The 125,437-nt window shown below is 45.1% G+C and overlaps 2 protein-coding genes across 6 annotated transcripts; one reads left to right on the top strand and one right to left on the bottom strand.

Annotated features, from left to right (window-relative positions):
• Positions 1–1,563: 1,563 nt before the first annotated feature.
• Positions 1,564–76,648, bottom strand: LOC147607922 (uncharacterized). Of its 2 annotated transcripts, none has more exons than XM_086789770.1 (6): positions 76,304–76,648; positions 52,391–52,687; positions 51,871–52,059; positions 51,098–51,266; positions 1,805–1,895; positions 1,564–1,707 (listed from the first exon to the last, which is right to left on the bottom strand). In XM_086789770.1, the coding sequence occupies exons 1-6, from the start codon at positions 76,388–76,390 to the stop codon at positions 1,695–1,697; spliced, it is 846 nt and encodes a 281-aa protein (XP_086645896.1). In that variant the 5' UTR covers positions 76,391–76,648; the 3' UTR covers positions 1,564–1,694. The 2 variants fall into 2 exon arrangements, with proteins under 2 accessions (XP_086645896.1, XP_086645897.1); XM_086789771.1 differs by having other exon boundaries at positions 52,391–52,787; positions 76,304–76,647.
• An 18,140-nt stretch (positions 76,649–94,788) lies between these two features.
• On the top strand, positions 94,789–97,788 carry LOC147607923 (uncharacterized). Of its 4 annotated transcripts, XM_086789758.1 has the most exons (4): positions 94,789–94,941; positions 95,157–95,221; positions 96,183–96,269; positions 97,019–97,788. In XM_086789758.1, the coding sequence occupies exons 3-4, from the start codon at positions 96,196–96,198 to the stop codon at positions 97,575–97,577; spliced, it is 633 nt and encodes a 210-aa protein (XP_086645884.1). In that variant the 5' UTR covers positions 94,789–94,941; positions 95,157–95,221; positions 96,183–96,195; the 3' UTR covers positions 97,578–97,788. The 4 variants fall into 4 exon arrangements, with proteins under 4 accessions (XP_086645884.1, XP_086645887.1, XP_086645886.1 ...); XM_086789761.1 differs by lacking the exon at positions 96,183–96,269 and having other exon boundaries at positions 97,019–97,153; XM_086789760.1 differs by lacking the exon at positions 94,789–94,941 and having other exon boundaries at positions 94,951–95,221.
• The last annotated feature ends 27,649 nt before the right edge of the window (positions 97,789–125,437 follow it).

The raw sequence follows: 125,437 nt of genomic DNA on the forward strand, positions 1-125,437 counted from the left end.
ACGTGTTCCGGGCATAGATCCTCATGATCTTTTTCTCTCCGATTAGGTAGCTTTTTAAGAGCCCTAGTGACATTGATGGAATCGAAGAGGTAAGATGTAGGCCGAGGGATGTGTGACATCTGTGGTATAGATTGGTGTGGCACATCATACAACTGTTGTGCATAGTCTTTCCGAAGGCTAAGGTCCATGATAGGTGTAGGGATTTTTTTCCCCTCAAGAATGCACCAAGCTTCGGAGTTATCCTCACTCAAAAAGAGCTGATATAACTCATGTTCTTGTCTTGAAATGCATGCTTCTTTCAATGAGTGAGTCTACAGAAGATGTGTTGCATCTCATGTGCTGAAATCAGCCCATGTTCCCTCTTGTGTAAGAGGCAAAGTCTGGTGGTTTTGCACTCTTCATCATACCACCTATTCTAGGGTTGGGAGCCCACTAGAAAACCTCCTGAGCATGTGGTACAGCCTACAGGGGAGGTTGGTGTGGGTGGAGTAAAGAGTTGGAATGATGGTGGAGAGAGAGAGAGAGAGAGAGAGAGAGAGAGAGAGATGTTATTAACGTCTATGAAAAGACCCGAAGGGTTTATGATACCAAAACGCTATTACATATGATCCATGAGTAAATTGGATGTCAAGACAACATGAAAAAAGTAAAAGACTAGCTGCCGAAAGGATGGATAGGGTCAATGTACAGACCATGTGTGTAAAATAAAGTAGGCAGCAGAAGAACCTCATGTGTCCCGGCTCATAATGTATCCTCCTCATGGACCGTGTACCTCACCTGTGGGGCTCTCTCTCTATATCGCTGAAGCAAGTGCTGGATCTCGAGCTGGTGAGTAAAGGATCTGAGTCGCTAGGAACCCGCCGGGGCCGCCCGGGGGGGGGGGGGGGGGGGGGGGGGGGGGTTTGGGGGGAGGGGCGCGCGCATCCGGCTCCCGGCTCTCTGGAGGGATTGTGCTCTCTTGAGGTGCGTGATGCCAGCCTGTCCCGGGCGAATCTCGTGCGGGCTGAGTGTTAGTTTAGAGGGGGCTCTCTGTCGGGGGTAAAAGTGGTCAATGCCAAGTGTCGATGTGGTATCGGCCGCTGCCTCAACAGTATGTCTCTGTGATGCCTCAGCTCCAATAGATGTAGTCCCAAGCATCTCTGATCTCTGTAATGCATCACCCGTGAGAGAAAGAAGAAAGAAAGTAAATATTAACGTCTACAAACCTGAAGGGTCTATGAGACCATAAGTGGTACAATGATACCGTGGATATACTGAGCTATGGAAAAACTAACTGAGAGAGAGAGAGAGAGAGAGAGAGAGAGAGATTTTATTTTAAGATATTTTTTTTAAAGTGGTCACTACACAAAAAATACAAACCATCGCTTAGATGTGCCGTATACTAAGGCCGGCCAACAAAGGCCAATTTTACATATGAAAATCAGGCTTGTAAACACACAGGGAAACATCAATATGTCTCCGGCTACTCAACACAGCCTCAAACATGAGGTATTGATTTCATAGAAGAAAATGCAGCTACTAAAAACCAACAAACACAATCATCAAAGGTGCTTGTAGATCTACCTGCAAGCAAACAAGCTTAGAGTCCCCTTGAGCTCTAACTCTTCGAACTCCTTTTGACAATGCCCCTTTGAGGCCCAGAATGAGAGAGCAATACTCTGCAACATTGTTGGTTTCGTTACCCAGAAATTCTGTCAGCTCCAAAACCTACAAAGCATACGTCCAATCTCATATCACTCTTTGTCATTTTTGAGTATCCCTTCAAGCATGCAGGAGATTTGAAAAAGCAAAACGGGTATCCTACCACACATCCATGAGGGCATCGAAGCAATGCCCTGCACCTGCTCTACCTGGGTTGCCTTTGGATGCCCCATCAAATTCTATTTGATAGACCCTGAAAAATCAGCATCAACAACACACATTAACAAGTACACATGCATTTCCACACACTCCCACCCACCTATGCATGCATTCACTCAATCACTCACATACACACCCCACTATAGCTTCTTCCAGATACATGAAGGCAATGTGATCCACAGAGGTACTTGTGCCCACGGATCCACCCCGCAGGACTAGCCACTCCCATGCCCCACCTCAAGCTCCTGGAGTCACCCTGGACCGTGCCCACCAGCCACAGTGCACTCGACGTCCATCGGTCCTAAGGTCCTTGACAGCTCTCCACACGGCAGCTCCAGACAGGGGAATAATACTTCCGTGGATGGGGGGCGGCCAGATGACGCCACACCACTGATAGTGGAAGAAGGCGGGATGGCAGGGGTAGCAGGAGGGGCAGTACATCAACGGGATGAGACGGGAAGATCCCTTTGCACCCGAGGTTGGATGCGGGATTGTCATGTGCACAGTGTGTATCTACCGTGTGCTACACGCACACAAGACTAGCTTCAAGGTTTGGGGAAGCTTGGAGCTAGGCAGGCTGATTGGCGAGTTGAGTTAGGAATAGACTAATGGGCGGGCACCCAAGTATGGACGGGCGGGCGCCCAAGTGTGGACGCTCGATGACCGGCCAAGAGCCTATAAAAGGGTGGCCAAGGTTAGTCATTAGTCATATAGAGTCTCGCGTGTCTTTGGGAGAGCTCTATGGTCAGGAGCCTAGATCTAGTGCAGACGTGCACCTGCTCATGCAGCCGAAGCCGGCAGCAGTCTCGAGGCCCGCGAAGGTAACTTCGTGGCAGTATGGGACGTCATGAGGTAGAGATTGGTCGGTACGTCCATCTAGTTAGCTCAGCTCGTGGCTTAGTGGGGATAGCCAAGACTTGTGGGCTTGCCCACGGCCGACCCAAGAATCCGAGTTGGAGCCGCTTCCCGAATGTGAAGACCTGCCGGCTACAGAAGCCACCGATGGCGATCTTTTCGACGATTTTGTTTCAAAATCAGATTTCCAAGAGTTTAAAGTTGCTCTCGAAGCTTCTTCCTCGGAACGTCAAGCACAAATTGCTGCGCAGATGCAGGCTTTACAGAACTCCATCTCTTTGTTGACGACTACCCTATCTACTCTTTCGGGTATGGATACCTTGGCATCTGCTTTAGGCCCCAATATTACTCTGGAACAGTTTGGGGGCGAGCAAAAGCAGCGTACCAAGGAGATAGTGGACACTTGGCTACATAAGTGGCAAGTCCATTTTCAGTTTCATCCATATGACAATGGAAAAAAGATCCAATTAGCAGCAGGTTTTCTCTCAGGCAAAGCTTTGCTTTGGTGGAAGGAACTCAACCCTAAACCAACGACTTGGACACAGTTCGAAGACGTCTTCACGAAAGAAATCCTCAAGAAAGAGGATGACTATGATGATGTTGCCCGGTTTACTACTTTGACCATGACCTCGCAGAACCTCACTTATGAGGTCCATCTCTAGAAATTTAGGGACTTGCACATGAAATCTACGAAGATGGATTCCACAACTCTTTTGGGTTTCTTCGTAGGCGGTTTACATGACTCATACCGTTTACAGGTTAAAAACAACAAATGCAAAACTTTGGACGAGGCCATTCATTCCGCTCGTATCTATGATGCATGGTTAGTTAGTACGAAAGGTACGATACGGTACGGTACGATAAAATACGGTACTAATTGGTACCTTAAAATTTTTTGAGGTACGGTACGATATTAGTACGTTTTTTTTAAAAAAATACTTCTAAACTTAAAAATTGTAGACAAGAAGTTACAAAATAGTAGAACCATGAACATAATGTCATCATGCCATTAGAGTACAAAATTGCTACAAAAGGATAGGCCAAAAACTCATGGCATGGGCGACCGCCAACATGCGTACATACATGATACAGTATACTACATACTACAATACATCATCGATGGGCTAGAAGGAGATAGATGCCCAATGCCTAGAGAGCTATAACATATCAAAAGTCTACATCATCACCAACATCTGCATGATCATCAACATGATCACTACTAGAGTGTCCATCAAGAGAGTTCTTTGAAGAGGACTCTTCGAAGGTGGACGAGACACTCTGGGGATCATTCTCACTAAGTAGGTTGCCATCATCATCAAACAAGGCCTCTCTAGGCAGTGGGGTATCATCATGAGGGGGCAATGGAAGCTCACTATAGAGATCCATGAAGATTGCCTCCTCCTCCTCATCAGGCAATATGATCGCTTGCCTAATATGGCAATGCGCTCCTGACAAACAGCTTCCTATAGGCTGCAAAGGGCGATGAATGGCTCTCTAGAAGACTGAAATTGCTCCACGCAACAACAACAACAACAACAACAACAACACCGCCACAAAAAAAACAAAAAACAAAAAAACAAAAAAAAGTACGGTATCGTACGAATCCGTACGGTACCGTACCGTACAGCAGGTACGTACGATTTCAATCGTACGACGTACGGAACTACCCCTGCTATGATGATACAATGGTCTCTTCCAAGTCTAAACCCATTACCGAACAGGGGAACAAGCACAAAAGGAAGTTCTCTGCACCGATAGCTAGCACGACAGAAGGAAAGTCTTCGGACCAACCTTCGAAGAATTCAACTTCGACCCCAGCGAAGAAAAAACATCTCCTTAAGGCTTTGAAGCTCAAGAAGGAGGGATGTTCCTTCATCTGCGAAGAAAAAGGACATATGCGTAACGAGTGCCCGAAGCAAAAGGGTGCAAAAACCAACGCAAGACCCAAGCCAAAGGCAGCTAACCAATTGTCTTTGACATGTACGTCAGTTACTGTACTTTCTCGCCCTCGTACATGTTCTAATTGTCTGTTCAACTCTAAAGTTTTTGGCTTGCATGATCTTCTCCGAGTTTATGGAGAAGTGAATGGCCATAGGAATCCACATTCTTCTAGACCCTAGCAGCTCACACAACTTTGTTAATTACAAACTTGTGCAGAAATTGGATCTTGACATAACACCCAACGATCATACCTATGAGGTACGCCTACTACCTGCGGGCCGGCAAGTATGGGATTGAACGGTGGAGACGATACCGATCCGGATTCAAGACTACAAAGATACTCTGGAATGCTATATTATACACCTAGAACATGTAAACTTATTATTAGGGATTGAGTGGTTTAAGACTCTTCAAGTCCAGATAGATTGGTCTGGTCATATTTTTTCTTTTGAACATAGGAACACCCAGTATAGTATCTTAGGTGATTGTATACATCCCTCTCAGGGACCTTTTGTAAATACAGTTGATTTTGGTAATATAATGGATTCTTCTTTGTATACTGCTTTCCATTGTGTATTGATTCCACTTTCTTCATTTCTCATACCTTCTATGGATGTCAATGAATTAAGTGTATTTGAAGGCAAAGAATTACAGAAGATACTTGATTCGTTTCAAGATGTATTTCCTAAGGAACCGCCATCGGACTTACCACCTGAAAGGACAGTAGATCATCATATTGACCTGATCCCTGGTGCTCACCCTGTTAGTATTCCACCTTACAGGATGAGCCAAGCTGAGGAAGATGAGTTGGCCAAACAACTCGAAGATTATTTGAGGATGGGCCAGATCCGTCCAAGTAAATCACCTTGGGGTGCACGTGTGTTGCTAGGAGAAAGAAGGACAACACCTGGAGAATGTGTATAGATTACAAGAGATTGAACAAGTTGACAATTAAGAACCGTTATCCTATCCCTAGATCAAATGATCTGATTGACCGGTTAGCCGGAGCAAAATATTTCACAAAGATAGATTTACGTACTGGCTATCACCAAATACGTATTCATGAAAGGCATGTCGAAAGAACCGCCTTTCGGGGATTAGAGGGGTGGCGGCTCTATATTCCACAGCTCGTAGCCAGGCGTTGATTGCAGGAGGACGGGGGCCGAGTTTTGAGCTGACCAGATCAGTCCGTCACTCAGGGGTGTCCTCTCGCCCCGTTTCTTTTTCTCTTCTTTGCTGAGGCTAAGAGCATGTATTTGACAGCAGAGGAGGTTGGTTTGAGAGGACTCCAGCTCCCAGTCCGGGGGAAGGACCTGCTCGATGCTGAGTTTGCTGACGACACGGGCTTATTTTTGCATGGCCAGGAGGCCAATCTTCTTCGGGCAGAGCAGTCGCTCCAGGTTTTTAGTGCAGCTTCGGGAGCATTGATCAATTGGCGCAAGACAGTGGCCTTTTGGATCAGTAGTGCTCCCACTCCGGCATGGAGCCCAGACCCCGGTTTTAGATGGATTCCTCCTGGCACAGCAGTGCGATATTTGGGATGCCAGATTGGACTACATTTGTCACCTGAGCAACAGATTGCCCCGCTTCTTCTGAGCATTCGAAAGAAGCTTTTGTATTGGAGTACAGCTCGGCTATCCTTGGCTGGGAGGGTGGTGGTGGCAAATCAGGTGCTTTTAGCAACCATGTGGTACATTACGTCTTGCTGGATCTTCTCGAGCTCTTGCATCAGCCAGGTACAAAGGCTGATCAGGAACTTTCTTTGGTCTGGGCGGGACGGTCAGCCAGCCCGAGCAAAGGTTGCTTGGGCAGTTATTACACTTCCGCTGGCCCAGGGAGGCTTGGGCATTATAGATCCAATCGATCAAAGTAGAGCCTTATTGGGGAAGCTTATTGTTCGGGGGCTGCTTCCAGGCGCTGAGCCTTGGAAAGAGCTTCTTTTGTAGCGGCTGCAGGCTCGGGCTCCCCCAGCAGGGGGCACTTGGGCACCAGAGATTCGATGGATCTTCGTAGAGATGAGGAGGACAGGCCTCAGTAGAGGATGGGAGGACACATTTGCCTTGAGCATCCTGAGAGCTTGGGAGCTGCTGAGACTAGGGCTCTCTCAGAGACGACCTTCTTGTATTGAGGAGCGGGCCAGACAGCCGCTCATCTGGAGCCCAGCGGTTCGCACAGAGCAGGGTCATATGCTGGGTTCTCGGCCTCTTCTAGCTTGGGGACCTTTGGCGGCAGGCCCAGCACGTAGTTTTGGAGACTAGCACGCCTTCTGCAGTCTCCCAGAGGAGATCCAGGTGGAGAGGCTGAGTCACTTCAGAGGGGGGTTGATTATGAGGGATGACATTCAGGAGGCACTCATAGAGGAGTGGTTCACGCCTCTCGAGCTAGTGGCCCCACGGTGGATGGGAGCCTTTACACAATTGGAGATCCTGATTGCTGTCAGAGCTTGCACTGAGGATGGCAGATGCCTCTACTATGAGATTCAGGATGAGGGCAGACTTCAGAGAGTGGAGGTGGAGTCGCCTTTGGTTGCAGAATGCACCTTTCAAAGGATACGGGTAGTGGCCGCGGCTTCTCGGAAGTGGCATATTGACCCAGACCCTGCAGATGTGCTCCCGGATTGGCGCATATGGGCATATGCAGCGCGCCCCTTGGCCCGGCTCCAATGGGACCCTGGTGAGTACGAGTGGCATGATCCTTATGCATCCCTTGAGGCCACTAGAGATCACCTTTTTCCAGTATACTGTTCGGTTGGGGCGGCATATTTTGACGGCGAGGAGGATGGTCTCTCCAGCTGCAGCGGGGCACTGGCGGCTACAGGGACTCTCACAGGAGTTCCTGGAGGATTTTTGGGCCCGGCTCTGGGCTAGTCGACAGGCCCGCAGGATCTCGACTTTCCAGTGGCTGGTCGCCCACAGGGGCTCAGCAGTTGGCACCTGGCTTGTCTACAGCGGTCTTCCGGCGGCCTGCGTCCGATGCGGCCACCCTATGGAGACACAGAGACATTGCCTATGGGACTGCCCTCAGGCGCAGCAGATTTGGCTGCGGATGCTGCGTATTCTGGCCCCCCTCTCTCCAGATGGTATGTATACGTGGGGTGCCGCTGCTTGGTCGACTTCGTCAGGGCCTGCTATGGGCTATGAGACGGAGCAGGACAGCCAGGCCATCAGATTCATCAGGAGCCAGCCTCGCCTTGTTCCTTCACCGGATTTCTCGTCCGCCAGCAGCTGGACACAGGAGAGGGATCTACGATGGGAGCTCCTCAGCAGCCTCACCATCTGGTTCACCTGGAGGGCCCGGTGTTTCAGGGCCTTTGAGGGGAGACTGAAGCCACCAGCAGAGACTGTTCGGGGGATCTGGTAGGAGTTGATCCACACCCTGCGAGGACAGTATGACCGCATCCGGGGCGACTCGGATGAGGCGATCTTGCGGCGCCAGGCCTTTCACACCACCTGGCGCAGCCGCCCCTTCTATACCCTACACGCGGGGTCCCCCCGTTGGCACTATAGGCCACCTGTTTGGCTTTTTCCCCCTCCTATTGTATGATATAGCCCTTCAGTTCTTTGTACTGATACTTGTACTTTTCAGCACCTAGGGAGAGTCTCCCTGGCTGCCTTGCTTTGTTCTCTGCTCTGTTTTTCTTGTGAGCAGGAGAGGATCTTTTGTAGCCCTACGGGCGTTTTTATATAACTAATGAAAGGATCTTTTCTCGGGGGAAAAAAAAAAGAACCGCCTTTCGGACTAGGTATGGCCATTACGAGTTTCTCGTATTACCTTTTGGGTTAACCAATGCTCCAGTCACTTTCCAGCAAATGATGAACGATCTTTTTCGTGAACATTTGGAAAAATTTGTCGTTGTGTTTCTGGATGATATTTTGATATATAGTCGTACTCTTAAGGATCACGTTAGACAACTCATGATTGTCTTAATTATTTTAAGACAGAATCGACTATATGCTAAATTAAGTAAATGTGAGTTTTTCATGACAGACATCATTTACTTGGGACACAAGATCACTAGAGATGGACTGAGCATTGACTATGACCGAGTTCAGAAGGTTCTGGCCTGGCCTATACCGCGAACAGTGAAACAACTTCGTTCTTTTCTCAGTTTTGTTGTTTTTCTTCAGCAGAAATCTGTGCGGGAGTACTTTCAGCTCACACTACCGATGACCGACTTGTTGAAAGGTCGTGGACGTAAGTCAAATCAACCTATCACTTGGAATAACGATCTAGATATGGCCTTCAGACTTTTGAAAGATAAAGTCAAGGAAGCACCTATCTTAGCATTACCTTATCCTAGTCGGCCTTATGTTCTTGAAACTGATGCCAGTGATTATGCCATCGGGACTGCTCTATTTTAAGATGGTAGACTTGTTGTTTTTGAAAGTAAAAAGCTAGACGACACTCAATTTCGTTGGCCAACCCTTGAGAAGGAGCTTTATGCTGTGATTCACGCTCTCAAGGTTTGGAGACATTATTTATATGGCTCCAAGTTTGTGATCTTGACTAATCATCAATCAATCAAGTATATGTGTGATGCGGATGATTTGAGAGGAAGGAAAGCTCAATGGACTGAATTAATGCAAGATTTTGATTTTGAGATTCGTTATAGAAAAGGATCCATGAATCGTGTCGCGGATACGCTTAGTCGAATTAGAGAGGTGAATACTTTGTCGTTCACCAAGATTTCTACTGACTTATTTCAATCATTGAGAGGGCTTTGCAGGACTGATAGTTATTTTGGTCCATTTTGGCAGAAGATCCAGGACGGGAGCTCATTGATTGACCAAGACTCAATGACTGAGCAGCCTACCATTCAGGCTACAGGAGGCCAGTGGATGATTCAGAATGGTTTACTCTTCCGTAATGACAAAATTTGTGTACCACAGATCCCGGACATTAGGTCCAAGATTCTTAAGGAGTGTCACGACGCCCCTTTTGCTGGACACCCTGGGGTACACAGGACATTATCGTTAGTGAAACACAAAAATTTACTGGCCAAAGATGAAAGGGTATGTAGAAGATTATGTTCTCAAGTGTCAAGTTTGTCAAGCAAATAAAGCTGAACGCTTTAGACAGGCTGGGTTGTTGCATCCTTTGCAGATCCCAGGTAATAAATGGGAAAGTATTTCCATGGATTTTATTACCGGATTGCCACGAACACATCAAGGCCACGATTCTATTTGGGTTGTGGTAGATCGCTTGACAAAAATGACTAGATTTTTACCGACCCGGAAGACCATTACAGCTACGCAATTAGCAAGGCAGTTTATCGAGCAATTGTTTAGACTGTACGGGTTACCGCAAGACACAGTCAGTGATATTTACGAGTGATTTTTGGAAACTTGTTTTTGAGAAGTTGGAAACAACTTTGAATTTGAGTTTCTCATATCATCCTCAATCTGATGGCCAGATTGAAAGAGTTAATCAGATTTTGGAGGATATGCTTCGAGCATATTTATCCAAAAGGCAGAGTTCATGGGAGGATTATCTTCCTATGTTAGAATATGCATATAACAATACTAAGCATATGAGTACAGGTTTTAGTCCTTTCATGCTTATGTATGGTTTTCAACCTAGATCACATGTTACAGTGGGATTCTCAGGACTTCAGCACGTAATTTTTTGCAAGATATGCAAGAAATGTTACAAGTTGCGAAGGAATCTATTAGAAGTGCTCAAGACCGAGACAGATTTTATTCTAATAGACATCGTTCACCCACAGAGTTCTCTGAAGGAACGATGGTGTATTTGCGAGTTCCGAAAGATTCCGAGACGTTACGGACAGGTCGATCTCCGAAATTATCCCCTAGATACTGTGGACCATTTCGTATTACACGACGGATGGGTTCAATCGCATATGAATTGGATTTGCCTTCTCATGTGAAAGTTCATCCTGTATTTCATGTCAGTAGACTTAAGGAAGTACTGGGTGGAATAGACCAGTTAGTTACTCCACAAGAAATCATAGATGTCGAGGACATGACATTTGTTCCACACGAACCTGAAAAGATTCTTGGATTTCGTAAAAGACGATTGCGTAATACGCTTATCATGGAATACAAGATCAAGTGGAAGGATCGTGTTGAGGAGGACGCTACATGGGAGACATTGACTACTCTTCAAAAAGATTACCTTGGCTTTTTACTGAGCTCAGGAGTGAGCTCTTAGAGGAAGGGGAGTATGTCATGTGCACAGTGTGTATCTACCGTGTGCTACACGCACACAAGACTAGCTTCGAGGTTTGGGGAAGCTTGGAGCTAGGCAAGCTGATTGGCGAGCTGAGTTAGGGATAGACTAACGGGCGGGCACCCAAGTATGGACGGGTAGGCGCCCAAGTGTGGATGCTCGATGACCGGCCACCAAGAGCCTATAAAAGGGTGGCCAAGGTTAGTCATTAGTCATATAGAGTCTCGCGTGTCTTTGTGAGAGCTCTATGGTCAGGAGCCTGGATCTAGTGCTGACGTGCACCTGCTTCATGCAGCCGAGGCCTGCAAGGGTAACTTCGTGGCGGTATGGGACGTCACGAGGTAGAGATTGGTCGGTACGTCCAGCTCGTGGCTCAGTGGGGACAGTCAAGACTTGTGGGCTTGCCCACGGTTGTCAAGGTTGGGAGGTGAGTCAGGCCTGCACCCCCGTCATGTTTGTTTGGTTTGTTTGCAAGTTTTGAGTCTTGTACCAGGAGCATTCTACGAGGAGATCCTATGGGGATTTGACAGGGATGCCACCGGGTTGGACTGGAGAGGTTGGCACGGTGGCGGAGAGGTAAGTGGAATAGGAGGTTTCTGCAGAAGATAGATAAGAAAGCATGTAGAAGGCGAAGTGAAGAGGCTTATTAAGCTGAGTCCGAAATTGGTGGCAACCGAGCGGATAGATTCGTAAAGGAGATGATGGAAAGGAATGAGCCGATAGAGCAATGGTGGTGGCAGAGAGCACGGCTGGTGGGAGACTAGTGATGCGAGTGTTGGAACGCCGATGAAGGGCCAAACTCTCTGGGGGGGCTAATTAGGTGGGCAAGGTAAGTTGAAGTGAGGCACTGCCCGTTGGGCGTCACGAGAAAGTTGGTGAGGAAGGTAGTGCAAAGGGAGGCATCCATGTCAGGCAAAGCTGAAATAGAAGCCAGACCCTGCAGGCCCAAGGTGGCAAGTTTGGTTGGAGGGAATAAAGTGGTGAGCTGAGGAAGGTGGAAGGGAGGGTGCGGGTGGAATGGTGGCGAGAAGGTGGGTGAGGAGGTGAGGTGGAAATAAGGATGATAGTGTCATCCTCAGACGGGACATAATGAGGATCACTGTCAGAGGATGATGGAGAAGAGGAACCCGAAGAAGTGGATGGAAAATCTACCTATGGGGCCAACATTGCTGTAATAGTTGATGCAGGAGGCGATGGATGCACAATGGAGCTAGCGCCCGACAAGGTAGACGGCACAGGCACGGTGGCAAAAGGATGCACCTAGGTGGATGGGGCTGCCTGTGTAGATGGATGTAGATGGATAACGCTCCATAGGTTGTAAGAATCTAGCATCGGAGTGCTTGAATGGCACAAGAGTGTTGGGTAAGCCGTCCGCCATGAGTGGATTACAAGTGAGGTGGGAGGAAGAATAAAAATGAAGAATGAAAGGCAGGGAAGCAGTATAGTAGAGGAAAAGAGAAAGAAATAATAAGTTTTTTTTTTTAAAAAATCAGGTTGCTGGGATGGAACTTTGTGGAGGCAACAGGAAGGGGAGGGTGTTGTGCGGGGCAGGTTATGCCAGAAAGGGGGGTCAAGCGGGGATGGTAGGCGAGTAGGAGAGAAAGCGAAGGGGAGGCGAGTGCAGGAAAGCGATGGGGAAGGCAATGAGGAATGGAAGTGATGGTGAAAGGCAACTATGAGTTGAAGGGGGCGAGGATGAAACTAGGCAAGGAGCAGTGGGGTGGGTGATTGAACTACGGATAGGGTGGGTGGTGGAATAGGAGACAGGGGTGACGAGGTAACGAATGGGGTGAAAGGGGGGAGAGCCGAGGTTGGTGCAATTGGGTGGGTAGCAGTGGAGGCCACGAGGGTGTGCAAGGTGGAAGGGGACAATATGGCGAGTATGGAGGGTTAGGTGGTAGGGGGGTAGCCCAAGGAGGAGCCGAGTAGGTGTTGGCTGGGTAGGAGGCGAGTATGAGGTTGGAAGGGGGCGAGTAGGAGATTTTGAGGGGTCGAGTATTAGGGTGGGAACGAGTAGGAGACGAGTATGAGGGCACGTGGAATGTGGTTGGAGGGGGGCGAGTATGACATGAGGATGGTTGTGAGGGGGTGAGTATGAGATTGTGCCAAAATGGAATAGGTTGAGGGCACTTGGGGAGTATGAAGTCAAAAAGGGGCGAGTATGAAAAAAAAGGACGCTAAGTATGTGAGCTGGCCGTTTTTATTGAAGACTACACAGGGTTAGGGTTAGGGTTTACAGAAAGAAAACAGACATGGAAAACAAGCAGGGAGTGAACACGACTGCTGTAGATTTCTCAATGATAGAAAAAATGTGAAGTACAAGCCACATGATAGTGACCCCTAAAGGATAAGTGTTCACATGACCGGCCATAAATGTGCCGGGTGGACCAAAACACTTATAAACTGCATATAAGTGAAAATGAACTAAACTGGGGGAAAAAACCTCCACTAACTGAAGTAAAAAGTGCCCCAGTAACCTACTGATGATCACTAGCACTCCTCTGGGTGCATACACAGCATAAAACCCAACAAACCCCCCTGGAGTGATATGTGATCACTGTACATCATCCACCAAAAGGAAACAAATTCAAAGCATTGCAGAATGCTTCAAATTTCGGACGTGGTAATGCCTTGGTGAAGATGTCTGCGACATTCTGATCTGTAGGACAGTAGATCAGACTGATATCTCCTGCCTGGAGTCTCTCCCGAACAAAATGATAGTGAATCTCAATGTGTTTCGTGCGAGCATGAAACACAGGATTCCTGGCCACAGCAATGGCACTCTGACTATCAGTATAGATAGGTGTAGGCTCCTCCACTGAAATATCCATATCAGTCATAAGACGACGCAGCCAAACACACTCAACAGTAGTAGTGTAGGCTGCTCTGTACTCTGCCTCACAAGATGAAGTGGCCACTGTGGTCTGTTTCTTGCTTAGCCAAGAAATGCATGAAGCGCCAAGGAAGAAACAATTCCCACTAGTGGAATGTCTGGTATCAAAATCACCAGCCCAATCTGAATCACTGTTAGCATGTAACTGCATGTCACTCCCCTCAGGATAAAGCAACCCAAGAGACAAGGTACCCTGCAAATAACGGAATACACGCTTCACAGCTTGCCAATGTGACAACCGTGGGCTGTGCATGAATCTGCTCAACTGAGAGACTGCATACTGAATATCTGGCCTTGTATTACACAAGTATATGAGGCACCCAACAGCCTGAGCATATGTAGTGGCATCAAAGGAAACACTGTCATCTTGTAGTGACAGTTTCATCCCAGGCTCCATAGGAGTACTAATAGGCTTGCAATCCTGAAATTTAAACTTCTCCAGAAGTTTAGCAACATAACGTGATTGCAACAACCCAATGCCTCTGTTATCCTGCACAAACTGTATGCCCAAATAGTAATGTACAAGGCCCAAGTCAGACATGTCAAATGTCTGTTGCAGTATCTCTTTAAATGCTGCAATTTTGTCATCATTTGATCCCATGAGCAAGAGATCATCCACATAAAGACTGATGACCAGCAGATCTGTCTCTTCTTTCTTCACATACAAAGTGGTCTCTGATGGACTGTTCACAAATCCCTGAGTGAGTAGAAAAGCATCTATTTTTGCATACCAAGCTCGTGGAGCTTGTTTCAAACCATACAAGGCCTTTTTCAGCCTACATACTTTCCCCTCATGACCATGTTCTGCAAATCCCATGGGCTGAAATACATAAACTTCCTCCTCGAGGTCCCCATGTAGGAATGCAGTCTTTATGTCCAACTGATGAACAACCCAACCACGATGTGCAGCCAATGCAATGACACACCTAAGTGTCGACATACGGGATGTAGGAGCAAATGTCTCCTCATAATCAATGCCCTTCTTCTGTGCATAGCCCTTTGCAACTAGACGGGCTTTGTACCTGTCAATGGATCCATCTGCATGTCTTTTCAACTTGTAGACCCATTTAGTACCAATGGCTTTCTTGCCTTTGGGCAGATCAACCAAATCCCATGTTTGATTCTTTTTAATAGAATCAATCTCATCCTGCATGGCTTTGTTCCAATGCACATTATCTCGTGCATCCACAAACGAATCAGGCTCATCATCATCCTGTAAACTGGCTGCCATAACCAGATTCAAATCTATGATGTGTGCATGCTCATTGGTCCTTGTCTCCCTACGAGTACGACCAGCAAGAGGACCCTCTAAATGGCTGTCCTGTAGTGTCCTCAAATACCATCTAGGTATATGTCTAACCTGTGGTGCCTGCTGTCCCATATTTGGTTCAGCTTCTGGCTCATTTGGCTGCTGAATTTCTGCACCACCTACATCATTTGCTGGCTGTCCATTACCCTCATGAGTTGGATCACCAACTGTGGAATGAAACTCCATGGGTAGAAGACCTTCAAATACATCATTTTCAGCCTGATTTGCCTCATAACCAGCCATGGATAATTCTGATTTTTCATCAAAAATCACATCCCGGCTGATAAATATCTTCCTGGATAGTGGGTCATATAACCTGTAGCCCTTGCTCTCACGGCTATACCCAACAAAAATGCATTTTGTGGCTTTATCATCAAGCTTCCTCCTCAACTCTTTGGGTATGTGTGCATATGCAAGGCACCCAAAGATACGAAAATGCGATACAGAAGGCTTGCGGCCATGCCAAGCCTCAAAAGGAGTAATAGAAACCAATGCCTTTGTGGGACATCGATTTAAAATATGACAAGCACACATTACTGCTTCCACCCAAAAGATATGTGGTAGTCTTTTTGCCTTTAGCATACATCTGGCCATCTCCATGAGTGACCGATTTTTCCTTTCTGCAACCCCATTCTGCTGTGGAGTGTAAGGAGTAGTATACTGATGTTTTATACCTCTACTCCCAAGAAAGGAATTCAGCACATGTGACATATATTCCCCCCCTCGGTCAGAACGGAGAGTCTTCACCTTGCATCCTGACTCTGTCTCAGCAAGTGCTACAAAGGCCAAAAATGCATCATATACCTGTGATTTCTGTGTCAAAGGATGGACCCAGCATATACGAGAGAAGTCATCAATAAATGTTGCAAAATAAAAGCAACCACCTAATGACTTCGTCTGCATGGGACCACAAAGATCACTGTGTATAAGTTGCAACTTTGCAGTTGCTCTTAGAGCCTGATCACGTGGGAAGGAAAACCTGTGCATTTTTCCCAAAATACATCCTTCACAAATGTGATCTGGAGGCTTCTCCATGAGAGGTAGATCTGTAAACATATTATGTCGCTGCATAAGCATAAGACTACCAAAATTTACATGCCCCATGCGAGCATGCCATAACTCCGCATCAACCATAGCTGGAGTAAGAGTGAATGCATGATAAGCAGACTGATCCACTGGCTGAAATGCATCCAACTCATAAAGTCCATGACATAATGTACCAGTAAGCATCAAGGTCAAGGCATTTGCTTTGTCTCTGACCATGCATTTATCATCATCAAAATGGACTTGCATTCCACAATGTGCTAAAGAAGAAATGGACAACAAATTCTTCTTTATCCCTGGTACATATAAGGCATCTGTAAGGCGGAGAATGGAGCCATCAATGGCTGTAAGCTGAATCTCTCCAATGCCACACACTGGATATGAAGCATTGTTGGCACACTGAACAGTTTTGCCAACAGGGGCAGGGCCAACATGACTAAACAAATCCCTGCGAGATGTGATATGCTTTGAGGCACCACTATCAAAATACCAAGTACATGCATGCTCTGTCATACTGAGTGCCTGTGAAGACCAAGAGGCATCATAGCTGCATGTATAGAAACAGTAATCCCTGTCCTCAACAAAAGAAGCAGTCTCTGGAGGAGCTTTAGGAGCATCATTAACAGACATCCCAGCTTCCTTTGCCTTTTCTTTGGCAATCCTCTTCCTACATTCCGTGATGTAGTGACCTGGCTTCTTACAGTAATGACATTTGCCCTTCTTCTTGGGCTGTCCATCACCTTTCTTGGTATCCTGTGAAGAACCACCATCACCTGAATTTTGATTTGCACTCTTTGGCTGAGATTTCCCTTTCCCCTTTTGACCTGTAGTAAATGCTTGTTCAGCATTTGTGTTCATATTCATATTCTTCCTCATTTGCTCCTCTTGTAGTAAGAGAGCAACAAGTTCCTGATACTTGAGGGGTTCAACAGCATTCCTCATGCTGAGGTTCAAAGAGGTATGGAAAGCCAAGTAAGATCTTGGCAAAGAGTGCAAAATGGTGGACACAAGCTGTGTCTCAGGAATAATCTCATCCACATTGATGAGTTGCTCTCTCAAATCCTGCAGCTTGTTCAAGTGGCTAGACATATCATCTCCTTCATTCATTTTCTGATTTTCCAGCTCTCTTTTCAAAAATGAGATCCTAGCCTCATTACGAGCAGCATACATCTGCTCCAAAGTCACCCATGCATTCTGTGAAGTGCCAGCTGAACGAATATGAGGTATAATGGACCTCTGTACTGACAATGCAATGAGTGACAAAGCTTGTGCATCCCTGGCATCCCATGTCTTTTGAGCATTTGTTCTCTGAACAGGCAATGGCTGTCCTGGAGCCTGTACCTGTTGTCCTCGTCCACGAGCACCCCCTTGAGGAGGAGTCTCTGGAGCCAATGGACCTGGACGTGGTTCATCACCACTAACAAAATCCCAAAGACCTTTTGCCACAAGCACATTTTTCAGCATAAAACTCCACAAGGAGTAGTTCGTGCCATCCAATTTGTCTTCCTTAGACAAATATGTGAATACATCACTTTGCTGTTGATTTGCCATTATGCTTTACGCACAATGTTGTACCTGTTTACCAAAAAACCCAATAGCAAAAACCCTGATAACAACTGTACTCCACTGAATACAGTTCACCCAAATCTGCCTGCACTCTCAATCCTCTGAATGTGCAGCTTAATGCACCAATGACTGAGTAGAGCAGCAAATGGCGTACACAATGCCAAAATGCCCCAAAAATGCCCAAATTGGCTGCACCCAAACTGTGCTAAAAACCTGTATATTTTTCTTGCTAGAAAAACTGCCTGTTGTGCCTGTATATTTTTCACAGAGAAAAATAAAAATGCCCAAAACTCAAAACCTGTAATGCTTACCAGCTGAGATAAGAGATGATGAATGTACTCGTAGACTGTTGTACTGTGCAGGTACTTTACGAAACCAGTCCTCTGTAAGCAAGCAGGTACTGTACGGATTCTGAGGCGACCACAGTACTGCAGGTTCAGTCAGCGCTTAAGGTGTATGGTTGCGCAAGTGACAGTAGGCACTGTCGGGTCTGCAGGCGGCGACTTGTAGTATTGTTAGCGCTGAAGGCGTAGGCGTACGGTGGCTAGCACACGTGCGCTGTACACGTGCGCTTAAGTTATAGGTGGCGTAGGCTACAACTGACGGCGCAGTACCCGACTGAAGGCGACCAGGTACGGGCAGCAGGCGCAGAGTAGATCTGACGGCGCATAGGTGTACGGGCTGAAGGCCAACAGGAGGCGACTAGACTCGGGCAAGTGGCGTACACGTACAGCTGAAGGCGGCGCAGGCTTAGTGTACGGGCTGCATATGCTGAAGCCGGCGCTGACTCAATGTTCGTAGACTGTACGGGCAGAAGCAGCAAATGTACGGGTGTTGAGCAAAGCTTCAAAAGCTCTGATACCAATTGAAGACTACACAGGGTTAGGGTTAGGGTTTACAGAAAGAAAACAGACATGGAAAACAAGCAGGGAGTGAACACGACTGCTGTAGATTTCTCAATGATAGAAAAAATGTGAAGTACAAGCCACATGATAGTGACCCCTAAAGGATAAGTGTTCACATGACTGGCCATAAATGTGCCGGGTGGACCAAAACACTTATAAACTGCATATAAGTGAAAATGAACTAAACTGGGGGAAAAAACCTCCACTAACTGAAGTAAAAAGTGCCCCAGTAACCTACTGATGATCACTAGCACTCCTCTGGGTGCATACACAGCATAAAACCCAACATTTATGACGTGGCCGCTGTGAGTTGTTGAGCGTTATGTTGAGTTGTGGTGGCCGTTGCTGCAAGGAGGCAAGCAGGAAGAGGGGGAAGGCGAGGATGAAGGACATGGGAAGCGAGTATGAGACATGCCATGTGGGAGGCAAATATGAGATTGGGCATAGGGGGTCAGCTTGAAAGGGATGACGTAGGCAAGCATGACATGGGCATCTTGGCGAATATGAAGGGCATGCTGAGGGGGGCAATATTAAAAAAGGTATTGGGGAGGGGAGGAGCCGAGTGTGAAATGGCATGGGGGAGGTGAGTATGTATGAGGGGGGAGGAGTGTGTGCCCAAAGAATAGAAGGTATACTAGGGGGCGAGTATGAAAATATTGCTGCCCCCCAAAAAAATAAAGGGGTTGAGTGCTGGAGGTGGGAGAGCATGAAAAGAACATGTGGAAGCGAACAAGTAAATTGGGCCAAAAAAAACTGGAAGGAATAGGCGAACATGCTGTGGACACCTGGAAGGCGAGCATGAAAAATTTGCCAAAAAAACGGAAAGGGAGGGGGGCGAGTATGAGACCATGTGCAAGGAGGCGAGTTGGAGATGGTGGAGGAAGTTGAGTGGCAAGCCATGTGGTGGAGAGGAGGCGAGTATAAAAGAAGCTCGTGGATGTTAGGACATCGCTCGGTGGCTGCCACACTCACTACAGTGATGGCTGCGAGGGGTAAGGAGGTGTGAGGCCCACTCAAGAGGGTGGAGAAAATGGCAACACAGCATAGTAGGGGGCAATGAGCAGGAAAAAAATTGAGAAGGCAAACAACAAAATATTCCATGAAAGGAGATACCGAGTAAGAATTAGTATGTGGGGAAAGCTGGTAGGAGAGGGTGGGGGGGCTAGGATGATAAGACACAGCAGCTCTTTGTTTTTTTTCCATTTTTTCCCTTTTTTTGGTGGATTGGGGTGGAAGATGGTTAAGGGGAGGCTCTTGGGTCATATGCCTTGATCCAAGAGCCATTGACCAATGGGAGGAGCAGGCCTTCCAATGTACTGAGTTGCACCGTGCCTTGAGGAAGAATCTAGTGAACCAAAAAGACCTTTCTAACGCTCCTCAACTCCGCTCTCCTGTTTATCATCGAACACCACTGCGGGCACCCCATTCAGCCATTTGGTGCAATCCTTCTTGGCATGTCCTGTGTGGTGGCAGAAAAAACAACGGTTCTCTTCGACGTACCGTTCCTTTTCATTTGCTTGCAGGAATCCTCCCGTAAGGCCCTCCTTGATCTTTTCTTCAGGGGTCTTCCTAGGTCCATCCTGTCGCTCCTTCTTCCTAGAGCTATTCAGACCCTTCTTCTTTTGATCCTTGTTGTTGTTGTTGTGAGCCCCCTTACCTGGCTGCTAGTTAGATGCCTGGTTCTGCTGGCTGGTCTGCGTCTGCTGTTGACGTTTGGGGGTGACTGGAGCGCTCTTGGGCTTGCCTCCATTGAGCATCATCTCATGATTCTGTGCAATAGTCAAAGCGCTGTCATTAGTCAAAGCCCTGTCATATGTCTGAGGTTCAAAATTTCGAACGGGGAACCGAATGTTGGGATCCAATCCCCGAATGAACTACTTGAGCTTCTCCACCTCGGACTTCCCAACTGTTGAGTGGATGTGATCACCGTGTTGGAGTAAGCGAGCACAGGGAAACCGTTCTGGGTGAGTTTGTAGAACTCATCTTCTAGATTTGTCATGTACTGCGGAATGTACTGCGGAGGTAGAAACCTGGTCTTCAAATCTGACACAAACGTGTCCAAATCATAGTCCGGTAAGCTAGTGTAAGGATCTGTATGCAAATGAGACCAATGTTGCCACCAACCTATGAGGTGTGGAGCCGCCAGATGGACTGCGTCCTGGGTTTCTGTTATCTTTGAAAGAGGAAAGTGGGCAACAAACTGGTGAATAAACTGAGTCACAACCGAATGGTCACACTTGCCATTGTACTTGGTGAAGTTCGGACCTTGGTGAGGCACGGATAACTATTGTCGAGGCTATGGCTAGGGTTGTGGAGGATTGAGCAGAGTGGAAAGAAGTTACCAGAGTCCGAAGCGTCTGTTGGAACTATACCCGCAAGTCTTCTCGGGCTTGTTGGTACACCTTTGCTTCAAGCTCCGCCCGCAATCACTCCTCTTTGGCCTTGCGTTTGGCTTTCTCGGCCAGCCGTTCAGCCAGTCTTGCTTCATGGTCTCACTGCTCCTTTTCAGTCATCCAACAACACCAGTGTTCCATTGAGGAACTTTGTTCTTTAGGTGTCTCCTGTTGGGCCAAGGTTGCCTATAATTGCACTTTTTCAAGTTGAATATATGGTTGCCGTATCTATTCCTTTAGCTTCTGGGTGTCTTCATCTTCTTTTTGCGGAAGCGTTTCTTCAACTAGTTCTTCTTTTGTGATGTCTTCGGAACTTGATGCCATTGTGGATGGGCGAGTGGTTTTTCTCTATCTCAGCTTTACCATCCAATGGATGCCCTCACCCTAGGTTGCCTGGTTGAATCACGTTCCAAGCTCTGATACCAATGTAGCATGCGCTGAGCTAGGAACGTGTGAAACAACGGGGCCTTTTCTTTAAACTTAAGTTTAGTGAGTTTAGCAATCCTTTAAAACAGCATACATGAAACTGAAAATAGATGAGTCGACACCAGATGGGGTCCCGAAATTACCCACTCAAGGGCTGAAGGGCCCCCCCCTGCACGCAAGAGTATTTGCTTTATTTCTTCTTCTAGAGAATTGTAAACAAGCTGAACTGTGTCCACAAGACTCAGAGGACAAATTGACTGGCTGACCGCCAAACGCAAGGACAATGCGACCAAACGCTGGGCAGAACTGTGCATAAGCTTTAGGCATCTGTGAAGCTATCTTCGAGAGTAATACACCGGCCTGAGGACTGAGGGAAGGTGTGCTGCAAACTCCTGAAGAGACTGAGCTTCTATGCCTTGGGCTGAGAGCACAAGTAGGCTGAAAGTAGGCACAGGCACAGGCCTAAGCATACATGCGTGCTCATGATAATCTCTGATTTTCTGACTGAATTAGGGACTGAATTTTCTCTTGCCTTTTTATATGCCCTGTGGCCTTCGCCGCTTGGAGCAAGTCAAGTAGTTCCAACTCATCACCATGGGGAACAAGGCCTTCTTCAAGCATGGGCCAAGATGTGGTCTTTTGAGGGGTGGAAGACGAAGTGGGGGCTACTGTGGCACCGTGGATCCCTTAGTCCAAACCTTCCTTCAATTTCAGCTCCTAGGAAATCCGCAAACGGTCAGAGCCCCAGTCATGCAGTACACCTCTACTTCTAAGCCATGGGCGACCAATGAGTAATGAGTAGGCCCCTCTGACTTCAGGGAGCCAGATCACCACGAAGTCAAGTAAGAATGGGATCCCCTAGATTACTACAGGGACACCTTCAAGTAGCCCAATGGGGGTCACCTCATGTTGGTTGGCCATCCAAACACAAAAGTTGGCTAGCCTTGTTACCTTGAGACCTACTGCATGGAGTGTGAATTCTGGCATGAGGTTTACCCTAGAGCCACCATCAACAATTTCCCCAAAAAGTGGGGTACCATGAATCTCCATAGAGAGGCAGGGACTCCAATAGTCAGTAAGGGAGGGGTTGGTGCGGCTGATACCCATGCAACCTGCAACGCGCGGCCCTAAAGGGAGTGGAAACCCACCATACTGACCACCACTAGAGCTTGTGTCACCCACTAACACACCATGAAGGGTCGCCTGGGTGAGTCGGTAGGCGGGCCACAACCACTATGGTCAATGTCATAAGTTCTGACACGCTCTCCCCTAGTAGCAATTGCAGTTTCCCTAGCTTCTAGAGAAGGTGGTCCTCATGGTTACCTAGGACAGAAGTTGCAGAGGGAGGTGTTCTTCAGGGCCCGGTCCGCAAAGTGGTCGGTTGGAAACTGACTGAAGAAAACATCCTCCCACTCTAAGGCCTCTTACATATGGAGATGAACCACCGGATGCGGTCATCTACATCTTCACTGGTGGATCCTTTGAAGGTTGGAAGCTTTACATTGACTTGGCCCAACATGGTGGAAAGGGGTTCCGAGCCAGGACGATTGGCTGGAAGAGGAGGGTTGGCTTGGCCTCCAACATTGTTACCGAAGGTGGGATTACCAAGTTTGGCTGCCATAGGGAAGGGTGGAATTGAACCTCTTCCGACTATAACACTGAAGTGAGAAAGGACTCTTGTGGATGGGCTGACCAGACTACCACGGGAGCATGTATTGTGGGCATATAGAGGACACAGAGATAAGTGTGAGCTAACAGGGCTCAAGTTTTGAGAGTCCCACCAGGCATGCAAAATTTTAGTGTCCTTTAGCCAGGTTGGTTGTCTGGCACGCTAAAGTGGTGGCTCTTCTCTGGACAGTATATCCGGAGTGACAAGAATACTAGACAACAAACAGCAACACTGAGATCGCTGCGCGATCTGCTCCTGCGAGCTACGCCCCATCCCCCCCCCTCCCATCTACCCTCCCCCCGCTGCCCCTCGCCGTCGCACGCCCCCCCTCTCCCCCTCCCCCCCGGTCCCCCGCCTCTCCTCCGCCTCTCCCCCCCGCCATCTCCCCCCCCGCCTTCTCCTCCCCCGCCTCCTTCCTCACTTCCTCCCCCGCCTTCTCTCCCCCGCCATCTCTCCCCCCCCCCCCCCCCCCCCCGCCTTCTCCTCCGCTTCGCGGCTCTTCCCCCCGCCTTCTCCCTCACCTCCCCCTCCGTCTCGCCCTTCCTCCCACTGCTAGCTCCCCCCCCCCGCCTCAGCTCCCCCCTCCCCCCTCCCCCCGCTCCGCCCCCGCTATCCTCTCACCTTCCGCCTCTCCGTTTCCTCGTAGGGCTGTGTCCCTCCCGTTGGTGACCCCGGTCTCTGGCCTTTTCCCTCTGGAGGACTCCATGGAAGCCGCTCCGACTACCCCTGCCGATTCCGGTCTCCATCTGGAGTTCACAGCTGCAGATCAGCAGTTGTTTGTTTCCACAGTATCCGCTCTTGAGGCCTCCTCCTTGGTCTGCAAGATAGTGGGTAGCCGTCCGATGCGGAGAGAGCTTCGCGACCTTCTGCAAGGCAGCCTCGTTGGCGTGCCTGCCAAGATCGTCAACGTCGATTTTTTGGGACGTGGCTACTACCAGGTGGATTTCGAGTCCCCCCAGGCAGCTCAGACGGTGCTGGCTCGGAGCCCCATTGCCCTCCGCTCATCCCGGGCGTTCCTGGCGCGATGGACTCACGGTTTCGACCCCGCTTCTGACCCGCTAGCAGGCGCGACAGGTTTCCCCATCACTATCTACTTTCCTGGACTCCGCAGGGAGTACTTGCCCCTCTTGTCATCCATTGGCAAGGCGTTCGGGCAGGTGGTGGAGACGCCTCAGACAGCGGCCTCAGTGATAGCTCGGGTAGCAGGACTCCCGGCCATTCGTGTTGTGGTTCCGTCACCGGAGTCCCTCCCGAAGACGATCCTCCTCCCTTGTCTTTCTGGAGGACATCTGATACAGCGCGTGGAGTATTCGGGCCTCCCCGGCCAGTGCTACATCTGTCGGGAGATGGGCCACTTCGCACGCGCTTGTCCCCGCAAGGGGGCTCATCCTTCACGCTCTGCCGCCTCTGGACCCCCTTTAGGAGGCCCAAGGGGTGGCCATCCACCTCAGAGACCGGACATCCCTGGCTCGTCTCAACAGGCGCCATCATCTGACGAGCAGGCCCCGGCGGAGGATGCCGCGCAGTCCCAGGAGGCTGGCGGATGGCAGGAGGTTCGCCGGCGGAAACGCCCGGCCCGCAGGGACCGTCGCAGACGCCAGCAAGCAGCACAGGCTAGCGGACAGGCTGGCGGACAGGCGACCCCGGCTGGCGTCCAGGCACCTACCCGCACTTATGCTCTAGTCAGGGATAGGCGGCCAGCAGGTCCCACCCCGATGGACGAGGATTCAGTCTCAGTGCCTGTTGAGGCCGCCGGTGGAGCCCCCCACGTGGAGACCCCGCTCCCGCCTCCCCCTGCAGCGGGGGCCCCGCCCCCTCCATGGAGCAGATTCCTGAGGATCCCGGGCCGCACTCTGCGACCCCCGGCCCCTCCTCCCTTCACTCGGAGAGCACTCCTTCCTCCCTCCCCTCTCCACCCCCCAGCCCCCCCCCCTCCCGCCTCCCCCGGCGGCCCCCCCTGACACCTCTCCTCTGGCAGATGCCTCTCCATCCTCTCCTCGCTCTCCCCCCTCCTCTCCGCGAGCCACCATCCCTCCCTCGCCTCTCCAGGATACTCCTCCAGACCACCCACTGCCCCGGGGCAGCGCAGCTGGGTAGGCCAGAGTTCAGTTCAGCGGCTGTTCCACCGTCACTCCGGGCCGGTGGAGATGGCGATCATAGCTTCGCCCGCCACCACAGAGTTCTCTCCAACCTCCCCTGGGGGGCCCCCGCGAGTGATGGGGCTCCCAGTGGATTATGGTTTTTTCAGGTGTCTCCAGCTGGATGCTGGCCCTTTTGAGACACTGGTCACGCCCTTGCGAGTTTGCGTGGTGTGCCATCCCTCTCGTTCTCCTTCAGTGGTGGTGAGCAGCATGGTGGCCTTCTCCTTTCCTCTCAATGTTGCCCCAGACACAGCATGGGATTGCAACTCTGTAGAGGAAGTTCTGCGTGATCAGATACTGGAGTTTTCTCACCACTTCAGTGACCTGGGGCTCACGGACCTATTGCAGACCCGATTACACTCAGCCCGCATGAGCTTGTTTGGCATAGGAGATTGGCGGGCGGATCCGGTCCACACCTCAGTGGAGGCGGTGCTTCTGATTCTCCTCCACGCTGCCCCGAGGGTGCAGCCTACCTTTAGATACATATATGCAGAGGATTGGTCTCACGCCTATGCCCTGGACAGGGCGAAGGCGGAGTGGGGCTGGACACAGAGACAGGTCACCCTTTTTTTGGAGAGACTCCGCACCCGGACAGACAGTGACTATTCTCCCTCCAAGCCGGCGCCCAAGACTCACAGAGTGGAGGGCAGCTCATCCGGGCCGGCTGAGAGGGGTGAGCCAGTGGCGGCTGCTTCACTTGCCATAGCTCATCCATGAGGATCCTCTCATGGAACATCCAAGGTCTTGGTGGACCTCGCTGCTACATTGGTCGGGGCAGACTTCGCCAGGAGATCCAGAGGGCTCTCGTTGGAGGACCCATAGATATCCTTTTCATCCAGGAGCACCACCTTTCTGCCGAGCGTACCCGCACCTGCGAGAAGATCTTGCCAGGCAGGAGTCACACTTTTTGGTCACCGGCATATGGCTTCCAGGGGAACCAGGGTGGAGTATGCATCTCAGTCATTTCAGCGAGCAGCTTCTATCCGAGGTTGTGGATTCTGGCACTCTGGTCCAGGGTCGAGCGCAGTGGATCATCCTTCGGATTGGGGAAGACCGCATTGGCTTCCTCAACTTCTACGCCCCTAATGGGGCGACCGGGAGAGCTGAGTTCTGGAGCACCATTAGGCAGTCCCTCCCCATGGCAGACCATTGGTGCCTAGGGGGGGATTGCAACATGCTGGAGGATGCAGAGGACAGGATGGGGGGCAGCCAGGAGACCATTCATGGGCCGGAGCTCGCCGCCTGGGAGGAACTAGTGCTGCAGGTGAGAGGCCAGGATCCGTGGACTCTCTCGGAGTTTGGCAGGTTGCAGGGGAGTTTATCTTTCTCGCGCTCGGATAGACGGGCCACAGGAGTTAACCTTTCCCGCATCGACAGGTTTTACATTGATGAGTGGGCTTACGATAGAGGTGGCACTGTGGGTATACTTGCAGGCTCCTCGTTTTCAGACCACTTTCCAGTGCTTCTCCAGATCGATGACCCTACGAGAGGAGAGCGAGGCCAGAGCGTCCGGATTCCAGATTGTCTCATAGAGGAGCCCGAGATTGCGACCAGAGTTGAGCAGGTCTGGCAGGAGCTTCAGTTCAGGAGAGGATCGGCAGCCAGTGATCTTGACAGGGGTTTGCAGGAGATTAGTAGGATGCTCAGACAGGCTGCCCTGGACCGTCTGGAGGCTTTCAGAGCGCAGGAGAGGAGCCTGCGGAGGAGTCTAGCTTCCCTTCAGAGACTTCAGGGGAGGGAGCCTACGAGCCCTTGGATTTCAGAGCAGATGGAGTCAGCTCGCACAGAGATCAGATCCATCGAGGAGAGGAGGGTGGAGTTCCGATTCCATGCTCGGGCTTCTTTTTGGACACAGGCTGGAGACAAAGTCACTCGAGACTTCTTTGAGGCGACAGGGCCTCGCTTCAGACGAGAGGGTCTCAGGCGTCTTCGGCAGGCTGATGGCCAGGTGGTGGTGGATCCCCCCAGGGTTCGGGCGATCGCCACAGATTTTTACAGGGATCTGCTCTCTGCTGAGCCAGTAGATGACAGGGTGATAGAGGCTCGGGAGGCAGTCTGGAGCTTCACGAGACCGGTTGTGCCGGCCCATTTGCAGCACTCCCTTCTCTCCCCCTTCTCGGATACGGAACTGGAGGAGGCTCTTCAGGCACTTCCTCGGGGCAAATGCCCTGGTGAGGACGGTCTCTCAGTGGCTTTCTTCCAGAGGTACTGGGGTCTCTTGCATAGGGGTTTCAGATTGGCATTCCAGGAGATCATGGAGTGGGGAGACATGCCGGACAGCATGGCAGAGGGGTTGATTCACTTGTTCCCCAAAGAGGGAGGAGACAGACTGGAGATTAGACAGTGGAGACCGATCACCTTGCTAGGCACGGCCTACAAGGTCCTAGCTAAGGCGATCAGCAGGCGGCTTCAACCTCACCTTCCGGACATCATCCACTCCACGCAGATAGGCTTCATCCAGGATAGGAGCATCCTGGATAACATCTTCTCTTTCTGGGAGGCTACGGCTTTGGCTAGATTTCGGCAGGAGGATCTGGCAGTGCTCCTTCTCGACTTCGAGAAGGCATATGATCGGGTGGACTGGGCCTTCTTGGAAGGCACTATGGAGAGGATGGGCTTCCCCCCGCAGTGGATCCGTGGGGTCTCTGCACTCTACACATCGGCCCATAGCCAGGTGCTGATACAGGGCGTGCGCGGAGAGAGGTTCCAGCTCTCGCGCTCGGTGCGGCAGGGGTGCCCCTTGGAGCCCTTTCTTTTTCTCTTTGTGGCGGAGGCCATGAGCACTTTCTTGACGGCACAGGATACAGGTTTGCGGGGCCTCCAGCTCCCCATCCGCACCTCGGAGGAGCTCCTAGACTCGAAGTTTGCGGATGACACTGCTGTCTATCTTCAGGGAGGGGAGGAGAACCTCCGCCGCTTCGCCTCAGCCATGGACAGGTTTTGCAGAGCTTCGGGCGCTTTGATCAACTGGCACAAGTCGTGTGGGTTGTGGGTCAGTTCTGTGCCCCCACCGACTTGGAGGCCAGTTGATGGGTTTCAGTGGCTGCCCCCCGGCACTACAGTGCGCTATTTGGGATGCTATGTGGGCATTGACATATCTCCGGAGCAGCGAATAGCCCCCCTTCTTCTGAGCATTCGGAAGAAGCTTCTGTATTGGAGTACCGCTCGTTTATCTCTGGCTGGCCGAGTGGTTGTGGCCAACCAGGTTCTGCTTGCTACCATGTGGTACATCACTTCTTGCTGGGCTTTCTCGCGGGCGTGTATTGGCCAGGTGCAGAGGCTCATCAGGAACTTTCTTTGGTCCGGTGGCGACGGGCGGCCCGCCAGGGCCAAGGTGGCATGGGCTGTGATCACCCAGCCGAGGGAGAGAGGCGGCCTGGGCATAGTTGATCCTATCTGTCAGAGCTGAGCTTTACTTGGCAAGTTGGTGGTTCGTGGCCTCCTACCAGGCGCTGAGCCGTGGAAGGAGTTTCTTGTTTCCAGGATCCTCAGCCGCACTCCTTCTCTTAGCGGCCCCTGGACCCCCAACATCAGGTGGATCTTTACAGAGCAGCGATCCAGAGGAGTGGGCCTTGGCTTCGAGGAGCGTTTTGCAGCTAGCCTTCTGAGGCCTGGGAGCATCTGAGGCCGTCACTCTTCCAGACTCCCCCGGGCACCGATGAGGAGCGCCTGAGGCAGCCATTGATCTGGAACCCCTTGATCCGACTTCCCAGTGGTCATATGGTTGGATCGCGATCTCACATGTCATGGGGCCCGTTGAGCTCCGGCCCAGCCCAGTCCCTAGACGACTGGATATGTTTTCAGCAGCTGCCTCTAGAGGCTCAGGAGAGGAGACTCAGCGGGATAAGGGGCAGAGAGTTGATGAGGCAGGACATTGAGGCGGCCATCCCCCGGGAGTGGCGGACTCCAGTACAGGACCCTCCACCTCCACAGTGGATGGGCATCTTTACTCGGCATGAGATCCTTCTAGCGGTCTGTGGCTCAGCAGAGAGAGTCGCCCCACTCACCTTCGAGGTGGGAGAGGGAGGCCAGCTTCAGAGGACCCGACTAGATTTGGATGAGTTCCAGGGTTGTATCTTTCAGAGGGTGCGGGTGGTCGGCTTTCATCAGAGACAGTGGCATGTAGACCCCTCATCGGCCTTGATAGGGGAGGACTATTCTTGGAGATTATGGGCTTGGGACAGCAAGCCTCTTATTCACCTTCAGTGGGATCCAGGCGAGTGGCTTTGGCGAGATCCCTACTCGGCCCCTACCAGCCCAGGCACCCCCTTTTTTCAGTACACAGCGAGGCTGGGGCGGCGGATCCAGAGGCACAGGACAGCGGGCACCCCGGCGGCGGCCGAGCATTGGCGGCGACAGGGGCTCTCCCATGCCTTCCTTAGGGACTTCTGGCAGCGCCTTTGGGCCAGCTTCCGGCCTCGGAAGGTGACGCTTTTTCTCTGGCTTACAGCGCATAGAGGACTGGCGTGGGGGCTTGGCTAGCTTTTGGCAGACACCCAACGTCCTGCCCTCGGTGCGGCCATGCACAGGAGTCGCAGCGGCACTGCTTATGGGATTGCCCACAGGCACAGCAGGTCTGGCAGCGCGCTCTCAGGATGGTTTTTGCAGGCTCGCCAGGTGAGATGATGGCGACGTGGGGTGCGGTGGCTTGGGCCACGGACAGCGGCCCGGCCCTTGGATACGAGGACGTCCCTGGCAGTGTGACCATCCAGGTCTCTGACAGGGCGATGGCGGTGGTTCCGACGCCAGACTTCTCTTCGGCAATCTCCCAGGAGGGAGACGGGCACAGATGGGAGATGATCAGCAGCATGACGGCTTGGCACATATGGAGAGCCCGATGCAGGGAGGCCATAGACCGCCAGGCGACTCCACCGGCGGAGGTCATACAGGCCCTCTGGGTGGACATCATCCACACCTTGAGAGGACACTGGGGGAAACTTCAGGGCGACTCGGATCGCATGAGAGGTCGCCGCAAGGCTTTCCTCCGCACTTGGCAGCCTGGCCCTTTCCTTATCGCGAGGGGCGAGGATGTCACTTGGCACTACAGGCCTCCAGTTTCGCTCCTCTCACCTCCCGCATGTACTACTAGGTAGCCCCCCCCCAGAGAGCGGCCAGCCACGGGGGTGGAGCTCCGGTGTTCACTATGTTTATTATCCCTCCTTGTGAGGTGAGCTTTGTAGCCTTATGGCGTTTTCTCATTAACTAATAGAAGGATCGTTTTTCCAAAAAAAAAAAAAAAGAATACTAGACAACACTGTTACATTCCCTTCCTTTCACCATGTGCACCCAGTAGTGGTCACAGTGAGTAAATAGACAAGTGACTACAGCACTCAAGGTTAAGGATACAATGTAATACAAAGCACGCGCTTGTCACATCTTACTGACGACTTCGCCTGCGAGCTCAGCCTCCCCCCCCCCGCTGCTTCTCGCCGTCGCACCCCCCTCTCCCCCCCCCCCCCCGCCAGTCCCCCGCTCTCTCCTCCGCCCTCTCCCCCGCCTCCTTCATTGCGCCCTTACTCGCCATCTCTCCCCCGCCTTCTGCCTCGCATCCTCTCCCGCCATCGCTCCCCCGCCTCCATCCTCGTTTCCTCCCCCGCCTTCTTTCCCCCCCGCCTTCTCCTCCTCCGGCTCCTTCCACGCTGCCTCCCCCGCCATCCCCCCCCCCCCCCCCCCCCCCCCCGCTTGCTTCCTTCCCCCGACATCTCTTTCCCCGCCTCTCTACCCCCTCGCCTCCTTCTCCTCCGCCTCTCTTCTCTCCCCCGCCACCCCCCTCCGCATTCTCCTCCGCAGCGCGCCTCTTCCCCTCCGCCTTCTCCCTCTCCTCCCCTTCCATCTCGCCCCTCCCCCCACCGCTAGCTCCCCCCCGCCTCAGCTCCCCCCTCCCCCGCCCCCGCTATCTTGTAGCCCTCCGCCTCTCCTTTTCCTCGCAGGGCTGTGTCCCTCCCGTTGGTGACCCCGGTTTCTGGCCTTTTCCCTCTGGAGGACTCCATGGAAGCCGCTCCGACTACCCCTGCCGATTCCGGTCTCCGTCTGGAGTTCACAGCTGAAGATCTTCAGTTGTTTGTTTCCACAGTATCCGCTCTTGAGGCCTCCTCCTTGGTCTGCAAGATAGTGGGTAGCCGTCCGATGCGGAGAGAGCTTCGCGACCTTCTACAAGGCAGCCTTGTTGGCGTGCCCGCCAAGATCGTCAGCGTAGATTTTTTGGGACGTGGCTACTACCAGGTGGATTTCGAGTCCCCCCAGGCAGCTCAGATGGTGCTGGCTCGGAGCCCCATTGCCCTCCGCTCATCCCGGGCGTTCCTGGCGCGATGGACTCATGGTTTCGACCCCGCTTCTGACCCGCTAGAGTAGGCGCGACAGGTTTCCCCATCACTATCTGCTTTCCTAGACTCCGTAGGGAGTACTTGCCCCTCTTGTCATCCATTGGCAAGGCGTTCGGGCAGGTGGTGGAGACGCCTCAGACAACGGCTTCAGTGATTGCTCGGGCAGCAGGACTCCCGGCCATTCGTGTTGTGGTTCCGTCACCGGAGTCCCTCCCGAAGACGATCCTCCTCCCTTGTCTTTCTGGAGGACATCTGATATAGCGCGTCGAGTATTCGGGCCTCCCCGGCCAGTGTTACACATGTCGGGAGTGCGAGATGGGCCATCTCGCACGCGCCTGTCCCCGCAAGGGGGCTCATCCTTCACGCTATGCCGCCTCTGGTCCCCCTGTAGGAGACCCAAGGGGTGGCCATCCACCTCAGAGACCGGATATCCCTGGCTCGCCACAGCAGGCGCCATCATCTGACGAGCAGGCCCCGGCGGAGGATGCCGCGCAGACCCAGGAGGCTGGCGGATGGCAGGAGGTTCGCCGGCGGAAACGCCCGGCCCGCAGGGACCGTCGCAGACGCCAGCAGGCAGCACAGGCTAGCGGACAGGCTGGCGGACAGGCGACTCCGGCTGGCGTACAGGCACCTACCCGCACTTATGCTCCAGTCAGGGATAGGCGGCCAGCAGGTCCCACCCCGATGGACGAGGATTCAGATTCAGTGCCCGTTGAGGCCGCTGGTGGAGCCTCCCACGTGGAGACCCCGCTCCCGCCTCCCCCCGCGGGTGGCCCCGCCCCCTCCTTGGAGCGGATTCCTGAGGATCCCGGGCCGCACTCTGCGACCCCCGGCTCCCCTTCCCCCCACCCGGAGAGCTCCCCCCCCAGCCCCCCCCCTCCCGCCTCCCCCGACGGCCCCCCCTGACAGCTATCCTCTGGCAGATGCCTCTCCATCCTCTCCTCGCTCTCCCCCCTCCTCGCCGCGAGCCCCCATCCCTCCCTCGGCCTCTCCAGGATACTTCGCCAGACCACCCACTGCCCCGGGGCAGCGCAGCTAGGTAGGCCAGAGTTCAGTCCAGCGGCTGTTCCACCGCCACTCCGGGCCGGTGGAGATGGCGATCCTAGCTTCGCCCGCCACAGAGTTCTCTCCAGCCTCCCCTGGGGGCTACCAGTGGATTACGGTTTTTTTAGGTGCCTCCAGCTGGATGCTGGCCCGTTCGAGACACTGGTCGCGCCCTTGCGAGTTTGCGTGGTGTGCCATCCCTCTCGTTCTCCTTCAGTGGTGAGCAGCATGGTGGCCTTCTCCTTTCCTCTCAGTGTTGCCCCAGACACAGCATGGGATTGCAACTCTGTAGTAGAGGAAGTTTTGCGTGATCAAATACTGGAGTTTTCTCACCACTTCAGTGACTTGGGGCTCACGGACCTATTGCAGACCCGATTACACTCAGCCCGCATGAGCTTGTTTGGTATAGGAGATTGGCGGGCGGATCCGGTCCACACCTCAGTTGAGGCGGTGCTACTGATTCTCCTCCATGCCGCCCCGAGGGTGCAGCCTACCTTTAGATACATATATGCAGAGGATTGGTCTCACGCCTATGCCCTGGACAGGGCGAAGGCGGAGTGGGGCTGGACACAGAGACAGGTCACCCTCTTTTTGGAGAGACTCCGCACCCGGACAGACAGTGACTATTCTCCCTCCAAGCTGGCGCCCAAGACTCACAGAGTGGAGGGCAGATCATCCGGGCCGGCTGAGAGGGGTGAGCCAGTGGCGGCTGCTTCACTTGCCATAGCTCATCCATGAGGATCCTCTCATGGAACATCCAGGGTCTCGGTGGACATCGCTGCTACATTGGTCGGGGCAGACTTCGCCAGGAGATCCAGAGGGCTCTCGTTGGAGGACCCATAGATATCCTTTTCATCCAGGAGCACCACCTTTCTGCCAGGCGTACCCGCACCTACGGGAAGATCTTGCCAGGCAGGAGTCACACTTTTTGGTCACCGGCATATGGCTCCCAGGGGAACCAGGGTGGAGTATGCATCTCAGTCAGCGAGCAGCTTCTATCCGAGGTTGTGGACTCTGGCACTCTGGTCCAGGGTCGAGTGCAGTGGATCATCCTTCGGGTTGGGGAAGACCGCATTGGCTTCCTCAACTTCTACGCCCCTAATGGGGCGACCGGGAGAGCCGAGTTCTAGAGCACCATTAGGCAGTCCCTCCCCTTGGCAGACCACTAGTGCCTAGGAGGGGATTGCAACATGCTGGAGGATGCAGAGGACAGGATGGGGGGCAGCCAGGAGACCATTCATGGGCCGGAGCTCGCTGCCTGGGAGGAACTAGTGCTGCAGGTGAGAGGCCAGGATCCGTGGACTCTCCCGGAGTTTGGCAGGTTGCAGGGGAGTCTATCTTTCTCGCGCTCGGATAGACGGGCCACAGGAGTTAACCTTTCCCGCATCGACAGGTTTTACATTGGTGAGTGGGCTTGTGATAGAGGTGGCACTGTGGGCATACTTGCAGGCTCCTCGTTTTCAGACCACTTTCCAGTGCTTCTCCAGATCGAGGACCCTACGAGAGGAGAGCGGGGCCAGAGCGTCCGGATTCCAGATTGTCTCATAGAGGAGCCCGAGATTGCGATCAGAGTTGAGCAGGTCTGGCAGGAGCTGCAGTTCAGGAGAGGATCGGCAGCCAGCGATCTTGCCAGTGGCTTGCAGGAGATCAGTCGGATGCTCAGACAGGCTGCCTTGGACCGTCTGGAGGCCTTCAGAGAGCAGGAGAGGAGCCTACGGAGGAGTCTAGCGTCCCTCCAGAGACTCCAAGAGAGGGATCCTACGAGCCCTTGGATCTCAGAGCAGATGGAGTCAGCTCGCACTGAGATCAGATCCATCGAGGAGCGGAGGGTGGAGTTCCGATTCCATGCTCGGGCTTCTTTTTGGACACAGGCTGGAGACAGAGTGACTCGAGACTTCTTTGAGGCGACAGGGCCTCGTTTCAGACGAGAGGGTCTCGGGCGTCTCCGACAGGCTGATGGCCAGGTTGTGGTGGATCCCCCAGGGTTCGGGCGATAGCCACAGATTTTTACAGGGATCTTCTCTCTGCTGAGCCAGCAGATGACAGGGTGAGAGAGGCTCGGGAGGCAGTCTGGAGCTTCACGAGACCGGTTGTGCCGGCCCATTTGCAGCACTCCCTTCTCTCCCCCTTCCTGGATACGGAACTGGAGGAGGCTCTTCAGGCATTACCTCGGGGCAAATGCCCAGGAGAGGACGGTCTCTCAGTGGCTTTCTTCCAGAGGTACTGGGGCCTCTTACATAGGGGTTTCAGATTGGCATTCCAAGAGATTATGGAGTCGGGAGTCATGCCGGACAGCATGGCAGAGGGGTTGATTCACTTGATCCCCAAAGAGGGAGGAGACAGACTGGAGATTAGACAGTGGAGACCGATCACCTTGCTAGGCACGGCCTACAAGGTCCTAGCTAAGGCGATCAGCAGGCGGCTTCAGCCTCACCTTCCGGACATCATCCACTCCACGCAGACAGGCTTCATCCAGGATAGGAGCATTCTGGATAACATCTTCTCTTTCTGGGAGGCTACGGCTTTGGCTAGATTTCGGCAGGAGGATCTGGCAGTGCTCCTTCTCGACTTCGAGAAGGCATATGATCGGGTGGACTGGGCCTTCTTGGAAGGCACTATGGAGAGGATGGGCTTCCCCCCTCAGTGGATCCGTGGGGTCTCTGCACTCTACACATCGGCTCATAGTCAGGTGCTGATACAGGGCGTGCGCGGAGAGAGGTTCCAGCTCTCGCGCTCGGTGCGGCAGGGGTGCCCCTTGGCGCCCTTTCTTTTTCTTTTTGTGGCGGAGGCCATGAGCACTTTTTTGACGGCACAGGATACAGGTTTGCGGGGCCTCCAGCTTCCCATCTGCACCTCGGAGGAGCTCCTAGACTCGGAGTTTGCGGATGACACTGCTGTCTATCTTCAGGGAGGTGAGGAGAACCTCCGCCGCTTCGCCTCAGCCATGGACAGGTTTTGCAGAGCTTCGGGCGCTTTGATCAACTGGCACAAGTCGTGTGGGTTGTGGGTCAGTTCTATGCCCCCCCCCCGACTTGGAGGCCAGTTGATGGTTTTCAGTGGCTGCCCCCCGGCACTACAGTGCGTTATTTGGGATGCTATGTGGGCATTGACATATCTCCGGAGCAGCAGATAGCCCCCCTTCTTCTGAGCATTCAGAAGAAGCTTCTGTATTGGAGTACCGCTCGTTTATCTCTGGCTGGCCGAGTAGTTGTGGCCAACCAGGTTCTGCTAGCTACCATGTGGTACATCACTTCTTGCTGGGCCTTCTCTCGGGCGTGCATTGGCCAGGTGCAGAGGCTCATCAGGAACTTTCTTTGGTCCGGTGGCGACGGGCGACCCGCCAGGGCCAAGGTGGCATGGGCTGTGATCACTCAGCCGAGGGAGAGAGGCGGCCTGGGCATTGTTGATCCTATTTGCCAAAGCCGAGCTTTGCTTGGCAAGTTGGTAGTTCGTGGCCTCCTGCCAGGCGCTGAGCCGTGGAAGGAGTTTCTTGTTTCCAGGATGCTCAGCCGCACTCCTTCTCTTAGCCGCCCCTGGACCCCCACCATCAGGTGGATCTTTACAGAGCAGCGATCCAGAGGAGTGGGCCTTGGCTTCGAGAAGCGTTTTGCAGCTAGCCTTCTGAGGGCCTGGGCGCATCTGAGGCCGTCACTCTTCCAGACTCCCCCGGGCACCGATGAGGAGCGCCTGAGGCAGCCATTGATCTGGAACCCCTTGATTCGACTTCCCAGTGGCCATATGGTTGGATCGCGGTCTCACGTGTCGTGGGGCCCGTTGACCAGCCCAGTCCCTAGACGACTGGATATGTTTTCAGCACAGCTGCCTCTAGAGGCTCAGGAGAGGAGACTCAGTGGGATGAGGGGCAGAGAGTTGATGAGACAGGACATTGAGGCGGCCATCCCCCGGGAGTGGCGGACCCCAGTACAGGACCCTCCACCTCCACACTGGATGGGTGTCTTTACTCGGCATGAGATCCTTCTAGCGGTCTGCGGCACAGCGGAGAGAGTCGCCCCACTCACTTTCGAGGTGGGAGAGGGTGGCCAGCTTCAGAGGACACGACTAGATTTGGATGGGCTCCAGGGTTGTATTCTTCAGAGGGTGCGGGTGGTCGGCTTTCATCAGAGACAGTGGCATGTAGACCCCTCACCGGCCTCGATAGGGGAGGACTGTTCTTGGAGATTATGGGCTTGGGACAGCAGGCCTCTTATTCGCCTTCAGTGGGATCCAGGTGAGTGGTTTTGGCGAGATCCCTACTCGGCCCCTACCAGCCCAGGCATCCCCTTTTTTCAGTACACAGCGAGGCTGGGGCGGCGGATTCAGAGGCACATGATAGCGAGCACCCCAGCGGCGGCCGAGCATTGGCGGCGACAGGGGCTCTCCCCTGCCTTTCTTAGGGACTTCTGGCAGCGCCTTTGGGCCAGCTTCCGGCCCCGGAAGGTGACGCTTTTTCTCTGGCTCACAGCGCATAGAGGACTGGCTGTGGGGGCTTGGCTAGCTTTTGGCAGACACCCAGTGTCCTGCCCTCGGTGCGGCCATGCACAGGAGTCGCAGCGGCACTGCTTATGGGATTGCCCACAGGCACAGCAGGTCTGGCAGCGCGCTCTCAGGATGGTTTTTGCAGGCTCACCAGGTGAGATGCTGGTGACGTGGGGTGCGGTGGCTTGGGCCACGGACAGCGGCCCGGCCCTTGGATATGAGGACGTCCCTGGCAGTGCGACCATCCAGGTCTCTGACAGGGCGATGGCGGTGGTTCCGACGCCAGACTTCTCTTCGGCAGCCCCTCAGGAGGGGGTCGGGCACAGAGGGGAGATGATCAGCAGCATGACGGCTTGGCACAGATGGAGAGCCCGATGCAGGGAGGCCATTGACCGCCAGGCGACTCCACCGGTGGAGGTCATACAGGCCCTCTGGGTGGACATCATTCACACCTTGAGAGGACACTGGGGGAAACTCCAGGGCGACTCAGATCGCATGAGAGGGCGCCGCAAGGCTTTCCTCCGCACTTGGCAGCCTGGCCCTTTCCTCACCGCGAGGGGCGAGGATGTCACTTGGCACTATAGGCCTCCAGTTTGGCTTTTCTCACCTCCCACATGTACTACTAGGTAGCCCCCCCCCAGAGAGCGGCTAGCCACGGGGGCGGAGCTCAGGTGTTCACTGTGTTTTTTTTATCCCTCCTTGCGAGGTGAGCTTTGTAGCCTTATGGCGTTTTCTCATTAACTAATAGAAGGATCGTTTTTCCGGAAAAAAAAAAAAGGATACAATGTAATACGAAGGAAGCAATATGAAGGATGTCCTCTAGGACATAGTGGTTGCATACTTTAGGTACGGTGCGGTACTGTACGGTATCCATACGAGTACGCATCGGGATAAGTACTTTAAGTACGTTCACTTTTTTAAATAAATGTATATATAATAAAATATATATATTATAAACCTTTCATAATTTAGCAACACTGGTACACAAAATTGCACAAAAAACAATTGAAACTCAAATATCTATGCCCCATAAATGTCAAATGAGTTGCAAGCATACAACATGAAGTTCTACTAAATCTGAAATCCTGGTACAAACGCTAATAGCGATATGGCCATCACAAAATAATATGACATCATACATGTTTGATCATAAATCATGAAAGTACAAGGCTAGCCGCTGGTAGCTACAAGCTGAATATGTGACTAGTCAATGGTCACTACTGAAGTAAATATTGATATACTAACCACTAACTAGTAAGAGTGATCAGTCACCACAAGGCCACTTGCTAATAAATCAAGTCTCATAGTCACCACCCACTCATCATCTCACTTCTTCAACTCCTTCCACCTCTTTAGACACCATAGTGTATACTCGTGGTGCACATTCAAGAGGGAGAGCCGCTAAAGCGACCAATAAAGGCAATCCAGAGCACCAGATGCAAACTCTTCCAGAGGAGTGATGTGGACTCTCTACCATTGTTGAGGAGATATTGGGTACTGATGTATCAGGTGATGTGGTGGAGCGGGAGCCACTATATAACTTTGATAGGAATCTCCTCACAGATGGAGACTACTCATCATCCTCATCTTCAGGCTTGGATGGAAAATGGTCGTGAGAGCTCGAGTGACTCGTCTGTTAATCCCCTCAAGCTCTCTGTGAACCTTTCTGTGTTTCTCCTCTTGCTCATCACATACTATGTCGCTCTCCTCGGCATGGTGCTGTTTGTGATGCTCGAGCTCCTCAACATCAACCTACATACCATGTATTCACTAGTAGTTATTAATGACTAGTCACTTCAAACCTTTTTTAAGTACGGATAAAAGGATGGTACCGGTACAGTACGTATTGAAAGTACCAAACGGATGAGTACGAGTACGGAATGCAACCATGCTCTAGGATGAATTGGGGACCGATTAAGCATTCCTCCAAGACTTGGTAGAGTCAGTGGAGTCGGTGGCATCTCCTATCTATGGTAGATGCCCGTTGGAGTGTTAGTGCGGTGCCTTCAATGCCGGTGTGTGTGGCTCTCACGTATCCGTTGGTGGTGTGCCTCCACTTCTGGATAGTCCACTAAATGCGCCGGGATGGTTTCTTCCACTGTCGGCCTTATAGTGTCACAGTGTGACGATGTGACACCCAAAGATGGTCCAGCCCTGTACAGTGTGGGCACCCTTGGTGGCTACAGACTTCAAAGAGTCGAATCACCACAAAGTCAAGTAAGAATGGGATTCCCTGGATTACTCCAGTGGCACCTTCCACTAGGCCTATGGGGGTCACCTCCCGTTGGTCGGCCATCCAAACACAAAAGTTGGCTGGTCTCGTTACCTTGAGACCTATAGCATGGAGTGTGAATTCTAGCATTAGGTTTACCCCAAAGCCACCATCAAAAGTTGCCCTAGAAAGTGGGGTGCCATGAATTTCCACACAGAGACGAGGGACTCCGGTAGTCAGTAAAGGAGGGGTTGGTGCGGCTAATACCCATGCAACTGGCAATGCCTGACCCTCCATACTGGGCGTACTGTCGAGCTACTTCAGTAGTGCACTGAGGCATTGTCGGACACTAGGGTCAATCTGGAAAAGATAGAAGAGGTTCACTGCCATCTTATTTTCCTTGAGTAGATCTTCCACAGAGAAAGGTGGAAGCTGTGGTTTGGGATGTGGGAGGGAGGGGGTAGGTGGTTTGTTCGACACAGAGGGGTGGTTGTGCAGGTCGTTGAAGGCTTGCAAGGACTGGTTGATGACTACGCGGGAAGGTGGAAGAGTGGTATCGTTGGGCTTATCCCCTACCTGAGTTGGCTCTTCATGCGTGGCCTTCTTTTGTGATTGGGTGACCACTATGGCTGATGGTGGATCCTCATGAATGGTTGGTATGGGTGTGACAGATACACCAATGGTGAAGAACGAAAGGGCTGCTTGCAGCAGAGCAAGTGGGCGGTGGATATCCTACTGAAACCAAGTGGGTGGCTAAGACTGGTTGGAATGTGACGTCGTTTGAAGTGGATGCCCATTGCTTGGGGCAATCCCAGGTATAGTGATTCTTAGTAACTGGACAGTGATGCACAGCGGTGCACCTTCAAGAAGGGGGCACCGGCTTTGGTAGTGGCCATATTCCCCACATCTATAGTAGCACACGACGGCATGATTGCGGAGTGGGGGAGGCCGAGTAGGACGGTTCATGGGGGCTGCTGCCATAGTGGCTGATGCAGGAGGATTGGGAATGAGCGGTGGAAGGTAGGTCACCTCAGGAGTAGGTTGGCAAAGGGGAAGTGTAGCAGTGTGGAAGGTTGGCAAAACGGTAAGAGAGGTGGTGGCGTAATATATACCTTCATAAGGTCAGAAAGATTTGAACTTGCAAATTGAGAGATTTGAGAAAGAAATAATAGTGAAGAATGCAACCATCAACTCCAATGTCTGTCCGAACATGAAGTGTAGGTTCATCAACTCTATCATGCATAGCGTGGACAATAAGCTATGACATCCCTACTCACGTCATCAGTGCCCAAGAGTAGGTGCAGGTTTGTATAAGGTTAGTCCAAAAGAACATGCTTTATAAAACTAACTGACTGAGTTTCTATCACTCTCCAGAGGTGATGGGCATACTCAGCCATGATAGAGACTAGCACTCAAAGTCTGCTCTAAGGTATAACAACAAAGAATCACAAAACATAGGAAAGAATCAACCTAAGTCTATATTAAGCTAGAGCGAGAAAGAATTACAAAAAGACTCAACAAGGCCTACTCTAATGGTCGGGTTTAGGGGTTGTTGAGGTGGTGGCGTAATGGTCGGGTTTAGGGGTTGTTGAGGCGGGGTGAGGGGCTTGTTGCTAATGAACTTGATGGAACACCTTCATAATCCAGATAGTAATAGTCTTTATCTTTATGTCCTCCCTTTTCACAAAAGGGGCAATACCTCCTCTTTGGGCATTCCTAGACGGTGTGTCCCATAGCCCATTCTTGGCTTCTTGTTGTGTCTTCGATCCCTCAATCTCCTTTCTGAGCTGGAGCAAAGTGCTTTCCTCACTCTGAGGTTCTGAGCTCACTTTGAGTGCCTCTAGCTCCCGCTTCATCTTAGCCACCGGGTCCTCCAATGGTGTCGTCGTTGGATGTACAGAGCCCACATGACGCTCAAACATAAGACGTGCATTTTCTAGTTGGGAGGCTAGCTCCTGGAAATCCAACAAGGTAGTTGGTGGGGGCCGACTCTCCTGAATCTTTTGTTGGGTGGTCCTGGGCAAGGCTTGTCACCCACTGATGCAACATGAAGTCACCAGGATAAGTCGATAGGTGGGCCACCAACACTGTGGTCCATGTCATAAGTTCTAATACACTCTCCCCCAGTAGCAGATGCAACTTTCCTAGCTCCTGGAGATGGTGGTCCTCATAGTTACTAAGACGGAAGGTGCGGAGGAAGGTGTTCTTCAAGGTGGCCCAGTCCACAAAGTGGTCTGTTGGAAATTGTCTACACAGCCTTCTTTAGGGCTATCACATGCACTCTGCACTGTAGTGCATGGTGACAAGATGGCTCATCATCAGTGCAACACTGTACAGTACTAGAACCCTTTAGGATTTGATATTTGTCCTACGTCGTGAACCCATTGTAATCCTCAGTCCAGGATATGTCAGGCACGAGCTACATACATCATTCCTCGGCCTTAGAGAGTCATTCAGTCAATCGAAGTCCCTTAACCCACTTGGAGAGAATCATGTATCCATATAGAAGTCATAGAAGCCTTAGGGTTTGCATCAGAACGTGTTTGCATTTTGCATAGCATTCACCCCATATGCATATAGACCATCTAGACCATGGCAGAAGCATCATAATATCATTCAGCATTTTATCCTATTTATTAGCATTTTATTTGGCATTTTTGCATAATATTTCAGCATTTTTACCATCATTATTTGATGTAGCATGTCATGTAGCAAAAAGTGCTACAGTCGGCCAGCCTTTACAGCCAGCCGACTAGATCTTGCTCATATAAATAGCATAGCTAGCATTCCATCTATTCATTCAATCATCAGCCTTCAAGCGTTTCATCCTTCAGCACAAGGAGCATCAATGATTGAGCATCCAGCCCCTCATCATCAAAACGCAGCACCATTCAGCATTCAGCCACTTCAGAACCTTGCGTTTTCAGCATTCATCATATCATCGTTTTGCTACAACCCTTCCGGTGAAGGTAAAACGCATTCATTCATTCATTTTCAGCATACATTCACAGCCTAGAACAGTCCCAATCAGCCCTTCTCTCAGCCTTAGATTTGTAGCCTTCTTACATTCCATTGGAAGAGTGCATAGGCTTGAGATCGGTCATCATTGGTGCTTCTACAACCGTGTACAGTTCAGCCCAACTCTTGGTCTTTCAAAGGTCTTGCGTTGGCTTATCTACAGTCCAAAGTCAGTCCCTCAGTCATTCTCTTCAAAGATAATAAAGCAAATACTCCTAGCCATAGCAAGGGGCCTTTCAGTGGGTAATTTGGGACCCAATACGGTGTACAGATCTATCTCTCTCTCTAATCTCTTAAAGTTTGAAGTGAAAGTGGATTGCTAAAGACTCGTGAAACTCCGGATAAAGAAGGCGGTGTGAGACTTTGTGTGACAGGATCCTTCATTACGCATAATTCCACTGCGTGTTACAAGGGCGTCCCAGTCCGCAAAGTGGTCAGTTGGAAACTGACTGAACCACTTGTCTACAGAGGCTTCTAGAGTGGACAAAAAGCGTGCATCTTCCCACTCAAGGCCTCAGCTCTTGCACATAGAGATGAACCACAAGATGTGGTCATCTACAACTTCAATGGTGGATGGGAAGCTTGACATTGACTCAGCCCAACACTGGAAAGGGATTCCGTGCTGCCGGGAGGGTTGGCTGGGCCTCCAACATTGTTACCGAAGGTGGGATTACCAAGGTTGGCTGCCATAGGGAAGGGTGGAAGGGGACCCCATGTGGTACGTAATTGAACCTCTTCTGACTATAGCAGCGTATTGAGAGAAGACTCTTGGATGGCCTGATTGGACTACCGCGGGAGCATGTATTGGGCATACAGAGAACACTCAGATAAGAGGTGAGCTAACTTGACTCAAAGTTTTGAGAGATCCACCGGGCATGCCAAATTTTAGTGTGTGTCACCGAAGCATCAAAATACAGGTTGCTAATATGTAAAACGCAATGTGCACCCCAATAAAAAAGGGTTTTTTTTTAATTATTTTTTTGAAAAAAAAGTAGTGGCATTGATGACATGGCAATGGTGACATGGCACTGACACGTGGCAAGAAAGCAACGCAAGGTCACCTTACAGGCTTGGAATGATGCGACTAGCTTTTTTTTTTCTAGGAAAAAGATCCTTCTATTAGTTAACAAAAAAACCAGCCACGAAGGACTAAATACAACCACGAAGGGCTAGATACAAACTCACCTCCATGTACGGGGCAGGGATCAAAGAATCAAAGGTGGAGAAAGATGCACACTCCGGCTGGCCTCTCTGAGGAGAAGGCCATCTCATATAGGGGAAAGGGGGGGGGGGAATATAAATACAGGTGGTCTGTAATGCCAAGTGGAATCACCACCTCTATCTATAAGAAAAGGGCCAAGCCGCCAAAGCCTCAAGAAAGCTTCCCACTTCTTCTACATGCGCTCAAAGCCACCCTACAACGTCCCCCACTAACCGCGGAGGGTATGAATAATGTCGAACCAAATGCTCCTCATGGACTCCACAGGCCAAGTGTGGGTACCCTCGATAGCTTCACTGCATCTAGCTGTCCATATGTGCCAGGCTGCAATGCTACTGCAAATGTCCCATCTCTGGCACGCACCCGGACTCCAGTGGTTTTAGTAGATGGGATTGGGACTGGTACTGCTGAAATGCGAAGGTGAGAGACCTAAAGAGCTAGCCCCCACCTTGCTCCTCATAAGCCATGACAAACTCAGCCTCTATGGTCCAAGGGACAATGCCCCATGAAATGATACAGGTCGAGGTCCTGTCCATCGTGAAAATGCGGAGAATCCACTACCTAACCTGCTGAGCCTTCGGGCAATCCCAAAGACAGTGTTGCTTAGACTCCTAAGGGTGGCCGCACCTCAGACAAGCTGCTGGTCGACCACCAATGGCCAACCATGTGCCAACCGCCAAGCTCCTGTGTGTCATCAGCCAAAGAAAGAGGATGATCTTTTGAGGTCAAAAATTGTCCAAGAGCCTCTTTGAAAAATCTAAGAGAAATCGATTTGAGAGGCCCTGTGAGACTGCCAATGTACAGTTGCTACCGAGGTGCCATCAACCTCTCGTATCTGAATCATGCGGCCTAGCCACGCTGTATATGCGAAAAAGGGGGTATCCAAAGTCTCCTCTCAATCAACAGGATCACACCAAGTCCACTCCCCCGAGTCCCACTAGAGGCGCGTGAGGGGCCGAATCTCCCAAATCCATAACCGCCAGAGTCTCCCACCTTGGCTAGCGGAGGGTCTATGTGCCACTCATGTGCTTGAAATCCGATCACCCTCACCCTCTGTAAGGTGCAGCCAAGGAAATCCTCCAAAGGGGGCTCTAATCTCTCTAATCTTCCATGGGGACCGATTGCGTCTCCCCCTCCGTACTTAGGAGTTGCTGAGAGGAAACTGCTCATGGCCTCGGCAACGAAGAGGTAAAGGTAAGGTGCCAGTGGACAGCCCTGCCAAACCGAGCGAGAAAGGGGGAATCTTTCACCTCAGGCTCCCTGAATGAGAACCTAATAGTGAGAGGCTGAGTAAAGCCCTGAAACACCATGGATCCATCCTGTGCGTCGTGCCCTCCAAAAAGCTCCAATCAACCCTATCATTAGCTTTCTCAAAGTCTAGGAGGAGTGAGGTCATCTTGGCAAAAGCTGTCGCCTCCCAAAAGGTGAAGATGTTGTCCAGAATGCTCCGATCCAGAACAAAACCTGTTTGAGTGTCATGGACCAAGTCGGGGACGAAAGGCTGAAGTCTTTGGCTGATGGCCTTGGCCAAGATCTTGTAGGCACTCCCAAGGAGGGTGATGTGTCTCCACTGCCAATCTCCAATCTGTCACCGCTGCTCACAGGCCACCTTCCATGAGATCCCAGTGGCAAAGAAAGAAGGAAACTGGAAGCTCGTCCGCCCCCGAGCATTTTCCCCTAGGGAGAGCCGTCAATGTCTCCGCTAGCTCCTCTACTGTGAAGGGAGTCAATAAGAAGGACCGAGGATCAGGGGGGGACCACCTCTCTCGTGTGCTGCCAGGCCCTCTCGCGCGCGTCCATCACTTGTGGGGATAATGGGGCGCCCGTGAGAAGGGATTGGAAAAAATCAATGGCGATGGCTCTCACATGGGGAAGGTCAAAAACAATAGCTCCATCCTGACCACGCAACCTGCAAATGCCATCTCTCTGCCTATGGGGGCCGGCAATCTCAAAAAAGCCCCCCGTGACTCTATCTCAGGCCTGGGTCCAACAGGAAGCTCTGGCATGGTACCTGTACCCCACCCGTACTATAAGTGAGTTTTAACGCGCTTTTCTCAAATGCTTTTAGGCAAGAACTATAAATTCAGCTATTCTCTCATTGTTGAGACATGTAAAAAGACGAAAGCTCTCTAGCTCTAAAAACTTGTACTCAAGATTCCTCCAAGAAGTTTTATCTAATATAACTCACAAGGGGGGGGGGGGGGGGAGGAGGGGGGTGTCAGCCCAAGTCTATTTCGACCCGTAGTGTGATGTCTTCTCTTTCTACTCTCTTTCTTTTGTTTATTGTCAGATTTTCTAAAGGTCGTACGCGTGAAATTGTTGTTTTCTTAAAGAAAAGCTAAGTACCCATGCCACAACCTATTTCAGTGGTATCAGAGCGACGGTTATATCTCTCTCCTATGAGGGATAACGATCTTTACACACAGTGCTTTTTGCTTTTTCTTCATGCAATGGGATGCAGTCACCACCAAGAAGAGGACCAAGCCACCAAAAGTGGAAATCAAACCCAAGAAGACCCAAGAACCCACATGGTCAAAGAAACTATGACCAATTTGGACACTATTATCAAAAGATTCCGACTAGATGAGAATTTGTACTCAAGACTCCTCCAAGGAGTTTTATCTAATATAACTCGGAGAGGGGAGAGGGAGGGTCAGCCCAAGGCTATTTCGACCCCTAGTGTACAGACGCTTCATGCTGCAGCATCAGAGGCATATCCCCATAGTCAGCCTACACGGAGACGATCTGGGAACATGCCCCAGAACAGCTGGTATGATGAGGAGTGCAGAGAGATGAGGATCAGATTACTGAGAGAGGTGCTCATGGGTGTTACCACTCACAGACAATCACGGATTATCTTCCGGCGCCTAGTGCGACGGAAGAAGAGGGCTCATCTTGCTCAGTTAGAGAGGGATTTGTATCAATTATTTATGAGTCAGGACTCAGGCGAGGCATGGAGACTATTCCATGAGCATTCGCCATCACCAGCCATTACCTCCACAGAGATTTGGGGTGAGTATGCAGCATCCCTGTACACAGCACCAGGACAGTCACCCCTGCCAGACCCATCGGAGCCATGCCCAGAGACATGTGCTTTCTTTACTGCTGAGATGGTAAGGAAAGCTATTGACAGGATGAGGACTAGGAGAGCATATGATCATGATTGGTAGTAGAGCACTTTATTCATGCCAGAGATATGCTTGCAGAGCTTATTGCTATGATGTTTAACCAAGCCATGTGTGAGGGTTTTCCTAAGACTCGGAATATGTCCACGATTGTGCCTATCTTCAAGTCAGGGGATCCCATGCTTCCTGGGAATTATCGTACCATCATGACTGGTCACACATTGGCTAGATTATATGCATCTATTCTTGAGCAAGAGTTGAGTAGATGGGCAGAGAGAGAGAGAGGGCATACGTGCATCAGGGCAGGCAGGTTTCAGGAGAGGTTTCTCCACTCTTGACCATATCTTGACACTCAGAGCTATTATTGAGGAGGGCAAATCATATGGCAGGAGGATTTGTTGTTGCTTTGTGGATTTCCGCAAAGCTTTTGACACAGTACCAAGAGCCAGACTGATGCGCAGACTACAGGAGATAGGAGTGCCCATAGAGCTGATTTGGGGAATCATGGCTTTATACAAGACAGTTGTGGGGCAGGTACGTACTACTCAGGGTATATCTGAGATGGTTCATTCCACTATTGGGGTGAAACAGGGCTGCTCCCTTTCTCCCACCTTATTTGGGATGTATGTGGATGAGGTTTCGGACTATGTAGAGCAGGAGGGTGACAGAGGAGCACAGCTAGTAGGGACATGGATTCCGTTGTTATTGTATGCTGATGATATTGTGTTGATCTCAGATTCTCCAAAGGGGATGCAGCGTCATTTGGATGCATTGCACACGTTTGCACAGGACAATGGATTGCCTGTTAACCTTGGTAAAACCAAGGTGATGGTGTTTAACACCACAGCACAGTGGGTTAGGAGGTCAGCGCCCACCTTTACATATGGTCAGGAGACAGTGGAGTACACAAATGCATATACTTACCTTGGTGTGGTTTTTAGTGGCCCACTATTTTCCTTGAGGAGAGCAGCAGAGACCAGTTTGACCAGAGCTTATGCACCATTGGGGAGACTAGAGAGGATGTGTTCGCAGGTTCAGTTTCAAGAACCTCGAACAAAGCTCTGGCTCTTTGACACTTTGGTCACTTCAGCCATGCTGTATGGAGTGGAGATATGGGGACCCTCAGTGGATCACCACAGCCGAGCTAGTAGCACTGATGGATGGAGATGTATGGAGAGGCCCTTGGTTTCTATGATTTCCCGGATGATTAGGGCCAAGGCCTCTGTACCACATGATATTATCCGTGCAGAGATGGCTACCCCCCCATTGGTAGTAGAGGCACTCACTCGATCAGTCTCCTTTATACATAGCACTTGGGCTCTCCCTAGAGACAGATATGCTCGCTTAGCGCTGGAGTCTTCACGATAGTTGGCATCACAGGGAGACGGATCATGTTGGTATGCACAGATGCTTTAGTATGGACAGGCTACCTCCATTTCAGTACTCCCTGGATGCACCCTCCCTCTCTCTCACACGGGCAAAGATTACCAGACTTATCAGGCACGACTTGACTCAGCTGGACACTAGGAGGACATGGATACAGCCGACACACGAGCTTGGTACGAAGATGGCTTTCTATAGAGATCATCTTCTCCAGCTCACGGAGGATGGGTTTGTGATTAGACCCAGCCACATAGATACTCATCTTTCTCATGGGGTACGGCGTGCTATTGGTCAGATGCGCACATCCTCACACCAGCTAGAGATTGAGATTGGCAGATTCAGAGGAGTACCACAGCTGAGGCCAGGATTTGTCAGTTGTGCCAGATGGAGCCAAAGACAGAGTTACATTACATATGTCACTGTCCAGTATATTATGAGATACGAGGCCGTTTTAACTGCCTGTTCAGAGAGGGTTTCAGACCACTTTCCAGAGTCATGAGATACCAGGACTCGGATTATACTTGCTGGAGCTACGTAGACATAGAGAGGGTCTCTTGAGAGGGAGGGGATCAGAGAAGGAGAGACACCTATAGAGGCAGATTACAGACTTCTTTCGACCAGAGATTGAGCAGTCAGGCCAGCAGGCATTGCAGCTAGCCCCAGAGTATAGCCGCACCAGAGGTACACTGATTGATCGGGCTATAGAGCTGGGGCAGTCCAAGCACCCCAAGATGAGAGGCCCATCTCGACACCGGCGGAGACTACAACAGGGGATCAGGACCATACTGGCACGGCATGGGAGACGTCCAGTCAGAGTACTCACCATGGAGGACATTGAGGATATCCGCCATCGACCGATGAGAGACATCTTTGGATAGTAATGTATATGATGCTTACCTAAGTTGCTGGAGTTTTCCTTCCCAGATGTTATCCATTAGGAGCTCCTAGTACCTTACTTTTCCCCATAGTTATTGTTTCAATTTCAGTTAGTTGTTTAGTTGTTTTAGCTTTTCTTACACGGACATTGTATTAGATCCACCAATTGTTGTAACCTTTTTGGTCTCATAGGTCATTTTGGCCTTTTGAAGACGTTAATATATCATTTCATTTTCTACTCTCTCTTATTTATTTTTAGATTTTCTCAAGGTTTTATGCGTGAAATTGTTATTTTCTTGAAGAAAAGCTAAGAACCCGTGCCACAGCCTGTATCAGTGGTATCAAAGCAAAGGTTATCTCTCCCCCTACGAGAGATAACGATCTTTACACGCGTTGCTTTTTACTTTTTCCTCAAGCAAAGGGAAGCACTCACCACCAACAAGAGGACCAAGCCACCAAAAGTGAAAAGCAAACCCAAGAAGACCCAAGAACCCACATGGTCCAAGAAACTATGACCAATTTGGACACTATTCTCCAAGATCCCAACTTGATGAGACATTTTAAGCAAATATCTAACAAGATCAAGAAAATAAAAAAAGGGGATGAGCAACCAACAAAGGAGGATGCAGGTGAAAATCAAAAGTCTTCATCAAAGAGATCACCCAGTCCTCCACCTTCTCGTGAAAGGAAGAGGATCTCATCCACAATTACCTTCCACGCAATTGAGGTTAATTGGAACCCAAGCAAGAGGGAATGTTAGTCATACCTCTATGGAAACGCCCATTATTTTATTTCAAAATATTTTATTTGAATGCGCCTTTTATTTGTATCATTTACCATGATTAATGTGTTTAATTAGCTGGGTACGCTGGTACGATATGGTCGAGATCAATGTATTTAATCAATTATTTTGAATGAAGGCAATGATTGAGTGGCGGATTATGTGTTAATCGCGGGTGGAACATGTGTTGGACTACTATGAGATATTTTGAAAAACATCTGAACACCTTGTAGGGTCTCATATTTAGAAGGCTCAAGCCTCAAACCTTTGTACATACCAATTAGTATTTTATACTTTTGGTAAGCCCAAGACTTTATATTTGTTGCTTGCTATATTTTTGTAGAGCTTTTACGCTTAAAACCTCAAAAGCACTTATGCTTTGTTTTTATCTTTTTGAAAAGAAAGCTTTTTCCTAATACATATAAATATGGGTGAATGGTAGAGCTAAGCGCGTCTTCAGAGCCGGGAAGCTCATACGGAGACCCAGAGAGGATAGGATCTGTCAATTATGCCACACAGAGGTTGAGACGGAGGGGCATTACATATACAGCTGCCCAGTATACTATGAGATCTGCGGGAGGTTTCACTCTCTGTTTCGTAAGGGATTTGGTCCACTCTCCAGGATCATTGACTTCTTGGACCAGCATTGCTTGAGCTTCGCAGACACAGGGACACTTTCTTGAGAGAGCTTCGGCCCCAGCCAGCCCACCCCCTCCCTCACCAGCCAACCATCACCAGTTTCTTCCGGACCCAGGAGATGGAGGACATCGATACAACGGATCTTGTGGACCCACCTCACCCGAGAGGGGTTACCTTGGACTGGGCCTCCGCACTCCAGCATGCCCGATGCCCCGGCTGTCGGCCACGATCTCCTCATCAGCTCTAGATCCAGGACATGCTCCACCGCTATCGAGCTACCTTTCCATGTGACATAGCTGAGGGAGACCTATCGGCCATACTCATTAGCCCCATGCTCGATATTTTGGGGAGTGGTATACCATCTACTACGGGCTAATGCTGCTCTCATGTTTCTATGTTCCTAGTATTTCATGATGGATAGTTTTGTATCACCCCAATGAGATAGCTATGTTTATGTTTTGTTTCTGTTTTATTTTCCATTCCATGATGAGGTATGCCATGGACATTATTGTATCACTTTGGTCTCATGGGCCCATTGGGTCTTTAGTAGACGCTTAATCTCTTTCTTCTCTCTCTCTCTCTCGTTTTATTTTCCATTCCATGATGAGGTATGCCATGGACATTATTGTATCACTTTGGTCTCATGGGCCCATTGGGTCTTTAGTAGACGCTTAATCTCTTTCTTCTCTCTCTCTCTCTCTCTCTTTGTATGTGTGCATGCACATGTGTGTAGGGGCCACATTCTGCCCAATTTGTATATTTATGTTAAAAAACTTTAAAGTGGAGGAAGGAGTAAAAAGAAAGTCCATACTTGAACTGCAGAAGAAAAGGTTTCTTGTACCGCTCCATCAGCTTTCGGGCATATGTGAGCAGGATCTGTAGAGCCCTGTTTACCATCCTCCTTGAAATAGGGCTCCAAAAAGCTTCCCAGTTCATCCTCATCTTTGAAGTACATAAACTCTCCATCTTCTCTGGTTACCTTCATCCACCCCATAATTGTTTTTGCAAATCAAAGCAGCACATATCATGTCTTGTTTTTCAAATATTCTTGCAATTTTGAAAGAGAGGAGGAAATGTAACAAAGAAAGGACAAATGTTAACTTCACAAATAGAACTCAGGCCCAGGCCACAAACGGGTGTGCGGAGGCAGTCATGGCTGAGCTGTCCCCATTGGGAACCTGACTTTCCCACTCACAGACTCAGTCATTCACAAACAGCCACCCAAGGAGGTTCCAGCCACTTGGCAGGAGAGTCCCATTGCTAAACACCATTCCTGTTGACTGTCAGATAAGGTAGCTGTCACAAGGGGCTGGCGGAAAGTGTTTTGGAATCCTTTGGATGCATTCAATTCCAAATTTATCTCCGGAAGCTTCGTCTACACAGACCGAAGGAAGTCGTCCGTGAAGTGGACAGCCAGTTAGGATCATCACGGGGGTTATCTGCTGCATTAGTGAACACAAGGCTGCCTAGCCAATCAGACACTTGCAATCCATGGCTGCCACCACCCATTTGTCAACCTGACCTTGTATAGTAATCAGTAGTAGAATCTTCTTGTCCAATGTAAGTCGTAACAATGTACTCACCTTTGTCTGCAAAGGTCTGCTACTATTTGAAGTTTGCTCTTGGCTCCCAATTTTCTTATCTGCCCTAGTGGTCTCCATGCTCCATATGTCATTTTCTAAATGGTTCGAGTGACCCAGAGAATCAAAATACATGTCGAAATCTTTGAGAGACTCGAAGACAACAAATTGTTCTCCATTTTCTTCAACCAACTGCACAAATGGCAAAAAAAACTTTAGTTCTTTTTCTCGCGCGCGCGCGGGGGCGGGGAGGGGGGGGGGGGGGGGGGGGGGGCGCCTTGCACAAGTGGCTGTCATTTGTGTCTTCAAACCCCAGCACCTGAATATCTAGTATATAACTTACTAGGGAAAAAGAATACAAAGGTTTTTTGCAAGGTTGTAACTCTCTCGTGTACATTTTAAACCATGCCGAGTTCTCACTTGTTATAGGCAGGATTGTTACCACTCAGGCTAGAGTCCGTTGGCAACATGGTCACAATTTTTACAAATCAAACTTTCAAACATGGCATGTGACTACGAATACCTTTAAAAGTTTAGACCGATCGATTGTAGATAGATTCCGAGGTGGGATAACCTCTTTCTTTGGAATTGCAACCTTTTGAGACCATGGCTGAATGTCTTCCTCTGGATTTGTTGTCTTTTGAGGCCAAGGCTGGCTACTATCGTTCTCTTGGTTTGCAGTCGTCTGAGACCAAGTCTGGATGAATTGTTTCTTTGAAATCCCAGTAGTTTGAGAACCCATCAAAAATTGTTGGACATAATTTTCTGCTTCAGAACGAGTTGAGAAGCCCTTAAACTGACTTCCAGAAAATCCATGAACCTACAGCATCCATGAACATAATTAAAAAGCCTTGGACATAATTTTCTGCTTCAGATTGAGTTGAGAAGCCCTTAAACTGACTTCCAGAAAATCCATGAACCTACAGCATCCATGAACATAATTAAAAATCCCTGATTGGGGATAAAGACATCAAGTATGCTACTCTTTTATATTGCACATACATAAACATGCTCATAAATGCACATTAGGGGCCCCTAGTTTTTGGAGAATCAACAACCAATTTATGAGTTCAAGGGAAAGAGGTGAGTAAACAAACAGCCTATGGTTACAAACATTAATCTCAAACTGGTGCTTAGACGACCTTGGATGGAACTGGAAGCTGAACACAACTTGGGGGAGGGGGGGGGAAAGGGGGTGTTGGGGTTGGGGTTGAAAAACAACACCCCTTTCCTTATCACAAATAAAGAGCATAGTGGTTGGTTGTTCCATTATAAACGTGTCGTCCCAATTTTAATGAGTTTGCTTTTAAAGGTTACCCTAAGGACTAGTAGGGGTCTATACCTTAGATTCATTGAGCAGGCCTTGCCAAGCTTCTTCATTAATTAAAAGGAGAAATATAGATGAAGGCATTAGGAGAGGCCATCTCACAAATTACAAAAACTAAAGCTCTTGGATACATGCTAGAACCCACATCCTAATTGACTAGTCCAGATGAAACATGAAAGTATGAATCCAATGAACTTGTAGTCAAGTCCTAGAACAAAACAAAATGTACAACATTGTGTGTATTGTACAGAAGAGAGCGTTAAGTACGCGTACTGTGACGTGACCCATTAGAGAGACCAGTCTTTTTGCTTCCTTGGCATTTTGTTTATGCAAATTACACCCCCATACATATGCACTAAACAAACATTTTCTCAGGCTCTATCACCTCTGTTTCATCAACCATTTCTAACTACTGCTCTTTTGGAACATTCTGCAATGAAGGTCCAATATAAGGCTTTAACCAAGAGACGTGGAAGACGTTGTGCATCATCCAACTGTCTGGCAATCTGAGTTGCATGGCAATGTCACTTATCTTCTTTATGATGGAAAAAGGACCAAAACTTTTGAATGACAACTTTGGACAGCGCGAGCCCACTTGCTTGAGTCATTGCTTCATGATCCTTAAATAAACCCATTCACCTTCTTTGAAATTGACATCTCTCCGTGACTTGTTTGCCTATCTGGTGTACGCCTCCTGAGCTTTGGTAAGATGCTCTTTGGCGGACTCAATGATTGCTGAAAAAGTTTACGTCGTCTTGTTGGCTTCCAAGGAAGGAGAGATCATCCTCGTGAGAAGGGATGAAAATCTTCGACCAAAGGCTGCCTCGTACGAAGTTCTACCAACACTGGATGAGTGAGGGTCATTGAGAATCGCCTATACCAACGGGCGATGAAGCTCCCACTTCGATTGGTAATCATGGCAGTACGCTTTAAGCAAATCGAAAGCCAACTCATTGTAAATCTCAGTTTGGCCATCGATCTAGGGAAGGAATGCACTGGGTAGTTGCAATTTGGTACCAAAGTTGTCGAACAGAGCTCGCCATAAGTGAGATGTAAACTTTGGGTCCCGATCTGAAGTAATGGTCCATGGCAAACCACAAATACCAATATTGGAGAAAGAGCCGGGCTATATCTTTTGATGTGGCCATCTGTTTGCATGCTATAAGCATACAAAATTTACTGAATCTGTCAACTATTGTCATACATTGAGTATTCCGAGGTCCAATAGATGCGGATCCATCGAAATGTCGTGAAACGAACCCTCAGGAACGGGCAATGGCTGAAGCAGCCCTACCTGTTTGGTATGAGGTACTTTCACTTTTTGACATGGAACACTGAGAAACATAGTTGTACACATCCTTGCGCATCTTCGGTCAATAAAACGATCTTTCTAACTTCTCCAAGGTACTCTTGATCCCGTGATGACCACCAACAAGTGAATCATGGGCATCTTTTCTCCCTAAGAACACATAGTTGACCCTTGTAAAAGAGCCAACCGTCCTGAATGGTGTAATGACCCGGTTCTGAATAAAGGGCCATACTGTAAGGAGTTCCAAATTCTCGACAATCTATATACTGTGACTTCATACTGTTAAATCTTTTCCTTGTATCTATAACACAGTGGACTCCTGTACTGTCTGAATACTACCTTTGCGACTAAGACAGTCCGCGATGGAGTTGTTCTTAACCGGTACATACTGAATCATTCCTCCAAATTTTTGGAACAATTGACTCCACCGGTGCTGTCTATCGATCCACTAGGCACTTGGCATAGTTTGCAAACACTTCAAGGCCTGGTGGTCTGTCTTCACACTAAATTCTCTTCCATAAAGAAAAGGTTTCCACTGCTTCAAGGCTATGATAACCCCTAGCAACTCTTTGTCATATACAGAATAATTTTTTTCTGTATCATTCAACTTTCTGTTGTAATACGCCACTGGTCTACCTTCTTGTTGCAAAATTGCTCCTATGGCGGATTCCTGGCATCGGTGATTACCTCAAAAGGGTCATCCCATGATGCGAGTTTAAGAACTGGTGCTTCGGAAGCTGCCTTTTGCAAAGCAAACAAAGCCTCTAAAGCCTTACCTAAGACTGAAATTTTCTGTCTTCGAGTCTTCACTCCCTTCAGCAAATCTATCAATGGTGCTGCAAGGTTAGAAAACTGATCCATATGCGAGCTATATGCTTGGCACAAGCCCACAAAGGAACGTATCTCTTGATTTATCTTTGAAACGTCCCAATCAAGGATTGCCTTTATCTTTTCAGGATCAAGGCGAATGCCATTAAAACCGATCACATAGCCTAGGTATTGGACTTCTTGAACTCCAAATATGCTCTTCTTTGCATTAATGTAGAGTTTGTTGTCTCGCAAAAGCTGCAAGACCTGCTGCACATCTTTCACGCGTTACTCTGCAGTGGCAGAAAAAATAAGAATGTTATCCAAAAAAATGGAAAGACATATACCGATGAGTATGGCGAAGACTCATAACATCATCTTGTTGAATGTCGCCGGTGCATTGGTCAAACCAAAAGGCACGACCACAAACTCATAATGCCCTCGTTCTATTCGAAAGGCAATCTTTGGGATATCCGCCTCAAAAATCCTGACTTGATGATAGCCACTTTTGAGGTCGATCTTTGTGAAGTACTGAGCACCATTGAACCTTTCAAGGATGTACTCTATCCTTGGCATGGGGAACTTATTCTTGAATGTCAACTTATTCAAGGCTTGGTTATCCACACACAGACGTGCCGTCTTATCTTTCTTCTGCACAAACAGAATTGGTGCAGCAAATGGACACGAAGAAGGCCTAATGAAACCAGATCTCAGCGACTGTGCTAGTTGCGTCTCCAACTCAACTTCCAACGCCTTGGAAAGACAATACAGAAACTTACTTGGTGGCTCAGCTCCAGGTACCAATTCGATACGATGGTCTTCAGGACGAGAGGATGGGGGTCTTGGTGGAAGATCATCCCTCAACATGATGTCCTGAAACTGCTGGAGGAGGCCAATCTAGGGTTCTAATGAAGTTGCGGTGGATGTTGCTATCTTCCGTGGGCGGAGATAGATCATTGCACAATTAGCTCCCTTTCTGATAGCTCTACTGGCTTGAAGGTGGGAAATAAGTTGAATACCTTGAATGCTCCAATCCCTAAGAATGATAGTAGGCTCAGGCAGACCTTCAATGATTGTAAAGGTGTCCTGCCTCCAATCAAGAGTGAGCACATATTGGCAGTACCACACCCGAGAAGGGGCGAGACAATGAAGTCCCTCTGAAACTGAGCCTTCTGAACTGTGAAGGCAAACTGTTGAGCTTTTTGGGGAATATGAGTACGGAGGCCAAGAGTGAACCCGTCCACATCCAAATGATACGGCACAAGGACACATTTCATCTTGGTCACCAACTGCAGAGAGATGGCATCTTCTAAACTGCCCATGTCAAACAGGGCAACAAACTGTTGCCCCTTCGATGTGCCATAATCTTTGATAAGACCTTTCTGACACTCCTCCTGCTTATCATCGAATACCATTGCGGGTACCGCATTCAAACCGGGCGAAAGATGAACAGCATTGGTAGCGAGGGCAGGGCTGGAGGGGTGGTACAGTTGTGGCGGTAGCCACTGTAGAGGCTAGTTGTTTGCTATTTTCCGCCTGTCATTAGGTACAATCCTTCTTGGCATGTCCCGTGTGGTGGTAGAAAAAACAATGTTCTCTTTGAAGTATCGTTCCTTCTCATCTGACTGCAGGAATCCTCCAGTAAGACCCTCCTTGATCTTTTCTTCAGGAGTCTGCTTAGGTCCATCTTGTCGCTCCTTCCCAGAGCTATTCTGACCCTTCTTCTTTTGATTCTTGTTGTTGTTGGGAGCCCCCTTACCTATTTGTTGATTAGACGCCTGGTTCTGCTGGTTGGTCTGCGTATGTTGCTACTACTGCTGAGGTTTGGGGGTGACGAGAGCACTCTTGGGCTTGCCTCCATTGAGCATCATCTCATGATTCTGTGCAAGAGCCAAAGTCCTGTCATATGTCTGAGGTTCAAAATTTCGAACTGAGAACCGAAAGTTTGGATCCAATCCCCAAATGAACTACTTGAGCTTCTCCTCTTCAGATTTCCCCAATTGTTGAGCTGACGTGATCACCTTGTTCGAGTAAGTGAGCACAAGGAACCATTCTGGGTGAGTTTGTAGAACTCATCTTCTAGATTTGTCATGTAATGCGGAGGTAGAAACCTGGTCTTCAAATCGGACATAGGTGTCCCAATCATAATCCAATAAACCAGTGTAAGGATCTGTGTGCAAACGGAACCAATGTTGCCACCAAGTGACTGCATCACTAGTGAGGTGTGAAGCCGCCAGATGGACTTTGTCTTGGGTTTCTGTGATTTTTGAAAGAGGAAAGTGGGCAAGAAACTGGTGAATAAACTGAGTCACAACCGAATGATCGCACTTGCCGTCGTACTTAGTGAAGTTTAGTGAGGCACAGATAACTGTTGTCGAGGCTATGGTTGGGGTTGTGGAGGATTGAGAAGGGTGGAAAGAAGTTACCAGAGTCCAGAGTGTCTGTTGGAACTAGTTCCTCAAGTCTTCTCAGGCTTGTCGCTCGTGGTTCGCCTTCGCTTCGACCTCCGCCCACAATCGCTCCTCTTTGGCCTTGCGTTTGGCTTTCTCTGCTAGTTGTTCGGCCAGTCTTGCTTCACGGTCTCGCTCTTCCTTTTCAGTCATCCATCGACACCATTGTTCCATTGAGGAACTTTGTTCTTTAGGTGTCTCATGCTTGGCCAAGGTTGCCTATAATTCTGCCAGTTTTCTTTCCATCTGCACTCTTTCAAGTTGAATCTGGAGTTGCCGTATCTGCTCCTTTAGCTTTTGGTTGTCTTCGTCTTCTTTTTGCGAAAGCGTTTCTTCGAATCGTTCTTCTTCTTTCGTGATATCTTTGGAGCTTGATGCCATTGTGGATGGGCAAGTGGTTTTTACCAATCTCAGCTTCACCATCCACCGCATGCCCTCACCCTAGGTTGCCTGGTTGAATCACGCCTCAAGCTCTGATACCAATGTAGCATGTGCTGAGCTAGAACCGTGTGAAACAACGGGGCCTTTTCTTTAAACCTAATGTTTAGTGAGTATTTAGCAATCCTTTAAAACAACATACATGAATCTGAAAGAGATGTAGTAGAGACGACACCAAATGGGGTTCCGAATTACCCACTGAAGGGCCCCCCTGCAAGCAAGAGTATTTGCTTTCTTTCTTCTTCTAGAGAACTGTATACAAGCTGAACTGTGTCTGCAAGACTGAGCGGACAAACTGACTAACTGACCACCAAACGCAAGGACAAAGCAACCAGACGTTGGGCAGAACTGTGTATAAGCTTTAGGCGACTTTGAAGCTATCTTCGAGAGAACTACACCGGCCCGAGACTGAGGGAAGGAAGAGATTGAGCTTCTTTGCCTTGGGCTGAGAGCACAAGTAGGACTGTAAGTATGTACCAGCAAGAGCCTAGGCACGCATGCTTGACTTCTGATGATAATCTCTGGTTTTTATCTGATGATTTAGGGACTGATCTGAGCCTGCCTTTTTATATGCTTCAGAGTGCCTAGTCGGCTGCCCATAGGCCTCTCGGTTGGCAGAAAAAGTCTACGACTAACATTAAATGTCAATCGGCTGTAGCAACTGATACCCGACTATCACATAATGCCAGTAGGCTGCAGCAACTGTCTCACGACTAGCATTTTATGCTAGTTAGCTGCCTTTATCAGGTCGGGTGGCTGCCAGTCCTGGTCGACTGGGCCCAAGACCTAGCCGACTGCAACACAGCCTCCCAAAGACTGGTCCGCTGAGCCTATATGCAAGGCTAAGGGGTTGGCTACCCCCCTTGCAAGGCAAGCCCAACTTAGGGGCTGCCTTGGGGCTTGCCCCCTCTACATGAAGTGCATCTACATGCTCTAATGTATCTACTGCTATGGCTGACGTCTACATGCTTCTAAATGATGAACACTTGCTGAATTCTCCACAGTGGGTTAAGAGAACTAACCTGACACTACTGACCTACGTAGCTCGTGCCTGACATGTCCCGGACTGGGCTCACAAAGAGGTCACAGCATACGACAAATAAATCCTAAAAGGTACTACTTCTGTACATGATTCTTGCGCTGTTGACGAGCTAGTTTGTCACCGTGTACCACAGTGCATGGGTGCACATGACAACAAATATCCCCTAGACTGTGAAGGCTACCATTCTCTACTCTTTGAACAGTCCATGATAGGAGGCAAGTGATGTAGTTACAAAATCTATAGAAAATTGTTCATTATGAATGCTCAAAAGGATGACACTACATCTCCCAAGGATGAAGAAGATTCCATGGTGCAGTTTAACCTTCTACAAGCAAGGCAATGAGAAACTGTCGTATGAGAAAGCCTACTGAGTTGATTGCAATTATTGTGATGCATTAACTTGAGAGAAAGAATGTCTTCAAAAGACCCAGTGGGTCTATGAGACCAAAGGTGATACAATAGTGTCCATGTAATCTCATCATGGTACAAAAGAAAACAAAAACTAGAGCTATGAGCTGGGAACGTCAAATACGAGCTATATGATACAAAGTGGGACCATCATCATCATACAACCTATAGAGCTAACCCCCCGGTAGGGGGAGGGGGCCATCAAGGATATCAAGAAAAACTAGACCAATAGCCCTCCTAGACCTCGCCGACCTGTTGCCTAGCTGTCCAAAAGCTGGCCAACTGGTTCAACAGCCCCTCACTGTGCAGCCCCTTTGGTTGGCTGCCTATGCTCTAGGCCTGCTGGCTGACAGCATGCCCAGCCATGCTGGCTCTTGGGCATCGGCCATGGGCCTGCATGGCCCCTCGGGTGGCCCACAAGGGATACCCCCTTGATAGGCAAGGGTTACAACCCCTATTCTTCTACATGCGACTACATGCAACTACACAAATGCCTAGTATATTTGGCTACAAACCAAACACCTAGAACACTTGTCATCATTCTTGAGGGTGACTCATAGTACGGACTGGCACTGCTTCATGTGCAGGACTTGCACACTTGACCAAGACCATGTACGAGACTTGCACACCTAATCTTGGATGCTTACAGTGGAACCCTAGCTGACTCGTCCCGGACTCGGGCTCACAAGTGACAATTTTCCACTCCAAGTCCTGCAAGAGTTGTGCAGATATGTCCACGTGGCATCCAAGTGCAGCATGCACGTGACAACCACAATATCAAATAATCAACATTTGATACTAAGTTCCTAGAAATAGGCTTGGAAGCACTGCCTCTTGAATCAAGCAAGGGTTGCATATCCTTTCACTAGGCATGTATGGACAGCCAGCCCCATATTAAAGATCAGGCCCAGAAAATGTGATGTTGACTTGAGCACCTCAATCATATCCCCTTTGTTGGCTTTTCCAAAATTCATCATGAGGTCCTCTCATGACAAAATACCTGTACTACATCTGGATTAATTTGCTACAACCCCTCGGTTGAGTTTGAAATATGGACTATCTCATTTGCATATAGGAGGATGGGTACTATGCTCTTTTCTAGCTGTGAGCTTGTGCTACTATCACATGGGTGCTTAACTTAATGAAGAATTAATTGTAACATGCAGCGGAAGTATTCGTAATTAAGGATCCTGTCACACAAGTCTCACACCGCCTTCTATATCCTGAGTTTCGGGAGTTTAGCAATCCACTTTTAAGGTTGTACTGAAAGGATGGTAGTGCCTCTATCTGCAAACCATGTAGGTCAAACCATGATCTCATTTGAGCATACCAGAAATGAGTATCTCCATCCTCTGCCAACTGTATGGATGAGGTCAATGCCAATCGAAAGTACCTCTGCTGAGGGAGCTCCCATAGCCGCTGTAAAAAGGTAACTGCTTGGAATAGGGCCTCGGTCACTACTGGTGCGGCACCCAGCTCAGCCCGAACAAAGTCATGTGGTATCGATGATTTGCTCCGAATCATGCGGGCAATCATCATAATCAGTGGTCGCTCCATTTGCCTCCATCCCTTATCCGTCCCTCTTTGAGATCTGTGATGTATGTCGGCCCCCCAAATTGGAGCTCCATACAGGAGGGTCAATGTGACAAGTGTATCAATTAGCCACAATTTGGTGCGCAGCTCCTGAAACTGTATGTGTGCACACTGCCTCTCAAGTGCCCCCAAGGTTGCATGCCCTCGAGCTAATCTAGCTCCTGCTGCCTCCTTCAGGGAGAAACGCGGTCCTGTGAAAGTAACTCCCAAGTAGACATATGACCTAACATACTCAACCGGCTCCCCTCGGAAAGTGAACTGAGGCTCTGATCTCGTCACCCATGCTTGTGTGGTGTTAAACACCATAACCTTGGTTTTCCCAAGGTTCACTGTCAGATCTCTATCCGCACAGAATGCCTGTAATGCATCCAGATGTCCCTGTAATCCCTCTGGAGAGTTTGAGATTAGAACAATATCATCAGCATATAACAAGATGGGTAGCAACACCCCTGCCAGGCATGCCCCTGGGCCTCCCAATCTGTCTACATAATCGGAGACCGCATCAATGTATAGTCCAAACGTGGTGGTCACCATATCGGATAGTTTGCCTAGAGCTCGGACTCTGCCTGTCTCACAGACTCATACAAAGCATATATCCCCCACTGCATATCCTCAGGTACCTCAATGTCATGCAATCTATGCATAACCCTGGCACGTGGTACGGTATCAAAGGCTTTGTGGAAGTCCACAAAGCAGCAGTATATCCTTCTCTTCTGTGCCCTGCCCTCTTCAATAAGTGCCCGAAGTGTCAGTATGTGATCCAAGGTAGTAAATCCTCTCCTGAAGCCGGCCTCTCCCTGAGCTCGATGACCATGCCTCTCTGCCCAGCGGCTCAGCTCCGACTCCAATATAGAGCCATATAGTTTGGCCAAGTAACGAGCAATCATGATCGTCATATTGTTGCCTGGTACCACGGGGTCCCCACTCTTAAAGAGTGGTACAATGATATGCTTTGTCCAGCTTGCCAGGAAACCCTAACAAATGGCACGATTAAACACATGTACGATCAGCCGAGCCAAAGTATTGCGCGCATATGAGAAGTGCTCTACAACTAGCCCATCATGATCCTGTGCCTTTCCATTCTGTAAACTGTCTATTGCATCTAGCACCATCCACACAGTAAAATGCTGCTAGCCAGTCTAGCTCCCAGTGGAGAGGGGGTGGGGGGCTGTCCTGGTGCATCATATAGCTCTCTAGCATAAGCATGCCATGCCTCAGGTGCAGTAATCGGAGTACAAGGCTGTCTCTCCTGTAACATCTTCCATGCCCTCTTGCTGTCCTTCCCCAGGAAGAGTTGGTAGATCTCCTCCTCTAACTTAGCTAGGTAGGCTCGTTTCTTCCTCCACACAAGGCACCGAAAGATCATCTTGGCCTTTCTATGCGTGTGAGTCCCAATGGCAATCTCACGCTGTAGCTATGCCCGTGTCTCACAACACTCATCATCATACCAATTGTTCTGTGGGGCAGTGCTGCGGGGGCGGGGGGGGGGGGGGGGGGGCGAGGGCGGGGGGGAAGGGATCGTAGTGCAGGGAAATGCATATGAGGCGGATGCATGTAGTACACCTGCCAATCCTCTCGTAATCTCGTCCAGAGGGCTATGCGGGTCTAAAGCAAACAAGCCATCAGATACTGCATCTCGGTAAACCCCAACTGTCTCACGTGCAAACTGATATCTCGGGTACCTAGGTAGATGAGTGGCTGGCCCATCTCTCGGGGGTCTACCTACTAGTGTGAAACTCAGATATGCATGATCGGCTGCTATGCCAATGGGCCGACTGGAAATCGTGAAACCCCGCACATCAGGTATCAATGAAGGAGATCCCATCAAGTAGTATACTGTGCTCGCTCCCCCTTTAGAGTTCCAATGTGTGAGAGCATCTGATCCCTGCCATCCCGATAGGCCATTGTATATGCCCAACCCATGTGCACTCCCGCAAAATCATAGGTTAAGCTGCAGATAAATGCAAATCTCCCTATGTGGAAGTGTGAATGGAAACATTTAATAGACAAGACATATATTGCCCTAATCTACTCCATATTCCAATACATGAATGGATACATACAATGATTGTAGATCAAGAATAGATGTGACTCATGAATGCTGATGATGAATGCCAATGATGCTCATGGTAGATGATATGGCTTGTGTAAAGGCCAACATTCTATGCACTTTATGATTATATTTAAAACACATCTCGTTAGGCCTTAGTCTTGAGTTGTGACCACCCAACTTGTTAGTAAGTGTGGACGCCCAAGGCCAATACGTGCCATGTATAAAAGACACTTTTACTAATGAGAAAAGGTCATTCTCTTGGGTCTAGTTTTGTGTCCAAGCTCTCTTGTGCTCTTGTTCTCTAGCTCTCCCAAGCTCTTGCTCTCTTTGGTGGTGGGGTGCGTGTGTGTGTGTGTGTGTGTGTGTGTGTGTGTGTGTGTTAGACTAGCATACATGGTTCCAGTGAGGAGCGCGTGTGAGGGTTTTCCCATGGAAAACGGGCAAGAAAGAGGGCCAAACACACCAAGTAGAGGGCAGACACAGCAAGCAAGGCAGCCTGTTGGTGCTTTAAATGGAGCCAAACAGGCGGAAGAAGGCACATGAGGGGAGTCCAGTGGTGGACACTCAAAGGCCAGATGTGGGAGAGCATAAGGGCAACCAGATTGAGCCAAAATGGAGCCCTGTTTCAGGCTGCAGGACAGCACACAGTAGGTGGCCGAATTCAACAAAAACACAGCCTTTTCAGGCTACAGGATAGCACACAGTAGGTCAGCAGCAAAACGCAGCAGAAGAGCGCCTCCAAGGGGGTGCTACAAGCCGACCAATTTGTGGACGGGGCATTTTATATCTGTGTATATGCAGCTTCCCTGCCCAAGCCAATTGGCTACACGCACCCTTCCTCCATTGTGAAAGGATGAAACATTCCCCTAATCCTTGACCACAAAGGTGTGTTTGTTTTCTTTCACGTTCATCTGTGGCAAGTACACGTGTATAGAACATGGAGTTTCAGCAAATGTCAGAGAGCTCTTTGGTTTCTTTGGAGAAAGCATGGTCCACCAACATCGATCTCTACAAGAGCATAGTGGCACATAGGATACAGAGGAGTGAGGAGATTATCTGGCAGTTGGAGAGCCAATTGGCAGGTTGCCGACAAGAGATCCTGTCTTCCCACCTTGGACAATGTATTCTCAAAATTGTGATTCCAAGTGAAAGTAAAAATTAAAACAAGGTAATCCACGATCATGGAGCTTTCCTTGCTTATGTAGTAAGCTAAGAGTTCATATATGGGCATAAACAAAGGCAAGGAGAAAAAAGAAACTACAAATTTCAAAATGTCTTTTATGACTGATCATAAATCATCTCTCTCCATGAAGAGGGAAAGTGGTATATCTGACTTATGATACTTGAACACGGAATTCACCCTTTAAAAGGTGGGTTCGCCAAGGGTTTCCATGCAGTTGAAGTTTGGTTTTGCGTGCGCAGAAGCGCACATAGGTGTGTGTCTTAAAAGGGGTGTGTGTGTGGGGTGGTGTGTGTGCGTGTGGGAGAGGAGCCGCTTGCCTGCGACCTGCTCGACAACTTCGCCTCTGCGACCTGCTCGATTCTGCTCACCTGCGATCTCCTCGACTGCGACCTGCTCATCTACGAGCTGCTCGACTCTGTTCGCCTGTGCTCGAGACCTGCGACTTGCTTTTTGCGGCCTGCACATCTTCTTCTTCAGACCTGCGACTTCTAGCTGTTGGAAGGTTGGCGATTTCGAGCTTGTGATCTATGGCTAGAGCGTGCCTTGGATTATCCCGTAAGTGGAAGCATGGGTAGTTGAAGCGCCATATATAGGGTGTGGTGGCACCTTGTCATAGTTATCTCCTCCGGCCGGTGTTTTGGGAGGCAGCTCACCGGGAGATGGGAGCCCGGTGGAGGGATGCTGCACTGCCCGTTGGGGGTGTTCGTGGAGCTCGATGGTGATGCGTCTCCTACGTGCGTTAGTCTTCTGCTGTGCATTCTGACATGGTATCAGAGCCCGGGCGTGTGTGGTCTTGGCGGCTCAGGCGTGTGTGGTCCTGGGCAACCCCCTCGCGCCTCGGTGGCTTGCAAAGCCTCGAATCGAGGGAGGGTGTTGGAAGGTTGGCGATTTCGAGCTTGTGATCTATGGCTAGAGCGTGCCTTGGATTATCCCATAAGTGGAAGCATGGGTAGTTGAAGCGCCATATATAGGGTGTGGTGGCACCTTGTCATAGTTATCTCCTCCGGCCGGTGTTTTGGGAGGTAGCTCACCAGGAGATGGGAGCCCGGTGGAGGGATGCTGCAGTGCCCGTTGGGGGTGTTCGTGGAGCTCGATGGTGATGCGTCTCCTACGTGCATTAGTCTTCCGCTGCGCATTCTGACACTATCCTGCTGCAACCCTTTGATTTTTGCCTTTCCTTTCTCTTTTCTGTACATCCCCTTCTAAGTGTGTGAATGTGTGTGTGTGTGAGAGAGAGAGAGGGTTTGTTTGCTCGTCGGGGCTTTCTTCATGGAGCCTGTGAAGGCTTTTCAAAGAGGCGACCTTAAGCGTCGCCAGGTTTTGGTTGATGATGCGCCTACTCACTGCGTGAATCTGGAATTACAGCCTTTTTGCTGATACCTTGCAAGAAGGGTTTTTCTGAAATTCAGCAAGCTTGGGATGAGCCAAAGCCGGCTTTTCGTGTTTCTATCCCGGGACAAGTCTTGTATACTCCGGTAATGAGTTTGGCACAGAAAGCGGTTGTGATGTTCTTTCCAAGCCGCATCCCTAATGCGGGGGATGTTGCACAGTGGATTAAGTCTTTGCTTATAAAGGATGCTTTGTTGCAGGCTGTTACAAAGCTGCCCGTGGTTTTTATGAGATTATTTTTACTGAGCCACAGTATAAGCAAATCCTTTTGGAGAAATCTCCCTTGTTTTATGGTCGCCAGTTGGTGCATGTTTTTCCTTGAATGCCAACCAAGGATTATCAAAATCTTATCAGACACAAATGCCCGGTTTGGGTGGAGCTGTTGGATTTGCCTTTGTATTGCAGACCTGCATTACCGTTCTTAGCCGAAGCACTGGGAATGTTGTATGTCCACCTCGTTCGAATGGAAATGTCAATCGTTTTTGCGTGCTGTGGGACACAGATAAACCCACTCCTCCCCATGTGGCGTTTCAGATTGATATGCCTGGTATGCCCTCTCAGGAGGTCTTTTTTAAACTCAAATGGGGAAATTTTGCAGGCTCCTGCTTTATGTGTGGAAAGTTTGGTCACATGCAATCTGATTGTCCCCAAGTTTTGTTAAAGCCTACACCTGCTGTCCAACCAGTAGACCCTCCCTCGGGTCCCTCACCACCCGAAGCAACTGAGAAAGGGAAAGCTAAAGTATCTACCCCGCCAGTCAAGACTTGGGACAAGGGGAATGGTGCAGTTAAGGCTGCTGCTTCGTCAGTTGGCAACTACCAAAGAAACCACTTAAAGCCAGGCCAGTGGTCAATAGGAATTGGACTGAAACTCCTTCTACTTCCTCGGAGTCTATGCCTGATGATGGATTTGGGGTGGGGCGACTTTGGTCAGCAGTGGTTCAAGGAGCTGATTCATTGCATCCATTATCGGGTACTCATGTTTCTGCTCATGCCCCTATTTCTGACCTTCCGGAGTCATGGCCCAACCTAGTGCAACCATGCAGGTTGAGAGTTGAATAGTGGGACTTTCTTCCAGTTTGTACATATGTATATACTGCTCAAATTGTGATATGCAGCGGAAGTCTTTGTATTGGAAGATCCTGTCACACAAATGCTCACACCGTCTTCTGTATCCTGAGTTTCGTGAGTTTAGCAATCCATTTTAATACTTCAAACTTTAAAGAGATATGAGAGAGATATGAGAACTGTACACCAGATTGGGTCCCGAATTACCCACTGAAGGGCCCCCTATCCCGATAATGAGATAGTATTTGCTTTATTTCTTTAGAGAGAATGACTGTGGACTGTAGATAAGCCAAACGCAAGATCTCGGAGGATCGGAAGCCTGACTGAACTGTACACGGCTGTAGAAACACCTCGATCAACTGATCTCGAGCCTATGCACTCTTCCCAAGGGCATGAGGAAGGGCTGCACACCTGAGGCTGAGAAAAGGAGATGGACTGTTCTAAGCTATGTTAGAATGCTGTAAATGCTTATGAATGTTGTGTTACCTTCACCAGAGGGCTGGTGTATGACTGGATGATGTACTGAAGGCTGAATACTGATGTAAACTGCTGTAGGACTGAAAACGCATGGAAGGACTGCTGGAAATCTGCAAACGCAGGGCTGTAGAGCAGCTTTCTGGCATAGGATTGAGGCTGGACTGAAACGCAAGTTGCAGGGGCTGCTACTGGACAGAAACGCAGATCTGTTGGGGCTGAAGATCTGTAAACGCAGGCGGATGTTCATATGGAGAAAACGCAGGTGTCTTATGCTGATTTGGGGCTGATCTGATGCGCTTATGGCTATAGGGACTGCTGAATTGCATGCGTTGGAGAACCAAGGTTGGCTGAAGCAAACTCAAGCTCTCCAAGGGCTGGATGAGACTAGTCTAGTGCTAAAGGCAAGGGAACTCCTAGGGCTGAGAAGGAAAGCTCTTAGCTCTTAGCTGAATGAGGAGGAAAGCTCTTAGCTGAATGAGAAACTAAGCCCTTTCCAAGCCTATTTATTCTAACTAGAGGCTGGTCAAGTTGGCTAGTCATTTATTTAATATAGTTTATATTTATAAATGACAATAAATGCTAAATAAATACTAGAAAATATGGAAAAAATACCAGATAAATCCTAGTAAATTCCCTAAGGCTTCTGGGATGTTCTAAATGATGCACAGGCATATGAATGCATATTATGCAGGATGCAGAGTGCTTTCTGATGCAAACCCTAAGGCTTCTACTGACTCTACATGCATGAATGATTCTCTCCAAGTGGGTTAAGGGACTTGACTAACTGACTGACCCGCTAAGGCTGAGGAATGACCTACGTAGCTCGTGCCTGACTTATCCTGGACTGAGGATGTACAATGGGGTCACAGCGTACGACAATTATCATCCTATTGGGTTCTAATACTGTACAATTGTTGCACTGCTGATGATGAGCCAGTTTGTCACCATGCACTGAGTGCAGAGTGCATGTGACATTCCCTCCTGCTTAGCTTGGCGGCAGGTTCATGGCTTCCAAGTAGTCCGCCAATAACTGGGGGTACTTCTGGAAGAACTCCTCGTCTAGCCATACGGCTTCGTGGGTGCCTCAATCTAGGAATTTCGTATAGAACTGACGTATCCGTCGACCGGAACCAAGCTTCCCATCGATGAAGAAGGATCTGCTCAGGCTCAATAACTTCTGCCTCGTCTACCATGTCTTGTTCATCTTAAACATCAAACACTTCTAGACCAACATATGGTTTTAGCCAAGAAACATGGAAAACATCATGCATTGTCCAACTGGCAGGCAACTTTAACTTCATTTGACATCTCGTCTAGACTTATTTTCCTGTCTGCTATATGCTTCCTAAGCTTTGGTCAAGCGGTCCTTGGCTGACTCAATGATCTCGGAAAATGCTTCTGTGGTTTTATTAGCCTCTAAAGATGGAGACACCATTCTCGTCAAAAGAGAAGAAAAACGGCGACCAAAGGCTGCTTCATATGGAGTCCCTCCGACATTGGATGAATGAGTGTCGTTCAAGATAGCTTGGACCAATGGAAGATAATGTTCCCATTTGGACTGTTGGTCATGACAGTATGACTTGAGAACATCAAAGGCCAACTGGTTATAAATTTCTGTTTGGCCATCTGTCTAGGGATGAAATGCACTAGACAACTGCAACTTAGTTCCGAAGTTTTCTAATAATGCCCTCCATAAATGCGAGGTAAACTTGGAATCTCTATCTAATGTTATAGTGCTAGGCAAACCACAAACTGGATACCAATGCTTGAGAAACAGACGGGCTACGTCCTCGGCTGTGGCCGTATGCTTGCATGGGATGAGCATGCAGAATTTACTAAAGCGATCCACAATGGTAAAACATTGAACTGTCCGAATCCGGGTTCTCGAAAAAGATCTGGGCATCCTCGAGAAGAGCGGAACGCTTTTTCCGAGTAACACAGAGACGGTTCTTGTAGCACAACCACCCGTTCTGTACTGAATAGTGGCCAGGCTCAGAATTGAGGGCCAAAATGTACTTAGTACCAAACTCAGGGGAGTCGACATATTGGTCTTTCATACTATCTAAGTCCTTCCCCGTGATTCGAGAATGGTAGATTCTTGGACTACCTGGATGCTGGACTTTCGACTGAGAGCATCTGCTAATGGGTTATGCTTACCAGGGATGTATTCAATCATACCTCCAAACTGTTGGAAGATTTGACTCCACCTGGCCTGTCGATCACTCCACTGGGCACTTGGCATAGTCTGAAGCCACTTAAGTGCTTGGTGGTCTGTTTTCACTGTGAAAGCCTGTCCACAAAGGCTGTGACACCTGTGGCTTAGTCTGTATGAATACTAGACCAATGCTACCACCAAGTGACTGCCTCACCAGTGAGATGGGGAGCCGCTAAGTGGACTTTGTCTTGAGGGTCTGTGATCCTAGCTAATGGAAAATGAGCATTAAACTTATGAATAAATTGATTAACTGATGAATGATCACACTTACCATCATACTTACTGAAGTTTGGTTGACTGCGAATGATGGTGGTTGATGCTGCTGCGGACTGCTGGGCTAGTGACACCTATGACTGGGGAGACTGAGGAGAGCTGCTAATACCTCAAGTGTATGGCCTCCTTTTCCCGTTGGTGCTCGAGTAACATACGTTCTCGATCAAGCTCACGTTGGTGTTCCCGAGCGGCGAGTTCAGCCTGACGCCGGTCTTCGTCGATCCTGCGTTGGGCTTCCTCATAGTCCCGTCTTTCTGCTTTTTCTCTTTTCCTTCGGGCCTCATCCTCTCTCCTTTGTTGTTCCATCTGAAAGAAGAGGGAGATGTAGTCGTGTGCTGCTGGAGGTGTAGAAGGACGTGCTGCTGCTGCCTCCAAGAGTTGGAGATGCTCCATGAGCAACTGGTTCTGAGCTCTAAGAAGAGCTATGGTGTCTGCTGTAGGCGGAAGAACATGGTCTCCTTCAGGGGAGACGTCTTCCGGCTGATGAGTACTCTCTTCTGTAGACATGATGCTGAAGTCGGTGGTCGTGCCAGAACGCAATCTAACCATCCAAGGATGCCCCCACGCTAGGATACAGTGTGTGTGGACAATCTGCTCTGATACCAATGTGATATGCAGCGGAAGTCTTTGTATTGGAAGATCCTGTCACACAAATGCTCACACCGTCTTCTGTATCCTGAGTTCCATGAGTTTAGCAATCCATTTTAATACTTCAAACTTTAAAGAGATATGAGAGAGAGAGAGATGAGAACTGTACACCAGATTGGGTCCCGAATTACCCACTGAAGGGCCCCCTATCCCGATAACGAGATAGTATTTGCTTTGTTTCTTTAGAGAGAATGACTGTGGACTGTAGATAAGCCAAACGCAAGATCTCGGAGGATCGGAAGCCTGGCTGAACTGTACACGGCTGTAGAAACACCTCGATCAACTGATCTCGAGCCTATGCACTCTTCCCAAGGGCATGAGGAAGGGCTGCACACCTGAGGCTGAGAAAAGGAGATGGTGGACTGTCCTAAGCTATGTTAGAATGCTGTAAATGCTTATGAATGTTGTGTTACCTTCACCAGAGGGCGGTGTATGACTGGATGATGTACTGAAGGCTGAATACTGATGTAAACTGCTGTAGGACTGAAAACGCATGGAAGGACTGCTGGAAATCTGCAAACGCAGGGCTGTAGAGCAGCTTTCTGGCGTTGGACTGAGGCTGGACTGAAACGCAAGTTGCAGGGGCTGCTACTGGACAGAAACGCAGATCTGTAGGGGCTGAAGATCTGTAAACGCAGGCGGCTGTTCATATGCAGAAAACGCAGGTGACTTATGCTGATTTGGGGCTGATCTGATGTGCTTATGGCTGTAGGGACTGCTGAATTGCATGCGTTGGAGAACCAAGGTTGGCTGAAGCAAACTCAAGCTCTCCAAGGGCTGGATGAGACTAGTCTAGTGCTGAAGGCAAGGGAACTCCTAGGGCTGAGGAGGAAAGCTCTTAGCACACTGAAGACTGAATGAGAAACTAAGCCCTATGCAAGCCTATTTATACTAACTAGAGGCTGGTCAAGTTGGCTGGTCATTTATTTAATATAGTTTATATTTATAAATGACAATAAATGCTAAATAAATACTAGAAAATATGGGAAAAATACCAAATAAATCCTAGTAAATTCCCTAAGGCTTCTGGGATGTTCTAAATGATGCACAGGCATATGAATGCATATTATGCAGGATGCAGAGTGCTTTCTGATGCAAACCCTAAGGCTTCTACTGACTCTACATGCATGAATGATCCTCTCCAAGTGGGATAAGGGACTTGACTGACTGACTGACTGACCCGCTAAGGCTGAGGAATGACCTACGTAGCTCGTGCCTGACTTATCCTGGACGGAGGATGTACAATGGGGTCATAGTGTACGACAATTATCATCCTATTGGGTTCTAATATTGTACAACTGTTGCACTGCTGATGATGAGCCAGTTTGTCACCTCTGCACTGAGTGCAGAGTGCATGTGACACAAATGCATTACATACAATGTTTAGGCCTCTTATCACATGTCACTCTGCACTGAGTGCAGAGTGCATGTGACACAAATGCATTACGTAGAATGTTTAAGGCCTCGTCATGTAAGTAAATGGAGGCTAGTGTGGGATTACATTAATAGCAATAAGCCGCATCATATAGTGTGTTTGCAGGAGCACAATCAACACTCCTTGGCGGGCCGTGAAGGATATTTTGCTGGGTTTTGGATTTTCGATGCTGGTTCTTCTGCTTTCTCAGGTGTTGCTATGCTTTTCATCATGAGTTGCAGCCACATGTTGCATACAATGATCCGCAGGGCCGTTTCCTTGTCGTTCAATGTATGCTTAATGGGGAGATTTATGAGTTTGCCTCGGTTTATGCCTCGCAAACTTCTACTACACGAGCTAAAATGTGGCACCGTTTGACAGCCTACCCTTGGATTGGACATGCTTTTCTTTGCCAGGATTTTAATGATTCACCTGATCCACGGGACAATAGTACGCATCGGTCTCATATACTCTTAAGGGATTGTCACGCTTGGGGTCGTATGCTTGATTCCTTGCACGCTTGTGATTTATGGCTACATCTTATGCCAGGTCTCGCACTGGCTATACTTTCCATCACAATGCTCTCACTAGCTATTGGGCTTGATTGGATCGATGGTACATGTCAAATGCAGTGCAATTTGATGCTTTTACATGCGCAATGAACTTGGATTTCTTGATGCGCTTGTCGGATCATTTCTCGGTCTGTATGACATTGCATTTTGGTCTACCTCCGTAGGATGTGCCACTACCTTGTAAGAGGCTCTTGTTGGTTATTAATAGTTATCTCAAGCATCAGTGCTTCCAGTCCATGGTACATGGACTCATTGATCGCCTTGTTTTACATGTTTCTATCAATGCCGACTAAGCATGGGATCGTTTTTCCATGGGCATGCAAGATATTATCCGAAACTATGGCAAATGCTACATGGGAGGCTTACGAACTCGGGTGGCCAATGCTAAGTCTCAACTACTGCAGCTTGCAGATCTTAGTCAGCAACGTGCCCTTTCTGCTACTGAGCAATCCTGCCTTCAATCCGCACATCATTGCTTGGCTGACAATGATAAACATAAACTCCACAAATGGCAAGTCTGTTCTCATCATAAAACATTGCAGGATAAGGGTTGCTCCTCTTAAGGCTTTTTTCAAAAGCCTCCACACTTCCCAACGTATGCATTCCCTTCATAGGGTGCAACGGCATGATGGAACTTGGACTAACAATAAGCAGCAAAACTTGATGGTGTTGTCCAACAGTATTTTTCTAATTTGTTTGCTGCTCCTGGACCCTCCACCTCAGATGAAATTGCAGCACGTGATGTGTTCTTACGCCGAGTGCATCCTATTCTCTCCGTGGATGAGGCAAATTTGTTAGAGACGCCATTTACTGATGAGGAATTGACAGTTGCCTTGGCCCGATTGGGTCGCTTCAAATCCCCAGGATGGGATGGGCTTACAGTTGAGTTCTTTGTTGAGTTTTGGGATGATTTGAGCCCTGTTTTACTGCACATGATTAATGATGCCTGGCTTTCTAGTGTGATGCCTCTCTCATGGAAAAAGAGTTTACTGTGTTTGCTCCCTAAAAAACCGTTGTGTGAACGTCTATCAGATTGGCGTCCAATTACTCTGATGCCAGTGGTTTATAAGTTGATTTCTACGATGCTGGTTCTCCGGCTGTCCCACATTTTATATGTTGGTTTGTATCCTGCCCAGTATGGTTTTGTGCCTCGCAGGCAGATTCTTGGTAATATTGCTAATACTTACATTGGGATAGAGTATGCCAAATACACTGGTGAGGATGTTCTTATCATGCAGGTAGACATTGAGAAAGCTTTTGATACCATTCGATGGGATTTCATTGCAGCTGTTCTCGCCCAGTTGGGCTTCGGTTGTTGCATGCAACATGTGGTGCATTGGCTCTATGCGGATGGCTTTGCCCGCTGCCTATTGGCGGATGCTCTTTCTTCCTCTTGGGCATTGGGCCGCTCCGTCCAGCAAGGCTATCCTCTCAGTGCCTTGCTATATGCTATCGCCACTCATCTGTTATTGCTATACATGGATAATTTGGTTTCGAAGCAGCACTTGCATGGAATTGCTATTCCTGGGGGGGTGCCTTTTGTTAGCCAGGCTTCTGCGGATGACTCCTTTTTCTTCTTGCGCAATTCTCAGTCAGATCTTCAGCAGCTTATGCAAGCCCTTGATCTGTATGGTTTGGTGGCAGGGTTAAAAGTTAACTTTGCAAAATTGAAACTCCTGCCTCTGCATGAGCGTGACTGGCATCATTTCTTGTGGCCAAGCCTCTTGCTCCCTCCTGATCATGTGGTGCGGCATTTGGGGTACCCCATTTGTTGGCAAATTTCCTTGCCACAGGAGAGGCAGTGGGTGCTTCAAAAGCTTTACCATAAGCTGGACTACTTGAAACCTTCCACTTGGCCACTTCATGTTCACCTTTGGATTGTCCAGTCCATCATTATGGCTTTTGTGCAATTTTATTTGCCGCTCATTCCTTGGTCGCCTTCGGACATTCAGCAGTTTATGTCCAGAGCGATAGAATGTCTTTGGCGTCTTCTCAAATGCAGTTATGTTTGCACACCAAAGATGCATGGGGGCTTGAACATCCTCAACATACATGTTCATGTGCTTGCTCGCAAGGCAATGCTCTTGCCTACTTTCTTGGAATAGCGTCAGCCCTGGACACTCATGCTTTCTCACTTGTTTGCCTCTCTCAGAACAGCAGCATTTGGGCACTGGACACCAGCTATCCTAGATGTTATTTTCGGAGATTTTCAAGGCCGCATACATGGCTGTCCTTTTTCTACCCGCTTGATTTCCGATTGGCAGTAGCTTTTGGCATTGCCCTCCGGAACCAAGCAACTCGCTTCGTCAGCAGAGTCTACATTGGAGTCGGGTCTTTGATTCCCCTTTCGCACTTTTTCAGCTTCGTAAGGCTTATTTTCTGCATCGCTCTGGCATTTCTCTTGGGGATGATGTAGTGGATGACAGTGACTGCACACTCTTTTCCACAGGCCTGGACACGGTCTCATCTAGGGATGCATCACCAGCCTATATGGAATGCTATCACTGAACCTTTCTAACCGGTGCCTCCCATGTTTTCTCCTCTTCCACTACTTGATTGGAAGTTTGATCGGGGGCTTCTAGGTTATTCCACTTTCTCTTTTGCCGATCTCTATCTGTCAAAAAAGCCTACCCTCTTCTTCTCCCGCAACCATGGATTCAGGAGCATGGCAATCGTGCTTGGCATTTGGATAGGCCGCTTGGGTGGTGGAAAACGTGTCTTCATCGTATATGGAAAAGTAAGCTTCTCCTCAAGCAGAGGGTCTTTCTGTGGCGATGTCTGGTGGGGGCCCTTCCAATGGGTGTCCTTCTGACTACCCGATGTATTGTCTCCTCGGTTCGCCCTACTTGTTCACATTTGCACGAGACAGTTCTACATCTTCTCTGGGCTTGTCCTACCGCTTGAGATTTCCTGGCTCGTTTGACAACTCTTCTCCATGCCCGGTTTCCCAGCCTAGCCTTTCCTTTGGCAGCCACTTTTGGCTTTTTGGTAGATATCCCTCTACCGCCGATTATGCTCTCTTTTTTTCGTGGTGCTGTTATTGGGCATTATGGAGTTTATACCATGCCCGCAACACTCAATTGTTTGGGCACACTTCAGTGGATGTCTTCGCCTTTTTCAGATTTTCCTTGCTCCAGTCTCTCCAAGATGCCCACTTTCTTGGAGACCTTTCCACGGCTCAATTGGAAGTGTTTTATCACTATTTCTACTTTTCCATAGTAACTGCTCCATGTTGGGGCAACTATGAATGTACATTGCATTTATAATGAAACAGTGGTTTTCATGGAAAAAAAAAGTGTGTCTTAAAAGATTTGCGACAGCAACAAAGCAAATAAAGATATATTCAACCACAGAAATTCAGATATTGCAGATAATGAATTGGGGCTCATGAAGATTGTGTGTGTGTGTGTGTGTGTGTGTGTGTGTGTGTGTGTGTGTTGGGTGGGGTGAGGTGGAGTGCGGGGTGGCCCGGGTGTGGGTGGCATGCAATTGCTTGGGCTAAAGGATGAAGATTATGTGTGTGTGTGTGTGTGTGTGGTGGGGGGGGGGGGGGGGGTCGGTGGGGTGGAGTGCAGTGGGGTGGGGTGGGTTGGAGGGTGGGGGAGGCATGCAATTGCTTGAGCTAAAGGATGAAGCTCTTGAAGGATGAAGATTATGTGTGTGTGCGCGTGTGTGTATGTGTGTGTGGGGTGGAGGGTGGGGGAGGCATGCAATTGCTTGAGCTAAAGGATGAAGCACTTGAAGGGCACTGTGAACGGGAGATTTTCATACCTGGCGGTTGCAGTCTTCCCAGTTTTCGTAGACCCCTGGCTTGTTGCCGACCCCCACCCCATAGAAGTTGTACTTCCTCTTCGGCATCCGATCATATGGTAACACCCAAGGCTTACACTCAGAACAGTGTGAGAGACACACTAACAGACATATATGTCTAAAATAAGGGGCTGCCTTTTTAAAGTGTGAAAAGTGTGAGAGACACACTAATAGACATATATGCAGCAAAATGAAATCTGGACAAAGATGGAACTTGTTGAAGGCTATGATGTTTGAGGTAAATGGCAAGGGTTAGACTAGAAGGATAAGCTATTTTCTTGTGCTCCTCTGACAAGATCAGCTCTGGCTAAGATGTTGAGTAGTAAGTGGAAGGAGACCCTGACTTTGGACTTTAACAGTATGGGAAGGATGCACTAGAGTTTCAAGAAACTTCTTGCTATGCCTTGGGATATGGTGGACTCATAAGTTCAATCCTCCTTTTGATTAAACTTTTAACTGCATTGTGATGGAAATTATAATGAAGACTTCAAAATCATCTTGAGAGAAATTATCTTTAGTGCATGAAAAATTATTGTATGAACCATAAATATGCATCGATTAATTTGTAGAAGAAATAAACATGCCAAAGAAATAATCGTGGTGATGATAAATATGCATCTATTAATTTACTGATGCAATGACATCAATTTTGTAATGTATATTCTTTAAACATATGTCAAGGAAAAAAGTGAAACATGTTCCTACATCTATAGCCTCAAACACTATCTTTCATAAATATACACATTGAAAATTGTGAAAGTTTGTTAACCACTTTATAAGTTAACATGGTTTTACTTGCCCTGCCTATCGTCGTAAGGCGCTTTGTCATCTTACCCATTTAGCAAAAATCCATCTTTTATAAAACGAGACTGGACTTTATAAAGCAGCCTTACCTTGATTAATGCCAAATGGGGAGTGACAAATTCCATGTACATAGATGTTGAAGACTAAAACTAGTGCCAATGGACTATGTTTAAGTTTTGTTGAGAGCCTAGTGTTAAAGTTAATAATTTGTATAAGTCAATTTTGACATTAAGAGATACATATTCATTCCCTTGCAATAGAATACGTGTATCTCCTATTTTCTACTCTTGCTTGCATGTGTTTGTATTCTATTGGATTCTTGCATCTTGGTTTTATTTTATTAGATTCTTATATGCTAGATGGTTTGGTTGCTTAAATAGGTTTGGTTTGGTTTCTTAAATAGGTTTGATTGTAGGCTTCTTCCTCTCATTAGCTTCTTCTCCATCCACCTCTTGTGAGAGATAACCACCATGAAGGCCATTCTCTTCTTGCATCCATCTAGGTAAGAGAGTTCTTCCTTCATCTCTATAGCCATGGAGCATTCCAATGTGACAACAAAGTGAGGATGCGATGATGGGGACATGCTAGCACTCCCATCTTAGGAAGTTGCATTTCAGTCTCATAGGCTACGGTAATCTCTGAGCATATTTTGCACTAACGACATAGAGCCTAGGCTCCGTTTTCTCGTCCATTCCAAGCTATTGGGATCACCCAATATTATCTAGTGTTGATTACTCTGAAAAACATATGGTTATGGAGTGTTGGATGTAGTTTTCATTTTGTTTTGAAGCCTATTTGCATTATTAGGTCATTCTGGTTTCATATTAGAAGGGAAAAATCTTGATTTCTTCTATGATTTTCATGATTTTGAAAGCCCCACAAGGCTTTCAAAATCAAATTAAGAAATAGCTTAACTTTTATGAGTAGGAGTGCAATCCACTCCAAAAACATAATCTTTGATCTCTATTTGGTGTGGATTAGAGTGAAAAGTTGATTTATATTCATGTATTTCATAACTTTTCATGCATTATTGGAATTGATAGCTTAGAAGCTAACTGGAATCATTATTGGAATTGGTAGTTTAGAAGCAACTAAAAGTAAAAGTAATAAAAAATGCTTAATCACATGAACATACATCATCAATCAAGATTAGGAACCTTAATCATCCCCCTCCCACATGAAGTCCAAAACATCTCCAAAAAAAAACTCTAATAGAAAACTAGACTAAACCATTTTTAGGTTCGGAGACGTGAGCCTATAGTCCTGTAGAAATGTAAATCTAGTAGACATGAACCATAAGTCTACATATGTGAGCCGTGAGTCTAGAGGTGTGAGTCTACAAACATGAGCCAATAAACGTGAAGTCTAGAGGTTTAGTATACCAAATATTATATGAGCCTTTTAAAACTACCTTGAAGGCTTGAAAGGACACACCTACGCATGTCCTAAAAAGATTTTCCTATCATACACAATCCTTACGAGTAACACAAATTCCAATAAAAAATCTTGTTCTTTATAATAATAAGAGCATTAAGTACAATTATTGTCCAATAGTTATGCTCACCAACTTTCTCATAGGCCCGAAGCTCCATGCACTACTTGAAATCCATGCCCAAGTAGGCCTATTTTGTAAAATCAAAATTTTATTTCATTAAAAAACACATGAGCCCAAGTAGGTCTATTTCATAAAAGTCAAAAATTAATTTCATAAAAAATCCGTGAGGCCAACCAAATGTAAGCCATCTATCCACAAGGCACGAGACCATAAGATGTGAACCAACAGGTGTGAGCCTAGTGTTAGTGTAGGAAAGCACCCATAGACACGACTACCAACACCTAGGAATAATTGGCCACACTAAAAGATGCCCATTAATGAACTTCGAGAGTTATGCTCATGATGGAATGTAACACGACACATCAAAATAGTTAGTTGTAAAAACCTTATTGTATGACATTGAAGGCAATGTGTGGTTAACATGTATTGTGGACTAGAGATGTTAACCAAATCTGCTATTAACTAAAGAGTCATGAACAAGAGGTTAACTTAATCTATAATGTTGTTGCTCTTACATGTGTTTTTTGTAATGAGTATCATTTATTATGTGTTCCATTCAGCTCTTGAGCACCTTATGTATATGTCTAATTAGAATTCGCCTTTATGTGTGTGCTAATCCCCCTCTATGTGTTGATAGCTATCAACCGCCAACACTTTTGGCATGCTCGTTCGAGACCAAGCTACACATAGTACTCATTAGGGAGCCTTATGATCCTAGTGGAGGAACATCCAAGGTGCTTATGGTGGCAGTAGATCTCCACCTCGATGATGGTGCCAACCCCTAAAAACAAAACACATAAACATAACCCCCCCCCCCCCCCCCCCGGCGAGCTCTACGATGACACTACAACCATGTTGACCACACAACAACTTGATCATTCCATCACCCTGTTCCACAACAAAAGGTTAAAACAATTCAACAAGATCACCCCCTTGAGCTCTACCATGACACTGCAACCATGTTGATCACACAACAACAACTTGATCATGCCATCACCCTACTCCACAACAAAAGGTTAGAATGATTCAATGAGATCCACCCCCCCTCAATCACGAGCTCTATCGTGATGATGCAACCGTGTTTACCACACACTAACTTGATCATGCCACCACCCTGCTCGACAACAACATGCTAGAATGATTCAAATGAAATCACCCCGTGAGCTTTACCATGATGCTACAACCATGTTAAACACATAATAGTTTGCTCATGCCTTATTGCTCCATAAGAAAATGTTAGAATGATTCAATGAGATCACCCTAGTGGAGTGCAGTGACCTACCTTTGACTCACCAAACTCTGCCACTATTTCCACAGTCCGGGTAGCTGCTGGTAAGAGTTCAACAAGTCGGGGCTAAAGGAGGCAACCTAACACCTGATACCTATAGGAGTAGAACTAATATAGGAACCTGTCTACCATCACAAGGAATTATTGGAATGAGGGATCATATGAATGACATTATGTGCCAACTCCTCGTGAATAGGTTAGTACCACATGACCTCAAATTCAACATTATGTGAAACTGCACACAAGGCTCCTATACCTCAACTAGGAGAGGGAGGATCACTGTATACTATTCTTTGCATTGGAAGCAAGAGAGCAGTCGAATAGTGAATGGTGACTTCGCTTGCATAACTACTAGTTTTCAATAATAATGGGAAAAAGGTGTCAATATTGTAGTGAATAGGGCCATTACAAGAAAGACTACCAAAACCATAGGCGTGGGAGATGTCATGGTGGAGATGTCATGGTGGAGATGTCATGAGAAATGATATAGAAAAAGATATTGGCTATTGAAAATATTAGATGTGTATGCAACAATCACCACATGACCATTGCAAAGACAACATAAAGAATGGACTTCGAACGCTTGAGAAAGCAAGGAAGGAACTGAAATAATTCTCAAAGTTCTTAAAGGAAACAAGGCACTGGCATCTACACTATAATAGGGAGAACCATGGGTCGTATTGAAGGATCATTAGAACGGAAGAGCTATCGAACAATGTGAAAAGACTCATGTCAATAACAAAAAAGAATGCAAAAAGATAAGGAAAAATGCTACTTTGAAAATTAAGACAAAGATGACAATGAAGCTAATTCCACACTAATGAGCCGAGGCCTTAAAAGTTTGGAATCTTGTAGTCAAAAGTGATATTTCAAACCAACATAACCAAGAAATGGAATCTTCTTGTAGTCAAAAGTGATATTTCAAACCAGCATAACCAAGAAATGGAATCTTCTTGTAGTCAAAAGTGATATTTCAAACCAACATAACCAAGAAATGGACGAGGAGGAAGATAATGAGAATGTGACAAGAGCTGAGGTGACACAGGAGGAGCAAAAAGGGTACCTGAAAGGAGCCCTCAACAAATGCACCTTTGGATCAGACAAGTCTCAAATTCAGGTTTTTGTCAAGGAAAATATGCAAAGCCAGAGAGCCAAAGAATAGCACAGATGGAGGATTAAATTCACGAAAAACTATTACAAGATGGTTATGCTAATGCCTCAAAAGAAAGCATAGATTCTAGGGGATAAGAGGTAAGATCAGCCAAGTAACCCAAACCAGTCATGATGTTTCTAGTAGTGAAGAATCAGTAGAGAGCATGATTGTTCCACTATTTGTAGTGATAAGAACAATTTTACCAATTCCTTTTACATGATATGAGGAGTTGTTTACACATGTAGCAATGTTTCCCTATGGAGCAGATTTAAGTGACAAGAACAAACTATGATGAAAAGTAATGTGTTTACACCACTTTCAAAGTACCAAACATATACATTTGTACCAGCCATGCATACATCCTTACGTGAAGGGCCAAAAGTGCATTGCACAATGGAATCCCAATCAGCATGTGCATTGTTTTTGCAGATTTGTTGTTTTCTACATTAGATGTTGATGCATTAGCTACAGCCATACCTAAGTCTTTCTTTTTCTCCTTCTCTAGCTCCTTCCTACACTCACTAATGTAGTGACCAGGTTTCCTACAATAGTTGCATTTTTCATTTTTCTTTGGCTTATTGACTTCCTTGTTTGTAGGCTTGCCCAGTAACTCTAACTTTGGCTTGTAACTACTCTGAGGAAAGGATTTACCTTTGCATCTTTGTTAACTAGCAAATCAAAGCTTGATCTCCTCCTGAACACATGACAAATCTATTTTGCTTGGATTTCTCTTCTTGCAAGAGAACAAAAACCACTCCTTAAACTTTAAGACATTTGGATTTCCTTTCATCTCATGAGTCTAATGGTAGAAGCAAAACTTTAATACGAATCGCGACACATTCAAGATAGTAGGGACTAATGAACTGTCAGGATATACTTCATCAACATTGGCCAAGTGTTTCTTAAAATCAACACTGGCCAAGTGCTTCTTAAAATCCTTGATTTTTATAAGGAAATTGTTTATGGAGTCTCCCTCATTCGTATGCTTTGACTCTAATTACTTGTGTAGATAAGCAATACGTGCTTTATTACATACATGGTACAATGACACAAGTGTATCCCAAGTATGTTTAACAGTTTTGCATGACCGAATGTGAGGAATGATACTCCTCTTGACTAACAAAGCAAGAAATGCATATGCATGTACATCTCTTCCATCCCACTTTATTTGTTCATGGTGGTTAATTGATCTGAAGGATTTGATAGGCCCATCTTATAAATATTTTGGAGTATTTACACATGACTAGCAGTAGCAATCCATTCATTTTAGTCACGTTATAATTTTACCTACCTAAGCGGTTTTTTAGACTTCACATAAATTGTTTAGAATAGACCTTTTGGACTATTTTTCAAGTTATATGTATGGATTTTTGGTATTTTTGGAAGTTGGTTAGCTTTGGGATCTTGGAAGGTAGAGAGTCGTGGGAAGTCTATATAGTTGGAGCCGTTTTGTTCAGTGGTACACGAATATGGTTCTTGGCGGATTTTGTGTAGCTATGGTGGATTCTGTAATGACAATACAGTTGATAGATTTTGTGCTTCATCTCTTCTAGTCATTTTCATTCTGTATTCTGTGTATTGAGAGTGGTGCAAGTGCAGCAGTGTTGTGTGAGACATGTGTGTAGAGTTGTAGTAAAATTCGGAGTAAGATGAAACTGTGTTGGTTTGTCAGAGTGAGTGTCATTGGGAAATGTCAGACCTAGGAATGGAGAAAAACTGCTTTGCTCATGCAACAATAAACACTGGCGATCACGGTGCTTATGATGGGTGTTCATGGTCGAGTTCGCTTTCTTTTGTTAGAAGGACGGGTGCCAAGAAGATGCTGAGCAGCAGTAAGAGCGACAGTTTTGCAGAGGTGGTTATGGTTTCTTGGGCTGCTAAATGGTAGTTCGTGCTGGCGAATTCACAACCATTTCTTCATTCATATTTCACAAGGTGGGCAGCGAGGCGGCAAGGTTTGCAGCAAGCAGAAGATGATTGGAATCAAGAACGAGGTGACGAAATTGGAGTCAGAGGGTCGACAAATCTGATTTGCAAACAGAAGTCAGAATTTGTAGTCAGTTCTGCAGTCAAAATTCAAAAACAATATCTGAATCACAGATGACATTTGATTTGCAGACTGAATCTGCTTTGCAGCCAGAAGGTAACTTTTTATGGTAATTTTTTCAAGAAGAAATCATAATATTATAAATTTAAAATATTCCAATCAATTTTAAGCAGCCAATTAAATGAACTTTGCGGATCCTGGTACAACATCCGTGGTTCTCTGTTTAGCAAATTTAATGGGTCTCGGATTGGTGTGGTGCATCTTTCTTGAGGGCTGAATATGATTGTTGTATTTTAATTATGTGAGTGTGTCATGGGGGGTAAGAAGAAGAAGAAGAAGAAATGTGAGGTTTGCATGAGTCAGAAGCATGAGGTAGAGGATTTTCGTGTGCAATTAATGAGTGCTTAAAGGGAGATGCATGTAGGAAATGGTTGTATGGTTGACATATGCACAAAGTTTCATAAAATTATCCATAAAGTGCATACAGCATCAGCTTGGGAGGAAATGAAGAATGCATTGGGAAGGTTATATGACTTTGAGGATGTCTTGGAGAGTGCATCTGAATGGTTAGCTGATCACACAAAGGAGACAGACGAAAGTCATGTTCCAGTTGGGAAAGGATTGGGAAGTTACAAAAAGCATGTGAGAAGTTGAGAGATGCATATGCGGATGAGTTTGAAGGGGAGTCAAGTGATGATGATGACATTTGGATTGGCATGGAGTTTGAAAGTCATCAAGTGGGAGTACCAAAGATGGTGGAGAAGGAGGTGCAAAAGGAGCTTGGCCAAGAGAGCCTCAAAGAGCCCTTAGATACCCCTAATCTACCACTAGAGTATGCTCATGCAGTGACTGTGGAATTTCTGTCAAACATATCTACACAAGAGAGCCTCAAAGAGCCCTTAGATACCCCTAATCTACCACTAGAGAGCCCTTAGATACCCCTAATCTACCACTAGAGTATGCTCATGCAGTGACTGTGGAATTTCTGTCAAACATATCTACACAAGAGCATTTGCAGTTGAAAGATGCTGCGGGATTGATACATGAATCCCATAAACAGATTTTGAACTTAGAAACCCAATGTGCTAAACAAACCTTACAGGAGTTTACACATGCTGATTGTGATGGTTTGCGAATTCAAGCAAAAAGTCAGACCATTGTGTCTGATGTTGCCGATGATCACGGAAATCAGACTTTTGATTTTGAATGTTTTGAAGGACATATTTTGATGTCACAAGTTGATATTCAACAAGGAGATGTTTCAATTGCAGAGAATTTGAACAAGCGGATTGCTTTTTGTTTTGGACTGAATTGGGCTAAATCAGATAAAGGTCTTATCGATCAGATTGAGCAGGGGGGTTGTCAAGAGCAAGTCATTGAAGAGTATAAAGCAGGTTTGACAAGTTTGGAGGATCAGCATACGATGTTTGACATGCAGGATGATGTAATTTCAAGCTTTAGCTCGATGGATGTGCATTCTGAAGAACGAGATGTGGGACAGGTTGTTTGTCAACCCAAACATACTTTTGTCAGAGGATGTGTGTTTTAAAGCTGATGAGCCAATAGAAGTGGATTCTTACAGAATGGGTTGTCAGATGTGGATAACGGGTTGTCAGAATTCAGATTTTCATATGTTTCCAATTTTGTGGTTGCAAGTTGGGTTTAAAAGAATGCATTACAAGGTGCAATGTGATCAAAATTCACTGTTTTCAAATCAGATTTCACTGTTTCATAGTCAAATTTCAAAGGATGTTGAGGAGGAAATTCCGTCCGGTTCAAAAAAATTGCACAAAAAAATTACACAAAGGTGTGAAATATGTAGATGACACTTTGCATAGTTCAGAACTAATGTCAGATCATTTTAGACAGAAAAAATAGATCTTGGAGGATTTTTTGATTGTCAAGGTGGACTTGTACCTAGTTTTGCAGAGGACAAAATAGCTGAAATATGCTATTTCATGGTGGAGGATAGTCTGAGGATTGCTAATCCAATCTTAGCTCATGCAAAAGTGTTAAATCGGATTCAAGAGGATTTTCAAAAAAAGATTTTACCGAATGATTCGACAAAAATTCTGCCAGGTGTTCAGGTGTTCAGAAAATTCCACCCCTGGATGTTTTGGATGTATTTAGAGTGGTGCAAGTGCAGCAGTGATGTGTGAGACATGTGTGTAGAGTTGTAGTGAAATTCAAAGTAAGATGAAACTGTGTTGGTTTGTCAGAGTGAGTGTCATTGTGAAATGTCAGACCTAGGAATGGAGAAAAACTGCTTTGCTCATGCAACAATAAACATAAATATATTAAATTTTTACTCTAATGCACTCATAACAGGGGATGTAAACAAGTGATGAATGAGCGAAGTGTAATGCCGACATCAAAGGAATATACATTAATTAGCCTAGGACACACATATGCGTATTTAGACTAAGGCCAACTGCCCAAGTCTGGGTGCCCAAGCCCTTAGTAAGTTGTAGAAAATATAACTCATTTAATGAGAATCAACACTTCCCGTATGTGATATTAAGAACTCTGGTCTTATTTTGTATCTTATCACTTGAGTGTGTGAGAGAGTGTTAGACTTGTAGGCTATTGTCTCCACCACCATAGCTTTGTTGTTTATATGAAGGGTTTGTATGAGGAGATCTACTTCCAACACCATAGGTGACAAAGCGATGGACGCTACTACATTAGTTAGTTGCTCAAAGAAATTGTTGAGATTCCCTTGGGAAGCTCTATACAGGTCACCATCACTTGCATCCCCATATACAACACGTAAGTACCCTCCCCCCTTTAATCTTTTATTGATAAACAATTTGTATGGGCATAGTATGCATTTGTGTGTGTGCTCTTGATTTCAAGGAAAAAGGCAAAACATTAGCACTACCCTGCTACATTGAGAGGCAAGGTGGTTTCCATAGCCTTTGGGATAGCTTTAGTAGGCCCTTTTTTCTTTTACTCAAATTTTTCTCTGTATACACTCTGTGCAGAGAGCTAGAGATAAGGGTAAAGAATGAATAAGGTTTTTTTCATCACCTAGTGATTATGGTGGTTTTTATTTGTGTGGTTTGGTGAATGATTTTGTTGATTTTATGATTAAAGTTTTATTTTTTGTGTGGTTTTTATCTTAGATTAAAGTCCACATGTTTTTCCAAGTCTCTACTAATATTATGTGCAATGTGTCCAATGAAAGTTAGTTAGTAATAATTAATCATTTAAAAATCAAATAAATAGTAAATGGTATTGTTTAAGGAGTTAGATCAGGGTTGCATTCACATTTCACTTATTGATTTTAGTTAGTGGGTAATTAACTCTTAATCAAAATCATCACCTTCTGAGCAATTTCTTGTTTTGCTCATAACTTCAGTTCTCAAACTCGAATTTGAAATCCAAGAACAATGTTGGAAATAGGGGATTGAGATCTATAATTATATGATCTCCACTTGGCCAGATTGTGATAGAAAAAACCACCTTTTAAAAAAAGGAAGTTGAAATTACATTTTGATAAGAACAATAAGAAGAAGAAGAAGAAGTCTTTAGATAATTTAGCACACTCATCTTTAACCACACAACAATGGCAAGATCTTTCCCTTCCTTAGGTTCACTTCCAAGTCTTGATTCCATGAGCCAATCTATTCAATTTACCTATATGTACAAAGAAGGCCATTCTAAGGTCACTTATCTACCTCTCTTTTTGGGTTTATATTTATGTTAAAAATTATAAGGTTCTTTTTTGTTATTCTTAAGTAATTCCCCTTCCTCGAAGTTTCCCTAATATACCCCTACCTTAACTTCTTAAATTCATTTCCTTTGATCTCATGGGGATGTCAAATACTTCACAACTTAAGGGCTTGGCCTCTTTGAATTCGGCACATTCAATTCTTGTTTTTTATGTTCTTGACTTTGATTTTGGTCCTTATTCATCCAATAATAATTTATTTGGTCTCTTTACTAGCTCACTTCAAGACTTTCCTTCTAAGATATAACTTTGCACTTGCTTAAGGCACTCACAATCTCCTTGATTTAAGGATTATTCGGGATTTTCTCTCTCTAAAAATATGTTTCTTTGGGAGGGATTGATCCAATCTATCCACATTTAATATAATTTGGTTTTCTAAAGTCAACTAATTCTAGACCTTAACCTTACCCATGCATATTGGCTAGCTTCTCTTTCCCCCTCTAAAATTCTCTTTCTAATTAAATTATACATTCTCCAATGTTTAGGAATACAGGCTATCCAATCATTTAATTTAATTAAATGATAAATTCTCCAAGGTTTAGGAATACGCTATCCCATCATCTAAATTTCCTAAGGTTGAAGACAACAATAAGTTTCCTAAGGCTCAAGACAACAATAAGTTTCCTCAATTTGCTAAGGTTCTACCAATTTCCTCTAAAATTTAACTTGTCCTAAGGCCTTCCCCATAAATTAATTAAATGAAAAATTATCCTAAGGTTGAAGGCAACAATAATAAGGTTCCTCAATTTGCTAAGGTTCTACCAAGGTTTGGGCATTAATTTAAAAGTAACAAGGATAAGGTTTGGGCATTAATTTAAAAGCAAGAGGATAAAGACTAGACCTTAGAGGTCTTTGGTCTTGAAATATGTGCAAGATTTATAAATCATTTTTTAATTTAAATTAAAGCTCCTTGTAACTTGTTAGACTTTTTGATGCGCTTGGGAATCCAAGATTTGGTATTATCTTGGTAGTACCCTTGTGCTTGCAGTAATCTTTTTGGTACCCACACTTGTTGACTTGGTGGAGTTCTTTGAGGAACTCACATAGGCTTTTGTGGACGATGTTGGGGAGTACTTTTATTTTTTCTTAACCTTTGAGTGCTGCATTGAGGAAGAGGCTTTGATGATCGAGGCACCCAAATTGGATTGGTGCCTTTGTAGTAGCCTTGGGCTACAAGTAGCTTCTTCTCCACCCATCTTTTGATACCATTAAGATACCTTGATTTGTGTTGTCTTAGTGGATTTTTCTTTTGGTGTGGAAGTGAAAGGTTTTGGGACCTCCTTCACATTGGTAGGTGCTAAGGCTGCACGTTTGAGACTCATGGGTGTTGTTGATGATGAGGTTTGAGTCTCTTGTAGAGTGGTGATGTGGAGGCTTTGAGCATGCAGCCCCCTCTTTTGGCGAGGTTAGTTGATGAAGAGGCGTTTGCTCCGGGGCTTTTGAGCATGCAGCCCCCTCTTTTGGCGAGGTTAGTTGATGAAGAGGCGTTTGCTCCGGGGCTTTTCCCTTGAGTTCCTTGTTAGATGGTTGCACGTGGGGGACTTCTTAAGGAATAGAAGTGGATTGCGAGGTTGTGGCATTGAGCTTCGTTTGGTGAGGATGGAGTTGAAGGAGTAGATGCTTTATCAAAGTCTGTCGTTGATGCAGATGGTAGGCCATTGTGTAGAGAGGCTTCCATGGAAGAGGCTAGTAACTTTTTGCATTCAGGATCATAGAAATCCATTAAGGTTGGATCCTCTTCCTTGCAGTATGGTATTGTCAACTTTGTGTTGTTGACCATCATGATGACCCTATAGCAAAGCACAGTGGTACTTAGGCAGCAATAGTCCATTTATGCCCCAAGATCATAACTGCTTCCAGCACATACTCAACCACAAAAAACTTGCAAGTAAGGGGGTTAGTTTCAATATACATTGTATGTTCAAAGTACCCCAGACAAGGCATGTTCAAGTCTTGTGTAAATGGAATTCTTTCAGGATGAGCCATAAGTGTTGGTTGACCTAACAAATCCCATAACTCGAGGGTCATGAGATTGTGTTCTCAAGTTGGATAAAGTTGTGCTTGGATTGTGGTGATTTTATTGGAAAGTTCCAATCCAACCATAGTTCTTGGGATATTCTCAATAAGATATGTTGGAAGTTCCAACTCTTCCAAGGTCTCTTCTTCCCGTAAATAGCAATTACACAATGCCTGCAGGAGTGTTCAAGGTGACTGTTTGCATGGATTCATCAAGTGAATATAACGAGTCACATATCCAAGTTTCACCACCAAGGATGATATCATACTCAAGGGATCTGGGGTAACATGGAATGTAAATTCCACATCTCCACTGATTGTTTGAGTAGCATAGCTAAAGTAACCTGGAACTTCAATGTTTTGTCCATTGGCTCCTCTTGCAAGACCATTGTCTTTAGGGATGAGTTTAGGTTATCCCAATGACACCCAAGTGTCTATTGTCACATGATGTTATGACTAGCTTGAGGACTAATCAACGCGCATTTGCGCATAACATCATTGCCTGTAGGGAAATCTAACCATATCATGATAGAATCTTCCAAAGGAACCATGGATGTTTCAGTTTTTGTTTCAGCTTTAGATCCCGTTTCGGTTTCATATTCCCATTCACTTTGATCCTCGTTTTTTGGACTCTCAACTTTTTCAAGAGTCCCCAATGTGTACAATGGTACACTCGGTTCTCTCACAATTCTAACTAACGTTTGTTTGGATTTTATGTCTTGGTATAACTGGGTGTTGTGGTTTGTGTTGTTGCCTTTGATGCTTCTGCATTATGTGTAGCTCTTTTGGGGTTAGGTCTCCCACAGGCTCCTTTTCCTTGTCCTCTCTTTCAACCTTGGTTTCAATGGTTTATTGTCCCTTGTTTTTCTTGGGTTTAGAAGATTTTGTTTTTTCTTTTGGTTTTTGCTTTAAGACATGTTCGTCTACCCATTTCGAAGTGTTATCTTTTGTGTTCTTTTTGACCATTTCTCGTGCCTTGGCTTGCAATCGCATAAGCACATTCAAGGGTCCCGTGGATAATTGCCCGTTTTGTACACTTAAGATGTTTAGAGTTATATTCTGTGAGACAGGTTGGAGTGAAGCAACTCGCCTTGGGCAATCTTGGAACATGTGGTCGATGCCACAACGTTCACACATGGGTTGCAAAGTGTCAGTGACTATGGGCATGAAAGTATTTCAAACTGTGCAATCAGCCACTTTATGCGGTCCACGACAATAGAAACACTGAAGTGTTCGATTAACTACTTCCTAAGTGGTTTCTACCCTTTGGACTATTTTTGTTTGGTGCACGGGAGATGGAGGTTTTGAGTCAATTGTTGATAAATTGGGACACTAGGTAGTATCATGACCAAAGGTTTGGCAATGTGTGCAGTACAGAAAACAGGTGCCTTGCACGCATAATGGGGATTAGGATGGTCATAGTGATTACACTTAACACAAGGCATTTCACTCATCACTTGGAGAGGCATTAAGGATGTTTGGTTTTGAAGGATCTCATCCTCTCTTAGAGATGTCAATTCCGAGATCGATCGTTCTTTAGCCATTGCTTCACTTGGTTTAGATGAGGAACATCTTGTATCATAATCATCTTCCATCATGTTATCTAAACGTATGGCTTGTTACAACATTGATCAAATGTTTTTGGATTGGATACAATGATCAAGTTGTGCAAGCTGTTTTTTGGATTGGATACAATGATCAAGTTGTGTAAGCTGTTTTTCTTTAAGCCCATCATGAAACATCTCTTCAATTGAGAATCGTTTAATTTTTTCCATGACTCACATCGTGAGTCCAAGAGTTTTATCCAAAGGATAAAGTCTCTAATGGTTTTGTTTGGTTTATACTCAATTGAATATACTTCACTTGCTGCACTCCACTGATCACCTTGTCTTGAAAGGCCATGGATAAAGGCTGACTTCAAGGTCTTGAAAGGCCATGGATAAAGGCTGACTTCAGGGTTCTAAAGGCCATGGATAAAGGCTGACTTCAGGGTTCTAAAGTTTGTCTTGATCGCCAGCATCAATGTGATCAACCATCGACTAGCCTTTCCCACTAAGCATAGGTTCAACGCATGTACCTTGGTGGGGTAGTTTGGATTTCCAAAGGCTTCACATCTTTGTTTAGATCAGTTGTTCCGTCGTATTTGTCCATGATTTTGGAGATCTGTACGGCCGTATTTTTGTATGAGTCATTGAGGCCGTATGAGAGTGCTCTTGTGGGTAAGGGACTCACTTAGTCCTTGGGCAACCCCCCTTTCTAGACTAGTCAATATGTCTAAGGTGTGGGCATCTAGGGGTTGGAAAGAGTTAGTACCTATAGGAAATGTTAGGTAAAAGACCAAAGCCCGGTGGAATTTGTTATTGGCATGGCGAATGGTATTGGGAGGTGCATTTGGGGCATGGATCTCAATGGCTCGAAGGTGTCAGCCATTGGGTTTAACAAGAGTGTTAGCCCACGTAGTCCCCTAATCGTTGCCATGTCTGACATTGTCAATTTCTCCTTAATGAGCAAGCACATTTGTTTTTTTTTTTTTTGCTTTTTATATTTTCTCACAGCTCGTTAGTGTCCATTTGTCCTAATTAGCTTAAGCGCTACACACACGTGAACGACCTCTTAGAGATATTTTTTCGGAAAAGGTACACACTAGTAGCTTCCCAGATGAAAGAGGAGGTCCTAAAACCTATTTTCCATCATTGTCTTAAGATGATTTTTTTTTTCGAGATTTTTTTTCCCTGTTTTGTAGCCCATTTTTAAAGGTGTCCCAAAAGGAATTTGGAAAAACTTTGTATCTATCTCTCTTTTTGGGTTTATATTTATGTCAAAAATTCTAAGGCTCTTTTTTATTATTCTTAAGGAATTTCGCTTCCTTGAAGTTTCCCTAATATACCCCAATGTTAACTTCTTGAATTCATTTTCCTTGATCTCATGGGGATGTCAAATACTTCACAACTTAAGGACTTGGCCTCTTTGAATTCGGCACATTCAATCCTTGCTTTTTATGTTCTTGACCTTGATTTTGGTCTTTATTCATCCAATAATCATTTATTTGGTCTCTTTACTAGTTCACTTCAAGACTTTCCTTCTAAGATATAACTTTGCACTTGCTTAAGGCACTCGCAATCTCCTTGATTTAAGGATTAATCTGGATTTTCCCTCTCTAAAAATATGTTTCTTGGGAGGGATTGATCCAATATATCCACATTTAATATAATTTCATTTTCTAAAGCCAATTAATTCTTGCATATTGGCTAGCTTCTCTTTCCCTCTCTAAAATTCTCTTTCTAATTAAATGATACATTCTCCAATGTCTAGGAGTAGGCTATCCAATCATTTAATTTAATTAAATGATAAATTCTCTAATGTTTAATTTATCATTTAGTTTAATTAAATGATAAATTCTCCAAGGTTTAGGAATACACTATCCCATCATCTAAATTTCCTAAGGTTGAAGACAACAATAAGTTTCCTAAGGTTCAAGAAGACAACAATAAGTTTCCTCAATTTGCTAAGGTTCTACCAATTTCCTCTAAAATTTAACTTGTCCTAAGGCCTTTCCCACAAATTAATTAAATGATCAATTCTCCAAGGTTTAGGAATAGGCTATCCCATCATCTAAATTTCCTAAGGTTGAAGACAACAATAATAAGGTCCCTCAATTTGCTAAGGTTCTACCAAGGTTTGGGCATTAATTTAAAAGTAAGAGGATAAGGTTTGGGCATTAATTTAAAAGTAAGAGGATAAGGTTTGGGCATTAATTTAAAAGCAAGAGGATAAAGACTAGACCTTAGAGGTCTTTGTCTTAAAATTTGTGGAAGATTAATAAATCATTTTTTTGATTTAAATTAAAGCTATAAATTTTAATTGCAAAAGGATGAGAAAAATGAAATTTAAATAGTTGTACCTTGTGAAAATTGGTTTATAGGTGACATGATGTACCCAGTGGATACGGAATTGTACAATCTCCAATTATTATTCACCTCTTACATCTCAAATGATTGCTTTAAACCTTGATAAACTAACCTAGGATTAATTTGAGAACCAAGCAAAAGTACTCTCCATGAAAAAAAATGGTGGATTTCTCATGAAGGCAAGGGGGAGGGGGGCTTTTTATACTAGAAAATGTAGTCTACTTCACAAAGGACTTGGCCTCTTTGAATTCGGCACATTCAATTCTTGCTTTTTATGTTCTTGACTTTGATTTTGGTCCAATAATCATTTATTTGGTCTCTTTACTAGTGCACTTGAAGACTTTCCTTATTCATCCATTCTCTCATGCACTCAACTATTTTGCATACAACCACCCATACATCTAGTCAATTCCCACATTTATGCACGGCTAGTTAACTATGCTAGTTAATTACTAATTTTCTTCTAAGAATTAATCCTAAGGTATTTGCACTCATCTTTCAACCTTCGACTTTAAAACCTTGAAATTAATTAAATGTGCACTCTATTCACATTCTTTGCCAAGGATAATGCGTACATATTTTATGGATAATTCTTATTATTTATTTTTTCAAAAATAAATCTTTTATTTCTTTTGGAAAATTCTTTCTAATGTTATTTTTATTTTTTTAATTCTCTATTTTAACCCCAATGTGTAGGGGGGTGCACATGTGCACATCACACATCATGTGCACATGGGAAAATCCCAACTTAATTTTTGCACATGATGGCAACTTGACTATCAATATTAATTTTTATTTTCTAATTTCTTAATTTCTTAGTCTTCTAGATTTTCCATTAAAAATGTTCATCTTATTAAATTATCATTCTCTCTCACTAGAAATATACATGCTTAAATTAATTTCTTAGCTACACTAGGATAAGGGAAGAGGGACCCTACACTATACTAGTATCAGAAAAAAATTGTTCTCTTTAGTATATTTAGTGTCAAATTTTTTTTATTCTCTATAGTGTATTTTTCATGACGGCTCAATTTGGAAAAACCAATTAACAGTTTTGCTTGCCTTGAAATTAATGGCGAAGATCTTGAAAATTCTAGTTTAAAAAAATTGTAGATTTGCAGAGATTTAAAGCAAAGCCCGATGAAGGTAAATACCTCTCTTTATTTATGATTGGCTGGTGGATTTTTTTTTTCAAACACTAGGATAGACGATGTTTATGAAAAATTAAGTCGTTTTTGCATTGAAGCAAAATTGGTGGAATTTTTTTTGCCCACGTATGAACCACATTAAAAATTAATTAAATTACCAATTGGGATAGATGGTAAAGAGTGAGCCAAATTCGATGGTTGGATGCGGGACAAGTGGCATTACGAGGAAGCATAAGATATTAAAACTGTCACAACAGGAGTGGATAGAGCGATTGTGCTATTCCCCAAGGTGTGGCTTCGAATCGCGCTGCTGGCTATGGTGGAGACATCCGTGTAACTTGTCGATGGTGGAGACGTCCTTGTCACTTGTTGGATGATGGGTGTGAGTTGTAACCAACACACGATGGGTGTGTGTTGTAACCAACATATTTATTTTGGGTTGTAATAAAAACAGGAGATTATTCACCAATAAAAAAGAAGATTTTCAAATTGATTTATGTTCCAAAAGAAATAGCAAATTATTCACCAAACTACTACTATAAAAAGAAAGTGATTTTCAAAGTTGATTTATGTTCCAAAAAAAGATTTTCAAAGTTGAGGTATGTTCCAAAAAAAGAATAGATTTAGGTAAATTATTATTTATTCAATTAAGTAAATTATTCCAAAAAAAGAATAGGTTTAAGTAAATTATTATTTATTTAAAAGAGGAACATGTGCAAATTATTCCAAAAAAGAATAGGTTTAAGTAAATTATTATTTATTTAATTAAAAGAGGAACATGTGCAAGGCATTGTGAGATTAGGGGAACACATGACTTCACAGCACGTTGCCTCTCTTTCTTTGATCGTTTCTGCTACGCCACGATTTTCAAATCTGGTGGGCACGTTGAAGGAGTCCACGCAAAGCATCTTTTCGTCTTCCTGGGAAAAAAGAAAACAAAATAACAGGTTCTTTGAGCAAATAATTCGACTAAAATTAGGGTTTCTTCTTCTTTTTTCTTGGCTTTCAATGCTCGTCTCAGAGGGGTTTTTTTAGGGTTTTTACTGGGGATCTTCTAGGGTTTTTACTGCTTATGGAAATCCGCAAGGGTTTTTAGTGGGGAAAATCATTTTATGGGTTTCTTTTTAATTGAAAAAATTTGGATTCTTTTTTAATTGAACAGTAACTTGCGATTCATTCAAGTTTGGATTTGCAGCTCCCTCCAGCAAAATTACATGGCGAAATCAGGTATTGGGCTTTTTTCCCCGCCCCCTTTTAATTCCTGCTTTTTTCCATTTCAATTTCTTCCTTTAATCGAAATTGCTTTTTATTCTAGTCAAAAAACAATGCCCAATAAACCTGTTTTGTCAGCGATCCCATGTGGGTCCAAGAATCATTTTAATTCAGGTTTTGGGTCCCTCTAATTCTAGTGATTAATCATCTAATTTTGAATCTCTCCAAATATATAATTATGTAATTATTTCTCTATAATTATTCATATGTCCTAGAATCATTTTAATTTAGGTCTCTCTAATTCTAGTGATTAATTATCTAGTTTTAAATCTCTCCAATTATGTCTATAATTATTCATATGCAATGGCCTATGCATCACTAATCCCGTGATAAAAATTGAATTGTTTTCAAGTGTTTCTGTATATATGTATATCAGCATCTTTTGTATGCACCTTCTTCTGTAAATTCTGTCATTTTAATGACAATTAAATCTTATTCTTATGTTGTGGTCTTCTATCTATTTTTTTTTTAAAATCCTCCGAAAAAGCCACATGGGATGCATGCTTTTGGTGTACTAGATATAAGAAGATACCCATTCACTCTCTAAATCCATTAGGTAAGCCTTTCTTTTGGGCAACTGCTTGCTGCTTTTGATTAGATCCAAATTCTGCATCTTCATCAAAGGGATGTTCAGTCAATAGAAAGCTTGCATCCCCGCTGTCACACGCGTTGGTGTGGCTGTGAAAACATCAATTTGCACGCACCCAGCCCCGGCCGCAGCCAGTCTTGATAGCCCCCTTGTACCTAGTAGGCAGTGATGCCATTGTTTGCCAATGCCATACACACAAACATTCACATCTGCCCTTCTTCCTCATTGCAACAGCTCATAGTTTTTCAACTACCATCTTGATTTTAATTGATACACAGCTCTATTGAATCAACTGCCTGCATTAAGATCTCTCTATTTGAGCTTCAGGAAGATTTAAGCCATGGATAAAAACTCCAACTCCGCTCACAACGTAGAGATGCAGATAGTAGGCAACCCACTTTTCTCTATGGGCAGGTACTTCAGCACAATCCTTGTTCAAAACTAGTTTTTAATCTCTGTTATAATCTAACCTCAATTATTCTCTCAAAAGCAGCAGTTAGAACCTTCAAATCTCATATAATTTAGCAGTATTAATTTCTTTTCTAGCAGTCATCAATATATGGTCTGAACATGGTAGTCGATCCCCTAGTTTATAAGGTTCAAGGATCTATGCAGAAAATAAAGTATGCATAAGCAGTCCTTGCTTTTGATAGATTTAGGTATAAGGTTCAAGGATCTATGCAGAAAATGAAGTATGCATAAGCAGGCCCTGCTTTTGATAGATTTAGGTATAAGGTTCAAGAATCTATGCAGAAAATAAAGTATGCATGAGCAGTCCTTGCTTTTGATAGATTCAGGTATATATATCAGTTTCTTCTTTTGATAGATTTGGGCTTGTCGCATTTTTCTATCCATGGTTGTAGTGGATTCTTGGTAAGGCTTTAAAAAGGCTTTAGCATATCACTCAATTGCATCTTGGTGTATAGACTGTTGAAAATTTAAGGTCAATTAATGGCATTTTTCACTGAATGACATGCACACAGTTCATGGGGTTATGCGGGATGACCATGCCGTAGAAAAGGGTTATTTTCATGGCTTTGTATTTGTTTTATTGCTGAGAGATCATTTGTTAAAATAACATTTACCATTATCATTGCACCAAGTTAAGCCTTCTCATGACATGGAAGAGCTACAAAATCTCATTTGGTATCTACATGAAACAGCAGGGCAAATGCTCAAGGGGACACATCAAATCGAAGCGGTCAAGGTGCCGTGGTCGCAACCCAGGTGCACGTGCAAGCACTAGATGAGATAGTGGCAGTGAACTCATTCTTTACAGTGGCAGTCTTTATAGGGCTGTCCTTCACAAATCCAAGCGTGCAAGCCAGCCTTGTCTCCACATGCTTAGTCAGTGCCGACTTCACAAAATACCTGCTTGTCTTCGAAGTGGTCGCCTTCAGCAGCTACCTGCTGTCCAGCCTCATAGCTCAAGGTCTTAAGCTTCTCATTGTACTCTTGAACAGCAAGGACCACCCTGAGCCCATCAGCGCCCAAGTTAACCCGAAAGTGCTCCGAGTCGGCATGCTCTTAACCGCCATCGGAACTATGAGTGGCACCGTGTTTCTGACACTTTCCATTGTGTTCCTCATTCAAATACGCCTAGGTTTGCTTAGTTGTGATAGTAGCAGCTGGTCCAAATGGGCTGCTATCCCCATGGTCATCATGGTTTCAACAGGGTTGTTGACGTTTATCTCGACTGCCCTCTATGCATTCATCACCTAAACCACTATGGTTATTGCTTCAAGCCCCTGTGATCTCAGAAAAAGTGCATATGCTTCAAATATTTTAAAAAAAAATTGAAACTAGATACCTGTACATTTTGACATCACCATCTCATCATGGTCATTGGTGAGTGCCATGCTAGATAGCAGGTTAGAGAAACGTTCTACAAGGGCTAATCAATGAATTAACTACCAAGAAGATCATTTTGCTATTCTTTCTTAGCCACCAAAAATAGGCATGTTATTTATTAATTAAGCATGGCTCTTGTTTTAACTTGAATTTACATGGATCCTAAACACACTTGAGATTTAGTTTTATGATTGGATTGGTAATGCTAAAGTAGTACCATCATTTCACCCATGGCTGTGTTTAGAAGTGTTGCTTCACTCAAAAAAATAGAAACTCTTGCATTGATTCACATAATTTGATAAGTTTAAAATATCTAAATGGTCGTCAATGTTGTTTGAATTTCTTATCTTTGTGAGGTTCAAAGGACAAACTAAAGTAATAAGGTTCGCATCCTTTTAATTTTAATTATTTAATAAAAGTTACCTTAGATCAAAGCACAAACTATCAATCAAAGCATATTAAAGCTCTCGCTTCCCTTGAGAATACTAAGGGTATGGCTTTAAAGGATCTTTGTGTCAAATTTTTTGAAATCCTTGGTTTTATAGAGAATAATCCTCATTGGTTGAAAGGGCAGCGGCTATTTTAGTGTAAACTTGTCGTACATTCTCACACTTAAAAGCATAAATTGTTTAAGGTTGGAAAAAAAGGAACATAGTTGCGACATTATCAATATGAAGTTTTAGCTTAAACCCATAAGAGCATAAGGATAGTTAATGAGTTTAGGTTTAAAAGATGCAAGCACATTCTCTGTACTTGCATTGCAACTCTTCTTAGTTGCATGGTGTCCACATAAAGTGTCCTTTCATAAAAGGAACTATCTAAGTAAAGTGCATCGCTACTCCATTATACTCCCTTTTCTTTAATTATATATGTACTTTCACAAATTCTCAAGAGAAACTATGAAATGCTTTTATACTGAAGCCAAAGTCTTACAATGCATGTAGAAAATAATAAATCTTGTAACTATCGAAAATGGTATTTTCATTGGCAAATTTGTAAGAATACACACAATAGCAATCAAAACAATACAAAGCATTGAATTCTAGAAAGAAGTGGAGAGCAATCAATATTACTACTTGTAAAAACTTGATTACAAATTGATGATGTTCACCCATCCATGTGCTTTGGGTAAGGAGCTTTGATGGCAATCTAGACAAACTCTTGACGGAGAATGTCTTGCTTACAAGAGTGCTTGAACACAATGACCTCGATGATAAACTAAGGTTGCCAAACTAGTTTATAATCCATGACTTGGTCCAAAATGACTAACCGACAATATCATCCGATTGGGACCATAATAGACGGGCATCTGAGGTCGTCGACCGGATCTTCAAATGGACCCTACACAATTTGTTATCCAACACTCACTAATGCGGTCACATACGATCTAACCATTTGGCCATACTTGGTCAGATAGTCACTATCTAATGTCTAACCTAAGAACAGTCGGGTGTCTAGGTGCTCACTACAACGGCGGCTACTCATAAAGGGGCCTTATAAAAAATAGAGCACATCTGTTATCTGCAAAAATAACATGAGGATAGAGCAGGAGTAGCAACACATGTATTGGAAACAAGGTTGAAGGAATGCGGATGCACGCGCACACACGCACACACACACACACACACACACACACACACCTCTCGTGAGAGCATCTTCATGAATAAATCTACCATGTTACCCTGTGTTGGCACATAGGCCAAGCTGATTTTCTTTACGGAGCATCTCTCCCTGAGATAATGATAATGCACCTCAATGTGCTTTGTGCAAGCATAAAAAATTGGATTCCTCGCAACTGCCTAGCGCTCTAACTATCAATAAAGATGGTAATGGCTAAGGACTCGCCAATACCCAAATCAACAATAAGGTCTTTGAGGCAAACACACTTAATTGTAGTTGTAAAACACTGCCTTGTACTCAGTTTCACAGTTAGAAGTGGCCACAATGGATTGCTTCTTGCTGAGCCATGATATATATGAATCACCAAGGTGAAAGCAAAAACCACTCGTGGACACTCGTGTCATAACGCTGCCTTGTACTCAGTTTCACAGTTAGAAGTGGCCACAATGGATTGCTTCTTGCTGAGCCATGATATATATGAATCACCAAGGTGAAAGCAAAAACCACTCGTGGACACTCGTGTCATAACATCCAACCTAGTATGAGTCTGTAAATGCATGCAGCTATGATTTACCTCCCTTGGGATAAAACAATCCAAAATTCTTGGTGCCCTTTAGGTAACGAAACACCCATTTGACAGAATACCAATGCTTTGTGCCTGGGCTATGCATAAATCTACTCAATATTGAGAACCCATACTGAATGTCAAGTTGGTGTTACATAAGACGACATCCAACAGCTTCTTAATATAGCCAGTATCAAAGGGTCACCTTCATCTTCAAGATTAAGTTGCAAACCAGGTTCCATAGGTGTAGCAACACGTTTATAGCCTCCAAGAATGAACCTCTTTAACAATGCCTCTGTATTGTATTTGCAACATAACAATGCCATCATTACACTGCCGAAACTCAATGCCCAAATAATAATGCAACAAGTCAAGATCTGACATTTCACGAGACATCTGTAAATCAGCTCTATAAAAGCTGAAATATGATCATCACTAGGGCTTATGAGCAGCATGCCATCAACGTATAGCACAATGACCAAAAATTCATCTTTAGTTCTCTTAATGTGTAGAGGGTATTGTCAGTAGAACTGTTGTAAAAACCTTGTGCAACCAAGTATGCATATATCTTCTCATACTGTACTTTGGGAGCCTGCTTAAGACCATACAAAGTTTTTTTCAATCTACATACTTTTGATTCCTAACCTTTCGAAACAAAACCACGAGGCTAAGATACAAAGACCTTCTCATGCAAATCTCCATTCAGGAAAGCAGTTTTGATGTCCAATTGATATACTTTGAACCTTTATGTGCTGTTAATGCAATGATACTCCACATGGTAGTCATACGACATGTGGGTGTAAAGGTCTCACCATAGTCAATGCCTTTTTCTTGTGCATAACCCCTTGCAATAAGCCTTGCTTTGTATCGCTTGACACTACTGTCAGCTTTATGTTTAAGCTTGTAAACCCATTTGGTACCTTTGGCCTTCTTGCCACCATGAGGCAAATTAGACAACTCCCAAGTACCATTTTTTAGTAAAGCATCATATTCAGCTTGCATAGAACTCATCCATTATTCTGATTCCTTTGCTTCATCAAAGAAGGCAGGTTCCTCTTCGTTACATAAACTGGTAATAAGAGCATGACCTACATCCACATGAGATGCATGATGAGAACTTGCACATGTTTTGCTAGGTAAAGGAGTGGCCGATTTGCTGTCACGTAGTGTTTACACTAGCCATTTCGGCATACTTTTTGACTCCTTAATTTTCCTTCTTTCCTCATCAATTGCATCATCCACATTTGCCTCATCAATAGACTGATCTATTGGTTGAAAAACATGTTAATTTTTAACCTAATTTTAAGCATTTCTTCGAGTACTCAAATGCTCTACATCAATGTGTCTTGCATTAAATAATGGAAGGAGAGTGTTGAATATGTCCTGCTGCGAACATACATTTTGCTGTTTTTTTACACGAAAGCAAGAGCTAAATTGCATCTTCCACAAATAGAACAGCTCTACTCACAAGAATCCACTTGGTAGTAGGATGATAAAGATGGTAACCTTTACTTTCCAAGCTATACTCCACAAAAATACATTTAACAGAAGCTTGCTCCAAATTTGCTCAAGCACAAGTACATAAGCAAGGTAACCAAAAATGCATAAGTGAGCCACAAAATACTTTCTACCATTCCAAGCTTTAAAAGGCGTAATTGTATGCAAAGCCTTTGTTGGACACTTGTTCAAAACATATGTTGCACACATGCCTGCTTCTAGCCAGAAACCATCAGAGGTAACTTGACTTTTGATGAGACAACGGGCCATCTCCATGAGAGACCTATTTTTGCGTTTAGTTACACCATTTTGTTAAGGTGTATAGGGCACAATACATTGGTGTTTTATCCCATGATCAGTCATGTACACATGAAACTCCTTTAACATATACTTCCCCCCTTGATCAGTACCCAGGGTACCAATCTTACATGTAGAAACATTTTTAACCATAGTAACAAAGTGCTTAAAGCATATAAAAACCTCTGATTTTTATTTTAATGGATATACCCAGGTATGTTTAGAGAATAATTATCATTCAATGAAATGTGACAAAATAGAGGTAGCCCCCAATAGATGGTATCCTCATAGGATAACATATATCACTTTGTATAAGCTATAATTTTTGGATAGCTCTAGTTGAACCATCTTTGGAAAATTATGCTCATTACATTTTTCCAAGAATACAGCCCTCACAAACATGTTTGATAGGGGCTTCAAGATGTTGCAACACTCAGACACCATGTCATGCTTATGCAAACGCAGCAAACTGCCAAAGTTTAAGTGACAAAAGCATACATGCAATAGCTTAGCATCACCCATTGACTTTGTAGAAGAGACTGTACATATAACATACTTCTTTTGTCTTTCATATGCATGCAGCTTGTAAAGACCATTAGCTAAAGTACCAGAAGTAAAAATTGTATTTCTATCACATGTAATCATGAACAATATATCTCTCATCCATAAACTGAACCACTAAGCCAACCTTAGTAATGGTAGAGACAGATAACAAGTTCTTTTTGATCCTTGGTAGAGCATGATTGTTCCACCATTTGCAATAGAGAGAACAATTTTACCAACTTCTTTTACATGATATGAGGAGTTGTTTGCACATGTAACAATGTTTCCCTATGGAGCAGATTCAAGCGATGAGAACACATTGTGATGAGAAGTAATGTGCTTACTAGCATCACTGTCAAAATACCAGACATGTACATCTATAAACAGCCATGTATACATCCTTATGCGAAGGGTCAAAACTGCACTACATAATGAAAGCCTAATCATCATGTGCTTAGTTTGCATATTCTTTGTTTTTTTACATTAGATGCTCACGCATCAATTATAGCCATACCCAAGTCTTTCTTTTTCTCCTTCTCCAGTCGCTTCCTGCACTCATTAATGTAGTGACTAGGTTTCTAATACTACCTAGGTTTAGACCTCTTAATAAGATACATGCCAACAAAAGTGCCAAGCGTCCCAAGAGAGGTGTCGCCTTTATTAGAACCGATCTAAGAGGTTGTTCTTACATTAATTCATTTACAAGGGATTGTTCCCAAAAGATATACACACACACAAACATAATACCCATTTTAGGGAACGCCATAAATACTCCGTCGTCACACCATTATGGGCGCCTTTCCAAGTTGTAGCTTTGGACACTATTGCTTTATATTTTGAATGTATGACCCTTTGGTGTATCTACCGTGACTTCTTGATGTAAGATAATGGCGGTAGCTCTTTTTAATCCTAGAATTGGATTAACAAAAACAGTGAGTTCTTGCTATACAAATCTGATTGTTGCATAGTAATAGTATGCTCCTTTTTTAGCAACACCCATATCTCCTAAGATCTTTTTCAATCAGACTGCTTCACATGAAGAAAACCATGCTCTCTTATACTCATCCTCTATAGAAGAAAGTGCCACTGTAGACTAATACTGCTCTAGGATGTAATTCCAGACCTAATAAGAAAACAGTAACCAAAAACCGATTTCTTGCTATCACAATCTCCTGCCCAATCTGCGTCACAAAATCCAATTAAAGAATTTCCTAATTTATGCCATACCTAATGGTACCTTTGATGTATTTCTTCACTTGTATTTCTACCTTTTAGTGGTTCTCTTGGGGCTGATTTGAGAACTTGCTAAGGACACCAACTGCAAAGTTGATGTCAGGCCATGTATTGCACCGAAAAATCAAACACCCCACCAACTTCATGTGCTCCTTCATAAGTGCACCAGCTAGGGCAAAACCACTGGAATCTGTCACTACCTCAAAGGGTAAGGAAAAATCTAGCAATTTTAGGACAGGGTTGGTTAAGGCTGTCTTCAGCTTATCAAAGGCACTCTGACACATAGCAGTCCACTGAAATACCACTGAAATAGGATACTCTTCTTGAGAAGGTTAGTTAAAGGGGATGCTATCTAAGCATATCTGGGTATAAAGATTCGATACCACCCGGTTAATCCTAAGAATCCTCTGACTTCTTTCACTGTCTTGGGATCTGACCAATCCACAACTGCTTGGATTTTAGTGGGGTCAGGAGAAATCCCGTCTTTAGATACTATGAATCCCAAGTATTCTACATGGTCAGCAGAGAAAGTACACTTGCTCTTCTTTGCAAAGAGTTGGTGCTTCCTTAGGATCTCCAGGACCTTGCGCACATGATCTTCATGATGTGCTGCATTCTTAGAGTATACCAGGATGTCATCAAAGAAGACAAGAACAAATTCATCCAAGTATTCTCTCAGAATGTCCTACATGAGGCGATTAAACATCGCTGGGGCATTAGTTAATCCGAATGGCATGACTGTGAATTCATAATGCCCATAGCGACGAGTATTGAAAGCTATCTTCGGGATATCTTGTTCCTTGATTATGATCTGGTAATACCCGGATTTGAGATCTATCTTTGTGAACATTTAGGTTCCACTTAACCGATCGAGAAGTTCATTGATCCTAGGGATAAGATACTTCTTTTTAATTGTTAACTGATTTAATCCTCTGTACAGAGTCTTAACGTTTCATCTTTCTTTTTTTGAAAGAGAACGGGAGCACCCCAAGGTGAAACACTGGGTCTTATGAATCCTTGCTCTAGCAGTTGCCTTAACTGCTCCTTGAGTTCTATGGCTTCTGGAACTAGCATTTTGTATGCATGCTAGGCCACTGGTTGAGCTCCGGGGGTTAGCTCTATCTCATGATCTACTTCACGAGTCGAAGGCATCTCAGTCAGCTCTTCTAGGAATACATCAACGTACTCACCTAGCCATTCTGGTTCCGTAGCCTTGCATTTTATGTCTATTGGATTCATTTTAACAACGTAGACAGCTTGCCTCTTTCTAAGTCCCTTTAACAATTTAGAAGCTTTGACTAATTGCATCACTAGGGATCCGGAAATTCAAGTTCCTTGAACTTTATTCCCGTGAAGGTCAAGGAAAGAGATGGCTCCATTGTGATATTGAATGTCAGCCTAATTCTTATGGAGCCAATCCATTCCAAGGATTCCATCATCCATAGATTCCCAAAGGTAGGACTCTGAACTGGCAATCTGTTACATTCCTATCTAGATTAAACTGAATATGGTATGTCTCAAGGTGTGTGAAAAGAATCTTTCCACTAGCCAATCCCACTTGCATAGGTAGCAAGTTAGGATGAAGTCCTAAGCGATGTACTTCATGGATGTATTATGAGAGTAGTCATTGTAATAGCATTAGGCCTCTTATGAGCCTAAAGTGCCCGATTGACCATAGTTTAAGTGAGTGTGAACACTTATGGCCACATGTATATAAGTGAATATCTCTCATAATATAATATACTCTCCCATTGTGCAATTGAGTCTTGCTCTTGCTAATCCTCTTGCTAATCTGTCTCCCTAATGTATGCTAGTGAGTGTGTGTGAGTGAAGTGAGGTGAGAGGAGGGTCGAGGACCCGTAGGTGCAACACGGCGGTGTGACAACACTCGTGGGGAGGTACGGTGGAATTGCTTCTCAAGGAGTTGTAGAGCTTGGAGACCTCAAGGGTTACGAGCTCGGCCATTAGAAAGATCCTCACGATAGTTGTGGTTCACCATGTAATCTCTTTTTAGATGTGTTTCAAGGAGGGTAACGGTGAGCCATAACATTTTTGGCACCGCTTTGTCGAGGAGCCATCCCTTGGCTTTTTCCATCATTTTGCCTCTAATCTACGCATTACCCATTGCCCATTATCTTTATTAATGGTTTCCCATGAAAAAGATGTGGATTGGATGGTGATTTGTGTGAGATTTGGTGTAGAATAGCTCTCTTTTTTGTTGAAAAGAATGCTTTTGCTTGATTTTTAGATTAATTTGTTATTTTTATTGTTATTTTTGTGGTTTTTCATGTTCTTAGGGCTTGCACATATTTTGTATTAGGCTTAGTTTGCATCCATTGCATCAAACAATGCAATATAATGCAATTTTTAGTGGAATGTTAGCTCTCTTTAGTATTAAACATAAAACTAAGATCATTAATTTTAGTTTAATTATGTGTTTGTTGTTGAAATTGTTTGCATTAGAGTGTTAGCAAGTATTAGAAGTAGCTTAATCTTTCAAAAAAAAAACTATCAAAAAATCCTTGAATTTGACTAATTTCTCTTAATGGACTGGTTTTTATCATTAAGGGTGATTAATCTTGCTCAAGAGGTAAAAAAAATTAAAAAATGTATTAATTAGAGTCTAAATTGATCATATGAGTAGTCAAAATTAGTGTTTTGAGAGTATCTAGATGCATCAAAACACCTAATCACATCAAATTTTTCATCAATTGGAGAAATTTGACTCTCTTTGCTTAATTTTACCTTAAAAGAGGAGATCATAATTAAGAGTCTAATTAATCTCTTATTTTAGATTAATTTACATAATTTTTGATACACAAAGATTAGCATTCCCTTGCTCTATCCAATGATGTGCTCAATTGTGTGAATTAATTAGAGATTAAAGGTTAATTAGAGTCTTTGATTAATGTAAAAGATGGAAAGATTAGTGAAAGAATTAATCTTAGATTAATTCTTAATCATATTTTTACATAACTCATTAAGGCTAATGAGCATTCAATGACTAGATGCTCATTAGTTGTCAATTTGTCCATTTTGGGGGTCATTTATGAAGGGTGTAAGGGGTGTTAAAAGGTTAACTTTTTTGATCCCCACTTACCTTTTTGGGAAAATGCCCATATCCCTTCCATTTTAAATTCAAAAAATATTTCCCCCCCCCCCCCCAAAAAAGGAAAATTTGTATTTCCCACTAGACTCCAAAAAATTAATAAATTCGTGAAACCTAAAAACTTCATGGTTCATGGAACCTAAAAACTTCAAGGTTCACGGAACCTAAAATCTAAAAGGTTCACGGAACCTTTTAAAAAAATAAAAATCATGGAATCTTTAAAAAAATCGCGAAACCTGAAAACTTCACGGTTCACGAAACCTTTAAAAATAAAAAATAAAAAATTATGAAACCTAAAAACTTCACGTTTCACGAAACTTGAAAACTTCATTGTTCATGAAACCTAAAAGGTTCAAGGAACCTTTTAAAAAAAATCGCGGAACCTAAAAACTTCACGATTCACAAAACCTGAAAGCTTCATGGTTCACGGAACTCTTTTAAATTATTTTTTTTTGCAGAACCTGAAAACTTCATGGTTCACGGAACTCTTTTAATTTTTATTTTTTTTTTGCAAAACCTGAAAACTTCATGGTTCACAAAACCTTTAAAAAAAAACAAATTTAATAATCCATGAAGTCCAGTTCATGGTGTGAACCATTTTTTGCAATTTCACGGAACTAGAGTTCACGCCAAAAAAATCATTAAAAAAATCAAATCAAAATTTATAAAACTCATGAAGTCCATCGATGTGAAAAGGGATCCATTGGCAAAAAAAAGAAATTTAATAATCCGTGAAGTCCGTCCGGTTCACGGTGTGAACCATTTTCTGCAATTTCATGGAGCTAGAGTTCACGCCCAAAAATAAAATTATTAAAAAAATTAAATCAAAATTTATAAAACTTGTGAAGTCCATTGACGTGAAAAAGGGGTCCGTTGGCAAAAGAAAAGAAAAAAGGCTCTAGAAAACACCCCTGTTTGGAGGTCGGTATCTCCTAAACCGTATATTCAATGAAGTCGCTCTAGGGCTCATCGGAAAGCTGACATCGAGCTCTTTGACTTTGGACCTAACCGTCCTCCGAAGTCAAAATCGACTATTTTGGCGTTCGACCAACAGTCTCAAAATTCGACCCGAAAATTGAGGCAAAAAAAACCACAAAATTGTTAAAAACAGCACGAAAACGACGATGAGCCATATTCGGGCTACTTTTTGAAGGTCTAAACGACAAAATCACGAACGACTCAGGGAAACAAAGTTGTAGTACTCCAAAAATACTACAACTCCCTCATATAGAGTTTTTCAAAATTCATTTTGAAATACCCTAAAAAACGTGCTGCAAAACAAGAAAAAAAAATTAAATTTTTTTTCTTCGTCTGAGACAGTGATGGAAAATAGGTTTTAGAACCTCCTCTTCCATTTGAAAAGTTACTAGCATACGTTTTTTTTGAAAAAATATCTAAGGTCATTCATGTGCGTATAGCGCCTAAGCTAATTACGAGCGACGAACGGACACCCATTTGACCCAATGAAGAGAACGCCAAGCCTCTTGAGGCTGTTAACGGGCTGTGGGAGAATATAAAAAGCAAAAAAAAAAAAACTGTTATTGCTCATCATCATTAAGGAGCATTCAGGCACTCTGACATGGCCACAATAAAGGGATTGCCAGGGATCACACAAGGACTGAACCCAATGGCTGACATCTTCGAGCCATTGAGATCTATGCCACAAATTCACCTCCCAATACCATTGGCCATGCCTATAACAAGCGTGTCATTAGGTTTTACACCCCCTATCGCACTTCGATCCCACCGAGCTTTGGTCCCTTACCTAACATTCTCGTAAATCCTATAAGTACCAACTCTTTCCTAGATGCCCACACTTTGGACATACTGACTAGTCTAGGAAGGGGGATGGCCCAAGGACTCAGTGAGTCTCTTCCACCAAGAGCACTCACATACGGCCTCAATGATTCATATAGAAATACCGCCGTACAAATTTTTAAAATTATGAGCAAATACAACGGAACAACAGACCCTATTCAATTCATTCAAATGTTTGAACAGAGATGTGAAGCCTTTGGAAATCCCGATTGCCCCACTAAGGTACATGCGTTGAACTTAGGCTTTAGAGGGAAAAGCTAGTCGTCGATGGTTCATCGCATTGACGCCAACGATCAAGACCAACTTCAAAACCTTGAAATCAGCCTTTATACATGGCTTTTCCAGACAAGGTAATCAGTGGAGTGCAGTAATAGAACTCTATTCAATGTAACCAAATGAATCCATTAGAGATTTTATAATTAGGATAAAACTCTTGGACTCATGTTGTGAGTCATGGGAAAAATTAAATGATGTTCAATTGAAGAGATGTTTCATGATGGGCTTGAAGAATAACAACTTACACAACTTGATCATTGTATCCAATTTGGAAACATTCAATCAATGTTGTAAAGAAGCAATACGTTGAGATGACAACATGCTAGAAGATGATCATGCTACGAGGTGTTCCTCATCTAAACAAAGTGAAGCAATGACAAAAGAAAGATCGATCTCAGAATCAACATTCCTAGAATTTTATGCAGCCTTGCTTAAAATCTTACAGCCAACATCTCTAAGAGAGGATGAAAACATTCAAAACCAGACATCCTTAATGCCTCTAAAAGTAAGGAATAAAATACCTTATGTTGAGTGCAATCACTACGATCATCCCAATCCTCATTGTGCATACAAGGCACCTATTCTTCTATACTGCATATATTGTAAAATCTTTGACCATGATACTGAAAAGTGTCCCGCTTCATCCACAATTGACTCAAAACCTCCATCTCCCGTGCACCAAACAAAAACAGTCCAAAGGGTAGAAATTGCTCAGGAAGCAGTTAATTGAACACTTCAGTGTTTCTATTGTCGTGGACCTCACAAGGTGGTAGATTGCACAGTTTGGAATACTTCCATGCCCATAGTCAGTGAAACCTTGCAACCCATGTGTGAACAATGTGGCATTGAACACATGTTCCAAGATTGCCCAAGACGAGTTGCATCAATGTAACTCGTCTCACAAAATACAACTCTTAACATCTTAAGTGTAAAAAACAGGCAATTGTCCACAGTGCCCTTGAATGTGCTTACACGTTTACAAGCCAAGGCACGAGAAACAATTAAAAGGAATGCAAAAGACAATACCTCAACATGGGTAGAAGAACATGCTTTAAAACAGAACCCAAAAGAGAAAACAAAACCTTCTAAACCCAAGAAAGACAAGGGACAACAAACTATTGAAACCAAGGTCAAATTAAAAGTCAGGGAAAAGGAGCCTGTAGAGAGGACATAAACCCAAAAGGGGACAAACACAAAAGAGCCAAAAGCTATACATGATGTAGAAGCATCCACCTCAAAGACCACCACACAAACCTCAACACCAATATGTGCGACACAGGATACAAAAACCCAAAAGAAAATTCGATCTTGTCACATGGGTAAACATAATGAAAAACCGACAAACCAGAGAAAGTCAGAGAATGAAATAAGTTCTAGTACATCACTAAGTGAGGAGGATGAAACAAGTTCTTACTCTTCGCTCAGTGCACCACATAGACTAATCAAGAAACTAGAACCCATCCAACCACCCTAAATGGATAATAATGATCACATGACATATGCGGAATGCAAAAACCAAGCTCAGGAGAGCATGCTTAGCTTGGTTGAATGTCTTATAGGGTTATCGGTTGTGATTAAGCCTCATAATGCCAATCCTAAACAACAACCAAAATACAAACCCTAGAGGAGTACCGCTTCCCCTTTCAAGAGGAAGACATACTCTCTACGTATAAGAGTCATTTGGAACAGATTGTACAAACTATACACTTGAGAAAGCACGTGAGGAATTCAATAATTTCCTTACAAGATTAAAACAGTCTCTCAAAACCTTATTCAGAGGAATACTCTTCTCTCATGAGATAAAGCCAGCATCACATCACCAGTTGCACCTTTAAGGGCTCAACATGAGTTATACCAAGACATAAAGAACTCCATAAAAAAGGAATGTGAGGATTCACAAGTTTCCAAACAGAACTCATTAAGAATTGTCAGAGGGCCAAGTGTGCCAGTAGTGTATGCATTAGGCACTCTTGAAAAAGATGAGAGCCAAACAGGGGATGAAAGTGAATGGGAATATGAAACAGAAACAGGATCTGAAGGCTGAAACAAAAATTGAAACATCCATGGTTCCTTTGGAAGATTCTCTCATGGTATGGTTGGATTTTCCTATAGGCAATGATGTTAAGCGCAAACACGCATTGATTAACCCTCGAGCTAGTCATAACATCGTGTGACAATAGACACTTGGGTGTCATTGGGACAACCTAAACTCATCCCTACAGACAATAGCCTTGCAAGAGGAGCCAATGGACAAAACATTGAAGTTCTAGGTTACTTTAGATGCACTCTTCAAACAATCGATGGTGGCGATATGAAATTTACATTCCATGTACCCTGGATTCCCTTGAGTATGATGTCATCCTTGGCGGAACTTGGATAGGTGAATTGTTGTATTCAATAGATGACTCCATGCAAACAGTCACCTTGAACACTCTTGCAAGCAATGTACAATTGCTATTACGGGAGGAAGAGACCTTGGAGGAGCTGGAACGTCCAACATATCTTACTGAAAAGATCCCTAGGATTCTGGTTGAATTGGAAATTGCAAATAAAATCACCACAGCTCAAGCACAGCTTTATCCACACGAGAATACAATCTCATGACCCTCGAGCTATGGGATTTGTTAGGTCAACCAACACTCACGGCACATCCTCAGAAGTCCCTTCACACAAGACTTGAACATGCCATGTTTGGGGTACCTTGAACATACAATATATATTGAAACTAACCCCCTTACTTTTGCAAGTTTTTTGTGGTTGAGTTTGTGTTGGAAGCAGATTTGATCTTGGGGCATAAATGGACTATTACTGCCCAAGCAGCACCACTGTGCTTTGCTCTAGCGATAGAGTCATCATGTTAGTCAACAATAAAAAGTTGACAATACCATACTGCAAGGAAGAGGATCCAACTTTAATGGATTTCTATGATGCTGAATGCAAAAGGATACAAGCCTCTTCCACAAAAGCCCCTCTACACAATGACCTACCATCTGCATCAAAACGACCGACTCTGACCTACCATCTAACAAGGAACTCAAAGGAAAGACCCCGGTGCCTATGCATCTTCATCGACAAACCTCACCAAAGGAGACAACCACATGCTCAAAGGTCTCATCATTGACAACCACTCCACAAGAGACCCTAGCCAACCAAAGTTAAGGAGGGCCCAACACCTTTCACATTAACCCAAAAGAAAACTCCACCACGATACCCACAATCAAGGTATCTTAATAGTATCAAAATGTGGGTAGAAATGCAGATACTTATAGCTCAAGGAGGCTACTATGAAGGTGCCAATCAAATTTGGGTGCCTCGACAGTCAAAGCCCCTTTCCCAATGCAGCACTCGGAAGCCAAGGAAATAGAAAAGTACTCCACAACACAGTCCACAAAAGCCTATGCGAGTTTCTCAAAAAACTCCACCAAGTCATCAAGTATAGGTACCAAAAACATTGCTGTGCAGGCACAAGGGTACTACCAAAGAAATACCAAAGCTTGGGTCCCTAAGCACATCACAAAGTTCCCTAAGCTTGAACAAAGAAGAAAGCAACAACACCAAGCACATCGGTACAATGTTCATCAAATATGGGTTACTATTCTTTTGGCTAAATTAATGAAACAGTTGCTCCATGAGTACATATCCATACTCATGCATAGGAGAACATTTGCACCAAAGCCTCACCATCGACAACTTCCAGGTACATCTCTGGATGGGGGGGCCATGGTGGGCGAAAGCCTATCAATGCTACAACCCATCACCTAGAATTTTCCTTCAAATTACAAACCTCTCCAAACGATGCTACATCTTCACTTGGGCTGCTGACTCTGTTGCTTCCAATATTATATATACGCGCCTTCATAGAGCTTGGTGAAGCTACACACATCATTCAGGCCCTCTACATCAAACAACAGCATTAACACAACCAACTAAGTAGACGTTGGCTCCAGTACTCACAACAGCCTCAGCCATCTTTGAGCATTGTAGCGGCCCCTCGGATCATCACACATGAACCAATGCAAGTAGCAGCCTGGCCAACCTCACACGCCATTAACACTTGCGTTCACACACTCACAAAACCCTAAAAAAGAACACACAAGGTGAGAGGCCGAAAATCTTCTTCTTGTTTACACAACACTCAACCATAATGTGCAGTGGTCTTTACATATCGCATAATGCGTCTCACTGCATCCAAATGAGGTTTTCTGGGGCTCTGCATAAATTGGCTTACTAGCCCCACGGCATAACTGAGATCCAGGCATGTGATAGTCATGTAAATGAGACTACCAACCATCTTTCTGTACATAGATGGATCATCCAACTCCTCACCAAAATCAGCCCGCAACTTCACATTCTGCTCCAAAGGTGTACTCATTGGCTTACACCCTGTCATCCCGTGAATCCTTTGAGCATCATACAAGGTAACCAACACATCTCTATTCCAAGTGATCCAAGAAACTTTGTCATCTTCCAAAGGCCTAGTTTGCCATCCCACTTCCCACATCGTATCATAAGAGCTTCTGGAAACAAAGCTCCTAACAAACATACCATCCTGCCTCATCTCAAGCCCAAAATCCCTTATGTAGTCATCACCAATATTAGAGAACCAGTGAAGCAACTCCTGCTGAGGATAACACTTTCTTGTCCATCAACATAAGGAGCATCACCATCAAAGCCAACCACTACAGGCAAAACAAACTCCTCTTCAACAGGCACCATTGCCAAAGCATCCACTTCAGTTCCTGTATGCTCACCTTTATCAAGGCCAATAAGAAATTTATCTATACAGCATCCATAATCTTATCCATAGCATCAATTCTGGTCGTGGCTTTCTTAACATTAATGCACATCTGATCATCCAGTTCCAACTCTGGTTCATCATCCTGCAGACTTTCCAACTCTGGTTCATCATCCTGCAGACTTTCTATATCCCACTCATCCCACACAGGTTTATCATCCAAAGACTCAAAAGCATACTCTTTCACATCACATGACTCTTGACTCTCCATTTCCCATGTGTGACCCTTGGATGCCTGACCCTAACCTCAACCCTTAAGGTTAGCCCTAACCCGTGCTCCACTAGAGCTTGTTCCCATGCTCCCATGCTCACAAGCCTAATGTGGGTTAGCCTCCTAGTATATGCACATATAATGTGCACATAACACATTGGCTTGGGTGCCCTTAGCATGGCTTCCCTTAAAGTATGTACATTGGCCTTAGGGCTATGAGAGAGGTAACGAAAATTCTTACTGCACCAGAGACAGCCGTGGAAAATGACCAGACAAAGCCACCAAATACACGACTATGGCCAACCAACCAAGCCACACTAAGATCTTCAATCCTTCGTGAAGATATCTATATTAGCCTTGCAAGTCGACGTAATTCTTTAAATCCTCACTAACAGGTGGCTATTTCAACATAGAGCAGTTCAATAAGAGTCTATATGACTCAATTTTTGTACTTCATGTAAATCTTATTCATGAAGCACTTAAATATACATAAAAAATAACAAACACATGGGTAGAAGAAAGCAAGAATAGGTCCTACTCAACAACATTTGACAAGAATACTGCCACACAAAGGGACATCATCAAAAGCCAATTACTTCAAAGATGAATGTCGCTTCAATGAGTCAAATGAGGAACTAAGAACCACCATCTTGTTCTGATGATTAAGTCTACGTTCCTCTGGATCCTCTCCTCTCTTCTCTCCCATTATTAACATCTCTTAGTGTCCCCATTAACAAAAATCAAATGTAAACTTGCGTGCCGATGATTTCCAAAAACATATTGAGCCAAAAAAACCCCCCCATCCCGTTAGGAATTCACTCTTACCCATTTATACTACACATGTATACACTCTTACCCATTTATATTGCATGTATAGGTGCATTTGCACATACATCACACATAGCAAAACATGCGCATACATACACATTTACACCTCTTGTTGTACATGTGCCTACACCTAGTGTGTGTACCCACATTTGCATTCACACATACCGCACGTGTGTTACACATGTTATGTATACCTCATGGTCATTCTGGTGTGAACAGGCTCGCAGGCACTTTTTACCATCTTGATGTGGGAAGGGTTTTTTCTTCATGTGACCACCCTCTTAGGTGGTGGTACTTGAGTACCCTAGAGCTATTGTACTTCACTTCTCACATTCTCTTATTTAGAAGACTGTTCTAGCTCTCTTGCTCTCTACTGTCTCAAGCTATGTGTGTATGTGTGTGATCTTGGTCGCCCTCAACCCAATAGTGGTATCAAAGTAGGTGTATCGTAGAGCAGGTTTCTCTCAAACTTTCCATAGCTTCTCTTAAATTGTAAAGATTTACATTGAATCTTGGAGCAAGCTTAGCACCTTATATGTGAAGTACAACAAATAGGTGATTTCTCTCTCCATCTAGTTTGCACACGATTGTGTAGCAACAATCGGCAGTCATCACAATCGGTTTATTCCTATTTAGATCAATAATTCCTAGTTTTGCAGTCAATGATTCTAGAAATTTGATCGTGATTCCAAAAGGTTGATACCATCATCAGTGACTCCAAAAATTTGATCGCAATTCCAAAAGTTTGATTATGATTTGAAAAGTCTAAGCAAGCAATTGTAAAACTTTCAATCAGTAATCCAACTCTTCAATCGAGTGAGCCAACTCTTCAATCGGCGATCCAACTTAAGTAATCCAACTCTTCAATCGGCGATCCAACTTAAGTAATCCAACTCTTCAATCGGCGATCCAACTTCAGTAATCCAACTTAAGTAATCCAACTCTTCAATCGGCGATCCAACTTCAATAATCCAACTCTTCAATCGGAGATCCAACTTCAGTAATCAAACTTTAGCAATCTAACTTCAGCGTCCAACTTTGACGATCCAACTTCGGCTCCGGTGGCCCAGCCTCGATAATCCTTCCACAATCGAGCATGGGATGTACTTGTTTCATTATATCAACTAGTGTGTAATGAGGCTTGTGTGGCACACATATCATGAGGATCACAGACCCTTAAGGAGTAGCTAGCAAACATAGATGAGATCATTCTCGAGTTCGCTTGTATCCACAATTCTTGATAGATTGTCAAATTCTTTACAGAACTTTGCTACTACCCTCCGTTTGGTCTCCAAAGGAAAATACTCCCAAGTAAACCGGTTTGGCATTGTTTCTGGAGATTAGGCTTTTGATGCCTCACATGAAGGTAAGGGAAAGTCAAGAAAGCCATCAGTCGCCGTCAAGCCTAAGGGCAAGGCTGTTTCATCCATTGACTTAGCCTTAACCAAGGATGAGGACAAGAAGAAGAAGAAGCGGTGTAACTATTGTCGAAAACCTAAACACCGAATTGAAGAATGCTGGAAATGCATTGAAAGTAAAAAGAAAAAGAAGAAAAATATCATGTTAGTCATAGATAGTATGTCAGGTGTTGTGCAGGAAGAGTCAACAAACATAGCTTAATCTAATTGGGAATTTGTAGTCACATGTGCTTATGATGTTTTAAAGCACACGAGATGCATGTCTCACTGGTAGAATCCAAACATGCTTGGCACTTTGACAGTGGTTCTTCTAAGCACATTACCTCTTACAAAGGGTTGGTTGTCTCTTTATTACGTGGGGGGCATTGTTTTGTGTGCCAACAATGCTTCATATATCATCAAAGGCAATTATCGTTGTTACAGTGAATGGAGATGTTGTTTATCTCAAGGATATTTTATATGTACCTGGCATTAAGAAAAACCTCATTTTGGTTTGGGTGATTGTACATGCAAGCTTTGTTGTTTGTTAAATTTATGGATGATAGATGCATAATGCATGATTTTCCTATAAAGGGGGGATAACATTATCATTATTGGTACAATATGCCATGGCTTATATAAGCTAGATGTCTATGAGAGGAGTGTATTGCAAGATGATTTGGCTATTGGATACTACAATTATCATCAACACAGTGTAATTTACTTCGCCTCAAAAGGCAGGACATGGTGTGTGACTTGCCGTCACTTAAAGTGCTTGTTAAACATGTATGTGAAGGATGCATACTTGGCAAAATGCAACACGTCTCATTTCTCTCTTTCAAGGATGCATTGAACTCATGTGACATGTACTGCCCCCCTCAATTTGTGTGAAGTGCCAAAAACTTATGACCGCTGAAATAGCCATGGCTAAGAAAAATTTAAAGCATGCAAAAACCTCTTATTTATTCTTCAAAGGATACACCCAAGTGTGACATGTACCATCATCAATGAAGGTAGCAAAATACAAATATCCCTTGATATCCTCATAGGACTGTATACATCACTATGGATAGGCTATAACTTATGATGAGAAGCTCCAATTACTCCATGCTTGGGGCGGTATTATACACTTAGCTATTTTTCACACAAATTGAGGGGGGGAGTACATGTCACTAAATTTTTATTTAATCTTCTGACGCTTTGCACAAATTGAGGGGGGAGTACATGTCACATGAGTTTAATATCTTCTTGAAAGAGAGGGGTATTATTCACTAATGTACTATGACATGCACACCTCAACAAAATGGTGTGGCCAAACACAAGAATAGGTCTCTTATGGAGATGGCACATTGTATGGTTAAAGGAAAGATACTACCTCATAAATTTTAGATGGAGGCAATCATGTGTATAGATTATGTTTTGAATAGATGCCCCACCAAAGCTTTGAACACCATGATGTAATATGAGGCTTGGAATGGAAGAAAGCCAATGGTGAATCATATGCGTGTGTTTGACTGTTTAGCATATGCTCTTGTGCCACCGTAAAACACCACCACAAGCTTTAGAACAAGGCCATGAAATGCATATTGTGGGATGTAATTTCGAAAGCAAAAGGTACTATTTGAATCTATGAACAAGCAAGATTATAGTCAGTCCACATGTGCTATTTGCTAAATACTTAGTGCAGCCCTTATTGGAATGCAAATTGCAGTCCATTGTGGGTCCATAGGATGTGTTTTATTCTTTTTTGCCTTTGTTCCAAAGAGGTGCACCATATTCTAACCATGTGAAACTATTAAGGCTCGAACAACCCATTGATCAAGTAGATGTTGATGATGCAGTGCCCAAGAATAAGGTGCTATTAGGGAGGCCAAAGTAGCCCCAAAATGTATGTTAGACACTTTGTGGGGCAATAAACAGTCCACCCTTCTACTTGTTGGTAGAACAAGATCAGCTACTTACCATGAATATGGCTATTTTGTTGATCAAGCACTCATAGTTACATGTAATGAGGAGCTTGTTTCTTTTGAAGATGCTTCAAAAAGTGAGCATTGGATGGTGCCATGCAATCAAAAATCAATTCCATTTATAAAAATGGCACTTACGAGTTATGTGACTTGCTCGTAGAGGCAAGCATGACATAGGCACTAAGGGGGTTTACAAGCTTCAACACAAATCAAATGGTAGCATTGATCGCTATAAGGCAAGGCTAGTCACAAAGGGCATCACTATAAGGCAAGGCTAGTTACCAAGGGGTATGCCCAAAAGTAAGGGATTGACTATGAAGGAACCTTTATGCCCACTTCACATATGACTACAATATGTTGTGTCATTACATTAGCAGCACACTTTGATTGGCAAGTACATCAGTTGAATGTCGAAATAGATTTTCTGAATGGAGATTTACACAAAGAAGTCTATGTCACCCAACCTTTGAGTTCTATTTACAAGGGTTTGGAGGGTAAGGTATGCTATTTGAGTAAGACCTTGTATGGTCTAAAACAAGTACCATGGGCATGGTACCAAAAAATTCATGGTCACTTAATTACTCTTAGTTTAAACAATAGTCCAATAGAGAGCACACTTTAGGTTTGCAAAGTTGGTGAGGATTTTATTGTTCTCATACTTTATGTGGACACAACATGCTTTTGATAGATCCCAATGAGGAGAAAATTTCAGCCCTCAAGGCTGACTTGCAACATTCATTTGATGTGACTGATCTAGGCATTTTTCACTATTATCTCAATACAAATTTTATATTAATTAAGGGGGGTCCTATCATGCATCAATCCAAGGACATTAGATAGCTTCTTTAAAGGTTTCAATTTGAAGATTACAAGCCTATTTCTACACTTGTGCAGAAATCAAATTCAGGTTTTCCTTGGAAGATATTAATGCCTCTCTTTGTCCAGCAGGTTGTTGTAGGGGATGCTTAATTTATTTATGCAATACTCGACTAGATATTCAGTTTGGGGTTTTCCAATTGAGCAGATTTATGTACATACCTAGCACAAAGCATTAGCAAGCCATGAAACATGTCTTTTGTTATCTCAAAGGCACTTAGACATTAGGTCTCTTCTATGGTGGTAGAGGCTCGTCATCTTCCTTGCATGCTTTTATAGATAGTGATTGAGCTGGTTATTACAACATACTCTCTAGTGTTTCAAGATGTGTGTGTATGTGATCTTGGTCCTCCTAAACCCAACATGCACATACACTTGTCCCATGCACGTGCACCCTGTTGAAATATACAAGTGAATAGGGTGTGTGCGGGAACAAGCCCTTGGTTAGAGAGGCTGTAAAAGAGGATGTGTAAATGTGAAAGAACCTATGAAAAGGTGAGAAGAATCTACTGGGAGAGAATAAAGGGTAGAATAAAAATATTTAGGAAGTGTGGAGATATTTTGGGAGATATTCTAAGAAAAGTGAAGAGGTGGAGAGAATCAAGCAAAAGAGGTGGAGTGAATCAAGGAGAAATCAGTGGGATTTGATGCTTGGATGTAAACTCTATAAATTGAGGCATTGGCCTAATGAGAATTTGCTGGTTTTTGATTATCCATGCCTACATTAAGCTATTTGCTAATTACGTCTTAATTATTTGCTAATTACATCTTAATTATTTACTAATTACGTCTTAATTATTTGCTAATCACTTTGTTAATGGTGTTGATTCTAGTATTTGATCCACCATAGCTCATCACATTGCTCTAATTTCAACATGGTATCAGAGTCATGCCTAGAATCCATCAGGTTTATGAGCCCATTATCAAATTAATTAGGATTAGTAGATAATTAGAAATTAATCAAAATTTTAGTTAGTTTTCAACTCACCTCTGTACCCCCAGCTGGTGGAGGAGCTCTAGCTCCTTGCACACATAAAATTAGGCCAAACCCTTCTAACCATACATAGCCAACTCATAGGAGCTCCAGCCACTCAAATCAAAAGCGCAAACCCCCGATGGGAGGAGGGGAAATCGTGATTTTTGTTGGCGCCATTTTTCTGAGGAGATTTTGACATCGCTACTTCATCCAATCAAATTGGTCTAATTCCTCATAGCCCCGGGGGTTTTCAAGCATGCTCTACAAGTTGGTGAAGACAGAATTCAATTTGATCAAGTCTACAGTGAGATCCAAGCTCTTCATCAAATCTGGAGGTGACTTTGGTAAAACAGAGATTAAGCTTTCAATATTTGGTCAAATCTTGTGTTTCTTGGCTTAATCCTCTACTAGACTCATTGCTATTGATGGCTTTGGAAGTATTTGAGCTCATTTGAAGTCTAAGGCACCGGATCTGGACTCCCCGCATACTCTGTTTTTTGCACACAAAACAATGGATTAATTTACTAATCAGTGATTAATCAATACTAATCACTATATTTTGGTACAATTGAGGGTTCAAATTAACCATTAGGTATCTGATACAGATCCCTATAACTTCAGATTGCAAATCAGAGTTGGTTTGATACTCCAACCATTCCGTACAAATTGGTTACCCTTAATTTAATGTAATTTCTGGGAAAATTGGTTACCCTTGATTTAATGTAATTTCTGGGAAAATTGGTTACCCTTGATTTAATGTAATTTCTGGGAAAATTGTGCTGATAAATTTGTGATAATCATCATTTTGCATTTAACCCTTGGTTAATGCTTGTAAATCTCACTCAAATTCAAGATTATTCACAGCCAGAGTTGCATTTGGGAATGTGCATGAGAATGAATGCTATATGCATTATGTATTGGGCACATTGCATCAGTGTAAAAATGGGATCAGACACTGCCCTTGTCCAGAATAAGGCAAGAGGTAAGACCTCCCACATAAATTTGGGTTTGCATTGCATAACGATACAAGATAAACATCAAAAACCCAAAGGAACTGTCAGCAAAACATTGAAACATGTTGCTCACATGGAGCAAGAAGACCTGACGGACAAGCTCATGGCCCCAGCCATGAAAGAAGAAGAATATCTCTTTCCAAGAAGAAGATCCACACCAAGAAGATCTAGAGGAAGCATTGAAGGAAGACATGGACACGAGAAGAGAAGCTGCCACAAGAAGACTGAAAGAAGAGATGGACGCGTGGAGAGAAGCTGCCCCACGACAAGAAGACTAAAGACAAGAGAAGATGTGAGGCTCCAAAGAGTGAGGAGCCATGTGAAAATCTCTGTGAGAGAGAGAGAGAGAGAGAGAGAGAGAGAGAGAGAGAGAGAGAGAGAGACCCCACAACCCAATGTAACCTGTCCCAACAAAGTAAAACCACCTCTGAGCCACCGATGACGTAGGCCACGTGGTAGATAGATGCATGTGTGAGCACTTTAGTCAAGGTCGTGGGCAACTATAGTAAGCCTTGGACACATAGAGAGAGAGAGTGTCAAGGACTATGAGTTTAGGGACTCGAGGCACTGGTCGCATGCTATCAAGTAAGAGAGAAACTTGGTATAAGGTCCAGGTGGTGTGCTAAGATAACTTGAGGGGAGGTGTGCTAGACACTAGTCGCTCGCAGACTATCAAGTAAGGAGGGAAACTTGGTATAGGGTCTAGGTGTTCTAGGAGTATTCACTTGAGGGGAGGTGTTGAAATATACAAGTGAATAGGGTGTGTGTGGGAACAAGCCCTTGGTTAGAGGCTGTAAAAGAGGATGTGTAAATGTGAAAGAACCTGTGAAAAGGTGAGAAGAATCTACTGGGAGAGAATAAAGGGTAGCATGAGAAGATTTAGGAAGTGTGGAGATATTCTAGGAGATATTCTGGGAAAAGTGAAGAGGTGGAGAGAATCAAGCAAAAGAGGTGGAGTGAATCAAGGAGAAATCAGTGGGATTTGATGCTTGGATGTAAACTCTATAAATTGAGGCATTGGCCTAATGAGAATTTGCTGGTTTTTGATTATCCATGCCTACATTAAACTATTTGCTAATTACTCAATCACTAATTACATCTTAATTATTTGCTAATTACTCACTAATTATATCTTAATTATTTGCTAATTATATCTTAATTATTTACTAATTACTCACTAATTATATCTTAATTATTTGCTAACTACTTCTTAATTATTTGCTAATCACTTTGTTAATGATATTGATTCTAGTATTTGATCCACCATAGCTCATCACATTGCTCTAATTTCAACACACCCCACACACTCACATTCATACACATACAAACACTCTTACATATGTGCACATTAACTTATGTATGTGCAAGCACGTGCACATACACACACTCTTACATATGTGTACATTAACTTACGTATGTGTAGGCATGTGCACACGCATGCACCCCACATTCATGCCCTTAGATCCGCATGTGCACCCCATGAGCTCCCATTTTTGTGCATGCACCCACCTTGCACGTGCACTCACCATTCGCCTGCACATGCAACACCACTTGTTTGCACACCTTCACACACATGCATACACATTCGTGCACTTTCACACATGCACACTATCTCACACCTTTGCACCTACCCATGCACACATGCACACATGTGGACTATGTGCACACCTGTCAGCATGCATGCAAAGCCCCCCCCTTCTCCCCTTTAATTTCCCCCTTGTAAACCCTTAATTTTTTTAAAATCCCCGCATATATATATATATATAATTAAAGGACTTCCATTTTAGTTTTTTCCTTTATTTCTTTCTTTTTTCTTTATGTTTTCACTTCCTTATTTCTTAAAAAAAAAACCCCTTTGCTACATCTCTCGAGTCCTCCCATTCTCCGTGTGAACTTTTTTGACCATGGAAAAATTTGAGCGACACATTTCAAGACTACCAAATGTGTGCAACATAAATTCACCACAAAATGACAATAATAGAAGCACATATCAATTTTTAAACATTACGTTTTTTGAGAAACTAGTTGGGTTCTTTGGGTAGCACAGCAAGGCCCATGGTATCCTCGTGATGACAATAAACATAGGACATGGATTTCTTGACATGTAGTCTATCACACCCACTTACACAAAAAAAGGTAGACACATAACTCAAAGAAATAAAATTCTTAAAGATTGTTTACAACACAAAGCATTGAACTACAAAGGTTGAGCACAATGGGGTGCAATGAATAGAAGAAAATATCTTTAGGATCAATCAGTCCTAGGTCCCCCCAAAAAATTTCCATGATGACGGTAGGGTCAGTATCACGCTATTTTTTTGTTTAATAAGTGTTAGTTCTCCTAGGCTCAGGTCATCAAAAAGATGGATATCATATTGGAGTAAACAGAGGGTTAGTGTATACAAAAAGAGAATCAGAGTTTGAGGAGGGGCCTGAGGAGTTACTTGCAATGAACCTACCTCCGAGGCTCACTCAAGGAGTAATCGCATCTCATCGGTTGGTTCTTGTCTTTCGCTACATTCCTAGATTGTCAGCTGGCACTCCAACTCTTGTTTGCGCAAATACTTGGTGGTGAGAAGATCAAAAATAGTTATTTCTCGTACCATCCTTTGCGGCATCCAATTCTTCAAATAGCCTTGTTGTTGCATCTTGTGCTTATCTGGCTACAACTTCCATTCCTTGAGCCTCTGTAATCTTGTGAATCCTTTCTGTGGGCCAAGGTTTGTTGACTTGCTTGTAGTTGCTGTGTTATTTGCATCATTGCTTCTTTGTGTGTATCCATCATCTTCTACATTTCTAATTTGTTGATGCTAATGTTCTCATTAAGTGCTCATATTTTTTCTGCATTTGCTCTGCTGCTTTGTTCTCTTTCTTGTTAGAGTTAGAGCACTCTTTGTTCTGCTTCTTTTAGATTTGAGGATAGTGAATTTAGGTTTCCTTGTAGTTCTTCTTTCTTAGCTTGGGAGGTATATTGTAGCTCCTATAGTTGTTTAGCCTGGATAGCTACTTGTTCTTTGTTATGTGCTACTTCCGTTTGAATTTGCTCCTTTTCTTGTTTCCAGCTGTGCTTTCAATTCTGTATTTTCCTTGATTTTTTGAACTAAAGTTTGACTCAGAACAAGATTATTGTTTTCGATTGTTCAGTATCTGACTTCGTGCTCCTTGGAAACCTTTAAGCTTTTTAGGATGACATCCCTATGTGTTGCTTCTGCTACTATTAGATGCTCTTGCAGTGTTTGAACTTGATTGGTAGCCTCCTGGACCTGCTTTCCATAGCGTTGCATTTCTATCATGAAGCATATGAGTTGTAAGAAGATGGCATCGCGATACTCGCTGATCTTATTCCCAAAGGGAAGCACTTGTTATTGCTTCCCCTTCCAGTTTAGAGTGTGGCAAGTGCAAGAGTCCTTCTAGGCCTTCTACAGTCTCTTGAAAGAATCTATTGTAATCCATATTATGGAGGACAGATGTCTCTAGAATCCCCTCTGCATCACCCATATGTTTTCTTTTACTGGGACTTGGTGTCTCTTAAGCCCTTGGTCATTTCGCTGTATCTAGTGGCTCTTCAGGTATTCCGACTAAGAGTGATGTGGCTTCTTCATGTCCTTGGTGCTCTACTTCTAGCAACGCTTCTTGTTGAGACTCTTTATGCAGCTTAGTAGAAGCAGGTGTATTTAACATTGTTGAATTTTTAAGGGAGGAAAGGTTTTTGAAAATTAGTTGTGCCGGACTTGGAGGGGGGTTTGATGATGTGGTTGTGCTTCCGTTCTCTCTAGAGGTGCTGACAAGCTGAGACTTGCTGCTTCCTGCTGCCCCAATACTTCTTGGTATGACACTATTTCCTAGGCTAGTTCGGCCTCGATCCTTGGTGTTTCCTAAGGAACGTCAGGCATAATGCCTCTCATCTTCTTTTCAGTCTTCTTCTTTCTCCCTTTCTTGATCTCCTTCATGATTTCTTTTGTTTCCATTAGTATAGCTTGTCCTTCTTGCATTTCTTCAGAGAGGTAAGTGGTGGTGGTACTGTCTGTACTACCAATTGCATCGTTTTGTTTGTTTTTGGATCTAGAAGAGACCTCTGAGCTATGTGATTCAGCACTTGTGTAATCAAATAATGGTTGTAGATCTTTGATTGGTATGCCTTTAGATAATTCTCCATTTCTCTATGGATGTAAAAGCCTAATCATCTTCTTTTTCCTCATGTACTTTGGCTATCTTGTTAAGGGGCACCTGGTTGTACCTATCTACTGACTTTACTTGCATAATGAGCGACATTGCTCTGCATGCCTTTTCTGTCACTTTATCCCTGATGTTGTCATACTCGGCCCCATTGGAGTTGTAAGAACTTTTCTTCAGCGCACTGCATCTAGGGGCATATTTTCATAATTATGAGTGTGTAGTTTAAGTGGTGGTGGTAATTGTAGAGGCTCCCGTATCAATTCTTCTATGATCAAAACTTGCTCTATGGTGCCATCCGCTTTAGTTACCTTTCCCCTCTTAGTGGCCTTGTCGTATGTCTTGAGGTACTTTGCACATAGCTCTGTATATCAATGGTTTGGGAGAGACATTGTGCCATCTGCCCTAAGCCCACTTTCTCTAGTTTTTCCTTGACTTCAGCTTCCTCCAAAATTTGCAAGCACTCAGGACTGTGATATTGCAAAGCTATCTTTCCATACGCAGTGTGGACCTCTTTGCTTATGATTACGCCATGGA

This window comes from Cibotium barometz, chromosome 54 (assembly GCF_041138505.1).
Source record: "Cibotium barometz isolate CiBa-2024 chromosome 54, ASM4113850v1, whole genome shotgun sequence".
Classification (NCBI taxonomy): domain Eukaryota; kingdom Viridiplantae; phylum Streptophyta; class Polypodiopsida; order Cyatheales; family Cibotiaceae; genus Cibotium; species Cibotium barometz.

Coding starts and splice junctions, on each gene's coding strand:
- LOC147607922 (XM_086789770.1), bottom strand. CDS start 76,390: ATGCCGAAGAGGAAGTACAACTTCTATGGGGTGGGGGTCGGCAACAAG. Junction 51,267..51,870: donor GCAGACCTTTGCAGACAAAG/GTGAGTACATTG, acceptor GGGTGGATGAAG/GTAACCAGAGAAGATGGAGA. Junction 1,896..51,097: donor CTTTTCTTCTGCAGTTCAAG/TATGGACTTTCT, acceptor GCTGATTTTTCA/GGGTCTATCAAATAGAATTT.
- LOC147607923 (XM_086789758.1), top strand. CDS start 96,196: ATGGATAAAAACTCCAACTCCGCTCACAACGTAGAGATGCAGATAGTA. Junction 96,270..97,018: donor CCACTTTTCTCTATGGGCAG/GTACTTCAGCAC, acceptor TACATGAAACAG/CAGGGCAAATGCTCAAGGGG.